We start from the raw sequence: 144,179 nt of genomic DNA, 5'->3' as shown, positions 1-144,179 counted from the left end.
CGCAAATGCCAGGCATACGCTTTGGGGCAGCTCTGAAATCAACGAAAGAGGTGAGTCACTCTTTGATTTTATTATTACTTCAAATCTATCGGTGTGTAATAGGGGCAGTACACCAACCTTTCATTTCCCCTGCTCGGAGAACTGTGACGGTTGGGAGGAGGTCCTTGATATCACTCTAATAACCGACAACGGGATTCTTAGGGTGGAGAACTGGAGAGTGTCTGACCAGAGATCCTTCTCTGACCACAGTTGGATACTCTTCAGTCTAGATCTCGCCGCAGAGGTCTCCAAGCCCTTTAGAGACCCCAGGAGGATCGACTGGAGAAAGTTTGGTCAGGTAATTAAGAACAAACTCTCCGGTGCGCAAATTGGTCTGGAGTCAAAGGTCGGGGCTCTGGAGAAGGCCTTTGATACCGCCTTCAAAGTCTCGTGCCCTGCTAAGTACAGCAAAAAGACCCTGCCACCGTGGTGGAACGAAGATCTCTCTAGTCTCAGGAAGTTGACCAGAGAAATCTTCAACATCTGCTACAGGCAAAAATACTGGCAGCCATACAAGGACTGCCTAAAGAAGTACAAGTCGGCCATCAGGACCGCCAAGAGGCGGTCTTGGCTAGACTATTGTCAGAACATTGAAAGCACTAGTGAATCCGCGAGGCTCAATAAGATTCTGTCCAAGGAACATAAGAGTCCATCCTTCCTTAAAAAGTCGGAAGGCTCCTGGACGGAATCTTCTAGTGAAACCTTGGAGCTGCTGGTGCAAACGCACTTTCCCTCCAGCGAGGAGGACTGTGAGTCAGAATCTCGCTTGGAGGGTTTGCGGCAACCCCAGCTGTGCGAGACTATCAAATCGGTAATTACCGGGGATAGGATCGGCTGGGCTATAAACAGCTTCTCCGCATACAAATCTCCGGGCCCAGATGGCATAATGCCAGTCATGCTACAGAAGCAGCAGGAAAGGGTTGTGCCGTGGCTTGTTGAGATTTACCGGAGCTGCATCACTTTAGGATACGTACCGCAGTCCTGGAGGCGCACACGGGTGGTTTTCATACCGAAAGCGGGCAGGCGAGGTCATGAGTCCGCGAAGGACTTTCGGCCAATCAGCCTGACCTCTTTCGTGCTGAAGACCCTAGAACGCGTCCTGGACATTCACTTAAGGATGATTATGGAGAGAACGCCTTTCTCTAAGTCCCAGCATGCCTACCTCAAAGGAAAATCCACAGAAACCGCCCTCCACGAGGTAATTGGCACGGTTGAGCGGTCGCTGCAGTACAAGCAGTATACCCTTGCTGCCTTCTTGGATATAGAAGGAGCCTTCAACAACGTCAGTACCAACGCCATCAAGGAAGCCTTGACCGGTGTTGGATTGGAGGGGTATCTCACGCATTGGATTATATCCATGCTGAGTACCAGGATAATCCAATCCGATCTGGGAGGCAACCACTTGACCAGAGCTGTGAACAGAGGCACGCCCCAGGGTGGTGCTATCTCACCGGTGCTCTGGTTAATAGTAATGGACAAAATTTTACGTACATTGGACAGCAGCGGGGTGAAGGTGGTGGCGTATGCCGACGACTTGGTGATACTAGTATCTGGGATGTTTCCGTCCATTATGAGCGACATCATGGAAGGAGCGTTGCGAAAGGTGTGCCTGTGGGCCGCAAGATGCGGACTCAGCATAAACCCAACCAAAACGCAACTGATGCTATTCACCACCAAGACAAGGATACCTGAATTCCATCTACCACGGCTGAATGAACAAAGATTGGTTCTTTCCTCTAATGTGAAGTATCTGGGTGTAATCCTGGATCCTAAGCTAAATTGGAGGTTGAACATAGAACTGAGGGTTAAGAAGGCCTGTATAGCCTTCTATGCCTGTAAGAGAACCTTTGCGAAGAAATGGGGTCTCCGGCCGAGGATGGTTCTCTGGATGTACACCGCTGTAGTGCGTCCGATCCTGACGTACGGATCTATTGTATGGTGGCAGGCTTTGAAGAAGAATTACAATAGAACGAAGCTTAATAGGATTCAAAGAACCGCGTGTGCGGGTGCTACGAGGGCTCTGCAGTCTTGCCCGGCAGATGCTCTCAATGTACTCCTGCATCTCCTCCCCCTTGACCTCCACATCAAATATGTTGCAGCGTGCAGTGCCGTCAGACTACGTGAGTCCGGATGCTGGGCAGCGAAGTCCTACGGCCACAGCAACATTCTAGATGAAATACCTCGAGAAATCTGGGCATCCCCCACGGACTATGTCACACGCAAACTGAACTTCACGAGAAACTTTGCTGTGGACCTTCCAACCAGGGCAAGGTGGAAGACCGGCGGCGTGTTGCAAGACTATGACACGGTATTCTTTACGGACGGATCAAAGATGGCCCATGGAGTCGGCGCGGGGGTTTTCTCGAATACACACGGTGTGTCCAAGTCGTATGGTCTCCCAGGTTTCACCAGTGTATTCCAGGCGGAAGTACTGGCGATATTGGAAGTCTGTCGATGGCTGGAGCGTGATTCGAGCCCCAAGCGTAACATAGCCATTCTGACCGACAGTCAAGCGGCCATCAAGGCCTTGTACTCAACGACGACATCTTCCCGGTTGGTGGGGCAGTGCAGAGACACGCTCAACCATCTGGGCGGTACGCTCAAGATAACTCTCCTCTGGGTTCCCGGGCATAGGAACATAGAAGGGAATGAGCGGGCTGACGGATTGGCCAGGCAAGGCTCTGCTCTTGGCAGTCCCTCGGGGAACACAGTCGGTGTTCCGCTGGCGGCTGTCGGGGGCCGAGTCTACTCGCACTACCTCGCAGCCGCGGGCCTGAGATGGCGAAGGCTTACAAGCTGCGCCAAATCAAGGAGAATTTGGCCCGCTTATAACATAGCCCGACCACGAGAGCTCCTGTGCCAGACGCGTGCAAATGCATTCAAGATTACGGCGATCTGCACGGGGCACTGGCCCATAGGGGACCATGCCGCTAGGCTCGGCTTACCCTACAACTCGCATTGCCGAAGCTGCGGAGAAGGAAGGGAAACCCTCATGCACTTTCTCTGCGATTGCCCGGCTCTGGCTCGAGTCAGGCTGCGGACGCTGGGTAAACCATTCTTTGGGGACCTCAGTGAGATTTCTAGTTACAGGGTCGGAGAGCTGCTTTCCTTCGTGAATGCTACGGGCTGGCTCTGAAGATCCGAGCCGGCTGGACTCCGCTTCCCTGTTCCTATAACAACAGTCACGGTCTTAGGAGTTTGTGGCATCAAAACGGCGCACCAAAGCGCTAATTGGGCTCCTCGGAGTGGCCACTGATACCTACCTACCCTACCTACAGGCAAGGTCAATAGACGCCAAAAGTGAAGGACCATGTAAAAGGAGTAACCCTACCGGGAGTTATAGGGAGCAGAGTCCCGATCCGGAAGAATTACCCCAGCTTGGGGCAAAAATAATTGAGCTGTCCGAGTTTATCAAGGACAAGCACAACGTGCACCAAGCCATAAAGAATATGGTGAGGGCTATTAGAGTTCTCTATAATAGATCACAAATGGACGAAAAGAATAATAAGGATACGCCGAACCCCGCTGTGCCAACAGCATCACAAGCGACCCAAGTGACGCCTAACCGTACTACCAGCGAATCCCGGCGAAATAAACGAGTACGTGAAAAAAATAATAATCAGCAGGCGCCTAAGAGAATAAAAGGCAGACAGGACATTCTGAAAACCAACACCAACAGCTCAGAAGGAGGAAAGCGTACAGCGAATCTAGGAAACTCGACCAGCGTTGCGAAGCCCAAGACGAACGAAAACGATGGATGGACTAAAGTTGCGAACAAAATAACGAAACGAAAAGCAAAAGTGCGAACTCGTCCAGATGCGATTGTTATCTCCAGTAAGGGCAATCTGTCCTACGCGGAGATACTCGAAAAGGTCAAAGCTGATCCCGACCTAAAAGATCTGAGCGGAAATGTGAACAGAATCCGAAGAACCCAGAAAGGGGATCTCATGTTCGAGCTGAAAAGATCTAGCGGTGGTAAAACTGATGACTCTCGCACTCAAGTGAAAAGCTCACTTGGGGAGAATGCCGCAGAGCATGCCCAAAAGCATGAGATCTATATACAATGTAAGGATCTCGATGAAGTGACATCGAAAGGAGAAATTTGTACTGTTCTGAAGGAGCAATTCAAGTTGAAAGAACTTACCGAACAGTCTGTTGTGGGTTTACGACAAGTCTATGTTGGTACTCAAATGGCCACAATACGAGTACCAGCGGAGGCAGCGCAGATGTTGTTAGCTACCGGAAGGGTTCGGATTGAATGGGTTGCCTGCCGTTTAAGAGAACAAACTTCACTAAAGTGGTGCTTTAAATGCCTCATGTTAGGGCACTTCGCGAAGCCATGCACCAGCAGTATTGATCCATCCGATCGATGTAGAAGGTGTGGGGAGAAAGGCCATATTGCCAGAGAGTGCAATAGGGACTTCAAATGCCTACTGTGCGAAGTAAAACAGGGACAGGATAACCGGTATATTGAAGGAAGTGGTAAATGTCCGGAATTTAGGAAGGCGCTCACTGCAAAGAGAAAATGAGGTTTACTCAAATAAACCTGAATCATTGCAGGGTCGCTGAGGATTTACCTGAGCAGACCACGTTCGAATCTGAGATGGAAATTGCCATCATAAGTGAATCAAATAGAAACCGTCATGCTGGCATATGGGTCACAGATTCGACTAGTGGAGCGCCGATATGGGCTTGTGGTAGACAGGCCATACAATGTATACAAGTCAGGCAGCTAGTGGCTTTGGGTGGACGAAAATAAGTGGGGTATATGTATACAGCTGCTACGCCCAACCAAGTTTGACACTGTCTGAATTCGAGCAAATGCTTGATAATCTTGTTCTTGACGCAAGGGGACGAAGTCCAAAGGGGATTGCTGGTGATTTCAACGTTTGGGCCCTAGAGTGGGGTAGCAGAGAATCAAATCCTAGGACGCGCAGCATAATAGAAGCTTTCGCGCAGATGGACATAGTTTTGGCTTACGAAGGTACTGTAAACACCTTCCAGAAAGGGGGGTAAGGCTCAGTTGTAGACCTGACCTTTGCCAGCTCTTCGCTGGCGCGTGGTATGTCCTGGTGCGTCAGCGAACGCTACACCTCCAGCGATCAAAAGGGGATTTTCTTTGAGACATGTGTCGAGCCTCAGGCCAAACAGCTATCAAGCCCGAAACCGAAAAAGATTTTAGACTGGTCTGCGAAATCTTTGGATGAGCAGACCTTCATAGAGGTGTGGTTAGATCAACTTGATAAAGCAGGCGCCTCTACGGAAAAAGCCGTCCATCTGGCTCAAACATGTAACGCGTCCATGCCTAGGAGGTGCTCATTCCCCCGTAGAAGACCAAACTACTGGAGGAATGATGAACTGACGGTCTTCGATCAGCCTGCCACCGAGCCAGAAGAGGGGCTCAGAGAGCGGTAGGCATAATCGACCAAGGGCAAAACGAGCGCGCCTATAAGGAAACCCGAAAAACCCTTAAGCTTGCTATCCAACGGAGCAAGAGGGAAAGCTTTAAGGAGCTCTGTTCTTAAGCCGTGGGGGAGCGCCTATAGAATCGCGATGGGGCGATTCAGAGGCCGATCATCTCCGCAGATCAGGTGCCCTTCATTTTTGTTAAAAATTATCCAAGGGTTATTCCCACAGCAAGATGAGGGCATAGACAGCTTCCAGCGACCTCTGAACGACACGGCAATACCGCCAGTCACCAGTGACGAGCTGCTGGAGATCTGCGCTAGGATAGGAGATAGCAAAGCTCCGGGTCTGAATGACGTTCCGAATAGGGCCCTTTTGCTTGCCGTGAAATCCAGACCGGACATGTTCGCAGAGTTGTTTAAAGCGTGCATGTCCTAGGTGATATTTCCTGCATTATGGAAACGACAGAATTTGGTGCTACTGCCTAAGGCTGGGAAACCTCCAGGTGAGCCAACCTCCTACAGACCTATTTGTATTTTGGACACTGTGGGCAAAATGCTAGAGCCAGTAATCAATAATAGATTACTCCCAGTCATTGAGAGCCAGGGAGGTCTCTCAGATCGGCAGTATGGGTTCCGTAAAGCCAGATCAACCATTGATGCCATCAAAATGGTTACTGGCTTGTCCGAAGATGCAATCCGCGGAAAGGGTAGTACTAGCAAATATTGCATAGTATTGACCCTAGATATGAGAAATGCATTCAATTCGACCAATAGGAACCTAATACGGGAAATCTGGCGAAGATTGTTATTCCCGCTTATCTCGCAGCTATTGTCAACAGCAATTTACAAGAACGGAGGATTTGGTATGACCCCAGGAGTACGTTGTCCCCGCGGGTGTCCCACAGGGCTCTGTACCGGGGCCACTGCTGTGGAACATCATGTGCAACGATGTACTTAATCTTCCTCTTCCGGAGGAAGCCACGGTGGTGGGCTACGCCGACGATATAGCGTTGGTCGTGGTCGCAAAACAATTCAAAGATGCTGAATTATACTCATGCGAAGCGATGAGTGCTGTTAAGGCTTGGCTAGAGAGTTCTGGTCTTACGCTTGCGGAGGAAAAAACGGAAGCGGTCCTCATTACGAAGCGCCGGAAAAGAAATTTTGCCCGTATTCAAATTGGGAATCATATCATCACTTCTAAGCCTGCCATCAAATACTTGAGAGTGATGATAGACGGGGAGCTTAGCATAAGGATGATGCTGAAAATAGGAGGGCCTGCTTCCAGGTTGCTTATAGCTAGAGTAGTGTGTTCGATCCTGCTCTATGCAGCTCCAGTTTGGGAAGAGGCATTGTAGGTCACATTTAATGCTAACAAACTGAGTGCAGTCTACTGAAGAATAACCCTAAGGGTGAGCTTGTCTGTCGACTGTCTTAGATGAAGTAGCATTCGTCATCTCTGGAATGATGCTCATTGACATCTTGGCAGATGAGATGACGAATATATATAATGCGAAGTCTATCTCTCCTTTATCGCAGACGAAGAACGCCGAAATGGAGAGATCTCTAAATAGATGGCATGAGCGTTGGGAACGCTCGGGAAAGGGTCGATGGACACACAGGTTCATCCCTGCGAATCTGGTGCGAAGAATGTTAGCATGTCAGGAGACTGGGATGCGATCAACTCCATGGTCGTATCTATCCAGAGCAAACTGCGAAAGGCAGAGAAGAATAGAAAAGCGCGGTTACGTACGCCACGTAGATCCCCGTGATATAATACTGCATGGTGGTTCCATGCGCTTTGGGGAGGGTTTTAGTGGGTAAGAATCCCACATTCTGGCGTCTCCAGGCCAGTGTCTTTTGATGATTTCCGCCTTCTCAAAGAAAAAGGTACTCTATACCCTCCTTTAGCATATCTCGATATATGCTTTACATGATAGTTGCTTTGAAGTGTTTAATGAACTGTATATCAGCTCTCGCTCGCAACATTTTCGTGCTGCTTCGGGTAGTAGAACAAGGTCTCTCAAAGTGTGCGATTCAGAGTTTCCAGTTAATTTTTTATAGCCGAAGACATCCTTAGTGGCCTAGGGAAGTGCTCATTCCTAAAAGGTTTATTGAACCTTGTCTAGTCCTTTTTCCTAGGATTCCGTCTTTTTATTACAGTCTACTCACCTGCAATAGTCAGATTAAATTCTAAATAATGGAGGTATGAGGGTGAGACTTCGTCTGGCACCCGCCAATCTCTAATCTTCTCCTTCATTCCTGATTAATATCAATCAATTCGTGTTCTTTACGTCAGAAAACGGAATGAAAAGCTCTTGCTTTTGTTGTCTTAAATTTCGATTAATTTAGCGAGAACGGAGTGCCGTTTATAGCCAAGAATTCCTTGAAATTCCAATTCGTCGGATTTCCAACTCCTTAAAGCATATTGGAAATAAAATCTTTGAATTTTTTAAATCAGATTCATTGATTCAATCAACGTCTAACACATCTTATTCAAATGAGTTCGGGAGCCATTCAGACGTCACTGAATTGATTTCTCTTTACGGAATAACTTTCGATACGATATCGAAGCATTTATCGATTAACATAAAAATTAAATACAATATCTTTTCCACAATCTTGCTAGGCTGATCTGGTAGCTACTCGGAAAAAGGCTCCGTTTTTCGAGAAAGAAAGTTTAAGTAATCTTGATTTCTGTTAGGAAATTTGTTGGTACTCGTGCACAATTTATTATAAAATTGTTAAATGACAATGGAAGAGATAAAGGTCGGGAATTTAACTTAGTATTTCCAAACGAGAGGTTAGCATTTTCCAATCTAATGGGCGCATTGTTTGTGGGGTTGGAAGAAAAGAATTCCTGAGAACTGAAGATAGTCAATTGACCCTATGCAAGCAATAGAACTAATTGGATGTGGGGGGGAGCATATACATTTATAAACACATATGTACGTGGTGATAAAGTGGGCGATAGTTTCGATAACATTGAAAGCATTGGAGCCTTGCGAGCCCATTTCTAAACCCCATTTCAAGGGATCCCAGCACAGCCCCAACAGGGTTGGAAAAGCTTTTCTGGCTAAGTGTAATCTGGCCTATTTTCCTGATGGAACTTCGCCACAGCACTTATACGCATTCTTAGAATTTTTTTATATACCGCACCAATAAATTCCCTCGAAGAATTTTCCAGATGAAGTTTTCTTCCGTTTTCTACTTCTAGGACCCGATATAGAGGAAATATCGCAGATGTAGCAGTCGATTGCAAAGGCATTGCGTGAGAATTGTGCACATATATTTTTATCGGAACAGGGAGTGTATATGGCGGGCATTGGATTCAACATCATAACAATGTTCAGGTAATGCTTAGGTATTAAGCTGGCAAAGGGAATTACCCGAGGACGAGGATTATCCGTTCTAATAAAGGCGAACAGACAGTCCGGATCTCAGTCGAAAGATGGTATATTGTTGTAGATTTTTTTTTTTCAATTGCCTAAGAGGGAATTCGGCATGTCGATCACGTTCGAAACACTTCGCCTGTCTTAAATTTACTCTTAATGCTGATTTTTTATCTAGCAATTTCGAGAGGGAAAGTCCAGTGAATCATGCAACCCAGTGGCGATAGTCCTGATTGCGGTGGTGTTTTCCTTCTCAGTTTCTGGTGACCACTGTGGAAGGATGGACAAAAACTAACATTAATTTCCCATCATATATGGCATGTGCAATAACATAAATTAATATTACCGTCACTTTGATTTCGTGTTATGGACGAGAAATGAAAGGAAAGGTTTTTGGAAGCCGCAAGGATGGGAAGAAACGTCATGAATGATAACTATGCGTTGATTATGAGGATTTTCACTTATAAATAACGTTGTGTAGCTCTGGTGGTTGGAAATAGGTGGCATGCAGGCGTACTTTCGCGAAGTCACACTTGACTGATTTGATAATAAGGCAAGTGCACGAGCGGAATCAACACTGTGGAGTCGGCCCCACAATGACCATAATACGGGAAAAATATTACATCCTCGCATTACAGCAGAAAATCAAAGACTAGCACCGGCAATGTGTCAAATGCGTCAGAATCAGATGGGAGGTTGTGCTGCTGAAGAAGGCCGATCTCCCTCCGGAAAGGGTGAGGCCGTCAGAAGTGTTTGAGAACATTGGAACGGATCTCTGCGGACCATTTCATGTCAAAGTTTCAAATCTACAGACACTATAAAACTATGAAGGTGGACGTAGCTATGTTTGTATGTATAGCCACTAAGGCCGTACATCTGGGGATGTGTTTCGACCTTACGACGGAAGCATGTTTGCCGGCTTTCGAACGATGCATGTGTAGGAGTGGTCAACCTAGAACGATTCGTTCCGACAACGGCAAAAATTTAGTGGGAACCTCGAAAGTGATCCAGGAAGCATGGCGAAAGGTGAGCAGGAATGTGTAGGGCCCATGAGCCAGAGGCAGATTATATGGTGTCCCACCCCCTCTAGAGCCAGTCACTACGGAGGGTTATTTGATGCCACTATAGACAGTTTGAAACGATATATCAAACAAATGCCCTCTACATCTAGTTTAGTATTTTGTGAAGATTTTTGTACCGCCCTTTGTACTCCGGTGGCAATACTCAAAAGCAAACCGCTGTATCCTTTGGTGGACAACAGTCGTGTCTTACAGGTGTAGACTCCCGCCCATTTTCTGATTCAAAGAAGCTTATTAGCTCCCCCGATTGGCGACGGTTTGCGCGAGAATCTGTCACCTGCAAAACGGTGGCTCCATATTTAGGGTGCTTCAAAGTCATTTCTGGGAAAAGTTTGAGAATGACAATTTGGGGTACTTACAAAACCGATACTAATGGAAAAGCCCGGCCGATAGCTCAAGGAGATCTGGTAGCCATAAAAGAAAGTGGCCACAGTCCCTTAAGTTGAAAAATGGTCAGTGTACTTCAAGTGTGTCCGGCCCCTCAGGCAGTTGTGCGGCAGGCGAGGTTGAAAACAGTTGCCAGGCATACCTTTCATCGGGCTGTTCATCAGCACGTTCTTCACGGTGCTATAGTAATAATTCGAAATCTGCAGTTGAGGTGGTAACTGGCGATATTATCAGAGAATTAACTAAATTGTACAGAGTTCAACGAGTCCGACGGGCTCTGTTCGGACTAGCCTTAGTCGCCAGAGGGCTTCTGAGGTTAGGGCCAAATATTTCGCCGGATTAGGCACAACAGGATCCTTCGAGTATTTGAGTAGGATGTAGTCATTCGTGACGAGTTAAAACCAATGAAGCGCCATCAAGCAAAGATTGCTGCTCTGACACTTAATGTGACAAACCAAGGGCAAATCAGTAAAGTAATGGAACAACAAGGGGGATCTATTCTTCCGTAGGAAATTATGATATTTTCTACGAATGTTAAAAGTTTTTTAGGGGAGGTTGAAGCGAAGCATAAGCCATTTCGAGACCTTCGACCCACAAAGGAGTTGGCGGAACATGTGAACAAAGTCAATAAGGACGAAACCGTCAGTCAACTTTTTGGTAAACTTAGGTGTTTAGTCCAAAAAAGAGGAATTCGTGAACCACGAGTCAGGGAGTAAATTGCTTCCCAAGTGGCCCGATCTGTCATCAAGTGGATGCGCACCCAAGACTCCCAGCATTCTAAACAAAAAATTCACTTTGGCCTGGTTTAGGTCTAAACTTACGACCGATTTCACTTCAATATAATTTGCACTCATGTCGGGTTAGCGATTATATATAAATGGAGCGATTACCATCTGTCGCTGCTTTCGGTCATGTTGCTCTAAGGGCAGAGGTGAAGCAGCAGCTGATGAATTGCCTCTACCCTGGTCGAAATTGCCAGTCAACTTTTTGAAAATTAATAACTATGGCAATACTATGCCATAGTTAGAAAACCCGGACAGAATGATCGAAGCCCATCTAATGGTCGCAGGAATAAGGGACGGGTTGGTTAGTATCCATTGTAAAATTCCATTGGTTTGTCAAGAGAAATTCAAACACGTTGCAATCATTGTCACTTCCTACAAAGAGAATAAGTTCTGGGATCTTCGGGTGATGGGTCCTTTCCGAGTATTATTTGTAGGACCCAGTAAGAATAAACTTTTCTTCGAGGAAGAGACAGTGGAGGTTGTATCTCAACTCTATGGAGCCAGGGTAACGCGCACTGGTCCGTTGTATAACAAGGAGATAATAAGAGGAAGTCGTCGGTTGCCAGGCTGGTGTTCTCTAAAGGAATGGATCAGAATACGTTTAACGCTGACGTTTCATCCAAAACAGGGGTGATCTTCAAGGACCGGATAGAAGTAAATGATAGACATTTACAACGGCATCCACTTGGAGATCACGGTGTCGGTAACGATATTTGAGAGTGACCTCTGCAAGCTGGATGTTGTTTCGTTTGATATTATGGAGGTATTTCGTAGCATTCCTGAGAATTGGACCGATATCTGTAGTAGTCCCGCGTTTTAATTTTAAAGCGATGAATTTCAGATTTTCTAACTTCAAAGAGGCAGGTATAGAGCCAGGTATGAAATAGGAGGTTGGGGATGAAAGGTAGAGATGTTGAAGCAATATATTCCACATGGGAGCGCAGGGGGAGGGTTGTTGTTAGGTTTCATTCTTATAGGAGTTCTCTTGTGGCTAGCTAAGAAGAAAACAAGAAAGGGTGAAGAATCCTCACCATATGTAACCTACCTGTCACCCGAGGATCGACGACCGGAGCGTTGGTAGGAAATTACGTCAAACGGAGAATCTTAGGGACATGTTCACCGAGCGTTAACGGGTAATCTTGCCTCAAGCAATATAGTAACGGCCGATGTATATGGTTATTTTAAATAGCAACCAAATCCCATTTACCTAGCTAACAGTTCAATTATCTTTTATATTTAACCAATGAAAAGCCTTAGAAGTAATGCATGTATGAGAGACAGTAGCCTATAAAAACACTCTAGATATCCACGTCAACTAGGGGCCTGTCTCCTTAACCACAATCCTTTGGTATCAAAAAAGAAGTAGTAGATAATAGTAAATAAAAAAGTTAGTAACTTTTTGAATTCTCCACTCAACTTTCGGGCATTGAATTTCAAGAATTGTTTAGAGAAGAAACTTAAAAAAAGGATAATTTCATTTCCCTTTTTGAAGGTATTGTCGACTATGCCGTCAACCACTAGGGACGGGAGACCTAGGCGTCGTATGGTTTGGACGAATCAGCTCAACGAATTTATCCGCCGCGCCTATTACTGTGTTACGGATTTGGAGTGAAATCCATCAGGGCACAGACACCGACTTTATGATTTAAGCCATATTCCGGAGCAGAAGGTCGTCCATCACAACCGGCTGATAGTGAAAGGTAATCGCGTTGCGCTATCAACTAGATAACAAATTTTCCACGAAGTTTCACTTGAGTTTGATGTGGAATCTTTTGCAAAGCGGACTGAACTTCATAAACCCAGTAATTAGGAGAAGCTTATTGACTGTCGATGTCGACCCAATGTACAATGAGGTCTGAGATTCTCCTAGACGCTAGGCCAAGGATCCCAAAACTGAAGTTTACTTCGGCAACTATCAACATCGTTGCTGCGTTGACAGGATTTTGGCTTATCGTTTCGCTAGCGAAATCACTGCAAAAGAAGTTCATAGTCTAATCTACGTTGCAACTGTCACGGTTATTCGTCTCCATAATCAAGATCTTGGAGCGAATAAGAGAGGTACGCGCTGGAAGTATTTACCGTTCTAGGTGTTTCGACTCAACAAAAGAGTCGAAAAGTTGAGAAAGGAGATTGGCCGTTTCATGCAAGAACTTCTTGGAAATCTATCACCAGCAGTTCACAGATGCGTTGCGAACGCCATTGGAAACTACCAGCTGTCTAATGATGTCCAATCCAAGAAATCATCGAGGTGCTGAAGCCGAAACTTGTGACATTCTCCAATCGCATCCGCAGGTATCAAAAGAGCTTTCAACAAAGGACAGACAACACCTTGTGCTTCCAAAACCAACGGGGATTCAATAAAAAAGTCTCGCTGACTCAGGTCGTGAGCCTTTGGAGCGAACCTAGCCGTTGCAATTTAGAAACGTGGCTCCCACACCTTATGTGTTCATGCGAGGTACTCCCGCAATGACCATGCCTCACGTAATTGAAGTCGACGTAGAAACAGCCCTTGAAAAGACAGGTAATTGGAAAGCGCCAGGAGTCAGGTATTTTGACTCAAACACAACGCTTTTGACACTGTCTGTTATCCTGTTGACTCCGTAAGCTATAGATAATGTCAATTAGTTTTCTGCGGAAAATTCTAGTGCTTGACTTGTCCATAACTTGGGGTTCCGTAATGCTCTTATTTCCGGCAATTACCTATTGTCCCTGTGAGCTCCATAAGGCCAATAATAAAATAGCGTAATATAAACGTCACCAACTGTTAAACTCCTTAAAATTCTGCATTTTTCTAATGACTTTGCCTGAATTCAACATAGATTAAGCTTTAACTTTTTTGTTGGATTTCAAAATTAACTCACGCTGCTCAGATGAGACCTACTAAAATTCTGTACCTCCGACGTAAGAAAAATTAATTGTATTATCCTTTTCGTGCAAGTTCTGTTTTCGGAGCAACTCTGTACATTCTCAACTTCCCAGGATAACACATTCAAATCATAAACAAAAAAGCCAAGAAATGGAACGTGCCAGCTAGAAAGTTTTAACGAAAAAATTAAAATGTGCAAGGTCATGGGGTTGCGTAAATAATAAAGCTGAATTAAGGAACAGATGTTCAGGACTCTGCTAATTTACAAATTTTGACGGTTAAGGAGATAATTATTTAAATTTTATTAACTGGGAATATTTTCCCAGTATATGTTAAGAAGGCACTCAAAAGACCCAAAAAGGGCAGCCCAATCAGGTCAGTATAATTACACCTGGCCAATTACGGAGGACCATTCATATTTTATTGTAGTTGTTTCCACGTGTTTTTCATTTTTTTTTCAGAATACTTTTTAGCGATGTTGAATAAGAATTCATCTTCATCATTGTAGAAGGTCAAATATATTATTGGGAAGGCACCTTTCTGCATGACATGTCAGTTAGATATTGCCTCACCAATAAAAGAACTTGACAACTTCCCCGACGTGTAGTATTCTCCCGACTTCTACTCTTACGCCCTTTCATAGTTTCATCAACATTCAAATTGCAAAATCTATACAATCTATATCTCTACTGAGATACAGCGTATCAACAAATGCCATCACTCGCGGTATGCTTAAATGCGCTTCAATTCTCCCGGACGCTCTTCTGCGCCAAATGCTCTTGAGGGGACCCAAACGTCGGCTATCTTGGGAGAGTGGGTTCCACTGCATTGTATTGTCAGCAATATAACTATCGCCCTCCTTAATGCTGGACTTATCCACTGCTACTTATGCCTTCTGAATACGTCGGCCATGGGTGACAGGCCTGTGCGCCGACCAGGTTCACAGAAAGGTGCTTACGAATTCCTGGAACTTTCGGGTAACATGGCAACACAGAAAGCACATTAGCAAAGCAAAATCTCAACTTGAACTAGGTGTTGTGATCGCTACGTTTCCAAATTTTCGACAAGGCAGCATCCATTGAACCCCTTCACGTACGACCGACAAGACTGCATTAAGAACGCCACCGATAAAATTAGAAAACAATATCGGAGACATGATGCAGCCTTGGCGCCTTCATCCCAATGACTCATTTTTAAGGTTTTGTGTGAAACAAAACCTTATTAGAATGGTGACGGTGTCTGTCTGTCCGTCTGTCCGTCTGTCTGTCTGTCTGTCTGTCTGTCTGTCTGTCTGTCTGTCACACCCGATTTATTCGGAAACGGCTAGACCGATTGTCACGAAAATTGGTGAGAGTATGTAATCTGGTGATCCCTTTACATGCAGTAAGTGGCGCCATCTTGCGTTAAGTTTAAGGGGGGGCTCTCCGTACATGTGAATGGAGGGTGCAAATTTTTTTTTCACAGAATGTAGCCAAGTAGGGTATCAAATGAAAGGTCTCAATTAGTACTTTTCGAATCTGGTTCAATATTTGATATTAGATGAAACATAGGGGAGTCAGAGTTGAAAATATGACCCACAAAAAGTGTAACAGGTCTCGTTCTCAGAACCTATCCAACCGAAAAATCTGGAAAAAATCACAGTGGTGCATCTCTACGAAATCTAGGCCCCAAAATATATCCGGTTCCGCTATCTGCACAAATAAAGTTAATAATAGTATATTTCCACATTTTAGAAATTTACCCGGCACCCCCCTTATGTTCATCCCAGAAATACAAAATTTGGCATGAGTGTAACGAAGAATATAGTGCACAGTTTGGTCAAGTTTGAAGAAAATCCAACTATTATTAACAAAGTTATTGGGGGTGAAACTTTACAATTTTTTGTGAATTTCGTGCACTCTACAACCCGCCTGACGTCATCATTACATATCAATTCGTCAATACCACAACGAAATGAATTTTTATGAATTGGGTCGCAGACAATTATTTTGTTTTAGTTTTTTAGTTATTTGTCAACCAGACATGTGTGTATGTAGGTATATAATATATGCGTGCTAATGAACTTTGCGGCTAGTGCCTAATTCAGATAGATATAAGACGTAAATCGGAAATATGGGTACGATAAATTTAGATACGTGCATATATGTGTACAGCAGGTAATAGGCAGTTTGTTTGTTTAGGGTGAGCATGATATCTATGGCTCTAATATGTACGTATGTCTCGTAGTTTGGAAAAATATGAAGGATTATGTTGGATTTGTAGCTATATACGGACAGAGAAATGTGCGTCTCTTACATAACACAAAACCTTTATACCCGAAGCGCGAGCTTCCGGTATTCCGACTTGTTTTTTCCTCAGATTACAGCTATTAGTTTCTCTGGGATCTCCCTCTTGGGTAGAGCATGACAGATAAATCGCCAATTCATGCTGTCGAAAGCTTTCTCGAAACAGATGTAGAAGGATCTAAATTCTAGGCACTGTTTGAAGATAATACCTAGGGTGTACATGCGATCAATGCAAGAAGATCCAGGGTGGAAACCAGCTTGCCCTCTGTCGACCAACCCTTCCAGATGTTCAAGCATTATTTTTAGCTACTTTCTTTGCGGTAACAAGTACCACGCAGATACCCATTCAATTGTCACACTCAAAACCAGTGCCCTTTTTGGAATCCCAACGATCATCCTTGACAGGACCATCAAAAGATTTACAATCGCATGCAAGCCCTTTCGTGATGCGGTATACAGTTCTGAAACCGTTGCGATCTACAGTATCTTTCGCTTCCGTGACCAGCGCAGTAGCAAATTCTCTCTTATCACAGCGCATACTACGCCGAACTTCTTGGGATTTTGCTCGGTATTGGAGTTTGAGCGGTTCACCCAATGGTCAATGGAGCCTTCAACCCTCTCCGTTCATCGATCCGCTTCCACGGTTCCGTAGTCGGCTAGATTTTATTCAGGTACGTGGCGAAAGGCCTGCGCGGAACCCGAAAAAAAGAGCGTTTTTGATGACGTCTTAATGCTGATCGGCTTTCTCATGTGGGTTACACAGTGTATCTGCCGTTTAATCCGCAAGATAGCTCCCCAATGTCGAGTGACAGCTGGGCCATACAACCGTCCAATGGTGGATTGTAGCTCTTCCCTGCCAGATGGTCATCCCTACCAGCGCGTCTCTAGTTTTTTCCACTCAGAAGACAACTACTAAGTCTACTGCTGATCGCAAAGTGGTCAGTTTGATTGCTCATGCGGATACGTGGATAGCAGATGCTTTTTTTGAGGCTCAAAGAGAGTATCACCAACCTGAACCCGTGCCTACCCAGGGAAAATTTTCAACGCCGCTATCAACTGCTAGCTTTAAGAGCAGAGATTTGTATTGCCTTCGGGGTGTGACCGAGCCTTATAACAAAGTTTAAGGCACTCTGTGCCGACCAATTTTCAAAATAACCTTTCCTTTTCCTTCATAAGCTTAGGAAAACCCTTTAAAAAAAGATTTTCGCAATTCCAGGTGATGAATATGGAGAAAAGCGGCCCTAAGTGCCGCAAAACCACTAACGGTGCCCAGTGTATTAACGATGTTTTCGAGGATGACGTGGGGTCGGATTTACTCATGTCATCCGATGACAATGACTTCGAAAAGCAGTAATAAATGCCTACGGAGGCCATCGAGCTCGACGAAATGCGAGCTAAGCATGATGATGTGCTGCGGCAAAATGAAAGTCAGCGTACTCAAATCGGGATGCCGACGAGAACTATTAGCGAACTTAGAGACACAGTGAAATCGCTGCGATCTATGCAGGTGACAGTATTTCCTGCTATGGACGCGGGACAGCATGCTGCTGCCGTGACCATGCCAATCAAAGTACTAGCTAACTATCCTCCTCTACGTGAGCAACGTTATGCAGCGATTTCTTCATTCCGTCCAACGCGGGAGGAGCCCGCAAATGAGCGAAAGCAGGGATCCGAAGGAGAAAAAAAGTGCCTTAAGGTCGTTGACGAAGAGCAACAAGCAGACTCTTTCAACTTCGTCTGTCGGGGGAAAAGGCCAAAAAGCACCAGGTGAGTGCTAAAAGTGTAAGTGCTCCCCAAGTGCCAAATGTCAGTGCCTCCTCTGCTAGTGTCTTAAAACCCACAATGGAGAAAATATCTCCAATTACGGCAGATAATGATAATGTCACGCAGCAACTGAAATCACTAAAAGCAAGGACCTGAAAGCAACGTTAAAACACAAGAGGGGTGATAAAGCCCTCACTTTTGCAGAGTTCACAGGGGATCAGGCCAATATTTTTTCGCTCATTCAAGAGCAAGGCCTTAGTGTGTCCTTAGTTATCCGCGGTTTCCACAGCGAAACTGACCCTGAAAAAATTATGGCCGAACTTACTTCAGAGTACCCACTTTTGAAAGTTCCCTCGGTTACAAATTTTATGATCAAACCAAATAAGGCTCCCCACAGGGAGAATCTCTCGCTCTCTATCAAATCGCAATCTGGTTTTTTTATGAGGTACATCCTTCATCAAAAGATTACCTTGGAAAAGGCCATGCAATGTTACAACTGCAAAAACTTCAGGAATATCACTTAAAATTGCTTGATAGTGTACAGATGTGTTAAATACGCTAAGAGCCATCCGCGAGGGGGATGCTCTAGGCATCCTACGATGGAAGATCCACACTGCTGCAACTGCAACAATCATCGTCAATTTGCTCCGATTCAAACATCACCGAACATAACATTAATCGGAACGATAACAATTCAGGCATTGCCCTCCTAGTGCGAAACGACTATGTTTTTGACGAAGTCGCGGCAATAGTTAAAACTACCGATGGTATACGGATCCTGGTGGTTTCCGTCTACATCAAATGAAATTCTAAAACTAAGCAACTTGGTCATGACTTGCAAGTCTTGGGCAATCTCCAGTTAAAGTCAAAGTACCCTTTTTCTCGAGGGCGATTTCAACTGGAGGCATACCTCGTGGCACAACAAGCCAGTCAATATAAATGGAGAAACCCTGGTAAAATGAATCCAGGACCCTTTTTTGCTCGCCAATATTGAGATGATTTTCCCGGATACTCCGGAAAGAACCAAATCTATCCTTGACAACTTTCTGCCGACTGATGAAAGTTTTCAGGTGAAATCCTGTAAAACATCACCGGCCATGTCCGACCATTTTGCAGTTGAACTCCTACTTTCCTTGCCTTCTCAACTGCAAAAGCGAGTCCTAACGATAAGGTCCTTCGCTCACACAGACTGAAATAAATTCAAATCAGGCTTACTGCTTGATCTGAACTTGAAAAAACTCGTTATAAGCCGAAACTTGTCAGATAAAGAAATCGACGAAGACATAATTGTAGCTACCGACGCCATCAACATTGCTATACACAGAAATCATTATCAATGACGCAAAAACCAGTGTCCGATTTAAACCTGCCTCAGTAAAAGACTGACCAATTCGATACCCCTAAAAGCTGTCTGGCGTCCGGGCCTACATCATCGCTCCATCTCAGCAGGACCTGCTTCGTCTTCTTTTTCTACCATAGATATTCGTCCCCAATGGATTGCGCTTCCCTACAGGCAAATCTGGATACTTTGGTCCATTGATGAACAGTTAATAAGTTGGCTCTTAATGTCAACAAATGTCACTCAATGTGCTTCTCGCTTTAAACCTCTCCCACCCCTTCTTCCTACTCTCTTGGTGGTTTCTCTATATCCTATCTAAACTCTATCCTCAACCTGGGTGTAACCTTCGATGATGATCTCCGTTTTGACAGCCACTACTTCCATATCACCAACCGTGCTTCCAAAATTTCAGGTTTCATACTGAGTTCCTGTACTGATTCCACCTCGGTCCAACCCTCCATAATACTATTTAACTCCCTCGTGAGAAGTATCCTTGAGTATTGTTCCGTGATTTGGTCCCCCTTCCGTAATTGTGATTGTCCTGCCCTAGAAAAAATACAGCGCCAATTCACCGGCTCGATCTTCTTCAACACGGGGGTGACTACCACGCCTGCCTCCGTACCATTCGTCTCACCTGGAAGAACGTAGAATCTTCCTCGATTTTTGCACCTTCTTCGAACTCTACCGGCCTAACGGACTACTCCGCCTCTGCTGATATCGTTCTTCGTAATGCGTCATACAACACGCGTAACGCTAACTTTTTCGATGAGCGCAGAGCTCGAAGCCTTTCTCCAATCCCCGATTCCGAGCCTATGTCAGAGTTATAATGTACTATAGGTTGGGGGGCTCCTTTTCGCACTTTAGTTTTGAGTGTAAACTAGGATCTTTACTTTTTCCTCCCTCTGGGAGCAATAGGTATTTGGATTTTTTTTTTCGTTTATTGTCCGTTTAATAAATAAAAATAAATAGAAAAAATAAATAAAGTAAGTTAGTTTTTACCCTCCAGGGAAAAAACTAGACCCTGGGGTAGAAAATAAGCAAAAAGACGGATAAAATTTATGCGGGCATCCTATGTTCCTTTTTTTCCCGGGGACTTTCCATTCCGGGTACCCAAAACAAATCCGCGCCTGGGGGAAGTCCGTCCACCGCTTCGAACCCCCTCTCGTCAGGACTGAATAGGTGTTAGGTGCTATACTCTTAGCTACCTCCTCATCAGACGAAGAACCGAAGGACTGGGTGGAATCATCCTTCATTAAAGTCGATTCCACCCTTCAAACCATTGGTTACATGAAATTCCGCCTAAATTAAAAGGCTCAACGTAAAACTTGAACGACCCAATTAATTTTTCACACCAAATTGTGCGGGTTCAAATATTTATAGTATCGACGGGAAACCTCTTCCATTTAAGATGGGAAAATTCATCTGACGTAATATCTCCTGCAGACTAAGTGAATTTTCTCATAAAAGTTTACCTACTTTAGCAGTGCATTGTAAACGACGTAGTAATTAAAATTGTTAATGCAGTTGTGATAGCTGCTCTTATGTTTGATAAACGAAAATGTTTTACAACCGACAGGCAAGGCATAACCGCCTTCCAGGTTCGCAGTGGGAATTCCGTGGATGGTTGAGGCAAGGGTGGTGAAGAAATATGAGTACCAAAAATAATATTTCATTCAGGATCCATGGTGCCCCGAGGCATGCTGTGAACGCCCAGCAGATTTTTCGTAACCCAATGTACTTGCAGCTATTCTTACAAGTGTAAATATTAAGGAGATTATGGAGGAAAAAAGGACGCAAACATTAATATTCAGGCTTGACTATGTTTGATTGTTTATGACATGGTAATGTTCCTTCATCATGTTCCAGACTGACAATTCTAAATTGGCGCCCACGGTTTATAGGGAACCTTCACCAAATCATGTATGAAAATTGGGTAATAGGCGGTATTTGGATAGCGTGTCCTTTGTACGTGTGCAAACGGACTGTCCACAATTAATTTTTTTAGTTCCATGGAAGCAGCTTTTGGTTGGTCGTCTCATGAATAAATATCTCAGGCAGAATGAATAATATTTAACAATGAAAGGCGTATGTTCTTTTTACTCCTTGACCATTCTTGCGGAAAATAAAAGAGTTCAGTCTACATTCACTTCACTCAGGTGCAGGCTAGAGGGAATTCCCATTACTCTTTTGCTACTTTTCCCATGCAAAAAGCTCATTTCTGATATGTAATCAAAGATAAATTATCTGAAGTGCCCAAGAGCCATAATTCATTTCCAAACGTTTATTCTTTTCAGTGCACCTGAACGTTATCTGCTCACCAGAACCACATTCAGCAATATTTCGTTACACCGTACCATACCAGTCCAGTGCCAGACCCACAGCACAAGGAATCCATTGCTGCGAAGGAAGCACTTGCACTTCGTGTCCTTCTAATATTGTATCACTTTTATTCTGCTAACCCAAATGGTTACAGCAAATCTTAAACGTATTCTGACTCTGCAGCTGGTCACGAAAAATGGAAACTTATTAAAAACGTCCACGGTAAATATAGCACTTGCAGGGAAAGGATAACGTTTCCAAAGGATATTTTCAAAATTAAATTTCCTGTTAGTTTTCTTAGTTTCAGATACAGTTCAGCACTTTCCTTATAACGTAGGCACAGATTTTATGTGAGTTCGTACTCGTCTGCACGTTGCCACAAAGGAGAGAACAAAAGAAAAGTTATCCCACATGAAAAGGATGTGCCTAGAGGATCTTTCGCTCCATAATTCTTCTTTTTTCGTTCCTGTGTTTGAAGGGAAAAGCTTTATGCAAAACGTTACATGCGCTTAAAATAAAGCTGGAATATATATTTTTTTTCAATTTTAATGTCCCCAAACAGTTGAAGGAACCTTTGAGAGGACATAAGATGAATTTACCTTGATAAATGTGCGGAAAATATCAAAGGACATCAGAAAGATTTTGCCATCCGGCAATAAGAAACCGTTTGAGAATCTACACCATTTCATTCTTTGATGATCAAAGAAAAGGTTTCTCTTTAAGGTTATGTACTTGTAGGCGGATTATTGGTGCTTAGAGGTGGCGGTGAGGAACACGGGGCGGCAATCCTGGTGGCACCGGGAGACACTGTACTCACTTTGGCTTGCCGGCCGTGATGCAGTAGGCGAATTCTCCAAAGGCCTAATCAGGGCGATCAGACCCGAGCCTGCACGGGGACTCATCTGAAGTGGCAAATTGGTCACGAAACCTTACCAGGGGTATACTGGTACCACTGGAACCGGGATAGCCCCTGGACTCTCATACTTCGGGTGAACTCCTGTAGTATGTGAGAACAGCTCCGTTGTTTGCGGTTGGCCCCCTAGTGGGAGTTTCATGAGGGTTGTTCGGGCCCCGGCGTGGTGTTGCGTTTCAACACGGGTACCGTACTACTTAGTTCGGTAGAGATTTAGGTATGTCTTGCATCCACCAGTATGAATGCTAAGCCATGCACTTGGTGTAGACTGGTACCGTTGTTGCTTGTCTCAGCGGGGCTCTGATTGTGGTGACAAAATCAATCCATGTCTTAAGAAGACCATGGGATTAAGTCGCAAGGCAGGTGCTCACATTAAACCCCCAAGGACTTAACTGTAGGCGGACTACATATTATGACGAAAGCCACTTTGAAAAGTTCTGAAGGATCTCAGCCGAGATCCGGAGTATTGTCAATTGGTCAGCACATTTAAATGATATGAGAGTAGAATGGATATTTAGCTTGCCTACTTGATCACAGAGGTTACAACGTCAGTGACGCATGATAAGTGTTTACCCCTTGGTGGGGAATAGCGCGTAAACCATAAGAACGCCGAATCGTTCACGGTTACTTGAAATGCCCTTCAGCTCCCTCCCCACGACTTTCCGAAATGCCTGAACTCCTCCTTTACTGTTCTCCACCAAGTGTGCTTGGGGAGACCTACTCGTCGGTCATCTTGGATTCCACTGCATGGCATAGCAATTTAGGACCTATTCACTACTACTTCCGCCCTTCGATCATAATACGTATGAGTGCCAGACCTGTGGGCCGACCAAGTTCTTGGTTTGAGATAATGTCAGATCAGCGTGCGCCGATAATACCACACAAGTTTTCACGAAGGCTTGGAGGTTTTGAATAACAGTAGGGCTCACTTTACATGTCCTACTCCCATATAGCAACACAGAAAGAACACTTGTACTTAACGGTCTCAACTTGATTTTGGTGTTGAGATAATTAAATTTCCAGATTTAGAACAAGGCATTGAAAGCGGACTAGTATCTTTAATTCGTCGGGCAACATCCAGCTCTGTGATGCTGTCAGCACAAATCACGTTTCCTAGATATTCAAATGCTCTACCCATTAATGCAGATAGAGAGAGTGCAATGACCCGTCAGACTGAGAACCTTGATTTTTTTGGTTTTTATCTTAAGTCCAACTATACTTGCTTTTCTTTCTAAATCCAAAGCCATGTGGCCAAAGTCCATGACCCCGTAAGAAAGCAAACAGATGTCATGAGTGTAATTGGGGTGTTTAAGGAAAGGTGTCATCGCCCATTGAACTCCTCCACGTTCTCCGAACAAATCGACGTGAAGAACGTAACCGATAACAAGGAGAAATAATATCGCGACAGGATGCAACCCTGGCGGACTCACCTCTCCCCTCTGCTTAGGGTGCGCCAGATACACTCCCTGTTCCCACTATCGAAAGCTTTCTCCAAATCGATGACGAGCCGGTGGAGTGAAGATCTAAACTCCGTACACCATTCCAAATTGATTCATAGAGTGCTGATGTGATCAATATTAGAGGATCTGGAGCTAAAACCAGCAGGTTGCCTGTCGATTAAGCTTTCGAAATGTTGTTTGATGCGTTCCAGGATTATTTAAGCACACAGCACGCAGATACCGCCCCAATTGTCATTCTCAAAATAGTCCTTTTGGAATCTTAACGATCATCCCCTTCTTTCACCGTTTGAGAAAGGTCTTGCATTCCCAAGTAAAATCATCAAGCCCAGCGGCTTTTCTCCGTTTGTGTGCATTGATGACCGAAATGATCTCCATTCTGCTTGAAAAAACAGTCCGTATCCGCATGTTACCGTGAATAGACATTTCATCCACAAGAGGAGGAACCTCACTGGATGTAATACGGCTAAGAACCGTGGTGAAGTGTTCCTTCCACCTTTTCAGTTGCTCGCCATCGTGGGTGAAAAGTCGACCTTTGATGTCCTTCACAGGACCATAGAAACATTTGTGACCACATGCAAGTTTTCCCTGATAGATTATACACTTCTGGTATTATTGCGTTCTGTGGCATCATCCGCTTCCCGGATCAGCGCAATGGAAAATTCTCTCGAGTATAGGAGTTCAAGCGCATCACGCGTGCTATCACCCGCAATGGTCAATAGAACCATCAACCCTTTCTATTCATCGATCCGCTTCCACCATTCCCTAGTCATCATCACCATCATCACCAATGGCGCAACAACAGGTACCCGGTCTACACTTGCTTAGTAAGGAACTCCAGACATCCCGGTTTCAAGCCGAAGTCCACTAATTCGATATCCGCAAAAGATATTGTAGATATTGCCTTATAGACTTTCCGGGCTGGATCATCCTCATCCATACGGATTAGGTGACCCGCCCACCGTAACCTATTGAGCCGGATTTTAATCACAACCAGACGGTCATGATACCGCTAACATTGTTGTCAATTGTCCATCCTCATGTAGGGCAAAAATCTCTGGTAGGATTCTTCTCTCGAACGCGGCCAAAAGTTCGCAGTTTTTCTGCTCAGGTCTCAGAGGAATACATAAGGACTGGTAAAATCATGGTCTTGTACAATAAGAGCTTTGATTCTATGGTGGGAGGTTTGGAGCGAAACAGTTTTTGTAAGCTGAAATAGGCTGTTGGTTGCCAACAACCGTGCGCGGATTGCATCTATCTTTATTGGTTTGGTTTGACCAGTGCGATTCGATATTGTCTGTTCTTTGGTTTTTGGTTTTGACGTTGTCACCACGTACTTCGCCTTGCCTTCATTAATGTGCAGCCCGAGATCTCGTACTACCTGCTCAATCTGGATGAAGGTAGATTGTACATCTCTAGGTGTTCTTCCCATAATGTCGACATCGTCAGCTCGGGCCAGTAGATGGGTGCACTTGAAGAGGATGGCGTCTCTCGCATTTACCTCAGAATCACGAATCGCTTTCTTCAGGTCAGGTTAAAGAAGACGCATGATAGGACATCCCCTTGTCGTAGACCGTTGTTAATGTCGAATGGTCTTGAGAGTGATACTGCTGCTTTTATCTGGCCTCGCACATTGGTCAGGGTCAGCCTAGTCGGTCTTATTAATTTCGTCGGGATACTGAATTCTCTCATGGCCGTGTACAGTTTTACCCTGGTTATGCTATCATAGGCGGCTTTGAAGTCAATGAAAAAATGGTGCAACTCATGGCCATATTGCAGCAGTTTCTCGAGCGCTCCCCGCAGAGAGAAAATCTGATCTGTTGCTGATTTGTCTGGAGTGAAGCCTCTTTGGTATGGACCAATGATATTCTAGGCATATGAAGCTATCCGACCTAGCAAGACAGCAGAGAATATATAATATATGGTACCCAGCAACGTGATCTATAATTGCTGCACTGCGTGAAAACCCCTTTTCATGTATGAGGCAGGGGCATCTGTTAGCTGCGGTTATTGCACCCTCCCCGCCCTATAGGTGTTACGGAGAGCAGTGTTGGGAATTGCGTCAGTATTCAGTCTCACCTAACTGTCAGAAGGGATTTGAGGTGGTGTTGTAATTCGAGCTCGGAGCACCATGCCAACGAGGTAGTGATCCATGTCTATATTGGCCCCTCCTATATGTTCTGACATTCATCAAGGCTGAGAGGTGGCGACGTTCGATCAGCACGTGGTCAGTTTGGTTGATAGTAGTCCCATCGGGAGAGGCCCACGTATGTTTATGGATTGCTTTCCGCGCAAACCATGGTTTACTGGATGGCCACTAATAATATATGGTGTAGCGGCTCTTCTTCAGGAAACCCGTCCCTGTCCAATGCATCTGCTGTAATGCTGTTAAATCAGCCCTATATTTGGACAGGGTATCGGCTAGCTGCTGAGCAGCGTTTGGTCTGTGCAGGGAGAACATGTTCCATGATAAAATGCATAAATCGTTATTCTGTTGTCATTGCCTGGTTTTCAGCATTACCCAACCCCCAATCTGGATCACCAGTTAGTAGGATTTGTTCCCTTTTTGTACGCGGTGGACTCGCCTTCATCGTTCACAATCTGCAGTTTTTCATTAAAAAGGAACTCCCAGCGATCACCACGTGGAGGTGGACTTGCGGTTTCGTCCAGGGCAAGTCTTAAATTTTGCATCTTGAGTGCTTGTCTAAGGATGAGGGTTCCGTTTACCACAACCGTTAAAGCATGCTGCTTTCCAACTGTTCCGGTCCGCCATTAAGTGGATGGCGGAGTTAATAATAATAATCGTTGGCGCAACAATCCATGTTGGATCAGGGCCTTGAAGTGTGTTCGAGCACTTCATTCAAGACCGTAACGGTACACTAGGAGACAATGTGGTCAGCATTGCGCTCGCCCGAGATTACTACCCTGATTTGACTCAGGTACTCATTCACAGCTGAGTCGACTGATACCCGACGTCAAATCACGATACAAATTCCACTGCCACCAGTGAGATTTGAACCGCGACCTTCCGTAAGACAGCCTTGCGCTCTAACCACTCAGCTATCCGGATATACATGGCGGAGTTAGAAGTGCCTAAATTCTTGAACAAAGTTTTATTTTAGCCTCGGCTGGCTTAGACCTAAACATTTTACAAGACGTATTTGTGTCCCTGGATGAAAACGCAAGTCTTTAATGAAGTGGATTTACGCTATGCTAACGCAGAGATTATTGTGTGCTGAAGTGGGTGTTGATTGCTCCCTGACAGCGGTAGCTACCCTTAAGGAGGTGTATAGAATGTGTAGAAATATACGACGCACCGTTCATTTGATTGACAGTTAGGTCTTTAGGTATGAAATTTTATTATTTATAAAAAGCAGCATTTGCCTTCCAGAGATGAGGGGTATAACCCTTCAACTCTAAGAAGAAGTGAAATATCTGGGAGTTATTCTAGACAAGAAGCTTTTTTGGAACAAACATGTAGAGATAAAGATAAAACGTGCTCTCACAGCTTATAGGTTGTGTAGGTGGACCTTTACCTCAACATGCCGCTATTATTAGGTGGGTAAAGATGAGACAAACAATTTTCCATGCAAACTAGCCGCAATGCAAAGAACTCTGTGTCTGGATATCACCGGTGTCATGAGCACGATTTCCGGCGCAGCTATAAATGCATTACTCAATTTGCAGCCCTTGTATATTTATTCAAAGCACTACAATGAGAGCCGCTCATAGACTAATTCGAGCGGATCTATGGGGGTGGGGGCACAAAGCATTTGAAGAGTAATTGGGAGTACTGAATCTAGTTCTTACAGTCTCTTCCGATTTTCGGGTCCCCACCCATACTTCTGTTTGGCAAAAGATATGAAGTTATCCTGAAGAAGGAACTAAGAACTCAAAAGAATGTGTTGCGGGATATACGGAAATACACCAATGGCTCAAAAAGAGAACAGGGCTCTAGAGCCGGAGTCTATCTCTTGAATCAAAACGGGAAATGGTATTTTCTTTTAGGACAATATGGTACGGTTTTTCAAGCCGAATCTTAAGGGCGGCAAACTGGATGATTGACGAGCGAAGGGCAGGCGCATCGCAATCTGCAGTGATAGCCAAACCGCATTGAAGGCGTTGAGTAGTCCTTTGATCACCTCGAAAATGGTTTAGGAATGCGGAAACTGTTTGAACTCTATCTCTAGATTCAATACGGTGGGGTACCTGGGTACCTGGTCACTGTGGCGTAGAGAGGAATGAAATCTCGGATTCTTTAGCAAAAGATGGTTCAATCTCCCTCATGCAAGGATCGGAACCAGCAATTGGAGAATCAGGAGCATTGGCTTAGGCTTTCTTAAAAAACAAGGAATAAGCTTCCAACAGTGACAGGTGGTAGAGTCTAAATGCTGTTAGAAAAACCAAACTTTTCCTGTCAGGACCGAAAATGCATACGTCAAAGTGTATCTGGTCGAAAAGAAGGAGGACTTGCTGAAGTGTTGTAGGCATTCTATCTGGTCATAATGCATTCGCTGGGTATATATTCAGAATAGGAATTATTGAAGAGGATACGTATACCTGAGGAAGCGGAATCCATGGAGCATTACCTATGTGAATTCCCTGCCTATGGACGCATCAGACATCATATCTTTGGAGCCGATGTTCTCTATTTGCAACTGATAGCATCGTATCAACTAGCGCAAATCGTTAGATACATTAACGAATCCGCGATATTTCGTTAGACAGAGGAGTCGAATACAGCCTGAGCGCTCAGAAGCTACAGCTACTCTACACAGGTCACACAGATCCTCTTCAAGTCAATCCAACTACTAACCTTTAACCTGACTTTATAGGAAGAACAACATGAGATGCCCAATTAACCTTCATCCATATTGACCAACCGGCATGAAGTCTTGGGCTAAACCTTGATGAAGGCAAGACGAAATACATGGTGACAACATCAAATAAGAAGCTTGAGTTCTGAGGTGTTGGTGCCTCCAGATGAACACACTGGCAGGATGGTATGCAACTCTGCCTTGATTGTCGCCAGAAACTTTATTGGCTTGGGATAAATGCGATGATACAGAGGCTGGAAATTGATAAGTCAGGTATGTCGAACGCTATCCTTGGACCGTGGCGTAGTCGCTATAGCAATAGGAGGCCAACAAAATCTCTTAGTTGTTTGGCCTCTAGTTGTCTGTCCTGCAATTACCCAGTCGTTAATGAGTTGCTCTTTCCAATCTGTTAAGCCAACCCGGTAGCTATTCTGCTCCTCGGGCAGAGTATTGACCCTTCCACTCAGCATGGTGGTCGGGGAAACCCCCAAATTCCACCACAATACTCTTCTGCTTTCATCACCGAGGAGGGTGCAAGGAATGACCCCTGACATTCAAAATCAATCTCTCATTGTATCATATATCATGCAAGGACGAAAATTTGGCTGAAGTGTTCACCGCCATTTTTAAACAGAAGTTAAGCCGGAGCGAGTACTTCTCAAACACTTAAACGCTCAGACTCTCTTTCAATCGTGGCTCTGATTTCAACATTTAGATTGGTTTAACATCTCTATCCGTTCCAAATGGCAGAAGTTCATCTGTTTTTCAATATTCTCAAGATTCGCTATCTTCCCATCTAAAGTAAACTTCTTGCAAAAGATTCCAAAAATATTAATGGGTACGACATGCAAGGATTCCGAAATTGAAATCCAATTGACTAAACCCTGATAAACTGATACGATTCCCACGTGGTGCTTACTGGCATTGGAAAAATTCTCTCAAAAGCTCCGTTAATTTGTATGCGAACAGAATTCTTTGAACAGATTTAGATCGATACTTTGCGATTACGTTGAGAACAGGATTCAAGGAGGATTAGAAGGACATTGTCTAGTGTCATGGCTTCACACTTTTATTTAATGTTTCTGTTCTTCTTTGTAGTGTTAAAGTCTGGGGAAGTTGCGAATACGCTTCCATTAGTCCATCTTAAGTTTCCTCGTCACACTTTTCGGAAATAACTTCTTTTGTATTCCATATGTTCGGCGAAGATGGAAGCAGGAGTAAAATGTTGTTTTTAGAAGTATCTGAGTTTGAAAACTTGCAAGAGGTAGTAAAGTTCAATTTGAATTCAGGTAGGACACGATTTTGAATTAGATTTACGGTAATTTGCTTGTTTTAGGGGCTGGAAAATAGCAATATTGCAGTCAAAAATGACAGTCGTTATGTTTGAGGGTAAACCGTCCCTTAAATCATATTGCACCTTAAATGTCCTTTCTGCAATTTTTCTTGAAATATGTTGACACACAATTCATATTGATTCATCGGCATTGCCCCTGTAGGCGTTAAAAGGACGGAAAATGGCCTCTCATAACTCATGTCCCTAAAGAATTATCTACTCATGCGGCTTTCCATGGCTATAAACAATATTTAATCTATCCCATCGTGGGGATATGTTTACCTCAATAATTTTAAAATTCAATATTCATGTTGATACCCACTAGCCCATAACTCGCTTAACATTTCATCACTGACAGACCATAAACATAGACGCATTCACCCACAGACGACAAAGATGCGGAGAATTAATGGGGTTCTGGCAGACCTCTTTAATCATTCCGTTATAAAAGTAGGATAGTTCGAAATCGATTCTCCAGCCGAGAACAAAGATATACGTATGGGTGGATGTATATGAAAGGATCAACATTTCACTTCAGTGACAGTGGTCCGGCCGCAGGAGATGTGTCTCGAGTCCTTTTTGGTAGAGTTGAGTATGGTTTTCTTCGATTTTTTATGACATATGTACGTGTGTTTGTTACAAGCCTCAGGATATTCTATATTTACAACAAGCATCCGATGAGGAGCTCCCAAAAGAAGTGAAGTCCAAATGCGAACACAACGATTTCAGTCCATTTGATACAGTCATAACAAAGCTCACAAAGGTATTAAGCTGCTGAGCGAAATTGGATGAACATGATAGATTGGACAAAGTAAATGGAAGCAACAGGACTCACAGGCTAAAATATGGGCATATATCGTGACATGTATACGTTATACATTAGGAACTGATGAATTCTGATGCCTGTATTGTCTACAATACATCTGGAAGACACTGCGGGTGTCCAATGCGGGAATCCGATTATGTACGTATCTACTTAATTCAATATTCCCAATATGCCGGCAATTTTTTGAATGCGAGCATAATGGAGTCTTTCATTTCAACATAATCAGGGGAACCAGAGTAGGTTTAATCGTGGGATAATCATGATATCAGGAGAGAACAGATGAAGTGTGTACCACTATCAAATGAGGAAATTAATTTCAGTTTCTCTTCTAGACAAATGAGACCAGCGCCAAATGTCCAACACTACATAAAACCTCCAAAATAAAAGAGGTCGGAGGACTTACCAATCCTGAAATGATTTTCTTAGTTCTACAGGAAAAAATAAAATAAAGAATCAATAAAACCACGGGCTTATGTGGGACCAAACGGCAGGCAGGGCAAAGTTGCTGGATACTAACTATCCTAGTTTATTTTCAATCTAATTCCACTTAGACCTTCCAGTCAGTAGCCCCAGGAAACCATCAATCAGCGTAGCGGTGAGCTAACGTGAGCGGCAAAGACAAAGATCCGCCATGACATGGACTTATCATTTGGAAACCGATTCGGAGTAGGTTGCATATGAGCTGACAGCTGTGGCTTCTTGTACCTGCTCCTCCGTCTCGATAATACTGTTTGCAGGGGTAACAGCAGGTTCAAAGGTATGACACCATTAAGTTGGCAGTACAGGTTTAGCTAATAAGGACACCGGACTAGCGCCTGATCACGGGTCTGAACACACACTTCCATAACGATTTGGGTCAACCCACGCGAGCTCAAGATCGGAGGAAGAGCCACTAGGAAACACGGCAAGCTCCGAGCTGCTAGACTCTCCATTGTTGGGAAAAAAGATTGACAAACACGCCCACCGGTCGGAAATGTAAGTCATGTCACTGGAGAGATGGACATCACCCAAAAGACAAACTACTTAAGAAGAAAAACGACTCAAGAAATGCGAGTGGGTCTTAAGGAAAATGAAGGCTGCTACCATCGTCCTACGAAACATCCTTATGGATGTCCAAAATGGCAAAATGAAGATAGAGGGACTCCTGGACCTTACCACACATCAGCGCAGCCGAAAGGAGGAGGGAAAAGTGAACCAGAAGCAGGCAACTAGTAAAAGGAGATGAGATATAAGAATGGAGCAAATCTACCGCCAATAACGCAGCAAGGAAGATTCCGCGAGATGGTAGCAACATCGAAAAAGCGAAAATGTAGCAACAATAGCGCAAAATGTAACAATGTCAAGGTTAACTTCGTCGTCAATATTAGCGCAAAAAAGGAAAAGAGAAACCATGGCCAGATGCTCTTTTCACCAAGCTGAACCAAGGGGGATATCTCGTAGAAGTTCTTCTAGAAATTCACTACAACACCAAACCAAAACACGGTGGGATACACTACAAATCTATCTGGCCGGCTCGAATTGGTTCTATTCTTGGCGAACTGGCGACGAAGACTGACAAGAAGAATACTTTCAGGGAACCAGTTTAGGGCATTCTAATGAAAAAAACAGTAAATTACAGTCTAGGACTGACGTCTACCCTCTGAATAAGGGATCTAGATGGTCTCGTGACCAAGAAGAGATTGGGGAAGTAATAGAAAGGATTACCCAGATGTGGGCAACCTTAAGGTAGGTGTTACATCTTGGGGGGAAAGAAAACCTTATCTTGTCATTTTTTGGTCGTTGGAAGGTGGAATGGTTCAAAATCTACTGTTAGCTCCTGACATACGGCTATCTGAAACTTTTAATGACTAAAACCACCTTCTTCTCCTTGGCTTATTCCGGAGGTTGCTATTTCGGTATTATGTCGTGGGGTAAGAGAAGCTAAGAACTGCGGCTTGTGTGGCTTTTTGCCACTGTCGTTCAAAGCTCCTCTGCCCTCAGTATATCGTGAACCACCTACGTTAATTTTTCCACCTTCTCTTAAGTTATTTCAGAAGTGGTCCAGTATATTCTCGGGTGACAACCATGGCCCGACCATAATTTCCATCTCTACCATGTGCGCGGAAAATCTCGAACCGTTAAAAACAACATCCTCCGGAACCATCTCCTTAAATCGGACAGTATAAAGAGTCATCACGATGGAAGTGATAAAGGTATGAACGAAACCCTCCGTGTCCCCTTAGAAATTGGTTAATTTCACCGTGATTTTGTTTAACTCACTTTGATCTATCTGGGGTGATTCTGTGAATCTAGCGTCCTTTAGGTGAATCACCTCAATTTTTTCTGGCACCCCAAAATAGACGACGTGCTAATTGCTGACGATAGGTACAGGATTCGTCAATAGCGTATGTTGGGTCGCAGTGGCGCCGACCCTCGCTCTGCAAAATGCCGGTGGCAATTATGCTTACTATCTGCAGCTTCGTCTGACGTTGTACGGCAACCGCATGTCATTCGGAATGCACTTAATCGGTATGGAAATGGGATTTTGCTCCTACTTGCTTCTTGCTTTAATTTGTTGCTAAACTCTCAAGGTGCAGCTTGAAGAGTGTATGTTGTGTTCACCAATCCTGACCTTTATCGACGTTTGTTTCCTTCGTTTGGTGATCAGAACTACCTCGTTTTTATGGTACGCAAACGCCAGACCAACGTTTTCTAGCCAAGATCTGATTTCAAAAATTACCTTCTTTATGAGAACCTCTATCTCCTTAATACTTTATGCCACGGTAGTTACTCCGATGTCGACTGCAAACTTGTACTCACTAAAACCACCACCATTGAGAAGGACTCATTCCACTCTTCTCAAGGAACTCTTCCAATAGTCACGGGCCTGGATCAGCTTCTAACTGCGGCTCATCGTGGTTCTCTCCCTTTCTTCCCTTTCCTAGGCTGTTGGTGAATAGCTTGCAGTTCTTTTACAACCTGATTCCAAGTATCCGCTGATGCTAGCACGAACTCCACAATATTTTCGGGTGTTAAGCGCCTGTCCATTCTTGTTCAGTTCGCGGTAAACCTGGGACAATCAAATATGACATGCTCCGCATTCTCAGCCACGTTACTACATCTTGGGCAACATGGTGACGATAATCTCCATGCCCACTTAAGAACTGCATTAACACGTAGCTTAATTTACCGTGGCTTCGTTCAAACCATCTCCGAATATCTGGGATGATGTGATCCAACGACCAGTTTGTGACTCCTCCCATCTCTTTTGTCACTCTTCGGTAGATTCCTACTGTGCCAGATGCCATCGAAATACGTTAGACTTCTCAGCTCCATACGTTTCGCTGTAGAGCCGCCGGCCTTCATTCGCCAGGATGTCTATGGGGAGCATCCCTGCTAGTACATATGCTGCTTCTCCTGATTTCCGATGTGCCATTCCCAGTTTTCTGCAGTTTACTTTGTTATCCAGAAAATTTGCCCAAAATGGAGGTGCGTAGAGTAGCATGGAGCTGACTACCCTTCAAAGTAGAAGACGTTGACTTTGTCTCGGCCCGCCAATGTTTACAGTATCCTCGAGATTGTTGCTGCGACGGTTTTTGAAGTTGAGCCTTCTGTCAATCATTACTCCCAAGTATTTTAGCGATGATTGGGAGTAAATTGTTTGTTCGCCAACTTTGATTTTTACGGTTGGGTTCTTTTTTCCATTGAAAGAGATGAAGAGAACTACTTCTTTTTTATGTTCAGCAAGTGAATAGCTGGAATTTCTCAACCAGGAGTTGTCTCCCATATTGCTTCATTTGCGTAGATCTCGATCTTGCCTTGATGCTTTGCAACTAGTGTTATTTCGATATCATCGGCAAAGCTAATGGTTATCACGTTGTCCGGAAGTAACGTCAACATTCCATCATACATAATTAGCCACAGTAACGCTGCTAGGACAAAACCCCAAGGCACCCCCCAAGTTGTCGGGAATATTTTAATCCGAGTCGCAGTGAAGTATTTTCCCAGGGAGAAACTCAACTACAACACGCACAATATATTTCGCTGTATTTGCCATCTTGTATTGCAGCCTGAGCCGAGCCACCATGTTGCGTCGACAGTTGATTTTGCCCTGCGAAATCCGAATTGTTCGTCCTTTTCCGTAACAGCGAGCAGTCTGTTGTATATTACTCGCTCAAACAGCTTGCCAATGGTGTTGACCAGACATGTCAGTCTATATGAGGAGGGGTCACCCAATGGTTTACCTACCTTCGGAATGAGTATGAGTTTTTGTAGCTCCTGCTGCTAGGGTAATTCTCCCCTATCCTGGTGGCTACTTTCAGGGCAATATTAGAAATCCCATCCCGTCCTGGGGTCTTCTTTTCAGTGAATATTTTCGCTGCGTCTTGAAGCTCCTCATTTATCACTACCGGAACATCGTCGGGATTTACATGTATTGAAGGAAGACTCATACAGTTTTCATCTGCTAGGAACAGAGTGTTCTCTATATTTTGCTACAACTCGGGACAAGTAATCCGTGGGGAACGCTTGCCTTTTAGTAATGACATCATCATCCCCCGTGGGTCAGAGTCAGCTTCAGTACATACCCTTGAAATGTTCGGATTTGTTTTTCGTGATATCTACTCGTTCCTTGAACTCAAGGTAGCCCCTCTCCTAGCTTTGAGGCACTTTTTCCGGGATTTCTAAATTTCTGAATTCCACCAGATATTGGGAATTCGTATTCGGAAACTGTAACGCCGAAGTATACAGACATCACATACCCGCTGCAATTTTTCCACGACCTGTGAAACTTTTTCTTGCGCGCTTCCCGATAGCAATGTATCTTTCAGAAGTACCTCCTTGAACATTTCTGCGTCAAATTTCTTGGTTACCCAGTTCATCATTATTCTTTTTAATGCCTTCATAATATTCATTTGCGAGGTTTAGAAGATGATGGCCTGATAATGCTATGTGTGTACCTCGCGCTGACACGTCACTGCAAATATCTGATTAGAGTATCACTGACGAAGGTGAGGTCTACCATCCATTGAAATTCTCCTCTTCGAAATGTGTTGGCTATCGCCGAGTTGGCAAGCTATATACCAATAGAAAACCATGCGCAGGGAGTTCCTCACATAATACGAACACAAAACCTTTTATCCGAAGTGCCCAGCTTCCGGTATCCCGACTTCTTTTAAGCACGTCGTCAATGATTCAGCAAACCACTTTTGGACTGTTTCTACGGGCACTACCAGAACTATATTCAGAATGTCATTTGAGTCTTGAGCTTATTTTTCGAAAGCCATCATTGCGGCTTTCTGGACTTTCTGTGATTCATCATCAATAATGGCGCAATAACCAATGTCCGGTCTAGGCCTGCCTTAGTATGGAACTTCAGACATCCCTGTTTTGTGCCGAGGTCCACCAAATCAATATCCATAAAAGCTGTCTGGCGTCCTGGCCTACGCCATCGCTCCATCTCAGGCAGAGTCATCCACGTCTTCTTTTTTTACCATATAGCTCTTATAGACTTTCTGGGCTGGATCATCCTCACCCACATGGATTGGGTGACCCATCAATCACATTTTTCTACCACGAGTTTATAGGCCAAATTGCTTCGTTGGCGTATATTTTGAATCGTCAACAAGACTTGCTACGAGTATAATTCTAATGTCATCTGGAAATCCAATGGGGGTGATCCTGCCTGGAACACGTGACGTTAGCACTACGTTATACAATATATTCCACGACAAGGGGCGAGGGCTGTTCTTCGGTTGGTCGATATTTTTTAGGGCCTGCATTTGAGTTTCAGCAAAGTGACCCTTCTATCAGAAACCTGACAACAATACGTATTAGGTACGTCCCGATACCCATCCTGGTAAGCGCCTCAATGATTTATTTCCATGTCGCCGACTTAAGGCGTTTTTTGTCGACGGTAACCATCGCACAACATTTATCTCCTCCAATAGCCGATCTAGCCGTATTTCTCCCCAATTTGGTGGCATCGATCAGTGATTTCGCTTTCCGAAATCCAAACTTGGTAGACCGCTTTTCCTTTCTGTAGTTGGTATCGTCTGCACCAAAAACGAAAGTGGCAGCAACGTCAAATAGTACTGGTCAAATAAGAACAATAAAGGTAAGAGACTACAATTTTCAGAGCGTTTTTAATTTCTCCTATGTAGGGTCGAAAAACACAATCGATACCAGCTATGGCGATGAAATATGCGCACGGCTTTTGGCAGTCAACAGGACGTATTTCAGCTTACACAAACTTTTTCGCTTGAAACGAAGATCAACCATAAGATCAACGCTTTTACTGTACAACACAATGATCTTGCCAGTCCTTATACATTCATCGGAAACCTGGGTTCTTAGAGAGAAAAACTGGTAATTCATACCGAGTGAAGAATCCTCCGAAGAATGTTTGGCCCCCTGTAGAGGCATGCACGATTCCGTAGCCTATGTAACGACGAAATCTATGAGCGGCAACGTAACAAGCATCAATAAGGGAAATATCTATGATAGAAAAGAAGACAAGGAGACCCTGCTAAAAAAAAGACAAGCAGACCCTGACCGATGGCGTAGGCCGGAACGCAAGGCAGCTTTTAAGGATATCGAATTGATAGACCTCGGTGCAAAACCAGGATGTCTGCAGTTCCTTTTTAAGGCAGGCCTAGACCAGATACCGGTTGTTGAGCAATTGATTATGATTCTTGCTGCTATCGTCAAGTCATGCCATCTAAGCGGGGAGCCTTTTTCTTCTTCAATATTGTGACAGACCAAATCGGCCCTTGGCTTCCAGGATACTCTTTCTCTAGCTATCTCGGTCTTTCGAACGCGTCCTCCAATTGGAAAAATCCAAAAAATTTTTGCTGGCCTCGTCCACTGAGTCCTTCTACCGTTCGCGGGTCTTAGCCATCGGCAGTTCGCCATTCGTATCAGTTTTTCTGGTAGACAGAATCTGCGCATGACACGATTTAGTGCTTCTCGTTTGATGCTATCATACATTTGAAGAGATGATGCACATCGATATTGAACTCATAACGCTTTCCCAGTAGTCGTTTGATCGTGAAAATTTGGTCCATCGTGGATCGTCCTTTTCGAAAGCTAGATTAGTACTTACCAATTAATTTGTCTGTATATGGCTCCAACCTACCTTCGATGATTTTCCTCAGGATCTTATGGGACTTGCATAACAATGAAATCCTTCTGTAATTGTCACAGGTAAGTTTGTTCCCCACCGATTTATGAAGACAATTTCAATCGAGGTTGTTTCAATAACTCAGCAACCTGACCGCGGCAACCCCCATTATACCATCTGGCAACTAATGGCATGGTTGAGCCTTTTCAAAGTCAGCTCAAAGCAGCTATAAGATGTGACAATAACCGCTGGACGGAAGCATTGCCTGTCGTGCTACTAGGCATTCCCACAGCTTGGAAAGAAGACTTGGCGCATGGTGTATGGACAGCCATTACGCCTCCCAGCTAAATTTTTCGACTTACAATTCAACAACATGTAGGTATATACGTCTAATTTTGCCAGCAATTTGAGGCGGCGTTTAAAAAAGTTACGTGCAGTCAATGGGGGTCAATATGTTTAAACACCTGGCGACCTGATCAGACCTAGCCATGTCTTCATCCGTAACGATGGTCCAAAGAAAATACCTTAACATTCATACCAGGGCCCATATTGGGTGATCAGTAGAACGGATAAGTTGTTTAAAGTTAAAGCTACTTTAGTATCTATTGATCGGCTCAAGCCTGCTTATGCGATGGGCAATGATGTCGAAAAGAACCTGATCTCGGACCATCAACAGGAAGCCTGCATGGGTTGATTTGAACGCTCGGCAGGCCATTGTTAGTATTATGAAGGAATAAGACGTTGATTTAAGACTTGCGGTTTCGTCCAGGGCAGAGGCAACACGCTGCCTCACCTCTGCCCTGGGAGCAGCGTGACCAAAGTGGTACCAAGCTGGCATTTCCTTCCAAAGCCGGCCAAGACTAAAATAAAATTTTCTTTAGGAATTGAGGAATTCCTAACTCCGCCATCCACTTAATGGCGGACCGGACCAGTTGGAAAGCAATATGCTTTCGCGGTGGTTGCCTACGGAACCCTCGTTCTTGGGCAAGCACTCTAGATGCAAAATTTAAGACTTGCTATTTCATCCAGGGCAGACGCTGCCTCACCTCTGCCGTTTATTGTCGCGTGCAGGGACTTGGACAGGAAATTCATGGAGGACGCTTTCCCTTAATCGATGGCATAACTGTCTGGTATGCCCCACAGTAAGAATCAGAGCCAGAGCTTCTATGTAGAGCTGCTTGAAGAGCATGGTTTTGCTCTTTGGTCGGTGTAGCTCCCCATATTCTGGTCTGCTACCACGTCGTTGACATCACCCTCTCGCATGTTTAGCACATCTCTTGTAACGCTATGACATCAGCCCTATATTGGGACAGGGGGTCGCTTAACTGTTTGTCAGTTCATATTCTGTGCAGGGAGTGCACGGGGGAAAATATCCATTTTCGTTGCGTTCATTAAGGAAGAGCTCAGAGCTCAGAGGGTTCACCTCTTGGAGGTGCGGATAGTGTTTGCTAGTAGAGCTGTTGGTGTTGGTTTGGTAGCTAATCAGCACTTTTTGAATAATTGATTTAAATCATTAATAACAGACAGGAATCAGGTGGAAGTAAATCAAAATCTACTAGATCGATAGAAAATGTTGGAACATCTTTATTAGGAATTTTGGCGCTAATGGTCAGCAGTCACATTGGAGGACTGGAAACAATAACACGTTAGAAGACGCCAATCATCGCTATTGATTCCTTTTATTCACTCTGATAACTTTGTGAGTAATTTGTTGTCAATAATTCTTCCTTGTTATTCCTTGAAATTTCTTACTTCTAACTTGTGAGCTTTGGATGCTTTAGGTCTGGAAGTGGAAGTACATTCAGATGTTTGGAATCATTTTGCGCTATTGTACTCATCCCTTCCATTTCAAAGGATGAAATCGAGTCGTATGACAGTAGTTTAGTGACAGATAGTATTATAGACTCTTCTCCTTTAGTTTGTGGCGCGGCAGGATCTGCAGCATTTGAAACTTATTTCGGATGTTGCGGATGCGGACGGGTAGATGGCGCGGAACTCTCCACTCACTCATTTTCGGAACGCACCAGGGGAGTGGAGAATTAGCGGTGGAAAAATGCCGTTGGTTGGGACAGTAAGGACCGCATGGAAATAAGCCGGTCTCTTCTGTTCCCAACCGCGGCGGCGAACACTGATCTTTGTTCTGAAGTCATATTAAGTTAAAGTTTAAATTGAAATTTCGAGATTCAAAATACGTAAAAGAATAAAATACTTTAAGGAGAAGAAGTGTTAAATATTGATGATAGGAAATTATAAAGATACGAACTCTAACTAAATTACACTAATCGAAATCTTAAGTGTTTGAGAACATCTTCGGTTCACATCTTTGAATCATTTTGGATCTTAATATTTCAATTTGAAATATTCAATAAATAACTTGCAGGAGAAAAAGATCGCAAGTTGTCAACGTGTTAAAGTGGTGACCCCGACACTAGAGCCCGCATAAGCGCCGCCGCCACAGACATCGCCACCGCAGCAACGGCCTCAAGTATGGTGTTTCCACCATCATCATCCTCGAGGATATCAAGTTGGAAAATTGTGTGAATAGGGAAGCATACAAATTCCCATCGAAGCGCTACGAGCTGACTTCGAATAAACTTTCTTTGAAATATTTGCACTAATTGTTAATTATATTATTAAAATTTAAAAATTGTGATAATAATAATCGAAAATCGCTGCAAGAGACGGCGTTAGGTGTTTCGCATCGCGGGTTCTCCATTTCCTTAGTGGTGTTTTTGGTCTGCGCTGGAGAGCGTCCGCTTCGGTCGTAATTTTCTCTGTTCGTGCGTGCATTTGTGGGTGCGGCCTGCCGTGTCGGAGTAAAATTCACCGCGTCTGCATTACAACTCGTACTTTTCGTTAAACAAGATGTCGTTTGACAGCAAAGACGCGCAGGCCCATCGGACCCACAAGTGACCGCCCTCGCCGTACGCGTTCCTCCGTTTTGGCGGCGGAACCCCGAGCTGTGGTTCGTGCATTTGGAAGCGCAGTTCCAAATGTCCGGCATCACATCGGACGCGACCCGCTTCAACTACGCGGTGGTCGGCCTGGACGAGGAATCCATTCTTCTGGTGTCCGACGTAGTGAAGTCGGCATCGTACTCGCAGCTCAAGAGCGAGTTGATCAGGCGCCTGTCGGCAAGCGAGTCGGCAAAATTAGACCACTTGCTGGCGGGTTTAACGTTGGGTGATCGAACTCCCAGCCAATTGCTTCGCGAAATGAGGCAATTGGGTGGGAGCAAGATCGGCGACGATCTGATCAGGTCGCTCAGGCTGCGTCGGCTCCCGGAGGGCACCCAGGCGATTCTAGCCTGCGTCTCCGGTTCCTTGGAGGAACTAGCAGCGACGGCCGACCAGGTACAGGAGGTGTACGTTCGCCCAACCATAGCGGCCGTTCAACCACAGTCGGATGAGGTGAGCGACTTACGGCGCGAGATAGCGGCTTTAACGGCCAGCGTGGCCGAGATGCGGGCTACGTTGGACGCTCAGCGTTCGAGTGCCAGATCGCGAGCTCGCTCACGGTCTGCCACACGAAAAGGGCGTTCGGGTAGCAGGTCGTCAAGACAGCCTGCGGACAAAGGTATTTGCTGGTACCATCTGAGATTCGGTGATAAAGCGACAAGATGTACGCTACCTTGTAAATTCGCGTCTACCGCAAAAAACTAGGTCCGGGGGGGGTCTTGACGACGGCCACCCAGAGCGCAGCGCCACGTCGCCTAACTATTTTCGACCCCCTTAGCAGGCGCAACTACGTACCCCGACATCATAAACTTTATCCACAACCCCTCAAACTGGCGGCAGCAAATTCCTCCCGCATCAGTACATACGGGTACAGGCAAGTGGACGTGATTTTTGGCTTGCGTAGGACGTTATCGTGGCGTTTCATCCTGGCGGATGTCAGCTTCCCCATATTAGGCGCAGACTTCTTGTGTCACTATGGGTTGCTGGTGGACTTGCAAAATAAGTCCCTTATAGACCCCACAACCAACCTTAATTCGTCGGGCCAAATGGTATCTCACGCTGACAATAACCTTTCCGTTCTTTTGGAAGACATCACCGACTCTCGTGTTCGGACACTCCTCCAAAAGTTCAGCCAGATTACTACCGAGTGTAGTCTCTCGAAACCAGTGAAGCACAATGTGCAGCACCACATAAATACTACTGGTTCCCCGATTTTCTCGAAGGTGCGTCCTCTACCACCCCAGAAACTGGCTATCGCGCGGAAAGAATTTGAACAACTTGTTCAACAGGGTATCTGCAGGCCCTCAAACAGCTGTTGGTCTTCCCCTTTACATATGGTCCCTAAGCCAAATGGCGAATGGCGTCCCTGTGGGGATTACAGAAGGCTAAACGCACAGACTGTTCCCGACCGATATCCGATTCCACTCATCCACGACTTTGCGCATCACCTCGCGAATTGCCGCATCTTTTCGACCTTGGACTTAGCCAAGGCATACCACCAAATCCCAGTAGCTCCTGAAGACATTCCAAAGACGGCAATATGCACACCCTTTGGACTCTTCGAGTTCACCCGAATGACTTTCGGATTGTGCAATGCGGCGCAAACCTTTCAAAGGTTCATTCACTCAGTCCTGCGAAACCTCGATTTCTGTTTCGTCTATTTGGATGATGTTTTGGTCGCTTCTTCCACTGAGTCTGAGCACTTAGCCCATCTCGAGTGCATTTTTCAACGTCTCCTTGAGGCCGGTTTAGTCCTAAACGTTGAGAAATGCAAATTCCTTCAACAACAGGTGAGATTCCTCGGCCACTCCATCTCCTCTGAAGGAATACAGCCCGACCCAGACAAGGTGCAAGCAATCACAAGCTTCCCGCGTCCAAAAACAGTGAGGGAGTTGAGGAGGTTCTTGGGCATGCTAAACTTTTACCGTCGTTTCCTGCCCAAGGCCGCCCATCACCAGTCCGTTTTGAACGCGTACTTGTCTGGCCCCAAAACAAAAGACACACGAGAGATTGTGTGGTCTGAAGAGGCTGTCCGCGCGTTCAATAAATCCCGACAGCAACTGGCTGACGCTACACTTTTGGCATTTCCTCAGCAAGATGCACCCCTAGCCGTTTTTGTTGATGCCTTTGATATCGCAGTAGGTGCTGCCCTTCACCAAAAGGTGGATCAAGTTTGGCAGCCGTTGAGCTTCTTCACGAAACAGTTGAATCCCGCTCAACAGAACTACAGTACCTACGATCGCGAACTGCTCGCCGCATACCTGTCCATCAAATACTTCCGTTTCTCCCTAGAAGGCAGGCCGTTCACAGTGTTCACGGACCATAAGCCTCTCACGTATGCTTTGAAACAAAAGCCCGACAAAGCGTCTCCTCGTCAGCTTCGATACCTGAGCTTCATCAGCCAGTTTACGTCAGACATCCAGCACGTGTCCGGCAAGGACAACATAGTTGCTGACGCTTTGTCTCGTGTCTCCGAGGTTAACATCCCCGCTTCACTCGATTTCTCGGCTATTGCCAAGGCGCAGGAGGATGACGCAGCACTTCAGAGCCTCAAGTCCAACCCCAAATACAAATTTCGGGAGTTGCCCATCTTCGGCTCAAACCTCTCGCTCTGCTGCGAAGACTCGGAAAAGGGACCTCGGCCATACATTCCGGCCACATTTCGCAAGGAAGGTCATAACATCATTTATTTGTTGCAATCATTCCTTACAGACATTTCGCAAAGTTGGTGGGTCAATTTTGTCCATAAAATATTCTAGCTGGGGATAGAGAATATACTCAACTAACCAGATTAACCGTCCAACGGTTTTTTTTGTTTTCAGGACAAATTCCAAAGGCAATATCTTATATTTTTCAAGCATATCATAATATACCCTTTCCTATAATATGCCATACACACTATAAGGTATAGCTGACATCCCAGGCACTGAATGACAAGTTTTTACCTTGAAACTTATGAAAAAAGTTACTCCACTTAGAACGACGCATCGTATACCAACAACTCCACCTTTTCAAGGTTACGTTTAAAATTTGCTTTCAGTCTGGTCTGCCCCAACATGCTACCCCCATCCCACAGCTTCCACTAAGGATTCGAGCATCTGTTGCAAAAGTCCCATATGCAACCTATTCATGGTCCTTGAAAGAAATTTCAATCGACCACACATGGATGAATTTTTCTTATTGAATCCTAGACCTTTGATCACCCCTTCAGTGACACAATTCCGGAAAATGGGGTCAATCTGTTTTTTTTCTGAAATCTGCAATGAATGAAACGGTGGCGTATGACCTGAATGCACAGAATTCAACTGTGCAAAGTTTCATTCAAGAATTGTCTCAACCGCACACAATAGTGAATCTGGGAAATTACCCCACATTATTTTCCGGAAATAGATTCCACATCGGTCGTATGCTTTCACTCACATGAGATTTTCGCGCAGTTCCAGGGGTAAGTTTTCGCGTTCGCCGCTAGTTGTTGCTAGTCTGGATCACGTGGCACCGGCTTGCCGGAGCGATTTCCATACTGAATATTAGCAAGCTCAGAGGATTACATCGAAATGGGGAAAATTCACTATTCATGTGGATTGTGAGAGAAATCTTTCATTTCCGAGATTGGAGTTTGCGTATCTGAATGTTGCCCACTTTTAGGGGTGGTCTGCCGTGGGGGTTGAGGTTGAGTAAAGTGCAAAGATTTGAAACGAATTGAATGCTGAAAGGAAGGATATGCCGACACCCCCAGACCAAGGAAGACTTGCATCGTTAGGAAAAGTACAATTCAAATTCTGCCGTTTAGAATTCAGTTGATTCTGGGCCATCAACAAGTGTGGATGGACTCTGAATTCTTGGGATCCTTTAGGGAAAATCGGACTGTCGGAAAATCCGGAATGTTTTTCTGTGAAGGCTAGTGTTTCCACTCAATTATAGCAGCGGCTTAGTCCTTTTGTATGTGCACAAAAATATTATGTCTGCTTCGCAATATTGTTAGTTTTTAAGCAATTGTTGACGCGGATTCGCGTCCATATTTTATGTCCTTTCTTTCTTAGGGAGAAAGTGTGTCGTAGAGTGAATTTAGGATAAGTGCAGTGAAAATTTCAATGTCTTTCTCACCAAATTCTGTCTTGAGTAAAATGCATTGAGTGCGGGTCGAAAGGATGTAGATAGTTGAAAGATTAATTAATTTTTCGTCGGTTATATGGAACGTAGGTTTCGGGGATGTAATTCAAATTAAAACGGTTTTCACTCGCATAGTTGAGTGTGGTTTATATTGTTCAGTATAATAAAGAAATTGTATTACTGAAACAGTGCTGTAGAGTTTATAGTGATTCTAGTGCCAGCGAAGGAGTATTTCTCAGAACGGAGACAAGGGGACTGAAACTACGACGCTGCAGCCATTCATCACTTCAACACCAACAAGTAATTAACCTTTTGATCTCTCTAGTAATTACACTATTACATATTCGTTAAACGTTGCTTATCTGCCGGCATTTGCATTGGTGCTAATTTGTCAAAAAACTGATAAAAGGCCATTCTGTGGTTCAGGTTGGTCAAGCTAGCATGGGGTATGCAACGTGATTGATGTTTTTTCATTATTATTTACTGATACCAATCCATTGTGGCCTTTACCCGGTCCTCACATATTTTCTGATAATTAATGTTTGCAAACTAAAAGTTAATGTTGTTGTTGGCTTGTTATTGTTCCACGGATGCGTTTTGATTAAAATCATTACAGCGTAATTTATTGGACTTGCATGGGATTGGCCGTGGGTGATCTTTATGAGTTGCATATGGGAGCTATGTATGTATATAAGTTTGAAGGCATATACGAGATCACCGAATCAGAATCTTGAAGAGTAAGACAAACTGGAAGGCTGCACAGCAACCATCAGCTGAATATACAGACGCGTAACATTTCCGACGACTGGGAGAAAACATCCCAATTTGCGTTTATTTTCAGAATTTAATTTCACTTTGAGCTTACACGAATTTCCATATTTTTGAATAATATTGAGCAAATAATTCTTCCAGTTTTGCCGGTTTAAAAATGAGGCCGAGAATAGTGGTTTGAAGGTATCCCGATCCTGTAAAAATGCACTCGGCTTTTGGTACCGGCTTCAGGTGTAAACTTACATATAAGCTCAGTTACGTGACTCCCTTCAATAAAATAGTATCCAGTCGAAAAACTGTTTACTTGAAAATCTGAATAGCTTTTGATATATAGACAAGGTTTCATCTCATTTCTAAGGATCCAAAGTTCTTAATAAATACCTTCCACGAGCGCCAAATGAAGCAGTGACAAGCACCCTTATAATTATGAGCTCATAAAAGCTATGTGGGTGTGGGGAAGCAAAAACTCACGTTATCAAAAATTGTTAGGTATTCCAAGAGATTGGAAAAAGCAAGCATAAAATAACGTAATTAATAAATATTGGCTTTGACTACTCAACAAGGCCGCATACTGATATATGCTATTATCTATTTATAGCAAATTTGTGGTCATTTATGAAGCTAGCTCGGTCTTTGGAGGAGGCGCTAATACGTCTTGCAATTGACTAGTAGCATCCTCAAAGTAGCAACTGAGTATCTGAGAGAAAACTTGAGTGTGAAAGGGAAGTGATGGATTTTTCAAATTAGGATCAGCGTATCTAATTGAATCATGAATTTTAAGAAGCGTTCAGGCCGGATGGTTGTCATATCTCAAAACAAAATAATCTATGAGGGTTGCAGAAAACAGCTTAAGAAATTTTCCAAGATGTTCCGAAATTAATTTAGAACTCAGCGAATTTTAGTAATCAAATACATTATGAAAATTAACATTTTTTCTATGGGAAAATAAATTGATCAAAGTCATTTTAGTCAAAAATCCTCTGTGACACCTTCATGAGGATGTCAAGTTACGTTGCATTCAACCATTTCAAAGTCATCGAACTCTATTGGCAAGTATAGTCCCAACTTTTGGGAGTCCTTCATTTTCAATTAATTTTTCGTCACCTTTCTGGGGTAGGCTCGAAAATCATCGGCATAATGAATTTTCGCGCTACAAGTTTTGGTATTTTATCAGAAAAATGTTTCGTTTGTTAATTCCAATGAGTGGGTAGTGCAGACTAAAATAATTCTTCCGGTTTATGCGGTCAAAAGATAGATCCAAAAACTCAGATACTCGGGTTGAGCAATGCTCTAGCTACCTCTCTCTTTAGCTTCGATTGTATTTCCAACACCACCTTCTTCGTCAATGTAATTAAATACATTCCATATCCACTAGCTTGTAAGCATTTCCGCAATTAGGTTTCATCCTTCCCAACGTCTCCCCCTGACCCTTTTCTCCTTCTGTCAATCTAAGACAATGAAAGACAATGTGCTCCGGATCCTCTGGGATATTTTCCCAGTTAGGAATGTTAGGTGAGAAACCCAGGTTAAAACGGTACGGAGTATTTGCGGTATCTGACATGACCAGTGCCGTTTTCGCTCATTTCCATCGTTGTTGCAACTTGTTCAACGATCACTTCCTTTCGCATTTTTCACGTGCCGACCAGAGGGAAAACCGGCCCATCGCAGATGGAAATCATCACATCTGCCCGAATATCGACTGGCATCATTCCAGCTAAGTCATACCATCTGGGACGACTCCAAAGCCACATTACCCTCAGAATGCAGTCCTTCTGAAAGTCACACACGATTTTTTGATATTTTGTGTGGTTTGCAGTAGTACAATAGACAGAACTTCAGCTGTAACCAGGGTACGAGTGCAGCACGGACCTCCAATGTTTGGCATCAACCATGCTAAGGCCGCAGTGACACTGGACGCTCTAATGCAAGCTGTAATGACTACATGGATTGTGGCGGTCATCCAACCATCTTGCGTGGTCGGAGACAACCAAGAGAGGAGAGCTATCACAACAACCTAAAAAGAAAGTCCTGGAAACATCGACCCTGAAGGTCCGCCTGTAAATCTAGAAGTCATTCAAAACCAAAAAAAAATAAAAAAATAAAATGATTTAAAAACAAAAGAATAAACGCAGAAATAGTTATCACCACATCTGGCAATTAGGCAGAAAATGCATACCCAAAAATAAGGAGGAGAAATTTGAGGTCTGATACAGATAATCGGCGGGAGTCGTCTGACTTGGTGAGTGGGTCAGCTCCCGTAATGGACAGCACGGCGTCGAAACCGTTAATCGTTGGGCCGTTCGACGTCTAGGCGCACGACCACCAGCGACCACTAACAACTACCCTGCTCCGCCAGCTTCAGCTGTTTTGCCACAATCTGTGGCGACCACTTTACTATCATCGCATAGGCTCCTACTACGGAATAACGGCGGAGCGAGTTCAACATCTTACCGCCCCTTATTGTACCAGACATTCGTCCAGCGTTTTCTGCAATCCGTGTACATGGCTGAAGCGGTAAAAGACGCCGCGGATACAAGACCGATTACTTGCTTACCAACCCTATACAAATTCATAACGCCCATTATTAGTCGAAAGGTCAATGCGCACTTTGCGGTCAAAAACATTCTGCGCGAGTAGCAGAAGAGCCGCCAAGTTAGGTCAAGGGGTTGCAGAGTTGCAGGACAAGTAACTAGAGGCCAAAGAAACCTCTTTAGTTGCTACATCGATTATGCCAAGTCTTTCAACAGTGTTCCACATACCTGGTTAATTGATGTCCTACGTCTGCATCGCATTGATCCCAAACAAATAAAATTCGTGGAAGGGTAGCACACCACCTTATTAGTGCGTTCACCTGAGGTTGCCAATACCTCAGAGCCCGTCCATATGCGGAGAGCATCTTCTAAGTGGATTCGTTGAGTCCCCTTTGGTTTTATATGGCACTGAACCCCCTTTCATTGCTACTGAATTATGCTAGAGGGCATGGTTTTGCAATAAAATATAACCTACGTGCTAAGTGGGAACTGACACCCTTGATGTACTTAGATGACATCAAGTTGTATGTTGATACTGACGACCAACTTAGAAGTCTGTTGCGAATAATATAAATGTTCAACCGTGATATTCGGATGGAGTTTGGATTAGACAAGTGTCGAATCTAAACCATCCACAAAGGTAATCACGAGCCGCATGCCGATCAGAACATTGGTGACCTCCACATCGAAGTTATGACCAAGACAGACTTCTACAAGTACCTAGGGAGGAGGTTTTCGAGTTGGTGATCTGAAGGATGCTCTGTAGTGGAATTTCCTGTGAGGTGTAAAGCTGGTGCTGAAATCTCTCGGGGAAGAATAAAATAACCGCATTGAATATATCCACTATCCTTTCACTGGTATATGCATGCGTGGACGAAAACCGATTTGGAAAACGTCCAGCGGTAGATACGAATTACTAAGTCCAAATTCCGAATACATCATTCAAACTGCAGAATGTGTGGTTCCGTGCTTGAGACGTTCGACCATCCCCTTTTTTTGCAGTGGTGTAATATACCAACAGGCATCAGGCATTATCAAAACCTTGCATTCAAGCATGGAATAACCATGCGAACATGTCCGCATTACCGAAGTCAACATAACTTCTTCTTAGAACTAATACCTCCTAGCTCCTGAAAACTATGATAAAATCTCTCCCCTATATCGTCTTTTATCGTTACATATTTCAACTTTCCACAGACATGAAACTGAAAGTTTTGATGGCCGGAAGATTATTTCACAAATTAGCAAAATCGGGGTTAAGTGGCGCAGCCTACGATAACAAAAAGGATCACTGGCAGTTTCTTGCTGTTTCCTGGTCATGCTGCTCTCCTTTTAGGTACTCCCCTCTTCAAATTTTTCCATAGCCGGGCATGCAATTCATCCTAAATCGGAAACAGGGTAGCAGTCGGGTGGAATCATCTTAAATATTGATTCTTTCTACTTCCTATTCCAATGCCAGGCAACAAAAACGAAATTGATCGCACTCATCTCGCGTCCCTGGTCCAGCTGATCAGCTGTCCATCCTTCAAACTTGGCGGACCTAGTTACGATGATCTTCCAAACCTCTTTTTGCTTAAAACTGGTCAGTCCATTTCCCTTCCCTTATCTCTTATTTTCAACAAAAGGCTCGAAAAGAATCATTTTCCCGGCTTGTGGAAAGAGGCTCTCATCATCCCTATTCACAAAAGTGGCGATCGGGCGTTTGCCGAGAATTATCTTCCCATTTGCCTTGTCTCCTCCTGTTCCAAAATCCTGGAAAGATATGCCAGCGACTGGCTGTCCGTGCACTTTGGTCGCCGCATAGTGGAAGAGCAACACGGCTTTGTTAAGCGTAGGTCCACTGCCGCAACACTCTCGATTTTACCAGCTTTGTTGTATGAATTTATGGCAAGAAGTGCATTTACACTGACTTTGCTAAAACCGTCGACACTGTAAACCACAAATTACTTCTGTACAAACTCTCATCTCTAAGCGCTCCCATCATACTTGTTTTATGGCTTGCCTTTTACCTTTACAACCTCCTGCCACGACTCTTTTGACGACTAGATATCCCACTCCTCTCCCCTCCATTGGCGTCTCGCAGGGATCTATGCTGGGTCCTTTGTTATCTTTATTTTTTATTAGCAACCGCTATATGGTCGCCTATGGACTGTGTTTCCCTTTGATCTAATCTAGATACTCTGGTGCGTTGATGCTCTGCTAACGGTTTAACGCTAAACGTCAGAAAGTGTAACTCTATGTGCTACTGGCTCAAATTCTCACCGACTTCCTCCTCCTACTGTCTTAACGGATAAACCTTATCATATCTAAATTCCATTCAAGACCGCGGAGTCACTTTCTGCAATACACTCCGCTTCGATACCCATTGCCTTAAAGTCAGCAATCGAGCAGCAAAATTGTCAGGCTTTATACTTCGCTCCTCCTCTGATTTTGATTCAATCCAACGCTCCATAGCTTCCTTCAATTCCTCTCGTGGCGTATACCTTTGAGTACTTCTCGGTGATCTGGTCACCTGCCCGTAACTGTGGTGGTCTTACACTTCAAAATGTCCAACGTAAATTCACCCGGTCCCTTTTCTTTCAGAAAAATTTCCTCCATGTGGACTACCTCTTCGGCAGAGCTCGAAGTCTACTTCCATTCCCCGATTCCTAGGCTTTGCCTAATTTACAACGCACAACAGCTTGGTCCGTTTAAGTTCTCTTCTTTAAGTAGTTTTAGGCATTGGATAAGATTGTTATTTTCTCCTCCTCTTTATTAAGTTTTGGAAAAAGGAAGTTATGCTGTCGCATCGTATACAACTTGACATATACTGCAAACTTTCCTGAAAATGGCCATTCTTTGTACCCGTTCCAGTCCCCGAACAAACGATGGGTGGAGACCGGAAGCTACCATGGAGATGGATATGATATGCGACGATAACTTCGCAATTGTCAACAAATACGAGCCAGAATTCACCTTGCAATGACTAAACTCGGTGCATAAGATGATAAAGTTCACTATGGGGGAGAGAAGGATGAACAGCATCCCTTCCTTCTGAGTGAAATTATGCGGTGTTTCCAACGATTAATTATTTGAAATAATAAAAACTTGTTGTTTCTTTTTCGTTGGTGTGAATATTTATTCTTGCAAACTCCGATATTTCGGGAACCACTTGTTAACTTGTTAGCACTGATGAAGGGAACAAGTGGTTCCCGAAATATCGGTATTCGCAAGAATAAGTATTCACACCAACGAAAAAGAAACAACGAGTTTTTATTATTTAAAGTCCCTTCCTTGTTCTCCCAACTATCAACAATCTGAATTCACTAGAATTTGACGTTTATAGGAAACCAACATACTTTTGTTTCCCAGAGAAAAAGGTACCATTCCACTTCGTGATAAGTGGAATGTTCTCCCTTCCAGCCACAGAATAATTTGACGATCCTTCCTAGAAACAGCTAAGTTAAGTGGACTTAGAGTCTATGTGGTTGAATATACTCTAAACCGAAAATAGAATAGTGTTCAAAACGAAAAAGAAAACGAAGGAATAAGGAGAATGGTCATCGCCTGCTGGCAGTGCCAGAAACCAGATCACGGAAGGCTCAGTCAAGAGCACGAAAGATACCCGGAAAAAAGTGGGATCTACCTAATATCTTGTCATGTTTGCGATATGCCCTAGGAGGCCAAATGAAAAGACTCAGGGCTACGAGGCTGGAGGAACATCTGGGGAGGCAGATGTAGCCGCCAAACAGAGGGAAGGGAAAAAATCTGATAAAATTGGCAGTGGCAAAACACATCCGAACCTAATGAGGCAAATACAAGGAAGGTCCGATAAGCATTTAGCCTTACTGCCCGTTCGCGCCACTATCGAAAGGAAAATTCACTATTGTGTAGCACATTCTCGTAGATGCCCACTGTCAAAATTGCAGCTGAATCAGAGCAATGCCGGTCGGTGATTCGATTCATGTTTCCGGGAGGGAAATCAGGCAGCAAAATCAAAGGGCGCTTAGATTCCGTGTACGGTGCTACTACTCCTGCGATGGCGATCGTAAAAAATTGGTTAAACGAGCTGCAACGCGCTCGCACGTCGGTTTTTTATGAACCACGCCCTGGTGTCCCAGTGGCCGATGACGATCTAGAGGGAAAAGCTATCCCAGAAACCGAAAAAAGTTGGCGAAATTGACCTTGAAGGTCCGCCCGCAAAGACTGAAGCTCCATCAAAGTGCTCAGTCACACGTTCTTGAGGGGGTCTTTTGAGCGCTTTGATCACTCACATACCATTAGCACAAAATTAATGTGCCTATACCGATGCGTGGGTCCGTACCGGATCTAATAACAAACAAAGGAATTCACGACGGCCTAATGAAAAAAAACTAGAATGCGAGCTAAACCTGGAAAATAAAAAAACACGGCTCAATCGCGCACGTGGAACCGTAAGTCTTTGGGCCCGAATGCCTCGATCGAGAGGGAAGATCCATGACGGATCGCAGTCCCGATCATTGCTTCTTCTGCCTCAGATGGTTACTGAGGTGTGTGGTCCCTGAGGTTCCCTCTCATCAGTAACAGCCTCAGGTCATTATTTAGAGGATGTCCCGAATAAGGCTTTGCGGGGTCATGGAGGAAGTGAAAGAGAGAAAGTCCTCAAATCAAAAAAATGTAGTTCAAATTGTATCCTATATTACAAATTTTTTTTTATTTAAACAAAAAAAAAAGAAAAATGAAATCAAAGTAAAAACTTACACGGTTTTTTTACACTCAGAGCTTGGCGTGTCGTGCATCTATTGTTTTGTTTCTCTCTGTTTAATAAGGAAATCGCTTGACCCAAAAAGAAGGAAGAAAATATATGTAAACAGAAATACTACTGAATTTAAGGCAAAAAAAATATACCGAAAGACTTTTGTTTTTCTTTTCCTAGCTTTCTTTTCAGGGGTCCGCCCAAAAAATTCGTTCGGAAAATTTCTAGCACACATTCCGAACAGAAATTCTTGCAGGCTACCCAATGCGATCTTCTATCGACGTTGCACACTCAGTGGGGAAAGTCTCCCGTAGCTCGAAACTAAAACTTCAGCACGGAATGACTACACGATTGCTTCCGCGAGAAACTGAGGAAATTTACACTGCAGCAATGTACGCTCCTCTTTGACAAACGTTTTGCCGTTCGCTAATTGCGCCCTCTTGGCAGACTATAGTTTCTGTGGCTTTTTATCCTGCTGACTCACGCCCATGCACAAATTTACCAAAACTTGATTAACGTCGTTAACACATCAAAATTAGGCATCGCTATCTCATCAAAATAATTCCCTGACCTTCAGACTACGCCTCCACGACATCCATCCCTTTTCTCGTCAAATTCCTTTCTTAATCCCAGCATTTTTCAATTCTCGTCTTATAAAGAAATCCACTGGGATTCACTTATTACGAGGATGGAATGCATTCTTCAATTTTGAAAAGCAAACTTACCTTACTTTATGTCTGAAGCCGAAATTCTTGAGACCAAAAATCACTTCCAACTCCACTCTACATGGTTCCAGCACAAACAATGAAATTTTTAAATCCCACCGGCCGTTGAACAGCTGTGCACTCACCAACCGGTCCCCACGCCGCTACGCTCGCCTTGAATTCGATTGAACTCCAAGAGTTCATGTTGCAGCAACATTCGCATGCGCCTAGGGATACGGCAAATCATTCCCCTCTGTCAAGATCAATTCGCCCGAATGCATTAAATAATGTGCAATCTGTGGCGAAAATTAGGGTAATTGCACATGATGGAATGCATTATTTGAGCAAATTAATTCAGAAAAAGACGAATGAGACTCCGCTCCTGTCGCGAAGCCGTGGTCTTTACTAGTTTCTGCATCGTTTCATGGCGGTCGACGAAACATGGATCCACTGGTATGTCACAGGGCAAGGGACAGTGGAAACAGTAGGCTTCACCCGGCGAATGTGCTCCGAAGAAGCCGAAGACTGCCCAACCGGCCGGAAAGGTGATGGCCATTTTTTTCTGGGATTTACAAGGTGCGATCTGAATGAATAATCGGTATAAAGGCAAAAGGTTCAGAGAGCTCTACTATGGCGAATCATTGGGCCGATTCGTTGCCGAATTGCAGAAAAAATGACCCAATTTAGCGAAGCGCTATTCCACCTTGACCGCCGCCACGTCAACATTGGTCGAATTGGGCTAAGAACTGCTTCCCCATCCACCGTGTCCTTTAGATCAGGCCTCATGCGATTTCTTTTGGTTTCCAAACTTTAAAAAATTACTCGCCGGGAAGAAATTTGAATCGAATGAGCAGGTCGTCACCGCCAGGGAGGCCTATTTTGTAGAACTCGAGAAAGCCTATTTTTCAGCCGAGTTAAAGAGAGGAGTTAAAGAAGTTGGAGCATTGCGGGGTCAAATCTATCGAGGTAGGAGGGGGCAAAGTTGAGAAATAAATCACCACTTTTCAAAAATTTTCGGTTTTCTTTTATAGACTAAGTACTTATCGGATCGTCCTCGTAGATTGTTTTTACATTCGGTCAGTTAGTCATTCCCACTGAAATAAAACATTCTAGCCCCTCTCATCTCTTTTCAAGGATTCCATAAGTCTCAGTTTAAGAATATTTGTACTTACCCCACCTTACTTACCTACAGAATGCATTCATAGATGGTGTTCGTCCTCTTTTGATTAATTCATTCAGATAAGATAAGTCTTCATCCGAGTATGATTTCGAAAACCGAAAATGGTTCTTTGTTTCTGATTCCCTCTATATTAGTTAAAATCTTCCTTGCAATGGATCTTGCTTGTTATTTAGATTTATCGTAGAAATTTATCTATTCTGGGCAATAATTCCAGAAGGCTTCGGTGTCTAGCTCCTGTTGTAGAATTACACAAAGAGCATGCTATCTACAGCTTTTCAAATCTTCCCATCAGGCAATTTCTAATTTACTTTTGTAAGCACATCTCTTGTGCCATCAAGTAATATATCAGCTTCGAAATTTCTTAGGGTTTTGTGTAATTATTCTGTTGAATTGGAATTTTATGCTCCTTTGATTTTTGTGTGCAAATGCTTTCAACCAGGAATGATGTTGCTCTGCAATGCAACTGAAACATCCTAGATACTTTTCACTTTTCTGCACGACTGAAAATTTGGAAACTGTCTGTTTTCTGTGGTCGTCCCTTCCCCTCGCCCCCTGCTCTCTGTATTCACTCTCAAAGTCTAGTTGGTTTAGAACGGAATTTAAATTTCTATCTCCTTTTCAAATTGAATCGCTGAAAAGCGTTCTGGTTTCAGTTTTCCAGGAAGTATTTTCAAATCGGATTTAGGTCAGATTCAACACAGTTTTCCTATTAACTTCCAATACTTCACCTTGCGCGGTTTCATTTTAGTAAATTATTTGAAAATATCTTTAGGCAAAAAAGGAGTGCTTGCGAGATTAAATTTGAAGCTGAACGGAATTCACCGCTTGATACAAATAGTTAGGAGCGGACTTCTGAGGGGGAAGACTACAAAGGATATTTGTGGCAGCAGATATTGCCGGATGTGGTCGTTTTATTCAGATTCGTATCCTAAGGCGTTTTTGATATTTCAACTGATTCTTACCAAAAATGTAAATATTGATTTCTTAAGGATAACGTTGAATGTGTTCCTGGGTCCATTTATCATGCTTTGATAACTTTCTCCACAGCTTCCTGTGGGTAAATTGTAGCACGCGTAGCATTTCATATTTCCAATCCCTTAACAAGCTTGAAATATTGTGGATAATTCGAAATTATGAGGTGCTAAGCTGGGCAAGCTATTTCAACCGGTCTTGATGTCCTGATTTTCTACATTCGAAGGAAAGTTATTCAGTTTTCAAGAGCCATTCGCTTGAATTTACGGTTCCCATCCATTCCTTCCATATGGGTTGCATGTATGTATGGAGCAATAAAGTCAGTGAGTGCTCCATGTTTTTCACAGACTACCAAGCAGGAATTGGATAATGAAGGATCCTTGCAGACTTCAACGAATGTGAGTACGTTTTCAGTTCTATACCAACAAATTTAAACTGTAGCATGGTGGAGGGATAAAGGATTTTTGAAACATTAAATCACACATTTTGAATGTATTTCTGAGAAATAATCGTATAAGGATTCTTGGTGAGGTTGGATGCGCAAGTTAAGATGCAACTTGAAAAATGTTCGTCTTCATGGATGTTAGAATAACTGAACTATGTGCAATAAAAGGATTCAAAATACAGCACGAATAAATATTATACAGACTTGACGTCCCACCAACGCTTGCCTGTTTTTCTGGCTCTCTGGTTCCTTCTTGTATAATTCTTGAAGTCTGCTGAAATGACAGATACGAGATATTAAAAAGGACATATGTAATAATCTGCTTGTAGACGGACTTTCTAGGCTGACTTATGTATGTCAAGAAGTGAGTGGAATTAAGAAGCAAAACGTTTCAAAACTTATCAAAAAAGGATTGCTGGGTTAACATTAACCTCCACTTCATGCCATGGGTTCAAATACCGATTTGTCAGCGGCATATGCTTGTCCTTCTACTCATCCACTGTATTTTAGTGACAGGACATAATTCCATGAATAATATTATGAGGAGTAATAAAATAAAATCATGAAGAAAATAGTGTAGGTGGGTAGATAAAGGACATACATTATTGTCGCTCCGTAAAAGAGCATTACTTCAGTTTTATTAGTTTAGTCGTAGTCAACCAGCTATCGTGGTTCCGAGTTCAGTGATCTTAAAATCCAAGGCTACATTGAACTTTTACCATTCGGAACTACCCTTGGTCACCTCCTTCATTCACTTCAATGTGCACCTCACTATATATAGTGAATGGAATTACTCCTTGCTGAATGCTATATGAGGTATGACAGGACAGTACAGTGTCCTGCAAGAAATCAAGTCAATGTCACCAAAGTATATATACATAAGTCGGGGTGGTGAAACGATGCTGTTACGACAAAGGCAATAAATGTGTGTGGAACTTGTGGGTGGTGTGTAGCCTTGGGTACTAATTTATTTTTCGGGTCAGAAATGGACTTGAATTGAAAATATGTAATAAAGTCTTGGAATGTTTCTCTCTTTCCTAGGATCAGTGATAGAGGACTATAACTCCAGAATTGGTCATGTGATTGATTAGGTACTTGGTTGTTACCAGCTTGAAACCCTTCTGGAGGACAAACCAGGGACCTAATTAACTAAATAACTAAGTGTAGAAGAGTTGACGAGATAGAGGAACGTGAGCCGAAGATAGGGAACTCCTTGAATTTCTATTTGGAGTCCGATTGTAGGCTCTGAAGAACTGCGTCATCCTTCTGGGTAAAACGATTGCCGAAAAATCTACAGCGGCTGGGATGTTGATCAAGGAGATTTAGGACAAAGCGCAGCGTCTAAGTTGTCCTTAGCAGACACATATTAAATGGCTGATGCGAACTGGGTGATGTAGGCTAATTGCCGAAGTTGGGGTTGAAGTTGGTCCGTGAAAAAGGTGAACGGCCACCATGCAAGAGCGCGTTGAGCAGGATTCACCTGTTTTGAGAAGAAACCCAAAGGTTGCCAGTTTTGATTCATCCTTTGGTTAAGGTCAGCGCCTACTGCTGTGTCTGAGGCATCGAACACAACCAGAGGTGCATTTTGCTGAGGGAATGCCAAAAGAGTAGCGTCTAGCAGCTGCTGCTTGGTGGATTCAAACGTTTGCACGGTATCCAAGTAAAGCCTATTGGTGACCGGCTTTGGGCGGAAAACGATGGTAGAAGGTTCCCATGCCCAAGAACCTTCTAAGGTCTTTAACGGTCTTTGGCAGTGGAAAACTCGGGATCGCTTGCTCTTTGCCTCGGTTGGGTTGAATGCCGTTAGAGGTGATGGAATGGCCTAGAAACTTCATCTGATGTTAGAGAAACTTACATTTATCAACGCTGAGAATTAGATCATCTTCAAGGAGACGTTGAAAAATGCGCTCGAGATGTGTCAAATGCTCAGACTCGGTGAATAAGCGAGCAGAACATCATCCAAGCAGACGAAACAGAAGTCCGAGTTTCATAGACCAGAGTGTATGAATCTCTGGAAGGTTTGCGCCGCATTGCACATGCCAAAAATCATCCGTGTGAATTCGAAGAGTTCAAAAGGTGTGCAAATATCTTGGAGAGCTACAGGGGTTTGGCGGTAGACCTTGGCGAGATCTAAGGTTGAGAAAACATGAAAGTTTACCAAATAATGTGCAAAGTCTTCGATGATTGCATTGGATACCGGTCTGGAATCGTCTAAGCATTCAGGTGTTTATAATCTAAAAAGGTCGCCATTCACCATTGACCTTGGGGACAAGTGGAGAAAATCAATTGCTGTTGGAAAGTCTGCATATATCCTGTTTAAGCAGTTGCTCAAAGTCTTTTCGCGCAACGGTGAGCTTCTGGGGTGGTGGAATATGCACCTTCGATAACATTGGGGAATTAATAGTGTTGATGTGATCCTGCAACATCCCCAGAAATGATAAAGAGAGTGTTGTTGTTAGAAAAGGTTGTAATTTTTCCTGACAGCCAAAGAGTGGTTTATCAGGGAGCGTTTATCAGGGACCTATGCTGCATATCTACTAGTAGCCCCTAGTGACAGACGAAGTGTGTGCCTAATATGGGACCACTGATATCACCCAAAATGAAGCGCCATGGAAAGGTCCTACTCAAACCAAAAGTCATGTCTCCTTGCCTGTAAATTCCGATAGGCGCGTGGGGAAATAGTTTGTTGAGTCTAGAGACGGGGAGGACTGAGACTTCTGCGACTGTGTCTACCTGATAATTGCACTACGGGGTCGTATAGTATAAAGCGACGCATTTCGTGTAGACTTCGCCGCAACCCCAGCGAACTCATTTTCTGGAGCCCCTTAAAATTTCAAGCGATGGTACCTTTAGTCGCTTGATCCCCAAATCTGTGGTGGTATCACCACTCCCCGGACTTCGAAGTGAAACGCGGCTCGCGTCTACCCAAACGTCCATTATTCGAGGCGGCCGTTAAGCAAGTTCAAGAGCTCTTTCTCAAACACAAAGCACTCACCGCCGCCGTCAGTTCAGCCACATTGTTCCCAAGCGCGGCCAACTGTTTCCAAAGTTCCGCCATCTCGGCGGATTCGCGAGACATCTCCTTGACCACGGGGTCCGCGTGCACCATGTGTATCCTATACATAGTTGCGGGCAACACCTCAAGAGATTCTCCGACCGCAGGCCATCATACACTTGCGTGCCCCCGGTAATCGCTCAAGCCACAAGGACATTAGGAGCTCCACACCGACTTTGTCTCCACCCAGCAGGAAAATTGAATTGCAGGCCGTCTGATTTTCTTGTTGCGGCTACTTTGTCATCGAGTCTTGTCCTTCCTGATGTTTTCTTTCGCTAGACGTGCGATCGACCTTCTGTGGGCGAAGTGACATTTGAAATCGCTTCAGCTGCGTATCTCAGCATTCAAGTGCTCCTGTAGTACTTCTCCATTCACAAATAACCTATGGGAGTCCACCGCTGCTATCGGCAATGGATCGATGCAAGCATTCAGTGCAACTTCTCCAATGCACACGCAAACCCACGCACTGGGAAACTGCGGCGAAATCACGTTTCCCCCCAATTCTGCGCTGCTATCGATTGACCACTAACTGAATTATGCCTGTCTCGAGCCGAACTTGCACCGGTCCACCTTTTAACGCCGCTTTCCCTGCAAATGCTGGTGAATAATCCTGGTCACTAGTTAGAGTCATATTTTTTAATTAAGAATATATTTAATTCAATTAAAACATTTTACTTTTTTTAAAATAATTTATTAGCAATTAAATTTAAGAAATCCAGAAGAGCTCCTTCACTCCTCAAATTCTGGTTTTTCACCAATTCAGCTCTATTATTTAAAAATGAAATTAGAAACTAAAAAACTTCGTCAAAACTACCAGTACTTGTTTAGATTAAGTCAAGCGTCTGACGCGCCTTCCGGGGTCAATCTATTACCTGCATCTCTTCCTGTATGGCAGCCATTGCTGTGTTCACTAGGATCCAATTTGCTTCCGACTTAAGTATCACTTCCAGGAGATTATGGGTTCCGATAACTACGTTGAGGATGTCATTTAATCTCCCTCCTTCAATTGCGAACCTGGGACATGCTCCGAGTTCTCGGGGGTAGTGGCGCATTCGGGATCTGAAGCGATGAAAGTACTTTCTGTATTCACCGCGCCCGTGAGGCACTGTGTTAGGTGGTCATTCTATTCTTCATGTTTTTGCTGGGCCCATCTCGAATACATGAGATCAGTGTATGGATCAACCGGTCTTTTTTGGAATTATCCCAGCGTTGTTGCTATCTTCTGTACAGCTCCCTCCTAGTGGCTTTTGGAAGCCTGCAGTGACATAGGGTAAATTCGTTCGCCGTCTCTGGTAGAAATCCAAAAGAATCACTCTCGCGATGACACACACTAGCTCACTGCTCCTATATGCGCTGAACACCGTCATCGTAATTGACCGGTATATTGAACTCACCCTTCGCTGGTTCAACGTGTTGTCGAGTGCTCACATCCAGACAGGAGCCGCGTATAGCAGGATGAATCCCACCAGCCCTGAGCCGGCGACTACATTTTGGTTCTCCAATATTAGGCGTCAGCCCTGCTGCCTTTTCTCGCGCATAGTATTTTTTCCAGATATCTGCCAGTATTGTTTTTCTTGCGGGTGGTAATAAGGACTGCCTTCTGATGTTATCGTCCACCAGGCCCACTTGAACCATTTGTAATCATCGTTTGATGGCATCAATGGTTTTACTTTCATAAACGTGCTCGTCACCGGGGCGTTTCGCATCTATAACCACCGCCAGCTCGCCTACGAAACAAATCAATGTTGCCTCCTTGGACATGCGAAAGCCAAGCAATCCGTTATACATTATGTTCTACAACAGGGACTCCTATACGGGAAACACCTGCTATCACAATATATTCTTTCGGCTCGTGATCCGTCTCGTGCTAAAGAAGTCTCTCCGAGAGGTAACTCCCGAATATCCCAGCTACATAAGCAGCAACACTCAGTTTAGCCAGGATGCCTTAAATCCGGGCCCAGTTGGCCCAGTTAAATGCATTCCTGACTTCCAGCGTCACTATCGCGCAGCACTTACCAGCGGTCGATACCTTCCGAGCCAGGTCCACGATCGCTGCTATTGCATCGACTGAACAACGCGTTCACCGAAACCCTTATTGCAACTCTTATAGACAACCTGCTAGCTCGACGAACGGATGTAACCAGTTGTATCTCACCCTTTCCAACATCTTCTCCATTGTATCTAAAAGACAAATATAACGACACGAAAAGGGAACATCAGTTGATTTTTGGGGAATTTGTAGCAACACCAAGTTTTAGGCTTTTATCAGGCCTCGCGCATTAGTCCGTCTTATCAATTTAGCCGGGATACCGAATTCTCTCATGGCCGTGTACAGTTTTACCCTGGATATGCTGTCATAGGTGTCTTTAAAGTCGATGAAGAGATGGTGCAACTGATGTCCATATTCCAGCATATTTTCATCGCTTGTCGCAGACAGAAAATCTGATCTATTTGCCTATTTGCCTGGAGTGAAGCCCCTTTGGTATGGGCTAATGATTTTCTGGGCGTATGGGGCTATCCGGCCTAGCAAGATAGATAGCTCTATAATTGCTGCACTGTGTGATATCTCTCTTTTTATGTATGGGACAGATAATGCCCCGTTGCCAGTTGTCAGGCATTGACTCGCTGTCCCACACCTCGAGCATCAGTTGATGAACCACTTGGTGTAATTGGTCGCCTCCATATTCAACCAATTCGGCTGTAATTTCATCAGCTCCTGGCGACTTATGGCTTTTAAGCCGATGATTTGCGTGGATTGTTTCTTCTATGCTTGGTGGTGGCAGTATTTGTCCGTCGTCTTCAGTTGGCGGGACCTCCAACTCGGCGATATTTTGGTTGTTGGTTGTTCATCAAAATACTCAACCCATCGCTCTATTATGCCCATTCTGTCGGATATCAGATTTCCCTCTTTGCCTCGGGAGGATGAGCATCGAGGTGTATAAGGCTTGATCCTGCTGACTTGTTGGTAAAACTTCCGCGCCTGATGCGGTTGCTCCCTATACTTTTCGAGTTCGCAGACTTGTTGGTTCTCCTAGGCTTCCTTTTTCTGTCTGTGAAGGTGCTTCTCCGCTCGACAGAGTTCGTGATAAGTCTCCGCGCGTGTCCGCTTTCTTTGAGAATGCAACATTACTCGGTATGCGGCATTCTTCCGTTCCGTTGCTAGCTTACATTCATCGTTAAACCAGCCGTTCTGACTTTTCTTGCGTCTGGGGCCAAGTATGTTTGTAGCCGTATTAATGATAATGTTCTTGACGTGGTTGTGAAGATCATTTGTTGATGCTTCATCTTCAGGATCTCTGTTGACTGCGGCATCCATTTCACCCTTATAGGTATTGCGGAGGACTGTGCTGTCAATGGCTTCGGTACTCAGTCTCATCTGATTGTCTGAGGGGATTGTAGGTGGTGTCGTAATACGACGTCATGATTTTGTCCAATTCTGTTTAAGGAAGGGGCGTAGGAGTTCAAAATGTTTTTTCTCCAAGTAAGTGAAGGTTATATTGGTAGGTTACTTTGTTTTCGAATTTTGCTGACCAACCCGCCTTAAATTCATCCCGATTTCTCAGTAAATATAGCCTGTATTTCTACATTACGATTCTAAGAAAATTTTAGGATGGATTTAATAAGATTCCCATCCAGTTTCTCAAAAATATAATTCTGCACTATTATGGGGGAGGTGCCGCCAAATTTCGCCTGAATGGATAAAACCATTTCAGGGAAAACTGCATATGACAGATAGAAGACAAACAGAAGGGCAGACAGGCAGACGGACGAATAGAACCACTTTTAATAAGGTTTTATTCTACAAAAAAAACTACTTCACATGGATTCAAACACGACTTCGACGTACCAATCCAGTACCAGCCATCCACTTTCTCTCTTCATCAGCTAATGGCTCAAAAATAAAAAAAAACAAGTCGGAATACCGGAAGCACGCGCTTCGGGTATAAAGGTTTTGTGTTATGTAAGAGACGCACATTTCTCTGTCCATATATAGCTACAAATCCAACATAATCCTTCATATTTTTCCAAACTACGAGACATACGTACATATTAGAGCCATAGATATCATGCTCACCTTAAACAAACAAACTTATATTACCTGCTGTACACATATATGCACATATCTAAATTTATCGTACCCATATTTCCGATTTACGTCTTATATCTATCTGAATTAGGCACTAGCCGCAAAGTTCATTAGCACACATATATTATATACCTACATATACACATGTCTGGTTGACAAATAACTAAAAAACTAAAACAAAATAATTGTCTGCGACCCAATTCATAAAAATTCATTTCGTTGTGGTATTGACGAATTGATATGTGATGATGACGTCATGCGGGTTGTAGAGTGCACGAAATTCACAAAAAATTGTAAAGTTTCACCCCCAATAACTTTGTTAATAATAGTTGGATTTTCTTCAAACTTGATCAAACTGTGCATTATATTCTTCGTTACACTCATGCCAAATTTTGTATTTCTGGGATGAACATAAGGCGGGGTGCCGGGTAAATTTCTAAAATGTGGAAATATACTATTATTAACTTTATTTGTGCAGATATCGGAACCGGATATATTTTGAGGCCTAGATTTCGTAGAGATGCACCACTGTGATTTTTTCCAGATTTTTCGGTTGGATAGGTTCTGAGAACGAGACCTGTTACACTTTTTGTGGGTCATATTTTCAACCCTGACTCCCCTATGTTTCATCTAATATCAAATATTGAACCAGATTCGAAAAGTACTAATTGAGACCTTTCATTTGATACCCTACTTGGCTACATTCTGAGAAAAAAAAATTTGCACCCTCCATTCACATGTACGGAGAGCCCCCCCTTAAACTTAATGCAAGATGGCGCCACTTACTGCATGTAAAGGGATCACCAGATTACATACTCTCACCAATTTTCGTGACAATCGGTATAGCCGTTTCCGAATAAATCGGGTGTGACAGACAGACAGACAGACAGACAGACAGACAGACAGACAGACAGACGGACAGACGGACAGACAGACACCGTCACCATTCTAATAAGGTTTTGTTTCACACAAAACCTTAACAAGTCGGAATACCGGAAGCTCGTGCTTCGGGTATAAAGGTTTTGTGTTCATCTTATCTAAGAAATTTCAACACACATTTTTCTATCCGTATACAGCTACAAAACTACGAGACATACGTACATATTACAGCCGTAGATGTTACGCTCACCCTAAACAAACAAACTGCCTATTTCCGAATACTGTACACTTATAGGCACGTATATAAATTGATCGTACCCATATTTCCGATTTACTTCTTATATCTATCTGAATTAGGCTCTACCCGCAAAGTTCATTAGCACGCATATACTATCATATATACCTACATACACACATGTCTCGTTGGAATAATTGATATTCATATACAAATGATTAAAGAACTAAAACAAAATAATTCTTTTCAACCCAATTCATAGGAACTTACTTCGTATGGTATTGACGAATTGATATGTGATGATGACGTCATCAGGTTGTAGAGTGCACGAAATTCACAAAAAATTGTAAAGTTTTACCTCCTATAACTTTGTTAATAATGGTTGGATTTTCCTCAAACTTGACCAAATTGTGCATTATATTCTTCATTATACCCGTGCCAAATTTTGTACTTCTGGGACGAACATAAGGGGGGTGCCGGGTAAATTTCTAAAATGTGGAAATATACTATTATTAACTTTATTTGTGCAGATATCGGAACCGTATATATTTTGAGGCCTAGATTTCGTAGAGATGCACTTTTGAGATTTTTTTCAGATTTTTCGGTTGGATAGGTTCTGAGAACGAGACCTGTTACACTTTTTGGGGGTCATATTTTGAGCCCTCACTCTCCTATGTTTCACCCAATATTAAATATTGAACCAGTTTCGAAAAGTACTAATTGAGACCTTTCATTTGATACCCCACATGGCCACATTTTATGAAAAAAAATTTTGCACCGTCCTTTCACATGTATGGGGAGCCCCCCTTAAACTTAACACAAAATGGCGGCAGTTGCTACATGTAAAGGGAACGGCAGATCACATACTCCCACCAATTTTCGTGACAATCGGTTCAGCCGTTTCCGAATAAATCGGCTGTGACAGACAGACAGACAGACAGACAGACAGACGGACAGACAGACAGACAGACAGACAGACAGACAGACAGACGGACAGACAGACATCGAATCGATTCTAATAAGGTTTTGTTTCACACAAAACCTTAAAAAGGTTTCTCCTTGTTTCACACCAACTGTAGGTCGGATTTTAGCAGTTCATCACTCGCATGCGAAACAAATAGGAATGCCAATATTACTGCCCACAGGTTCGTAACATGATTTATCCAAATGCTCTCCCGTTGCAGGCATCGATTCGCTAGGCAAAATGCACTCAATTGCATGCAGGCATAAAATAACAATTTAAAATAAGTAGTTGAAAATAAACTAATCTTTATTAATGTTAAGCCAAGATGTGATTGAGGAATTGATTTAGAGAATAGTGGAAAGGACAAAAAAGCTACAGACTAACAGAATCGCGGCTAGTTTTGGTTTACGGTAGCCATAAATGGTAGGTAGACCTCGGAACTGTACTGCAGTTACCTCCTTTCTAAATGTTTTTACTTTTATCGTTGCTTTGTTTCTCAGTCTTGTATAGTGGAAACTTTCATTCAGTTGGAAAAACACTGTATCTTTGTCAAAACTCGACTTCACCTAGAAGTGAAACTCATACTTTTAAATAACCCTGCAAATTTTCCGGATGTGTTTGGAAGCATTTTGATAGAAACTACTTTGATTTCGTGGTTGAACTTCTTGGTTGTCCTGGGCTTCAATGAAACGAAAGATTGTCTCTTGACTGGGGACAACCCTTTTGTATTTATTTGTAGATATCGATATTTCGGGAGCCAGTTACTCCCTTCCTCAGCGCTCACAGTTTGTAAAAGTTGTCCCTATTCCAAAAAAACAATCTTTTCGTTTCATTACTTTGATTTTGTTATTGATGTCGAATCACCTGTGATATAATTTCATGTATAATGTCACGTGTCCTTGCTAACTTTGTTATTTGCAATTTCGTTTGACGCCATTTATAGTTTCGAAGTGTTTGTCCCAATATTTTCCGCGAAATTCATCAATAATTACAAATTTTGGCATTTATGGAAATCAAATGCCAATTTCGGAGTTCTGCACAACTTAATCTTTTTGAAATCAATTGACCAGTATATTATTATATTGCTCGTGCCAGATGGTGTCACCGTCAAGTATCCAAATATTGACTACCTTCGAATCAAAGTTTAAAATGAACCCGAAATTATTTTTGTCTATTTAGATTTCTGCAACTTTCTTGATTAGCATTTAATGAATTTACAACGACGATTCCCAAGTTGACGAAAACTTTCTAAGAAAAACAGATGGTAATGGAAGTTATCTAAAAATCAAGAGTCAGAATAATGATTTAAAAGGGGAGAAGTTTTCTTAGGAGAGTTTTGAACTTCATCTCGTCATTTTCACATAGAAACCGTTGAATGGAAAGATGCTAATAGGCTAATAAATAAACTTGCTCGTGTCACTGTTTTCTGGGAAGTTTTCTTTTGCTAGGCAAGTTATTTGTCAGTAACTTTGGCAACTGCTCTTTGAAGCACGTTCCCACAAAGTGGATGTAGTGAGGGTGCAACTTCACTTCCAAGGGATGGTATACTTCGGATACTATCTTGTTATCTCCCGAACCCAACACTGGAAATTTAGCACGTCTTAGTGATAAGCGGGTGCTTGAATAGTGAAAACTTGTTTAGTCATTCATCGTTATGGCTGTAATGGGAATCCAAATAATCGTAACAAGACCTTGGAGTTATCTTAAAGGGGGAGAATCTGCTAACATTTAAAAGTAAAGTTCTTGATTTTAAGGTCCTTGAACGTCACAGTATTGTATGTATTGTATTCTTCAGTTACCATTCTACATAAGATTGTTTAGAATAATTCGAGTAAGAGATTTTTTCCTGATTAGACTGTTATATATATACAACAAGTCGGGAAACCGGAAGCTAGACGCTTCAGGTATGAAAGGTTTTGTATATTTCTTTTATAAAGAGATTTGGGTGTGCATTTGGGCCATTAGTATGTAGCACGTAAAATATGCATATATTATATGAAAATAGCCACTTTCATAGTCTTGAATTTGCAGAGGAGCACAGATTTGACCTAGTATAACTTTGTTAGTAATAGTGCGATTTTCACCAAATTTGGCAGGATCATGATCTATACATTGCTGCAAAATTTTGTGATTCTAGGGTGAACTTAAGGGGGATTTCCCTGTCAATTACTAAAAATTATAGTAATATACTATTATTAGCTTTATTTGAACAGGTATCGATATGGAAGGTATTTCGGAGCCTAGGCACCATATAGTGGCAGGATCCTGATTTTTTCCAGATTTTTCAGTTGGGTAGTTCCTGAGAATGGGTTCGTTAAAAAAATGACCACTTTCAACCCCCCGCACTCCGCACCTTTTCAACAAATGTCAAAACTTCGAACTTCAAAAAGTACTAACCGAGACCTTTAATTTGATACCCCACATGACTATATTTGATGAAAAAAAAATTTACACCCTCCTTTTGCATGTATGGGGACCCCCCCTTAAATTCGTCGTAAGAGAATGTAACTCACTATATGCGTGAGCGTTCACAGTTCCCACCTTTCTACCAAATTTTGTGTCAATCACTGTAACCGTCTCCGAGAAAAATGCGTCTGACGGACAGGCAGACAGACAGATAGACAGACAGACAGGCAGACAAACAGACGGACAGACAGACAGACAGTAAACCGATTTTAATAAGGTTTTGTTTTACAAACAAAACCTTAAAAAGAGCTAGGGAGAATTAGATTCTTCTTGAATGGAATTTTAATATTTCACTGGAATTTCAATTATTGTCGTTAATTATGACGTCAGCATCTTATTTGTATGGCTTAGAATGCTGTTAATTAGCACGAACAGGATAAGTTTGAACTGCTAAAACTTTCCCACTAATAGTTGGATTTTCATGAAACTTGGCATGTGTATGCACGGCTGTCCTCTATGTCGGTGCAAAATTTAGTACACTTAGGATGAACTTAAGGGGAGTCTTTTAGTCAATTTCTAAAAGTTGATAATATACTATTAGTAAATTTTTTGAGCAGAAACCGGAATGGGACATCTCTCGAAGGGCTGCAGATAAATAGATTCTTCATAAATGTGACTTTAATATTCCACGCGAATGTCAATTATTCCTGGTAATTATGACGTCAGCATCTGATTTGCATGGCTTTGGAAGCAGTAAACTCGGCGAAATTGCTAAGTTTGAACTCCTATAACTTTGGCGTTAATCGCCTGATTTCCATGAAATTTAGCACATATATACGAAATATTGTCCCCTATGCTGGTACAAAATTCAGAAGACCTAGGATGAATCTAAGGGGGTTTTCCAGTAAATTTCTAAAAAGTAGTAATATACTATTTATATTAAGTGTATTTGAGCAGATATCGGAATGGGACATATTTTGAGGCCTAGATTTCATCTAGGCGCCCCACCCTGATTTTTTTCGGATTTTTAAGTTGGGTAGTTTCCGAAAATGAGTCCTGTCTCACTTCAAGTGCGTACATTTTGGCTCCTTACTCACGCACTTTGCAATTTATGCCAAAACTAATGTCAGTTTCGGAAAGTACAAATCGAGACCTTTCATTTGATACCCTACACAACTATATCCAGTGAAAAAAATTTTTGAATCCCCCCTTTGCATGTATGGGGAGCCCCCCTTTAAACTCCACCTAAATTTATGCCACTCACTGTATGCGTGGGATTTCATAGTTCCCATCTGTCCACCAAATTTCGTTCGGATCGGTTTAGCCGTTTTGGAGAAAAATGCGTGTGACAGACAGACAGACATTGAATCGATTTTAATAAGGTTTTGTTTTACACAAAACCTTAAAAACGGTTGCTATTTCTTTTTAATGGTTCAACCCTCGAACTTTAGACGAAAAATTTTTGTGTGGATTTTCTATGATATTTATCCAAGATATTTTTAAGGTTTTGTGTAAACACAAAACCTTATTATTAAAATCGGTTTACTGTCTATCTGTCTGTCTTTTTTTTTTTTTTCATCGTTGGAAGGTGGAAAGGTTCAAAACCTACTGCTGGCTTCTGCCATACAGTTATGTGAGACTTCTACTCACTAAAACCACCTCCTTCTTCCTCCACTCTCCCCACGGGACTGCGATAAGCATTGCATCGTGGGGCTGGATCAGTTCTTAACTGCGGCGCATTATTGTTCGCTCCCTTTCTTGCTTCCTTCGCAGTTAGCTGTTCATGAATCATTTTCAGCTCAATTACCACTTGATTCCAAGCCTCCGTTGATTCCTACATAAACACCACTATATTTCCAGGTGCTAAGCGCCTGTCTGCGATCGCCTCCAGCCTAGTTCGGTGTGCTGTAAACCTTGGGCACTCAAACACAACATGCTCCGCATTCTCAGCAACGTTACCACATCTTGGGCACCATGGTGGCTCGTCGTGTCCAAATCGATAAAGATAAGCCCGATAACCTCCATGTCCACTTGAAAACTGTGTTAGCTCGTAGCTTAGTTCCCCGTGATCCCTTTCCATCCATCTTCGAATGTGTGGAATGATACGGTAGGTCCAACGGCCAGTTTGTGCCTCGTTCCATCTCTTTTGCCATTTTGCGATGGATTCTCGCCGTGCTAGTTGCCGTCGAAGTACAATAGACTCACCGATTGCATACATATTGTCGTAGAGACGCCGGCCTTCATCCGCCAAGATGTCTATGGGGATTGTCCCTGCCAGTACATATGCTACTTCTCCTGATGTCGTTCGATAAGCACTGCATACCCGGAGTGCACTTAGTCGATACGCCATTCCTAGTTTTCCGCAGTTTGATTTGTTTTCCAGAACGGTTGCCCAAACTGGAGCTGCGTAGAGTAGCACGGAACTAACTACCCTTGAAATAAGACGACGTCGACTTTGTCTTGGTCCACCAATGTTCGGTTGTATCCTCGAGATCGTCAAAGCGATGGAAGATGCTTTAGTTCAGCGCACTCAATGTGTTTTTTAAAGTTGAGCCTTTTGTCAATCATTACTCCCAAATATTTAAGCGACTCTTGTGAGTAAATTGTTTTTTCACCAACTTTAATTTTCACGGTCGTGTCTTTCCTTCTTTTGCTGATTAGCACTAGTTCCGTTTTATGTTCAGCAAGTGATAGACCGGACTTTTTCAACCAGGAATTGATCTCCCATATCGCTTCATTTGCATAGATTTCGATCTCGTCAAAGCGTTGTGCCACTATTGTTACCCCGATATCGTCCGCAAACCTATCTTTTACTTGCTTTTGGAAACGATCGAATGAATTGGAGGGCGAGAGGAATGTCATCATCGATCAAGTTCGACCCTGAGGTATTTGACACATTGCTTTCAGTTGACGCCCTTGACCGTGGTCAATCTACTTCAGTTCATGTTCTATTAGTGGCATAGCTGGGCGAGAAATCAATTTCGCCAAAAATATCTCGATTCAGGGGAAAGATTCCTGCCGCTCTAAATCTAGATGGTATGCTTGAATTTGTTGCAACCAAGGGTAACGCAGAGGTGACAATCGAAGGAATATTATATACTGTCATCGTCTTTACAGGATTTCTTAACAACGTCACAATAATGATGATTGTACAATTTGTCCAATGGCTGTAGTTTATGAGATTGCTGATTGTCCAAAATGAAAAGCACTGGATTTGTTGCTGAAGCCTGAGACTGGTCTCGACAATGTCTCAAAAACAACAAAAAATCAGAAGCAATCATCCAGCCACTTTTGTTTGCGTTTCCAGCGCTCCCAATGGGTGCGTTCGACAAAAAATGAGGTTTGAAATTTACTCGTGGGAATACGAAAAATGGTGGCACATAGCTTCCATGTGCTGATACAACCAACGCCTTTATCACTAGAGTTCCTCTTTCTGCCGAGGTGATCCGTCCAATCTGCTTAAAACTTTTGCGGCTTACAATTCTGCAGGGAGTGTGTATGGTAGTAAGACCAGTTTCGTTCATATTGAAGATGGATCGTAGTCTATTCGCTTGTACGTCATTTGTAGATTTTGGACACTCACTCTATTAAAAGCGGAGGGTCGGACTAGACTTGGGGCTTACGCATAGACAAATTATGGTGCCGTTTCAAAAAATGGGAGAATCAATCTTCTATGGCAATTTCTTGCTCCGTCCAAGAATTTGGTATGTACAAATTCAGTTGTCTCGCATACTCGGAGGCCAATTTTCGAATTTCCTGTGGTTAAAGGGTAGCATAGGTCCCAGGGCGAAACGTGGATTGGTACCCACGATGGAGTATAAAACCTGGGAAACGCCTGCTGAACCAACATCAACAGCTCTACTACCAAACCCTATCTCTCTTTTTTAAGCTCTTTTTTAACTAAAAGCTACAGACGGAGAAGGATGAAGGCAAGTCTCCCGCGCTTAAAAACGGGACAAATTGTATCAACTGGTCCTCCAGGTTGGGGGTTGGGCAGGGCTGATAACCTTACACGGTAAAAAACTTGTTACCAAGCCACAACAGGAGCTTCGGACTGGACGGATAACACAACGGCGAACCCGGCAACGAAAACGGAATAACGATTTGGGCATTTTCTCATGGAATGTGCGCTCCCTGTACAGAGATAGAGCTGCCAACCAGCTAGCCGATACCCTCTCCGAATATGGGGCTGATGTAACAGCATTGCAAGAGATGCGTTGAACAGGGACCGGTTTCCGGGGGAATGGTCACTACTTCGGAGTTGGTTTCTTAGTCAGCCAAAAAATGAAGCCTGCTGTTATCAGCTTTGAAAACATAAGCGAACAGCAACTTACAATGGCAGATGCGCCCGTCAAATTTTGCTCCAACCTAGAATGCCACTAGAGCCAACTACAGGAATTTTTTTGAGATTTTTAGTTTTACATGGGTTTCTGTGGCACCTTTTTCGAATTTTTCGCGGTGTCACGAATTGCCCTGGTCTCCCCTATACATACTATTGTGAGCCAACTACATTTAAGATACTCCATTGACAGTTTCTGCTTTCTGCTTAGTAGCTACTAGGATGTTCCTTTCCTTCCCTAGAGGCTCACATTTCGGCGCTAGTGCGTAGATACTTCGGGTTGTTTCTCAACATTTGATACCACTTTCCTTTAATTTACGAGACAATAAATGGAGCTAGATCCATTCCTGAAGAAAAAACTCCGACATGTGGTTCAAAGAATTCTCGCTTTCCGTAAGGCTTCACCCTACCCTTCGATTCATTTTACTTTGAATTAACTCTAGATACATATCTTAGTTATACAGGATTTTTCGGTCTTTAGCTCCTTTCATCAAATAGGCGGTACTAGTTCTATTCCTGAATTTATATAGCTGCTATTTACCCCTTCGTGTCAATTACACCTACGCGCCACCGCTCGCGGTTACATGAAATGTTCTTCAACTCCCCCAGAAGTTCCCCGGACACCCTTTTTTTCTATTATTCCCATCTGGGAACACCGGCTATGCAAATGCCACCCCTCCTTAATGTGTTAATTCGTACCACTTTCGTTTTCCCACCACATCGCGTTCGGGCGCCACGCCTGTGTGTGCGACCAAGTTTTTCGTTTGAAATAGTATAAGGTCCGAGAGAGCAGAAAAATGTTATCAGGGTAGTGGAGGTATTTGAGGAAAGATGTCGTGGCCTCCTCCACACCTCCGGATGAAGCAGGAAGAAGAACGTCGCCGATAACAAGAAAAAATAATATCGGTGACAAGATGCGGCCCTGACGGATTCCGTTTTGCTTCTCACAATCCTTCGAGATTTTACTTCAATGCAGCGGTTGATGTTTTACGGCATCATATATAATTCTGAGAATCAATTAGCTTTTTCGAAATGCTCTTCCTGTATAGACCACGTCAGATACAGTTCCTGTTCATGGCATCGAAAGCTTTCTCGGAATCGATCAAGAGCAGATAAAGCGAATATCCGTGTCCAATTTCAAAATTATCCGTAGAGCCAACTTAGGAAGATCCGGAGCGGAAACCAGACTGCTCTTTTTCGACCATATATTCGAGAGGTTCTTTGATGCGTTACAGGATTAATTTAGCTATTATCTATGCCATGGCTGGAAGCATGCAGCAATCCCTCCAATTGGATTCCGAAGATTTCCGTACCCAGCACTAGTCGCAGCGGTCAATAGAACCAGACCAACCAGATCTTATGACGTGGCCGATGACTTGTGTAGCAACCGAAAAATGTGCATTTTCAATGGCAACCCAATGCTGATATCCCAGACGAGTTTCTCAGTATATCTGCGGTCCAATCAGCAAAATAGCTCTTCCACTTTCGAGCGACAGCGGTTGATGTTAAACTTGGGGAAGTCGCTGCTTGCTAAACCTGCAGGAAGTGGCGGACACAACAGGTAAGCGAATGTGAGCGACCATCAGATGGTGATCCCTGTCGAGACCGATGTCGGCGCCTCTCTTGTTACACTCATGCAGGAGGCAACTCCTAAATCTGTTGTTGATCGCCAAGTGGTCAATCTGCTTGGTCGTACGGTGCCGAGAATATTGTGATGCTCTTTAACCTGGACAGAAATCTTGCAATTAGAAGTCTGTGAGACGCTGGCTCTTAGGTCAACAGAGCGCCCCTTGCGGTAACCGTCAGAAGCTACCGGGTACCAGATTCGTCCCTCCTACCACTAAGCTTTGCAGAGAATAAGAGCTGATTGCTGCTTGGAGGAGAGGAGTTCTCTCTAAAGTATCTTAGATGTAAGATGGTGAGTTACTTCGCCTAGGGCCAGAATGTCCAGTTTCCTAGACTAGAATTCCCGCGTAAGTTGGATAAAGCGCGCAGCAGCGTTCTTACATTCCAAAAACCAATCATAGTCCGTTTTCGATTGCCAAAAGACGTTGTCAAGAAGTCATTCCCTATCCGAGGCGTTGTTGACGTTTCGATAGCAATAAAGTTTCAAAATTTACAGGCCTACAAATTTCTATCCCTTTTAGCACGCTATCACGACAAGCAGGAAAGACTTTGAGTGTATTCTTAAGCCCCAGCTCATTGGGCCAAGGCATTGGCAGAATTCAAGATCGGTTCTGTCACATAAAACTTCTTTCCTGTATGGATTTAAAACGGTAAAGTCTTTGAAAAGATGGAAGTTTCTATCAGGAACAGTGTTTTCTATAATTGTATGGAATTTATTTAAAACAGCGGTTAATATGTGAGATGCGACGTAGTTTATCTTTTAATGACAGAGTAGAGAGGAGGGTTGAAGACTTTGACATTCAGAATTACTCTCGCCGCCAGTAGGGGTTTTCTGAAGGAGGCGGATGCTCGTTAGATAGAGCAAAGACGATATGAACTCGGGTGGTCTAGTGAGGCCAAGACATCGCCTCGGGGAAGGAGCCGTTGGGAATTCTACTTTATTCTCAAGGTATTTGAGCATATGAATGAAGGGAGAGTGTCCGATTATAGACGCTTTGATTTGGCTGGCTTTGCTGCTTTGGATGAGGATTAGTCGATGATGGGTATTTAAGATTTCTTCTCGTCCCAGAGCCAGTTGAACGATATTGAATTTGAGACGATTGTGTCAGAGGTGGAGCCGATATGGTTCGGTCAAGCTAGGGGTTTGTAGAAAGTAGGTTTACCACTGTTGAGGAGGTGGAATTTCGAGTTGCTGTTCTTCGAGGCAGCGACCCTTTGGGGAGTTAATGGGGCGCAAGGGATACAGCACGGCATTCAGATCCTATGCTAGGAGGACATTTTGGTTGATATCCAAGAAATAGATTAGTCAATTGAGATCGACGGTGATAACATTCCTATCAGTGGATGGAGGAAGATAAGGCGCAAATTTTGCCTGGTTAGGATTTAGATTTGTTATTTTTGACCGGATTTCCCTGCTGAAACGATGCCAGCATCTCTTTTGTTATGTACACTCAGAAGAAAGTTTCTCATAGTATTGCTTTTCGCGTTGCTTTGTGATCTTGACAATCTGTCGAAACTCAATTGGTCCTGACCCCACTTTGCATAAGTGCTGAAAATTTTTCTAGAACATGTGTGGAGGTTCTATTATTCTCTCCAAAAAAAATACAAACCGTGTCCTCAGATATCATTAGCTTCCGCAGATAATAGTTTAGCCTGCAGTGAGCTGTGAGTATTCCCGCCATGATATGATGCTTTTCTTGATGGGGTTTAAGCAATTTTTCGAGCACTTGCCTTCGCATCCCCTCATGAGCAATCTGGATTGTTCCATTTCTGGTAAGTTCGTGCAGTAAAGTTTCCTCCGCTGTTTCTCTTCACTTTTCTATGTAGTGGCTATTAACCCGTTTCTAACTCCACAGAATGATTCAAATCCGTATAGCGATGTGGCCGCTCCTCTCCTGGCCAGCACGTTTCCTCAGCTCAGGAACTCATTTCCAACTCCAACATAATTGCTCAGGCCCCTACAGCGGTATGGCTGCTCTTTTCCTGGTCAGCCCGTCCGCCACCTCATTGCCTTCCAATACAATGTGGCCTGTAAAGCAGAGTATCGAGATTTTATTCAGCAAGCCAAGCGTGTTCAGTCTGATAAGACATTCGAATACCAGTTTGGAATTTACCTGGGAAGTCCTATGTGACTTAATAGCCGCTCGGCTGTCTATTAGAATAGCAATATTTTGGCCCCTACAGTTCCTTTTGAGGTTGAAGGAGGCCCATTTGTCTATGGCGTGCATATCCGCCTGAAATATGCCAGTATACTTACTCATTAGTTCAAAGTGCGTTTTTCTTAGACCAATGACCCCAGTGTCTGCTCCCTCCGCGGTAAGGGGTCCGACAATATACCAGCTGCTGGTTTAAGCTGTATGTCAATGTCATGCTTTCTCAGTTTGCCCTGTTGTTTCAACATGTTACAAACGTATCGAAGTGGAACCCCGTTGTCATCTTATCCTTTGGTACCAGCAATTCGGGATCAGCCGCCTAGAAAGAATGTCAATAAAAAACAAGGACTAACGGTTTCACCGAGGGCAAAGGCAACTTTTCAGACGCTGCCTCACCTCTGCCCTGGGAACAGCGTGGCCGATAGTGGCAACAGGTGTAAAAAACGCTCCTTTATATAATCGCAAAAAACACGACAATGTAGTGTATTATATTTAAGTTAAACCGCCAATAGTTTGAGCCTTAGCTAGGCTAAAGCTAGGTTATTGTTTGGGATATGGGGGATCCTATATTTACATGCACATAATGTTGTACCGGACCAAATGGAGACCTGCTCCCAGAGCAGAAGTGGGGCAGCGTCTGAAGAGTTGCCTCAGTCCTGGACGAAACCGTTAGTCCTTGTTTTTTGAATGCTTAAGTGCTATGCCCCAAACGAGGGGTCCGTGGACTAAAAAACGTGGGAGTAAGTTGCTCTCCATTTGGCTCAGTCCAACATCATGTGGAAGTGAACTTAGGATCCCCATATTCCAACCAATAAGAATATCAATGTTGCTCCGATTTATGCAGTTCCCCGGGTCACTCATGCTCCCGGCCATTCTGAACATCGCATTTCTTGCCTGGGCTTGTGCGTGCAGATGGAGACGAATCAATCCCGGAAGGACATCCAGGGATGCCGTTGGGAATGTCCTCATTGCCACACTGATACACTGCACCCTCGCTTATATGCTGAGTTCAGATCATTCTGCCCAGATTACCGCCCCATAAATAATCATTGGTCTTATTATTGAAGTGAATATCCAGTGCGGCATTTTCTGGGTGCATTCCCATTTTTTCCCTGCAAGTCATCAGAGACCTTGTGCCTTTCCAACATATGTTGCCAACATGTGTTCTCCAGAGTAATTCTTGGTCTAGTGTGATTCCCAAATATTTGATCTCAGTTACTCGCTTTCTCTCTATGACATATGATCTAATGGCTCTTAGCTTATCAACATTGCACTTCCTAATGAATTGGTTGGTTTATGCGCAGGCCTGCGTTTCTGCACCAATTATCAGTGATTCGCAGTCTGGTTTGAATTCTGTCACTTCATATTTGCCACTACGGTTTGAAATAATATCACAAGCGTAATCCGGGACCTGCCTTCCAATGTTCGTTCGTTCTCCTAGAAGTTCATCAACTACCATGCTCTACATTAATGTTAGTGATACCCCACTTGGAGGAGAACCTCGAATAGTATTTATGAGAACAGAATTTGTACCCGTGGGTACTTCTGTTTGCCTACTACTATCTTCTATCTCTGTATGCAAACGCTCCTTCGTTATCCAAAAACGGACTTTTGTTTCTATGGCATCCCGTAATATATCCACCAGCTAATACAGAGCAGTTTCGATTGACCGTTCTGCCCCGCAAGCGTGTTGACACTGATGTAAGGGATTACATATTACAACGTTAGTTCTATTATAGTTGTCTATGACCTTCTCCTCCATTCTGAGCACGAACTACGTTTTCAATTAATCTAACATTTATCTGACAGGGGGGGGGGGGATTGCAGTTTTGTACCTTGGCCAGTCTTCGGTTTATTTTGCCCGGTTGAAAAGTATCTCTGCTCTCCTTCTGGTTAGGTTCTTGTTCCACCAGGGCAAGTTCCTTGATCACTTAACTGTCTTAACCGGACAGTTGGCCTCATATGCGTCAATGACGACTTTGTTCAGGCCTTCCACCACTGTTTCCAATTCCATTTCGCTCCCGATATCACCGCCACTTTGAAGGTGAGCCATGCTGTTGTTCAGGTGTGCTACATAGGTATCCCAATCCGTTCTCCTGGAATTCCTTATTATTCTTTTTATTTCAGAATTTCCCTCAATGTCGAATCTGATTATTCTGTGGTCCGACATAGAACGCTTATTTTATACCTGTCAATTACCGACCAGGCCGCTCATCAGAGTATTCCCTGGAATTACGTCAAGTACCTCCTCTCTAGTACTGGTCCCAAACGCTGGCGTGTTATATATTTCTAAATTTTTGCTAAGAATAAATTCAAAAAGGTACTCACCTCTTCGATTGGCGTCGCTACCTCCCCAGACTTCGTGAAGTACGTCGGCATCGCAGCCAAAGGACAAGTAGTGAGGCCCCCTCTCACTATAGTTCACTAGGCGGTGGGATTCGGATTTCGTCTCCTGGCAGGTAGCCCGATGCAACGACTGCCTTTCCAGTGCCCCCTGTCGAACATGAGATTTAAATAGCCACAATTTCCCGGTGAAAAACACTGAAAGACATATATGTTTTAAAGTACGTTCAAGAATGATGCAAGCTCTTGGTTTTTCATAAGAGGAGTCCCAAATTACTTGCATGGTTCCTCCCTGTAGAATCTGCCTCCAGTACACCCATGGGTCCTGAGCCAACACTATTGCAATGTCTTCCTTGGAACTTGCTCTTATAATTACAGCAGATGCAGTTTTCGCATGGTGGATGTTAATTTGGGCTATCTTGGTGCTGGCTATTGACCCTTTAGTGGAGGTCTCAACTATCGGAGTATCACTCTCTTCCTCGGACATGGCGCTTTACCGCACGTCTCTGTACACCCTAAGCTCTAGAAAATCTAGGTCTAGGTCATCCCTTCTGCTCTTCATTGGGCAGCAGGTCTACTTCCCTGATTGATCCAGTAGTTTCCGCCTCTATGGTAAATTTTCCACCCGATGCCTCCTCTGTAAAGTCTTTCCTCAGTTTTTCCCTGTGCATGGGCGCAGGAATGATGCCAAATATATAGTTGATGTGGCAACTCCAACGTTTGATCGCCTCAAGGGATCGATCATTCACCCCGATCGTGAGGAGTTTATCCTTACGCTCTACCTTGATTCTGAAAGCTCCCCATGGTCGTGTATGGAGATGCTATTCAGAATGAGAGATCTTCGTCTCTAATGCTGCGGGTTTAGGAAGAAACACCGTCACCATGTGTGCTCATGGTGTATCATCCCCCGCATATGTCGACAGTTCAGTTCCTTCCCAGTCTGGTAACTTAGGGACTTTAGTGCTAATTGGCTCTGTTGTGTCCTCGGCCGCGCAGTCCAGTGAACACAAGCTGGGCCGTTCATCCCTTGTACATATGCTTGACGACAAGGTTTCCTGCTCAGTTTGAGTATTTGCTCGGGAAACATTTTTGTTAGTACGGCCAGTCGAGAATGCTTGGCCGCACTAGCATAGGTCCTGCGGGGCTTCCTGATTCCTACCTTCATTAATCTCTGCTGTTCCCCGCTTTCTCGGCATCAATAAAGATAGCTTCGGTCTCTCCTGAACCTTCTTAAGGGCCTCTTCTGGTTTCAAGTCTTTTTTCAGATAATGCAGGTACCATTTAGCACCTGTGCTACTGATGCCTGTCTCCTTCCTGACGTCCGATATATTGTTCTCAAGGGAGCTATATTCCGCATCAGTTTATCCTGCAGTGTACTGTTTGACACCGTTTTGTAACTTATGTATTTGAATCTCCAACAAACAAAATCAAATTTGCATACGCTACAACTCATAATGAAGTGGATGTACTTGCACAAAACAAATACCACACGTGCAAATTTTCCGGGTCAATTGGATAAACAACAATAAATTAAATTAAATTTTCAATTACTGAAACATGAAACATTTTATATTCATGAATAATTCCACTTTTACCTCTTCCTAAATTTCAGGTGAAAACTTCCAGGTGAATTCACCCCGTGCTTGGAAGCTGCCTTACCTCAATCCTTTGGCAATACTACCCAGCCCTGCTTCAGCTTAGCTCTTGAATTCAAACTACACAGAGTTTATGAAATGTTATGCATTCCTAGCAATTTACTGAATTTCAATATTATTGTGGGTGCATGAGTTAAAAATCAGCAAATTGGAAGAGGATAGGGGTTGCGAAAACGGCTATAAATGATTCCCGCTCGTGCATCCACGATAAAAGCCATTGCAATTATATTCAGGCAAGTCTGGAGGTACTTGTAACCTCTCCGTTTTATAGCTGCAGTCGGAGAATTTTTTTGCAATCTTTACTGAACAACTAAATGCACTTTGAGGTACATAAATTCCGGACAATTCTAAACGAAAATCCCGGAGATCAGCACTTTTCCGTTTTGATGGGGGTAAAATTATTTTTTCTCTCATTATATTATTCATGGAAACATTTGCGAAAGGAGCGCTTCCCTGCGCTAGGAAAATAATCCTCTTAAACTTTGGAAACATAGACTCTTAGATAATCCTGCCCAACCCAAAAATGGTGGAATTTTCATAATACCCAAAATATGGTTCAAACCCATAGACAGGGAAGCTTTGATACAACAGAAGCCGAGGGTAAATATTATAAATAAAATAGGATTTCGAAACAAGAGTGCCCTTTTCCAGGAATTCCAGCTGCAATTTAATGGACGCAAACCGCATCGTTATCGCATTTACAGGAATTTATTGAATTCCCAGGGAGAAATCCTAGTAAATAAAATGAATTCGGTATGCGGGCAAAAATGGAAAAAAATCGTTTGTCGGTGCTCCAACGTTCGTTGGGATTTTTCCCTTACAACATGCATGATCATTTGGGTTTCTGGCTGCGCGACTCTCAATTATTGCTTCCACGGTCGTCGCCACCATCATCATCATCACCATCATCATCATAATCAGTGTGAAAGTAATCGGAACCTTTGGAACAAACAACTCATATAGCGTGTCCAGGGCGTTTTGTTTGAGTTGGGGGAAACTGCCAGCCTACCAACCGTTTATCGAGGGAGAAGGACTTGGGGCGGAATAAATGACATTGAACCAATATTAGACCATCGTCTATGACACAAGTATCAAGTTAAATTTAGTAGTGATGGAGGTCAGACATCCTTTTCGATGTTGTGTACTCCTTAATGTTGACCCCCAATGATGAAATTTTGACTTGATGACAGGGCAAAGGACATTTTTTGTTTTCCTTCATTCCTCCTTTTATGGTCTTCAATATATTTTATTTTTTGGTTCCTGGGGGTGTGCATTGTTGTATTTGGATTAAACACTGTTTCAGTGCGTGGAAAGTGATGGGAAAGGACATATTGTTGGTGCTTCTTAATGGGGACAATAATGGCCGGAAATTAAAGCTAACAAGTGGGATACATTCGGAGGGTTCGCTAATCTTTTTATGAACTGATTCAGTGTGGCAATAACTCTGAAAGAGAGGACATACAAATGATTCTTAGAAACATTTCCAAAAATATAATTTCCAAGAAATAATTCCATTTCAAGCCATTTTCACTTTCGGAAGTGAATTGTGTAGCAAGGATCCGCCAAGGTGAATAGATGAAATGGAATGTTGTCCATCAAGAAGGTCTTTTATGACTATTTCTAGGAGCGTAAAATTCCAGTATAAGACGTCTTAAATTAGGCCAACCGGATATTGTGTGCGGAAGTCAATGACATCTTGTACGCATCATGAGCATATCACGTTATTTGAAAGCTCTCACCTACGTCTCAAAGGGCATTTTCTTTTTTTGGCACCCTTAAGGTTTCAGTTGAATGAGTTTATTCCCCAATTGATTGTGAGAGAACGAAACACCACAATGTGCCCCTTGAATAATTCACAATTCAGACATTTTAAGGATTAAGATACTAATTCTACTAATTCTCTGAACTATGATACAAACTCATAATTGGTATAACTAAACGAAATTAAACTTTACAGAGGCCATAAAATTCAGAGGCCACCATAATCATAAATCAGAATCATAATCGCCAAAAGCAACGCAAAGGAGAAGCAGAAAATCAATATCAAAAAATAAAAGTTAGTGTGGGAGTCAATTTTAATTAAATGACTAGTGGAAGGCTTTACTTTTAATAGCTAATTGTTCGATAATTCCGTTTTGAGAATTGCTATAACAATAAGCACTTTCTTGATTTTGGAACCACTGTAAGCTATTACATCATGGGTGGAGTCAGCTCACTTTAGCTTGATCAATTTTCTTCTATCGAATCAATCTCTTTGAGTTGCTATCATTTACAGTCTTCTCTAGACTCCTCCTTTCTTCAACAAATTTCGGATAGTGGAAGAATATATACTCTGGATCCCTTGGGACTCCATCGCTATTTGGACAGTCGGGTGAGGTCTCCAGTTTAAATCTGTGCAGGTATTGATGGTATCCTCCGTGGAGAGCGCAGAGGACTCTCCACTTTTCTCTGTAAAAGAGTTGGAACAGGCAGTTCTCTCTATGAAAAACAAGAAGGCGCCAGTACCCGATGGTATTCCAGCAGAGGTGTACAAACTGGTATTCCAAAACCGGCCAGACCTACTGCTCGGCGCATTCAACGCTTGCCTGAAAGAGGGCATTTTCCCTGCTCGTTGGAAAGTTGCGAGGCTTGCGCTGATCCGTAAAGGGAAAGGCGATCCCGAACTGCCGTCTTCATACCGCCCACTATGTATGCTTGATACTGCTGGGAAAGTGCTCGAAAAGCTCATCAGAAGTAGACTCGCTGAAGCGATACGCGCTGCCGGAGATTTATCTCCCGGCAGTTTGGTTTTAGGGCAGGAAGATCGACAATTGATGCTGTCATGCAGGTCGTGGACGCCGTTCGACGAGCAGAGGCACATAGCCGCCGAACTCGACGGGTGGTGCTCCTCGTAACGCTTGACGTCAGAAACGCCTTCAATTCCGTAAGATGGAAACACATTCTAGGCACACTAGACAATACCTTCAACGTGCCGAACTATCTCTTACGGATTTTGAGGGATTATCTGAGGAACCGCTCCCTGCTCTATGAAACACTAGAGGGTCAAAGGTGGATGGAGGTCACATCGGGGGTAGCACAGGGATCCATGCTAGGGCCGGACCTCTGGAACGCTACCTATGACAGTCTGCTTAAATTGGACATGCCAGAAGAGTCGTGCCTGGTCGGCTACGCAGATAATGTACGCATGGATGACTACTCATGGTTTCAACCTTGCACTGGAAAAAACCGAAGTAGTCATCCTGACTAAGAAGAGAATTCCGACCCTGCGTCCCATATCGTTCGGCGAGTCGATAATCGAGTCAAAATCGACGGTAAAGTACCTCGGGTTGACTCTTGACTCAAAGATGAGCTTTTCTGAGCAAATCCGAGCAGCAGCGAACAAGGCTGCGGCTGGAGTTTCGGCGTTAAGTTGGCTAATGGCAAACATTGGGGGTCCTACGTCTAGTAGGCGACGTCTCCTGATGAGCTCAACGCAGTCTGCCCTGCTCTACGGCGCAGAGGTATGGGCTGGCGCTCTTAACAAGGAGGTATATCGTAGACGCCTCGCGCAAGTACAGAGACGGGGAGCTTTACGGGTGGCGTCTGCGTACCGCACAGTCTCTGAACCGGCCGTGATGGTGATCGCGGGAGTTATCCCCATTGCCCTTCTTGCTAGGGAGCGTCAGGCCATATACAAGCGCAAGGGAGATGAGCCAAGGGAGGTGGTTGCTCGCGAAGAAAGGCAACATACTCGAGACGAGTGGCAGCTCTCTTGGCAAAATGAAACTAGAGGCAGATGGACTGCGCGGCTCATCGGCAACTTAGGTGCGTGGCTGAATCGGAAGCATGGTGAGACTGACTATTTCCTTACCCAATTTTTAAGTGGGCATGGAAATTTTCAGTCTTACCTGCACAAGATTGGAAAGGCGCGTTCTCCGGATTGTGTGTTTTGCAATGGAGTTGTGGACGATGCCCACCACACTTTTTTTTTCTTGTGGAAGGTGGGATGGGGTTCGTCAGCAGCTCTATTTAAACACAGGGGATCTCTCTCCAGACAACATGGTGGAAGAGATGCTGAGGACTGCTGATAGCTGGAACCGTGTTGCCCATTACGTTCGGGCCCTTCTCGTTGCTAAGAAGATAGAACTGGACCGGTGGAGGAGCCGGATGGCAGGGGGTTCCTTGAACTGACAGTTCCCTTCCTCCTCTCCCCTCCCGTTGGTGAAAGGAATTCCCTGATGTGAAGGCTCCGCAATGCGGGAGAGTTCGGGGGCTGGCCCGAAGTAATGTGACAAACAGTTCCAGGCTAGCTCTCTGACGATGGGGAGGTGTTTAGTTGGTAGTCCGACGACGTACCGAATCGGGAGTCCAACACTGTGTGCGTAAATGCATTCACCTACCCTACCCCCCAAAAAAAAAAAAAAAAGATGTTAATCGGCATCATTCCAGGAATGACGAATGCTGCATCATCTGAGACAGTCCTGAAGGCAGAGCATGCCCTCTTCGCCGTCCTCCTCTAGACTCCGCTCAGTTTGTTAGCATTACCTAACATCCGCAATGTCCCCCCCAACAGGGGTCGCATAGAGCATGATTGCGGTCACCACCCTGGCTATAAGCAACCTAGAGGTATAACGTGGCCCTTCCGCGTTCAGCATCATCCTTGCCAGGGCCATACTTGCAGTGGATAATTTGTCGCAAACATACTGCACGTGATGCCTATAACTGAGCTATCACCACTCTCAAGTATTTGATGGTCGACTGACGATGTCATCGACGATGTGATGATATGATTTCCGATTCTAATATAGGCGCTATTTCTCTTCCGGCACTTGGTCATGAGGACCGCTTCTGTTTTTGCCTCCGCAAGTGTCCGACCAGAGTTCTCTAGCTAACTTTTAAAAGCACTGATTGCATCGCCTCAACATCTTCGAGATGCTTTGGAAAAAAACCAGCGGGATGTCATCAGCATAATCCTTCTGTACGGAAGGGGAAGATTAAGTACATCGTTTTACATGATGTTAAACGGTAGCGGGCCCAATACGGAGCCCTATGGGACAGCCGTGGGAACACTCATGGGGTCTGTCATCCGTGTCATACCAGAGCCTCCTTTTGGCTAAACAAATGTCGACAAAGCAGCGACATAAGGGGGAATAGCAACTTTCGCTAGGGATTTCCGTAATAGATCCAATTGGCCGAATTGAATGAATTTGTCACGTCCAGGGTTACTACCACGTAATATTTGCTGGTACTGACGGAATTGCCGTCACGTTCAGAGGTCGCTGGGATGTGTTGTCCTCTTGCTGGGGGAATAACCTTCTGGAATAACCCCGTGATCTGTGGTCTCTGAATCGTCCCATCACGATTCTATAAGCACAACCGTACGGGTTTACGTTCGCTTCTGAGCAGAGCTTCTTAAAACATTTCCTCCTACTTTGTTGGATGGCGAGCCTGAGGGTTATGCGAGCTGTCTTATAGGCTCAGTCTCTCTCTACCTATCGCCTTCTGAACCGCTCTTCTGGCTCGTGGTTGACTGATTGCCAGTTCACCATTCCACCAGTGATTTGGTCTTCTAGTAGGGAATGGACATCTCCTAGGCACGGACGTGTCACATACTTTGGCGATCCATTTGACCACATGGACGGCTCTTTCCGTAGAGGCGTCTGCTTTATCAGGTTGATTTAACCACACCTCTGTCAAGGTCTGCTCATCATTTTGCAAACCAGCCTGAAATTTTACTCGGTTTCCGACATGATTGAACTTTGCCCTGTGGCTCGGCACATACCTCAAAGAAGATTGGCTGGTGATCTATGTGGGTGTAGCGTTCGCCGATGCGCCAAGAAATATCACGCGCCAGCCAAGGTAAGGTCTACAACCGAGCCTAAAGCGTTTGCATAACTTTCGTTGGCCAGAATTATATCCCACTATGCACAAGCGTCTAATAAACTGCGTCCTCTTGTATTTGATTCTCTGCTACCCCACTCAAGAGTCCAAGCATTGAAATCACCTGCAATCGCCTTTGGACTTCGTCCCTTTGCGTCGAGAACTAGATTATCAACCATTTCCTCGAATTCAGACAGTGTCAAACTTGGTGGGGCGTAGCAGCTTTATACATATACACCACTTATTTTTGCCCATACAAAGCCACTTGCTGCCTGACTTGCAGTACATTGCATGGTTTGCCGACCTCAAGCAGATTTCGCCGCTCCACCAGTCGAATCTATGACCCACATGCCACCGGTTCACTCATGATGGTGATTTCCATCTCAGATTCAAACGCGGCCTGCTCAGGTAAATCTTGAGCAACCCTGGATAGAAGTTTATTTGAATAAGCTTCATTTTCTCATTACAGAGCCCTGTGGAGCATACGCGGAGACAATGTATTCTTTGATTCCATTGCTTGTGCCGTAGCAGAGCCTTTTAATTGTTAAATAGTTGTCGATTAGCACAGTTAAGTAACTGGGTATTATGGCCGTTCGCTACAAATGATCTTCTTATAAGGTTTCAGTTGACAGAGTTGAACGCATTTTACACGTCAACGGTAATCACACCACAATATCTGCTAGTGCCACCCCTTCCGTGCATCGCATTTTCAGCTAAGCCAGTAACCAGTTTGATGTCGTCGACAGTTGACCTGGTCGTACGGAAGCCGAACTGTCAGTCTGATAAGCCACTCAGTATCTTTGCCGCCACGAGCAATCTGTTGTAGATTATGCTCTCCAACATTTGCATTATAGTGTCCCATAGACAGATAGGTCTGTGGGAAGATAGTTTACCTGGAGACTTACCAGGTTTAGGCAACAACACTAACCATGTCTCAGGAAAGATGTTATCCGCCAAACATGCTTCAAACAACTCTACAAATATGTCTGGATTCGACTTAACGGTCAGCTTAAGGGCTTTGTTTAGTATGCCGTGGAGGCCAGGCGCTATGGTATCTCCCAGTCTACTGCAAATCTCCAGTAGTTCTTTCTTCATTACGGGGGATATTGCAGCCACATCTAAAGATGTCTGTAGCCTTTAACCAATTGTACTCTCCTGAGGGAACAAAGTCTGAACGATTTTCAGTAGGAGATCGGGACATTTGCTGAGCAGCCTGATCTCTAAATCTCCCCATAACAACCCTGCAAGCACTTCCCCACGGATCTATATCCACCTCTGCGCAGAGTTGTTTGAAACAGTCCCTGTTGCTTCGCTGTATTCCTTATAAGTTCGCTGTTTCAACTCCTGGTTAATCCAACCCATTGCTCTCTGAACCGTTCGTCTGGTCCGATCTGAAAAATTGACATTCCACCAGCAGTTGGGCGTTCTACTGGGAAAATTGTAACGTCTCGGCATCGATGAGTCGGATGCCTTTGCCATACACTCCGTGATATGAAGGGCCCTTCCCGAGGGTGTACTCTGTATAGTGTCCTGGTCCAACCACACATCCCCAAGGGCACTTGACGCAACACAGTAGAGGAGGAGTGCGACCGTCTCGGGAAGTCGTGGGGGGAGCTGAAGGGTCTTCAATGCAGCATTAATCCTTTATTCATTTATTTCACAGAGTCGATACATACGCCTGAACCACTGGCCCACTTCGGAGTCTATCAATGTTGAGCCTTTTACAGAGGCGGTTTTCTTAGCAGTGTAGGTATTCAGCATCGATAGGAGGCTTCCACTAGATAGTGACCAGAATCACACTTTGCTCCTCTAATTGCCAACGTCGAGAATGCAAGAATCCTGAATAAGCATATGATCGATCGGATTGTATCTAGTTCGTCCATCTGGAGATGTCCATATTCTTCTGGTTGCTGGACATATGAATGAGGATAAAGGGTGTGGTTGTTTGCGAACTGGAAGTCGGAAAGTATTCAATTGGAGTCACAGTGCCCATCGATAATGGTCCGATCTTGGAACAGGACGAAAGGAAGGGGACAGGCATGTACCTATCGGGATTAAGGAGGGTTTCCATTTTTTGGATGGGAATTATACGAGCACTCTTCTAATCAGTGGGAAAATGGGCGTTGAGGAGGCAGTGGTTGATAATTGAGGGAGGGAAGGTGGAAATGTTTGGAACACATTTTTTTAGGACTTTGGATGGGATTTTGTCAGTTCCCACCGATTTCTTGTTTTTCGACGCCACGATCGACGCCGTGACTATGTTCAGCGTGACAAAATTAATGGTTCTCCCGGCGATCCGGGTGATAGAGGTGAGGTTTTGTGTAGTTTGGGTGCGGTTAAAAGATAGGATCGATTGAAGTCGGGAAATTGACTCGTTCGGTTTTCAAAATCTGGTCCCGGATGTGCAATTTGCAAAGGTGTGCTTGCAGGAAGTGCTTTGCTAGGATGTTAGTCTTTTCAAGTAATGAAAATGATTTGGGGTAGGATTGGGGTTCGTTAGGTTGTTTTGCTCAGGCAGGGGCAAGTTTTTCTGATTTCCCTGAACGTGCCGAGGTTCAATTCGATGCTGGAGAGGCGTTTGTAGAGAGTCGGTACATAAGGGTAAAATTCATTGACAGATTGTCAAGTTTACGGAATCCTTCGCTGAGGTGAGAGGACTACGGAGAATATCTACTTCTAAATAGTCTCGGCGGAAGGATCTTTTTGAATTTGAAATCGTCAATGAGATCATTGGGGAGAGAAATGAGGTCGGGGTAGCTGGCAAACTGTTCGATCGATGGTGTTGTTAGATATCAAGCTGTTGGATGGGAGTAATAGTGGATCAAGTCCGGACTTAAGGATCCAGGTAATGAGCTTCCAGTTCGCCTTCTGATAATCCGGAACTGAAGGTAGGGTGGGGGGGATGGCCATTTCAGGAAGTTTAATATGGAGGATTACAGTATCGTGATCGCTAATGCAGGAGACGGTTTCAAGGAAAGGATATATTGTACGATGGAGATTAACAGTAATATTAATGCTAATGATGAAATGATCCATGTACTAGTGATAATAACCTTTACAGAAGGTGGAAAGGACTGAGCTGAATTGGGACAAGTTTATGCTTGGATGGGCATTTGTTTGGAAACGGTGGAGATCCTCATTCTGGTTCGATCCTGCATCAAACCAAGGCTGGTGCCTGGCGTTGATATCTCCACCTGTTATCCGGTACCATTCTTTACCTTATGCTCTTAGTTCGGAAGCGCAAAGGATTGAATTCGTTAGAAATCGTGGGTATCGAGGGACTGGTCAGGACAGTAGACGGCAGCAATGAAGATGGAGTATGATTAGGTTTCAAATCAAATGAGAGTAACTTCGAGTGATTTGAAACTGTTGGCGGTTGGGAAGTATTGGTAGGACAAGAATTTCTCGGCGATTAGGATGGCTGTACCACCGTCAATGGAGAGAGGATTGGATTGTAGGCGGTCAATATGGAGGTTGATGTTGAGATAGCTAAGGTTTCAACTTGGTTTCGCAGGAGCGTACTATGTGGGGCTTATGTTCGTCAAGGAATAGCTTGAACTCGTGTCTGTGTGTTCGCCTTGAACATCTGAAGGAATTCTGGTGATTTCCAGGTGAATTTAAGGAAATTGGGATTGGATACATTAATGGGGCCTATTGGGTGTGACTGGGCGGGTGATGTAGTGCCACTTCGTACGGCGCCTGCGAAGGACACGGACGTACATGTAAAAGCCAGGTTGGTAATAGGATGGATCCAGGCTCGAGTGGTTTGAATGGAAGAATGGAGACATTCGTTTTTGAGAAATTTTCCTCGCCACGACCCTAATGAAGCTTGGACAGTTTCGGTAGTTTACAAGGTGGTTGTTGCTCTCGCGGTTAACGCACTTTGGCGCCTGCTCCATTGTTTCGGAGCATTCGTCCGGACCGCGAATCTGGTTAAACTTGACGCAGCGGTAAGTTAAGTGGCAGCTGGTTGCCGCATAACCGCCCGCTGGCAGTTCTTGCATTGCAATACCTGTTTGTCCTTAATTTGTTCGAAGCGAACTATGGTATGCTCAATGGCATTGATATTTTTGATATGCACTTCGGAGAACGTCGCGTCAAGCTTGACTAGTCAGTGATCCAGCTGAATATTCACCGCTTTTGCCCAAGGTCATGACGACGGATTTAACGCTGGTAACGCTGAACGCTCCTTACGCCCTCAGCTCTTCAGCTATTTCCGTGGCTGGGAGACTGGAATCGAGGCCTCGCAGGATAGTGTATTTGATGTTTTATGGGGGAGAAATGTTTATTTTGCCTTTGAATGCTGATCTCCAATGTTCTTTTCGTGCGCTATACGATGAAGTAGTGGAGATGACCAGGAGCTACGCGGACGCTTGGCGATTTTATCCTTAGGATGGAGTAGGATTTGCACTTGCGAAGTTAGGAGAACATTGATATGGTATGGGTGATGAAGTTTGCAGTTGAGGTTTCTCCAATCGCAGCTTAACAAAGGGCCAACTTGAGAACAATAGCATTCACTAACGTAAGAACTATTCAGGGTTCGATGGATACTAACGCAGTAATTAATATTTTGTGTAGTAGGAGCAAATTTTGCACTTTTAGCGGTTATATTTAGAGAAGCTAGCTAGAAAAATACAAATAAATTCGAATTGAAAAAATAGTCTACGAAACCATAGAAACAGATATCTTCCCAACGGAGCGTAGATTAAGCAATTAAAATATAATTGAATTAAATTGAAGCAAACTGTCAGTAAACTAATTACACTTAATTATTTGGTAGCCCAGAATAGCAGCTCCCTATAATTTTTATGTCCCAAAATGGGCCATAAAAACTGCCAACATGGATCATCCAAGCTTCTAATTAGTGAGGTGATTTACAGGAAGCATTAAATGCATGCTAAGTGCTTCATGTTATTTTTCTTATTTATGTCACTTTACGTGCCAACCTGCGACAACTTAATGCTGTATCATCAGAGCTTGTAAGAACCATTTAACATAACCTCGAGGACATACCGAGAAAAGTACTGTAGCTGCCATGATGTACATTTTTGCACAATCGGTGCTGAAGTTTGTGATTTATGTGTATTCTAGGTACAGGGATTTGCGAGGTTCCAAACTTCTTGCAGCCATTAAAATGAAGCTAAGGAGCACGTCATCTTGCAGGTTGTGCCGCTTCAAATTAACAAGACAGCGTCAGTCGTTTTAGGGTGATAAAATGCTGAATCGATTTAGGATGAATGGATGAAATAATGTAACAGATATGATTCGCGATTCCGTGGAATGTTCCATGAATTCATGCGAACATTTTATTACTTTGCATTATATGGGAATTAATTTGAACTGAACATGAAAGTGGAATCATCAGCTCAATTTTGTATCTCGATCCTTTTATGTCTGTTCGTAACTGCTGACAATCACAATTTATATATTACATGTGTCATTCGACTTTCCTGACAACAGGACAATACTCAAACATCCTTCACACATTGCATCATTATATTCTTGAATACAGTTCGCTATTTCGTCTTTGGAAGTCTAACCATTACGATATTCTTCCCTTAGCGAGTACCTCCTTTCCCATACATTTTTATCTATTTGACAATGCAATATTGAATAAATCTTCGAACTTTCAATCAGTTCAATTCTTTCTCTTCAATTTCTTATGAGGAAAGTATCTTTCAAGCTTTTGCTTTTTTTCTAAATCTACTTTGCCGGTCTAGTGTGAAAAACTTACCGTCTGTAGACAATGGAGAACTTTCTTTGGTCCAGTCAAAACTGGACGCTGATATCCTATATCTTTGTGCTGATACTCATCAGTCCTTGCTAGGAACTACTTTACTGCTCCACATGGCGTGTAACTACTTGGTGCAATGTCCTGGAAGTTTCTCACTGATTTGTCGATTGAAAGCCTTAGGTAAGATTCACAGTTGGCTACTGGGTTCGAATGGATTGGGTGAAATTGGAGTTATTTTTCTCCTTTGTTGGATGAATCGATAAAAATCGACTTACATTTCCTTCAATAATTTACAATAGAAGATTTGTGAGCAGATCATGGTTTCCAGGTTCTTTGAAGCTTCAAGTTTCAATCATCATCATAGCTTTTAGGGCGGAAAATTGCTGTTCACAATTGGTAATGGATGGTACATCCCCATACCAGAACTGCAAAAATTGTGGTAAAAATAGCTCCTTTTTGAGGCATCGTAACTTTCTATAAGGAAGGGTGAGGGATAAATAAAAATAAAACTAAAGACAAGTGACCTTCCCGCTCCTTAATGCAAAGGTTGGATTGGCAAATAAAATGTGGCGCCATCATTTTTTAACTGCCAAAATTTCCAACGCAATTGTGTAGAAATGATCTCTAGCTTCTCCCTCCATACCCTGCATACACCCACTGGGGGTAGGGCTCAGAATTGAAGGCCACTGCTATGCTATTAAAATAGTTCCAGTTTGGCATGCCAATAACTTGAAGCGATGCCTACTGCAATTCCTCAACGTCGTTAGGGAAAGAAAATCTTCTTCCTCCTCCATACACTCATCAGCTCTTCCTCTTCCGGGGGTAAGTTTAAAAATTTAAAGTTCAATTTGATAATATCCAAAGAGCCCCACTTTGATGCGCATTGAATTTCAAGGCGGGGGGGGGGGGGGGCACCACGAGGAGATTCCGTCGGTGTTTCCTTAAGGGAAAATAAAAATGGCGCTCTAGTGACCCTAGGTTTTCGCTTGACAGACAGACCTTACAGTGGATGCCCGGATGACAAAAGCTGGCTCTGAGTCCACTTCTGGGAATCCACATCCTTGTTGAGCCAGTTTGACAGCTTTATTGCTACCGAATGTACGCCCTGCCACCCACATTAGAAATCGTTCGTTTAGCCGGCCAAGTTTCAACAGCTGGTGGAAACTCCACACCAACCGATTTCATATGTATGTTTTGCTGTTTATTGCCCGACTATTGGTACTATTTCGAATGGTGTGGCCCAGCCATTTTTGACGCAAGAGTTCTTCTGCTGCACATATCTCTGCCTTGAGTATGGTCATCATTTTTCTGTAGGGTCCCGAGAACAACCATGCGCTTGATCAGCCTTTCATAACTGACCCGTAGGGCGATTTATTGAGTCTGCAACCCCAAAGGACTCGTGGCTATTTGTCTTTCATTCTTCTCTTACGGTGATTGCGACGGAGTATGTATTTTCAAAGACAAATTTGGAAACCATGAATTCGGCAGGTATCAAAACCACCTGATTTTTGCCAAGAAATTTCTCGAGGAACGCATGACAATGTGGTTGTTCGCTTTTCTACGTTTCAAAGATGTCGAATTTATATACCTCGTTAGCTGCCTTCTACTTTACCTCCAAGTGAATGGGGGGTAGCTTTAGGATGGGTTCGAGTGTCGTAGTAGGCGTAGTGCTCCAGTAATACTTAAGCAACCGAGCCTCTGGATTTGAATCTGCGCCAGCTTCCTGCCGTAGGCAAAGTTGAGTCTGGGCCACCAGACAATGCACGTCTATATTAAATGGTTGGTATCAGGGATGTGTATATCCAGTGGATCCGATGTGGTGAAGGTCCATAGCTCTTACCCATAGTAGTCTTACACTATCAGAGCAGTCTGTAGGATTTCTTATATTGTTTCTGGATACCATATCCACGTTAGCTTCGAGTCGAGATGTATTCCTAAATACTTGACTGTTTGTATGTGCTGGAGTTCCGTCACTGATAAGGCAGATAGTGTATAGTTTCTTTACCTAACGTTTTTAGTGTACACCCCTAGTCCAGTCTTCTTTGCGTTCACCGAGAGCCGTTAAGAAAGCATCATCTGTCGATGATATGCAAAGTTACATTTAATCGGTCATACATTGTTTGCGCAAACTTGCCGGTAAGTATTAAGGCTAGATCGTCTACAAATGCTTGTGCAAAGACCTTTGTTTCTTCCAGGAGGCATGTAAGGTATCGAATACCAGAAGCCACTACAGAGGGGAGAGAACCCCTCCCTGTGGGCAGTCCTTAAGATATCCTGCCAATATAGACTTCTGTCCGACCGGTCTGCGTACTTTTCTTCACTCCAGCATGTGAAGAAACCAACCGATTAACGGCGGATCCATTCCATGAATGAGACATAATTGAAGACACTTTCGATGACCATAAATGCGTTTAAGGCGTATTCTTTCTCGGACATCGCCTTTTTAGGTATTACCCGGAGCTTATGGAGGTTTTGCCTCCGTGGATCTGTCTTTTGGGTAGGTGTATTACCTGCAGTGATGTGGCCACCTAGGAATGTATGGATTCCTTACGAACTGAACTATTACTGTTTTGAGTCCCCTCAGTGGAAAGGAAGTTCGCCTGATCGGTAGGAAGCCTTTGGCGCGCATGTTCCATGGTTTGGGAATAAATATCACATTCACATCACGTCACTTGATTGAGGGTTGAGATTTTAGATTGGAAGCGCACTTCAAGCAAATGGTTTTCCCATTCATCGATTTATATGTGTTGATCTGTGTGTGCGTCCCGCCTTTCAAACGTATATGCTGCTGGCTATATCCTTTGGCAAGGATCAGCTTCAGCTTTGAAGTTGTCTTGAGAAAGTTAGCCTTTTCACAAAAGCGTCTCCATAATAATCGTTTAACCGACCTTATGCTCGTCTTTAGAGCGTTCTGAGGCTTTTTGTACCGAATTCCACCAACGGCTGAACCCGACCTTAGAACTCTGTTGAGGAGCACGCTTGCCATTCTCTTCTGTTTTGCCAAATCTAAGTTCAAACCTGATGTCCCTTCCTTGGGATATTTTTTCTTTCAGGCAGGTTGTGATCACCAGGATTGTCTTCTCAACATAACTCGGGTGCTTAATTTTATTTCATACGTCATCCCTTCAATCTTCCGCGGATTCTGAAATGGAGTGATTTCTATATCGATTCGCCTGAAATCCGAGAGCGTGACATTGTTTGATACTTTTCACTCTCGCTCCGAAAAGAATCGCAATATCAAGGGATGCCTCCGTGATGTCGAAGGTACTCACTTGACCATGCTAAAGAAAGTGGGTTCATTATCGAAATTAAGGATGTGCAGTTCGGTTCCTTTCATGTCAATGTTAGAATTTCCCCAGCATACCTGTACAGCGCGCGTTAACAACACATCCCACTATTACTCCCACGCCTTTCCTTTTGGCATATTAATTAGCTCCGATAAATGTTCCACTGGGAACTTAGTCTGTGTGAAACGAGAAATAATCTCCCTATTGACTTTTTGTAGTTAGTTCAAAGTATCACATAGGCCGTTGAAGAAGTTAATCTGGAAGTCTTTTCAAAGCACCATACAGGAGCAGAGTCTATTACTTCCATTAGTATACATCAAGTCAGCATGTCGGAAGTTTAGCTCCTGACTTCCCCACCAACAATCCATGGTTTTTGTATGTGGTACATGCATGAATGTAAACGTCTTGCAGCTATTGATCCGACGACTGATAAGTGAAGTTAAAGAGGCGACCATACTGCAAATATATTTGAAAAATATGCCACCTCATCTATGCTTCAGATGAAGATGTCCTGTGCTGCACGACCCTTTGAAGGATTCAGGAGACGACACCTGTAACATGATGATCCCAAGCTTGCAGTAAAGCCGGGAGCCCGTTTGTTCCAGAATCTTTTCAAGATTCAGTTCATACCCTTTTCAGGGTTATTTGCACATACTGCCTCATATCGTTGAGGAAGGAGCAGTACTCAGTACTGTCTGAGGTACTCTTTCGTCTTTTCGTCGGCAAAGTTTAACTATGACATTTCACAGTATATAACTATCGACTCAAATCGAAACTTAACGCCTTGTGAAGATGCAGTCCCTACCGTTAGGAGCGGTTTCTTTCTAAGTTGTTCACACTGCTGTGTATTGTAATCGGAGGGATTGGTGTCGCTATGCAAGACTCCGATTGCAAACGAACACAGCCACTGTTGAGCGAGAACTCTCCAGTTGGGATTGTCAGAGGACCGATGCCGCTTCGATTTGCTATTAGCCACAGGTGCCTCGGAATGTCTTTTTAACCTCAACCTTGGCTTAGCCGGGAGGCAGTGGTTTGCCCGGAGGCGGTTTGCTCGTAGGCTGTTTGATGTCCGAGGACAGATGCTTACCCGTGGGCATGACTTTGGCCTCAACTGGCGGCACCAATTGTAGCCTGTGGTCATGAGTGCTAACAGAGGGGACCTGCTTCGGCTCGTCCATTTAGGGCTAGGTCCCAATTGAGTCTAGATCCAGGCTCTCTACAGATGAGTTCAGGGTTGCTCCTTCGCTTGGAGGTGGATCGTCACGATGTCAATTTCGTGTTGCGTTTTGTTTAATTTTCTTCATAATTGGGTGCATGGCCATAGTTTTACCGTGGAAAGAAAACCGATCTAGGAAGACCCTTTTCTACCAAGACAAGGCTAGTTGAATCTGAGTCTCATAAAATTGCATTATTTCTAGTGGTGTTTACTGTAACTAGTACATTTTTGATAGCGTCTGGATGGCTTAGCGATTGGAGCACTAAGCGGTTGAAACGCGAGGTTGCAGTTCAAATCTTCCTTGCCCGAGTGGATTCCAGAGGCTCTTAAATAAGCGACTACCACATCAAGCCATCGCTGTTTTGGTCGGCCTTTGAGTCGTGCTCCATTGGTTTTTAAGCTTTAGACCCATCTAAGCTAGTAACTTTTCGTGGCGCGGATTACTATCGGAAATATATGTCTTGGAATTTTTCCACAATTCGTGTAACCCCATATCGATTGCGGATGTTCTCATTGTGGACTTCATCTTAGAGTATTGCGTCACGGATCTAACACAATACCAGATTGTTCACAGGCTGCCTCTGCACTGGGAGCAGTGTGGCCGAAGTAGTTACTGGGTGTTGCCTGCTCCTTTATATATAATTAATAACACGTCATGGGTTTGTATTATATTCACGTTAAAAACCACCTAGAAAGTTCGGGCCTAAGCGAGCCGAGGACGATATATATTTTTTTAAGGTAATGGGGAAGAGGATCCACAGCGCTACCGAAATTGAAAAACCAATGTAAAGAATGAAATCAGAGTAATCAATAAGACGGAGGCAACTCATCAGACGCTGCTTCTGCCTTTGCCCTGGGAGCAGCCTGACCGAAGTGATTGCAGGGTGTTGTTTGTCCCCGTATAAATAATTCTTAACATGCTATGGGTATGAACTATATCCATTTTGAAACCGCCTAGTAAATTCACGTCTAAGCTGGCCAAGGCTGATCTTATTTTTTTTTAATGTTATGACGGAGGAGATCCTTTTGATGGTGGACCCTCCACCTATATACCATTTGAAAGGTCTAACTCTCCTCTATACAAGTGATCACGAATTAAGCTCCTTTTCGCGAAATTCTCAATATTAACGGAGAGGGGCGTTTAAAGCGTTTAAAGTTTTAGAAAAAATCCGCCAATTTCGGACCATTTTCCCGCCTCGAAGACCCCTCAGCCTATATCCCCTGCCCGGGACGAAACCGCATATCGCCTATTTTTTAAATTTGCGTTTTACCCCAGAAGAGAGAGGTCAGTGGAGCAGAAACTGAAATAGTCCAGTCCGCCACTCTGATATGATTCTTTTCATTGGCTTTTCAACTTCTGTAGCGCTGATGATTGATCTAATTGGTGATTATGTTCGCGGAAGCTATGGCTTAGCAAGTTAATCCATTGAAATCTACTCGAAGTGTTCCTGTAAGCAAAATACTGTTCTTTCCATTAACACAACTGAAGTGTGCGATATCCTTTGCACGTTGGTATCGTTGCTATCGAGTCGAAGTGGATTTATGTCACCGTCCCGCCGCGTCCTGTCGCCTTTTGTTTCCTAGTTGGCACTCTTATAAATTTGACAGATAGTCTGCGTTTTATCCACAGTAAACCTCTAGCAAACGAATTTCTTCGCATGGTCCTTAATTTGGCATTGTGAGTCCAAAGCCAAGTAATACGGTAGATAAATTGTTACTTACCGGGCTGGCTCCATTCAATGGACATTTTGTCTTTTTGTAACGACTTTCAATGCGTTTTCTTGGTTGACCTGTCGTGGGACCTACTACCAGGGAAGATTAAGTAAGACTTTGCATTGTAGAGTAGCTCCAACTATACTTTATTTAGTTCCTCCCAGAAGCTCAATATCTTGTTTTTATTATGCTCCTGATAGTGATGAGTGTATTACCATATGCCATTCCTTTATCTGCACATTTGACCAGCATTGCACCCAAATAACATGGGGAAATCCAAATATGTATGAGCACCTCAAATCAGGCAAAAGTCCCGGGCTTTATTATCGTCTTGAATAATACAATGTTAGTTTCTTTTCTCAGGAGACATGTTTGTTTCTTTCTGGCTCTGATTTCACCGAGTGCAGCGGTTGTCCTTCTTCTGGCTCTAGTAAATGCAAGGTGTGTCCTTTGCAGTTTTAATCCCTATTTTATCGATAAGACTGTCTCTTTGTTTCGATCATTTTATAATGAGAATGGCAACTGCCGGTGTCACTTCCTACTTGTGTTACCAGTACGTCTTACTACAGATCATACCATCGATTCTGGAGGAGAGTGCTGACTACATGTCTGTTGACGTGGGCCGTAGATCACTCTAGGGCGAGCCAGAGGTGATTCACCATAGAAGGAATGGTACAGAATAATAGAGAAACAATCTAGGCTTCTCAGAAAATCCTGGAAGGAACGGGAAAATATTGTGAGACGCGAAGGCGTAGCTGACGTGCTATATCTCAGGTAACAGGTTGATGCTACCAACTTTTGTCATTCCTTTGGTAGACGAGCTCTGATCAGAAAGGCTTTGGATTTTTTCAATAACTCTTTATTACAAATATTTACTATATAATTTTTTTAATTTATCTCATTCAATATACTCCCTACACTGTTCCATGCATCTGGAAAGCATTGTTTCATGGATGCTGTTCACCTGTTGCAGCGTTTTTCCTTCCTCTGTCATCTGGAACCGTTCTCCCTTCATTGGGTACTTGAGTTTGAGAAGTTAAACGGAGGCAGGTAAGGAGAATTGAAAGGATCGGAGAAGGCTTCTCATCGAGTTGTTGGCAAAAAAGTCGAGAAGGAGGAGCACGGTAAGACGAGGCTCGTTATTGTGATGGAAAACCACTCGCCTATTGCCCACAATTCTGGCCGCTTCCGACAAATGTTTTGACGAAAAGTTCTCAAGGTTTGGATGTGTCGATAGTGATTCATTCATGATGAATAATACCCTTCGAATCGAACAGTGAGCATCAATTTAACGGTTGATCTTACCTGGAGAGCTTTTTTGGCCTTGGTGAATTTTTTGACTTCCACTGGGGTGACTGCATCTAGGTTTCCGCGTCCTAGCCATCAACTCAAGACTCGTTACAAGTAATGAGAGTTTTCAAGAAGTTTCCAGTAGCATTGACCATTTCCAAGAGCTTCTAACAAACCTCCAGGCGAAGCGCTTTCTTATCCTTTGTCATCTGTCGTGGAATGAACTTGGCTGCAACCCTTCTCATCTTCAATTGTTGAGCTAAAATCTTCTGACATGACCTAAATGATATGTCAAACTCCTCTGCTATCTTATCGTCAAACGAAGATTGGAACAATCAATTTGAAGAAGGTAAGAGTAGCCAAACAGAATGGAAATTATTCAGGAAGGTTCCCGCTAAATAATGAGCTCCGAACCAGCTATTAATGTTAAAGCGAAGGCGCGGAATTTTGAAAAATCCTGGAGCAGACCTCGCAGGTTGGATATATAGCCACACACGTCTATTTTGTTTGAGAGTTGAGAGAGTCGCTTCATTTCAGACCGCACTAATTGGAAAGAATCTTTCTACCACTTGTTGGGTTTATGAGCACCTCGTTTAGGACAAAAGATTCAATTCTTGAAAACTAGGATTTCGACGGTTTCGAGCAGGGCAGAAGGAAATGATCAGATACCCAGGTGGCAGCGGACCACAATTCGATTCGAGCTACTAATAGTTCCCTTACAGACATATAGTACGTACATTCACAAACACGGCATAAGTGCAAATCGTCACTGGCCCAATACATCATCAAGTGAATGCTAGTTAGAAGTACAGTATTCAATCTTCTTCTTTTTCTTCAGGCTTTGTCCCGCTCACAAACAAGATCGGCTCGTAGTTATCGGCTTCGCCATTTGGTTCTATCAAAAGCCTGATCTGGATTCAATCGACAGACTTTCAAATCCCTATCCAACATATCAAAATGCCGTTGATTCGCCGGCCTTTTGGTCCCTTATCATCGACTTTAATGTTCAGAACAACCTTGGCAAGTGAATTCTCGTTGGCGCGAATTACGTAACAATACCATCGAAGAGGCCTCTCTCTAGCAATTTTTTGTCGGTCGGTGAAACCCCACATCGTCACGAATATCCTCATTTCGGATGTGAGTCCTAGGGGTTTTTACGTGAGTACCTGCCTCGTGGACTTAATCCCACGGTCTTCTTAAGACACGGATTGATTTTGTGACCACAATCAGAGCCCCGCTGTGACAAGCAACAACAGTACCAGTCTATACCAAGTGCATGGCCCAGCATTCATACTGGTAAATGCAAGACCTACCAAAACCTCAACCGAACTAAGGAGTACGGTACCCGTGTTGAAACGCAACACAACGCTGAGATCAGAAGGTCTCTGTTCGCTTGAACGCAACCATAACCCCCATGAAGCTCCTACTAGGGGGCCGACCTGCACGCACATACAACAGGAATTCTCTTAAAGTATGAGAGTTCAGGGACTATCCCGATCAACAGCAAGTACAGCCACGTCATCAGCATAAGCTTGAGCGTGTATTGGCAAATTTTGCAGTTCGCATAGCGCGATCAGCATACTCCACAGAAGCGGCGAAAGCACACCTCCTTGGGGGCAGCCCTTCGTTGCCTCCGTAGTCAGGCAGCGATCGACCCCTACCTCAGCGCACAGCAATCTTTGCGTTAGCATAGCATGGATCCACTTAATTAAAGCATCATCAACACCATACGCTCTGGCGGCATCACAAAATTTTTGAAAAGGCGCACAGTCAAAAGCCCCTTCAATGTCCACGAACACCCCCATCGCGTACTCACCATTCAAAGTTGCATCCTCTATCTTTGTGACCAAAGAATGAAGAGCAGACTCACAGAACTTTCCACGTTGGTAAGCATGTTGGTTTTCACTAAGTGAGTGTGACCTAAGCGCGTTTCCACGAATGTGACGCTCCACCAGTCTCTCCAAACCTTTCAGCAAGAATGAAGTCAAGCTGATTTGTCTGAAGTTCTTTGGATTAGAATAGTCATCTTTCCCAGGTTTCGGTATGAAAACTACTTTAACCTGTTGCCAAGAAGAAGGCACGTAGCCCAGAGCAAGACATCCTCGAAAAATATTTCTTAGAGGTCGCTCTAAATGCTCCATACCCTCATTTAGCATTGCCGGATAGATGCCATCCATGCCAGGTGCTTTGAAATGTTCAAAGGACAGTATGGCAGCTCTCACCTTTTCATGGGTAACAACCGCTTTCGCAGTGTTCCAGTTCCCCTTGCAACACTTGCGTGTTGAAGGGGTTGCAAGAACCGTCAACTCTCCCCCTACCACTTCTCTCACCCGTTCTCCCGGGTGGTGTACTTCCAGGAGGGTCTGTACTGAGTCCAGTCTGGAGCTCGTGAAAGTACCGTCGGGTTTTCTAAGAGAATCCAACTTGGCCGACTCATCCCTTTTGAGGACTCTGCACAGCCTTGACGTCTCCCTTTCGCCTTCCAGTTCCTAACAGTACGCCCTAAAGGAGTCTCGTTTCGAGCACCTCACGAGCCTCTTATATTCACGTTGTGAGTTCCTGAAATTTAACCAGTCTTCGTTCTTGTTACTTTTGCAAGCACGATTTAGAAGTCGCCTGGTTGATTTCCTGAGTTTTTGCAGTTCTCGGTTCCACCAAGAAACCGTTTTACCGCTTTGGCCTCGGGAAATAGGACAAGCCTCTTCATAGCACTCTAAAAGTGTGCCGTTCAGAGTTTTCAATTCATCTTCCAGCACCAAAGGAGTCCTTAGTCGCCTAGGGAACTGTACTTTATTGCCAAAAAGTTCATTGAACTTTGCCCAATCCGTTTTCCTAGGGTTCCGTGTTTGTACTGCAGACTGTTCGCCCGCAATAGTCAGATTGAATTCTAGATATCGGTGATCTGACAGTGAGACCTCGTCTAGCACTCGCCAGTGTGTAATCAACTCTAACAATTTTGGGGTACAGATTGTTAGGTCAATTACTTCGCTTCTTCTCGGTCCCACGAACGTAGGGGCGCACCCTACGTTTGCAGTCATAAGACCAGCTGAAGTGATGAAATCAAATAGCTTCTCTCCTCTTGGATTGCATTTGCTACTGTGCCAACAAATATGTTGAGCATTCGCATCGCAACCTATTAAGAATTCGAGACCACTTGATTCTGCATACGCCACCAGATCCCTAAGTTCTTGCGTCGGTGGAGGATACAAAGAATCATAGGGTAAATAAGCGGAGGCAACTATGATGTTTTTCCTCTCGCCATTTATCTGGTATTGTATGATGACCGTAGCTAAGTCCTGGGAACAATATTGTCTCAGCATAGTTGCCTCTAACCGTCTTGACATCAGGACGCAAGCTCTCGGTCTTATGGATCTTTCGTCGTAGAAAATCCTAGCCCCCTTTACTGATCCAGTGCCACAGATTCTGTTAAATCGAACCCACGGTTCTTGCACCAAAAAGATATAGGGGAAATCCTGTAGCTTTGTCATTCTCGCTGCCAACAGGTAGGAGGGAGCTTAGGCATGCTGCAGGTTGATTTGACCAATCTTTATGTTTTTCGACATAAACTTAGTCTATTGTCTTATGGAAAACCGTTAGAAGCGTATGCAGCAGTCCGTGTATGACGGAGTTTCCCCCACACCGTACCACCAGAGGCTCGATCCCCTCGTGATTGATTTCTCTGAGAAAAGCCGTACTTGGAAGTACCGCAATTCCCATGCTCTCATCCACGAAAGATCTCATCTCATCCCGCAAAGCATTCATCTGTTTTCCACTTAGCACCTTAATTGGTTTGCGGTGTCCGGGTTGCATAGATTCAATCACTCGAACTGGCATCAAATCAGTTCCGTTCACGTCTCTGGCTTTCCTGGCCCTGGCCTGTTCCTTGGAAGGTGCAGGAGAAGTTACTAGCAGGTAGGATTCACTCCGTAGTCCCTTCCTTAGTGCGAGCCCCCATACGGGGGTTCCGCCCCTGTATGCACTATCCTCCGCGCACGTCTCCATTGTGGGAGAGCGCACCGAAGATGCTGCAATTTGCTCTATGTTGTGTGAGTCGAAGACCATCATTGTTCTTCGCTCTCAGAATGGAGATGATACCCTACAGTGTCCTGATATGACTGAATTTCAGTCTATATAGGAAAAAGTGGAGCACCATATGGTGACTTTCCCTGAGCACATTCAGACTCTGTTGGTCCAGTTCGAATACCAAGTTGAAGCCCTCCACGTTTGTAGATTGGTCCTTCCTGGCATTCATGAACTTTACCCTCCAGTGTCCAAAGTCCATGCCCGGATTGTGTTCACCCAGCAAGCGGATGATGTCCTCTGCCTCCCTTCGAGGGCCCGATAGCCAACATCCGAGATGTTCTGTCCTGCGTAGCTCAGTGTTCACAATAGTGAACTTGGGCCCACCGCCGGAACTCAAAGTGGGGATTACTTGCTGGAGCCACTTTAAAGCAGCCTCATCAGCGACCTCCAAATGGAGAAGCCCATCACGAAAACCTTGATCGTTAAATCATGGCTTCGTTCCAGGCTCCATCATTTTCTTCCACAGGCATTCCTGGAGGATGGTAAATTGTCCCTCTGACATTTTGCCATCCTTGGAGGAAACTCCCACGGCAGCAGCCAGAACAGAGGCCGCAGCTTGCGCATACGCCCTCTTCCTTCCCGTCTTCGTGTTCGTATTCCTGTGAGAGGGACCAGCTTCATTGAGATCTCTCTCGCTGATTTGATCACCTCCCGGCACACCGGTCCTAATCCCCGCGAGACGCGTGGATATAAGCCCTAGTGCGGAGCACCATAAAGCGTTTGCCACAGCAGATGTGTTGGTCTTACGCTTCTTGCGCGCATTACCACTGACAGAAGGGTCTGGTGCATCCAGTGTGGATTTTACCGGGGTTTCCAGTTTAGCCCCACCTTCCGCCGGAGATTCCGCTTCCTTGCGTCCGATTTCTCTGGGCGTTACCGCGCCTAGTGGTACAGCCACGACCATGTCCTCATTCCCAAGGTGCTTCATCTTCCTTCGCAGTGCTCTCTTCTGCCGGTAGGGCCTTTCCAGGTTCACGGTGTCCGGACCGCTTGGATCCATTTCCACATACTGGCGTTAAACCAGTAGCGTCCACGTCACCAGCTTCTCGTTCTTCCGCTCTTCCCGATAAGGATGAAGGAGAAGGTTCTGACAGGCAGGATTCAGCCTGTAGTCCCCCCTCCTTAGTGGCCGAAGTTCCTTTCTGCCGGGCCTTCCTTTTCCGCTTCCGGGTAGATTTGGGCTGTAGTACCGCGGACGGGCCGGCCGTAGTCGGATTTCCAGTTTCTCCCAATTTGAGAGTTTCCGTACTTTCCTTTCTGGCTAACTTCGCCGTAGGCACTAAATGCAAACTTTCCACTGAGTCGCAAAGTATGCCTTCTACAGATTGATCTATAGGCGAGTATGAATGTGGTGAGGCCTCCAAAATCCGCGCCTCGGCCGCGACATGATTGCTCATGGTCGCGGGTGGATTCGAAGTCTGTGACTTCCTACCACTTGGAGAGTTTATATCCATGGTTTCCATATTCATATTTTTGGACACCCTTAGTGTAGTAGTAAACTACTACAGGCTCCCCCACCACGACAAGGTGGTGTCCGAGGGGGAGTGTCACACCACAAGCCCAATACAAAATCTTCGTCTCCATTACCGCAAGACGCCGTTTATTGTCTTTTATAGTCGGCCAACACTCAGAACCATAGAGAGCGGCAGAAAGGATGACATTGCGGTAAATTTTAGATTTGTGACGTTCGTTGATACGTCGATCAAAAAGAACACCAGTTGAGGAACGCCACTTCATCCAGGTTGTGCTAATACGTGAAGCAATTTCACAGCGTAGTTCTCTGTTGGCTGATCGCATTGACTCAAGATATTCAAATCGCTCAATTCTAGGCAGGTCGTTGACAATGATTGCGCCTGTTTCATGGGGATTGGTCCTTAATTTAGTTTTGTTCAGATTCATTCTGAGGCGGTATTGCATGAGGCGATCATTCCTTTTTTGGGCAAATTTCTCGAGATTATTTTTGCTATTGGAGGCTAGGAAAATATCTTCTTCACAAAGCAGTGTATAAAGCACTGGACGTTGGATGTCTCGTGTGATAGACAGATGAGTGGTGAGAGAGCGCTTCCTTAATGAACACCGGCAGAGACTCGAAGCGAATTAAATATTAATAACTAAGTCTAGTTGAGATCAGAAGCTTTTTTTAATTTTTCCAATTGACAAATAATCAATGTTCCTTCAATGGTCTCTTCCTGTAAGGGATGACTGTACCTAGACCCTTGCATATATTATTTTTAGGGTTGCTTATATTAATTTCCCTTGAATGTTATTAGGATACTAAAAGTAGAATAATACAGGCTATTGATATCCTGGATAAACATTTCAGTAAACCATAATATTGTTATATCTGTTCGTAGGTATTACTAAAGGCAGATATTAGATTGCATCCATTGGTTATGGACATGTAGATTAAGATATAAACAGTTTAATTCAATTGGGGGAAATAGCTGCTCTGTTGAAGCTGATGCCCACACCGAATTACGATGTTATGATTCCGACGAGGACTAATATCTCAAAGCAATCAATTTGAAATACATCAACGTAAGCAAAATGTCATCGGTTGGATGCTGCATTGAATATCCACATATATGTACACATATTTAGATAGCTTCCCATCCATAATTTATAACTTACGGTTGGAGGTTAAACTCCTAATTAAATGCTATATTTATGCATAATAATCTTGAGTATACTTTTCCACTACAAATAGACTCCATATTTCGAAGTAACTTCAACTACCCCTGGCAACATTTCATATGAAACTTCAGAAATGGAGCAAATCTCTATTCAAGGAAGCTCTTTCAGGCAGAAGTAAATCAACAGAAAGGTTCCTCGAAATTATAATTGAAACTTGAGAGCGGTATTTGTATAAGTTGGGGGTTTACTGCCTTCTAAGGAATTGTAATAGGAGAAGAGGTTTTGTATTACGTCTATGACTTGGAAACCAAAAGGCGGTTTAAGTTAAGAAACTTTCAGGTAGAGCTCCATATGACGTCAACTTATTTCATCAGGACAAAAGTTTCAGCTACATTTTCCCCCAGGAACTGGTCAGAAGATCGCTGCTAGATGGAATACTAACCCTTTTATTCTGTTTCTTTTCCTGGGGAAGAATAGTTTCTCTTCTATTTTATTTCATCGCAATAATACCGTAGCTCACAATACTTAAAAGAACCCTTTCAGGTAACTCCATTCATTTAGTCCTGATTGTTTCCAAAAATAAATAAGTTGGAGCCAGAAGATGGTAGTTTCTAGAAGGAAGAGTTTTGTAATTCCATTATGTAAACTGTAGACTTTGGGTGTGTACGTAAGCAGAAATGTTATTCTATGCAAGCTTTTGGTACATTATCGCGCCCACTTCATCTGTATTCTTTTGTTCGTTATAATTTATTAGATGGCCCTTAATTAGCTCTTAAATTCCGAACCCAGATTGATATTACAAGCAATTATGCTAATACTAATTAACTTTTCATTGACTATCAACAAAAATTACAATGCAATGCCTACATTCTAGATTACATTTTTAAGGTTTTCTGTGAAACAGAACCTTATTAGAATCGAGTCGATGTCTGTCTGTTCGTTTGTCTTTTTTTTTGAGGAGCTGGAAATCTTCAAAAGACACTGGTCTGAACACGCCAGCGTGTGGGATTTTTACCCACTAAAACTACCCTCGACTCCCTCCCTGTCCTGCGGAACCACCATAAGATATTACATGACGGGGCGGAGTCAGCTCATTCTAGCTTAGTCACCTTCCTTCTATACGCGGCGCACGTGACCTCATTTTTCTCCTCTCCTCTGCCTTTCGCAGTGTGGTTTGGATAGATGCTATCATGGAGTTGACCGCATTCCAATTTTCTTGATGGGCTACCATTTTCGGCACCAGATTTTCTGGTACCAGCACCTCTCCTAGAGTCTCTTCTAGATTCCTCCTTTCTTGCACAAATCTCGGACAGTGGAAGAATAGATGCTCTAGGTCCTCTGAGACTCCATCACAATTTGGCCAGTAGGGTAAGGTATCCAATTTAAACCTGTGCAGGTATTGGTGATATCCTCTATGCCCCGTGAGAAACTGAGTGAGATTATAATTAATCCCACCGCTCTTCCCATCTATTTATGGATCTCTCCTTCTCAGCGTTCTTCGTCTGCGTTAAGGGAGAGGTTGGCTTTTCATTGTATACATTCGCCACCTCATCTGCCAAGATGTCAATCGGCATCATTCCAGAGATGACGAATGCTCCATCAGTCAGACAATCCTAAAGGCAGAGCATACCCTCAGGGCTGTCCTCCTGTAGACTGCACTCAGTTTGTTAGTGTTAACTGACATCCGCAATGCCTCCCTTCAAACTGGGGCCGCATAGAGCATGATTGAGGTCACCACCCTGTCTATAAGCAACCTAGAGGTATTCCGTGGCCCTCCTACGTTCATCCTCGCCAGGGCCATACTAGCAGTGGACGATCTATCGCAAACATACTGCACGTGTTGCTTATAACTGAGCTTCCTGTCTATCACGACCTCGAAGTGTTTGATGGTCGGCTTGGAAGTGATGATATGATTCCCGATTCTTATACAGGCGTAGTTTCTCTTCCGGCGCTTTGTGATGAGGACCGCTTCTGTTTTTTTCTCCGCCAGTGTCAGACCTCAGCTCTTTAGCCAACTTTTAACAGCACTGATTGCTTCGCTTGAGTATAATTCAGCATCTTCGAGATGCCTTGCGACAACAACCAGTGCAATGTCGTCAGCGTAACCCACCACTGTGGAAGGGGAAGATTAAGTACATCATTATACATGACGTTCCACAGTAGTGGGCCCAATACTGAGCCCTGCGGGACACGCGCGGAAATGACGTACTCCTGCGGTCCGTCATCAGTGTCGTACCAGGGCCTCCTTTCAGTTAAATAACTATCGACAATTCCGGCGAGATAGGCGGGAATACCATCCTTCGCTAGGGATTTCCGAATTAGATTCCAATTGGCCGAATTGAATGCATTTTTCACGTCCAGGGTTACTACCACGCAATATTTGCTGGTACTACCCTTTCCGTGGATTGCATCTTTGGCTAAGCCAGTATCCAATTTGATGGCATCAATGGTTGATCTGGCTTTTCGGAACCCATACTGCCGATCTAAAAGGCCGCTTTGGCTCTCAACTACCGGGAGTAATCTATTATAGATTACCCGCTTTAACATTTTCCCCACCGTGTCCAAAAGACATATGGGTCGGTATGAGGATGGTTCACCTGGAGGTTTACCAGGCTTAGGCAGAAGCACCAACTTCTGCCGCTTCCATATCGCTGGAAATATTCCCTCGGACATGCACGCTTCGAACAACTCAGCGAACATGTCCGGCCTGGATTTCACGGCAAGCTTAAGGGCCTTATTCGGTACTCCGTCCAGACCCGGTGCTTTATTGTCTCCTATTCTACCGCAGATCTCTAGCAGTTCGTCTCTGGTGACTGAAGGAATTGCCGCCACATTCAGAGGTGGTTGGAACGCGTTGGTGCTCTCGTCTTGCTGAGGGAATAACCCTTGGATGTTTTTTAGCAAGAGGGTGGGGCACGTCATCTGCGGAGAGGAACGGCCTCTGAATCGTCCCATGACGATTCTAGAAGCACTCCCCCACATGTTTATGTCCGCTTTTGAGCAGAGCTCCTTAACGCATTTCTGTTGCTTCGCTGCATGACGAGCTTGAGGGTTTTGCGGGCTATTTCCCAGGTGCGCTCTTTCTGCCCCTGATCGACTCTACCTACCGCCCTCTGAGCCGCTCTTCTGGCTCGGTGGCAGGCTGATCGAAAGCCAGGCAGTAGTTTGGTTTTCTACTGGTGAATGAACACATCCTAGGCATAGACGCGTCACATGCTTTGGCGATGCATTCGGCCAGATGGACGGCTCTTTCCGTAGAGGCGCCTGCTTTATAAGGTTGATCTAACCACACCTCTACGAAGGTCTACTCATCCAAAGATTTTACAGACCAGCCTGAACCCTTTTTCGGTTCTGGGCATGATAGTTCTTTGCCTTGTGGCTCGACACATGTCTGGTGCTTGCCTGGTGATCGCTATGGGTGTAGCGTTCGTTGGTGTAGCAGGACATACCACGTGCCAGCGGAGAACTGACAAAGGTCAGGTCTACAACTGAGCCTTACCCCCTTTCTGGAAAGTGTTTAGAGCACCTTCATTAGCCAAAACTATGTCGATTTGCGCAAAAGCATCTAATAAACTGCCCCCCTAGTATTTGATACCCTGCTACCCCACTCTAGGCCCTAAGCATTGAAATCACCAGCAATCACCTTTGGACTTCGTCCCCTTGCGTCGAGAACAAGATTATCAAGCATTTCCTCGAATTCAGAAAGTACAAACTTGGTGGGGCGTATCAGCTGTATACATATACACCATTTATTTTCGCCCACACAAAGCCACTGGTTGCCTGACTTGCAGTATATTGTATGGCCTGTCAACCACAAGCCCATATCGCCGCTCCACCAGTCGAATCTGTGACCCATATGCCACCGTGACGGTTTCTATACGGTTCAATTATGATGGCAATTTCCATCTTAGTAGATTCGAACGTGGTCTGCTCAATTAAATCCTCAGCGAACCTCCAATGATTCAGATTTATTTGAATAAACCTCATTTTCTCATTGCAGTGAGTGCCTTCCTAAATTCCGGACATTTATCATTTCCGGCAATATGCCGGTTATCCTGTCCCTCCTGTACTTCGCACAATAGGCATTTGGGGTCCCTATTGAACTCTCTGACAATATGGCCTTTTGCGATTCCGTAGTTCACGATTTTCTTGTATCGCTCTGAAGACATAACTTCGCTGTGCGGGATTCACTTAAAAATTGAAGACTGCCGGTCCGGCTCATTAGCTGTGCCTTTAATCAGCCGGCCCCGATACCACTCATCTCGTTCCCAGCCCAGGGCCTCGCCAGCAACAGACATTGTTGCTGAAATGTGCGGCAGGTCATTCCTTTCAGTCACGAACAATCGCCTGCCTGCACCCAATAATGTGTAGTATGAGCAAGTTTATAAAAAATAGAATTTGAAATGGCTTAAGTGAAACTAGACTATGAAATTTAAGGGAAAGGAACCAGTTGTTGGATTCGTTTAAAACATAAGAAAATTTAATTAGTTGAAGTGTTAAGTGTTGTATTGTATTTAAATGAAGGATGAGATGGGAATTGTGAAATAAAGAAGGATATAACGGGAGACTAAAAGGGTAGATAAAATATGAGGATAAAGAGACTATCTCACATCATTGAATGCATTATTTGGCCAATTTGCCCCGGAAATGGCGAATGGAATACCGCTCCTGTTGGTAAGCGGCGGAAACTAGATAACTACCAGTGACCTGAGGTCCAGTGGAGAGATCATATCTTGAGATTTCAGGGAGAATAGCACTTTGCATTATTTTACTCTATTTTGCGGTAAGCTTTTTTCTCGAGGACACTTCAAACGCCGTGGCCATTTTCAGAGTGGCGAGTGCTTTGTTGAAGGTTTTACTAGGGGTTTTTGATCTGACAGGTCTTAATGCCGAGGTATTCGTGTCGCTCAATCTTTCAAAGATGGTTTCGAAACCGCAAGCCACTCTCAATGGCTTCTGAAATCAGTCATCCTTATTTTACTTGATTTAGAGTTCCGCGTTTGGACAGCTTCTTACCCCTTTTCTCGGGCTGTGGCTCTCATTTGCTTTTAGGCTACAGATAGCATTTGTTATCCGACATAGTTAGTTTTCCTGTACCGAACTTGGTTGCATTCACTTTTTTGTCATCAGGGCCCAACTGGATGAGGGCCATGAAGCGTATTATAGCACTCCATTCAGAACAGCACAGTGTGGAAGGCAATGTGGTCTGCATTATGTTCGTCCGTGATTATTACTCTAATTTGGCTCAGGTACTCATTCTGAATTGGCTAGTATTCGACATCCAGTCACAATACAAATCTCATTAAAATTTTTTACATTTTAATTAATTTTATTCCTTCTACAAAGTTCCCAGATTTTAGCCTAGATCTTTTTGGATAAAAGCAACTGGTTTCTCATTCAATATTTAATTCACTTAATTTATTAAAACCACTTAATTTATTAATAATGGGTTCCGAATATATCATTCTCACAAATCTGTTTTAAAATCTAGTTCGTTTCGAGACTCTTCGAAGATAGTGACTTGTTCCTTGACAAATGTCAACTCCAGGAGGTGTTTCTCACTCCCTACTGAACTCGAGTCATCACAACCGTTGAAAATTTTTTATGGTGAATGAATGGTATCCAAACGATTACACAGCACTAAAAATTTGAAGCCCTTTTAAGGTCCCTATAATACGACATTTTTGAATATCATGATTGATGGTGTTTCAGAACCCCACTAAATTTATGCACACAATTCAATGACTGTTTGAAGACTACATATCTATAATACGCATAGTGAAAAATGGATCTACTCCATCCGTTTCAAGAGTATCCTTTTCAGTTAGAAACTTATCCCTTGTCTTAGGTATGCTTATCTTACGTACTTAGATACCTCTAATGTTGTACGCTCGCAACTTTTTGTTCTTGAGCGGCAGCAAGATGTTCTTCTTCTGCTTTGACATTATGTCATCTGTTCTGTATCCCAGAATGTCCTTGTTGTCTGTATCCGTATCTGATGTTTTCGAGATGCTGTATCCCTCTTTTTGTACCTAGTTTTTTCGGTTCAGTGAAGTGTGTATCCGTTTCTTCATCTTATAAAATCATTAGTGGTAATCATTGCCAAAATCATTTAGGAGCATATGATGAATTAATTGAACATGTTTTCGACATGGAGAATTCAAGGATGTTTTTGTTCAAATTGATGTAGTTATTGCCATTGGCCATAAAAGCCACCGACTTCAGTAGTCTTATAGGAGTCATTCCATACTAAATTGATGTTTGTTGAGGGGAAATGACAGTTTGAAAAATATCAGAGAAACACTAGAAATGTTGAAAGGAAAACACCGGGAATGAAACTTATCCTTTTTGTCGTACTTAACTTAAATTTCACTTAAATCCTGCAACCTTGGAAAAGCGAAGTGATCGATTTCCTTCCTACCAGCAGAATACGATGACATCACCTTCTCAGTTTCTGCTGACAAACAGAAAATTAGTCGCCTCCAGGTCATGAATACATTAATTTGCCGTCCCATTTTTTCCAGATTAAAAATTGAAATTAAAATCAATGTAAGGAATATTTCTTGTTTATGATGCCCAAGACGTCGTCACTCAAGCATTTGGAGTCTACAGAATAACCGGGTTTTCTGAGGCCCAGGTGGATCTGAAGGTGACAGGGACAACCCACTGCATACGACAGATAGATTTTTTATTACCAAAGTAGGAGGCTTTATGGGGAACGTGCTCTATCTACATTAACATAATTGAAACGTAGCCAAAAGGGCAAATTACTGGCGTTTTGATGTTCGCATGTTTCCACCAAATTTAACGATTACCACCTGTCGTCATGCCGGCATTTAATAGCATCGCGAAAATGGTATATTAAATATATAAAAACAACTTCATTTATGGCGCTGAAAATGCCTGCTAAGCTACTTTTTCGGGTATTAACTGTGGCATCTCTTTGTAAACATTAGAGCTCTCATCTGAGTGCATATACGTATAATTTACATATTTCCATTTAGCAAATGAGTAACCTCGAAATGTTTGAATATTGGATTTGATGTAAAATTAAGTGGACTTTGTCAGTAATGTGTTTCCTATTTAGTTTAGTATGGGTGTCCCTCCTTTCTGCTCTGTCCTTAAAATTATCCGCATTCAACAAACTATATTGATGCAAAGAGAATTGAAAGAACCGCAATTTAACTAGCCAGGACCAAGTCGATATGATCGAATATCATATATTATCAGGACAAGTTTTAACATCTAAAAATAGCAAATAGCAACTAACTCCAATGGTTTTAGCTGAGACCGCAACAATTTTTCAGAATCTTAATATCTTTAGAACACAAACAATATTATCTTCTCCATCTTCGTCTTTCTAGCAGTCAATATGTCCCAAGGTGCTTTCAGGTTGGTTGTCCTACTGAAGAAGAAATCCCTTTGACAGTCCCACTGGCCTGGCCTGACTCGTAATAGTTTCGTACAAATTGGCAATCCAGCTTATTAGGAGCTTGTAATAGTGACTCTATTTTCCAGGTAATGGGACACTAATAATAATACTAGCGAGGCAGGTTGCCTTGCGTCCTAGAAGAACCATTGCTCCCTTTTAATGCTTGTATTTTATGTATTAACTATTTTTTTTTTCTTGTGCGTACACGGTGGTGGAAAATCTTAGAAAGACACGTCCGCCGCAGCTCCGCCGCCCGAACGGCGGACCTACAGCGGGCGCGTGTGGGATTCACACCCTCTAAAAACCTCCCCCAGTCTCTCCAGCCCCAGTCCCGCGGAACTACCATTGAGGTATTACTTCGCGGGGTAGGTTTGCTCTTAGGCACTCATCCTCCTCCTATTTGCAGCTTTCCTCCCTCTTTGTTCCTTCAGCAACTCCTCCTGCATTTGGATGATTGCAGAGCCAACCGCAAGCCACTTCTCCTCGGACTCCAGCATCTCAGTAACCAAGCTCTCCGGGGTCTCGCTCCTGCCCAGCACCTGGTTTAAGCTCCTTCTCTCCATCGCAAATCATGGGCAGTGAAACATCACATGCTCTGGATCCTCCGGTATGCCATCGCATCTGGGACAGTTCGGAGAATCATCCAACCCAAAGTGGTGCAGATACTGCCTGTAGCAACCACGGTGTCCCGTGAGAAACTGGGTAATGTGGTAGTTGGTCTGCCCATGTTTTCGCTCAAGCCACACCCTAATGTTGGGAATGAGCCTGTGCGTCCACTGACCTTTCGCAGACTCGTCCCATCTGCGTTGCCAGAGATCAAGCGCATCTGACCTTGCCTGTCTTCTACGCTGTGCATGCCCCTCCATATGTCTTGCATTGTACAGGACACTCATTTCTTTGGCCAGAATGTCAACCGGGATCATGCCTGCCACCACCAATACTGCCTCATCTGATGTGGTTCTAAAAGCACTGCAAATCCCCAAAGCCATCCACCGGTAAACCGAATTCACCTGCTTCCGTCTCTGAGAGTTTGCAAGCGCCTCTGCCCACACAGGCGACGAGTAATGGCAATGTTTCGGCCCACCAATATTTGGCAACATTTTTGCAAGTGCCGTGGTGGCACTGGCTGCCTTTGAGCATGCATACTCTAGGTGTTCCCTAAAACTCAATTTGGTGTCAATTATTACCCCCAGGTATTTGATAGCCGGCTTTGATACGACCGTATGTCCACCGACCTCCACTTTTACAGTGTTATTTTTCCTGCGTTTCGTTATTAAGACCGCTTCCGTTTTCGCGTCCGCCAAGGTCAGCCCGGCCTTTTCTAGCCAGGACTTTACCGCTCTCACTGTTTCTGTTGCGTAAACCTCCACATCTTCTGGGTGTTTTGCTGCAACAACCACAGCTAGGTCATCAGCAAAGCCGACAATCGTAGTCTCCTCTGGAACGGGAAGAGCAAGCACCCCATTATACATGATATTCCACAACAGGGGACCAAGTACCGTTCCCTGTGGTACCCTGGCTGTGACAATGTACATTTTGCGGCCCTCATCCGTCCCGTACCAGAGAGTCCTCTCTGAGAGGTAGTTTTCCACCAAATTCGCTAAGTATCCGGGGACACCTATGTCAGCCAACGCCCCTTTAATTCTATTCCAGTTGGCCGAGTTGAATGCGTTTTTGACATCCAACGCCACCACAGCACAGCAGCCACCAGAAATCAGTGCACCTTTTGCCAGGTTTACCACCATGCCAATTGCGTCCACCGTAGAGTGGGCGCGTTGGAAACCAAACTGGCGTTCCGACAAACCATTGCTGGCTTCGACGATGGGCAGGAGTCTGTTGTAGATGACTCTTTCCATCATCTTCCCCATTGTATCCAACAGGCAGATAGGACGATAAGACACCAACTTTTGCTTTTTCCACTGGGCAGGGAATATTCCTTCTTTTAGGCACGCCTCGAAGGTGTTGGCGAAAAGTTCGGGCCTAGTCTTCACTGCCAGTTTCAAAGCTCGGTTGGGGATGCCATCCAAACCTGGGGCCTTGTTGTCACCGAACCTACCACATATTTTCCGCAGCTCCTCCACAGTTGCAGGCGGTATTATGCCATCATTTAGCTGGACAAAAATTTGCCTTCCCCTATTTTCGTGGTGAGGGAACAGAGTGGTAACAATCTGTTTCAGGAGGCGCGGACAGGTCACCTGGGGTGATTTCCGCAGCCTTTTCATCACCACTCTGTAAGCCTCGCCCCAAGGGTTTATGTCGGCATGGTCGCACAGCTGTTTGAAGCAGTTCTTTTTGCTCCTCCGAATGGCGGCCACGCAATTGCTTGTGTGCCTCCTCTCGACCGTCACCACCGGGTTTTTCCCTGAGCCTCTGGCAAAGCCTCCTTGCCCGAAAACATGCGGCTCGCAAACTTGCGATTTCGTTGTTCCACCAGTAGTTGGGTTGCATACTGTGGAGCAATCGCCTTCTGGGCATAGTAGCACCGCATGCTTCCGTCACACATCGAGTGATCTGGGTGGCTTTCTCTCCAGCCGTACCATTCAGGGATATGTCGGATTTGAGCAACGCGGAAAACGTGTCCCCCTCGAAAGCTTTCACTGTCCAGCCAAGCATACCACCCGGCATTCTGCGAAAACTCTTTTTCGAGCTCGATCCGCCCTTGATCTCTATGCGGATTGCCTGGTGGTCGCTGTGAGTATAGTCCTCACTGACATGCCAAGTGATTCTACTGGCTAAAGTGGCACTCACGTATCTCAGGTCCACTATAGACCCCAGGCCCCTTCCCCGGAAATTGTACGAAAACCCAACATTCGCCAGTACCACGTCCAGCTCCGCGAATGCTTCGAGGAGAACACGTCCCCTGACATTAGTTATCCGGCTGCCCCATTCAAGAGCCCACGCATTGAAATCGCCTCCTATTATGATTGGCCATCGTCCCCTTGCATCCAAAACAAGAGCAGCAAGCATCCGCTCATACTCGACGAGTGTAGCGCTTGGTGGAGCATAGCAGCTGCAGATGTGGATGCCCTTCACCTTCACTCTGATGAAACCCTCCTCCGGGTGCTCCATTATTTCCTAGAAGGCTTGTTCTCCACAAGTCCACAGCCTGCTTGGCCCGTTTGGTCTTCGACCCAAACGCTACCACCGCGGTTTCGGTATGGTTCACTTAGTATGGCCACATCGATGTTTTTCTCGCGGATGGTTTTGCGCGAGTAGATCCTGCGCCGCCTCGCAGTGGTTGAGGTTGATTTGTATCAACCTCATCTGCGATTTGTGCTAAGGGCTCTCTTGTATTCCGGGCACCTGCTGCTGCCCGCAATGTGCCGATGGTTCACACCCTCCTTTCCTTTGCACAGTAGACAATTTGGGTCAGTTCCGCAGTCCTTGCTGATATGGCCTTCCACTCCGCATCTCCTGCATTGCTTTGACCTGTCATTTGGGTTAGTGCATGACTTCGCAATGTGACCAAAGCCAAGGCATCTAAAGCACCATTTTAACGCCACCTGTTCCCTAAGGCGACACATAAACCAGCCTATTCTCACTCTCCTTGCTGCTAACAGTTTGAGTGCGTTCTCCACTGGTAGGCTGATGATAGCGGTTTGTGTTCCCCCATAGGCTTTCCTTAGCGTTTTCACCACTGACTCTTGTAGTCCGGCAAGATCGAGCTGTTTCTCCAACGCTTCGCGAACCTCCTCTTCGTCGTGATTTCATCTATATCTTTGCAGATTATAGTGATCTCCGGCCTGCTAGCTCTTATGTCGGCTGCCTGCCCTAAAGTCTCCCCCATTTGGCTTAAGAATTTGTCCGTGGTTACATCCTTCGATTTCTTAAGTTCCAACATAAGATCTCCTTTATGCGACCGTCTAATGCGGCTGACGTTGTCTCCCAAATTGGTGAGTTCGGGGTCTGCCTTCACTTTCCTGAGAATGTCGGCTTATGACACTTCGCCTCGTTTGGAAATGAAAATCACCTCCGGTTTAATCTTCCTCCGATAGTTCCTTTTCCGCGGTTCTACCTTCCTCCAAGCTTCCGCATCCGCCTTTGAGAGTTCGATCACTTTTCTCGAGGTAGCCACTGCAGTATTTTCACTGGCAGCTTCAGACGTACTTTTCATGAACTCCGCCTTTTTGGGAGTTGAGTCCTTTTTTCTTTTCGGGGTTTGCTGGCCTGTTGAGTCATCCAGCTTCTCGCGCAGCCTCTTCCCCGGTTTCTCCCCTTTTGTCTTCTGAACCGGCGTTACCTGAGTTGCCTGGTTCACTTCTCCAATCGGCAACTTCCCTACTCGTTCATCCTGGGCCTTGCCGTACGTCAAATGGCTGCCTCTTATCATGGCCCTTATATTTTGGTGAATGTTCCTGCGCTCCTGTATAAACTCACACAGCTCCATAATCTTTTTACCGAGGGCAGTAAAGGCAGCTCCAGACTGATCATTACCCGAAACATCGCTCGGGTGAATCGGCGTCAGTGATTCTTCCTCATCGAAGACTCCCGCTATACGCTTCCCACTGGGGGTAGCGATCGTAGGGGCTTGTGCCCGTGTGGGAGGGGATCTGCGAAAAATCGAGCTCCTTCTGAACGGATCCATCACTGGAGCCAGTTGTAACATTAGATGCCGCAGTAGCCAAGGTTCCCACTACTGAGGCACTGCGGTCATTGGATATCGACGGCCGGGAGCCCGCTTGCTCACTCCCAAAAACCGCCGGTACTGGGTTTCCGAAGCCCTGCACCGTAACTTCATTCTTCTTCTGCTCCTCCATGTTTGGTTTTATTTCTGGGTATTCTTCCCATAATAATAATCGTTGGCGCAACAATCCATATTGGATCAGGGCCTTGAAGTGTGTTAGAGCACTTCATTCAAGACCGTAACGGTACACTACAGAGCACTGTAGGAGGCAATGTGGTCAGCATTGCGCTCGCCCGAGATTATTACCCTGATTTGACTCAGGTACTCATTCACAGCTGAGTCGACTGGTATCCGACGTCAAGTCACGATGCAAATCCTACTGCCACCAGCGAGATATGAACCGCGGCCTTCCGTATAACAACCCAGTGCTCTAACCACTGAGCTATCCGGCTATTCTTCCCATAGCCAATTTTTATCCACGGGTGGGCGTTTACTTCCCACCTACCCGGCCTGAGCATAAACATGCCCACACACGCACATCTCCGAATGCGTGCATGTGCATGGCCATGACACATTCGCCGAGCATTCCCTTATCCGCACGAAGGGACGCACCTGATGGGAGATTTGGCAACTCCACACATGTATTAACTATATGTACTAACTATAGTATGTTGCTCAAGCCTATAACCAATAGGAATTTTAATTATACTTCAATACTTCCACGTATTTCATTAATCTCTCAAGAGACTTACCCTACTTTGCACACGTGCTGGGCATATGTATGGGGGAGTCGTCCCTTTTCTCATAGAATCTGAAGGCAGTGCCATCGGTTTCATACGTGATAATTTAGCTTGCAATGGCCAGTGAGAATTCCTATTGTGATTCTGATGCTCTCCTTGGTGAGCCTTAAACAATCCTTCGAGCGCTTGGTTTTGGATCCCCCGTGGATGACCGTGGACTGTTCCAGTCCCGGTAAGTTCGCCCAGGGTAGTTTTTCCAGTCGTTTCTCTTGATTCTTTAGCGTCAAAATCATAAATAGATCAGTATTATATGCATCTAAAAAACAAATGGGGAAGCTAGAAGCTGAACGCTTCAGGTATGGAAGGTTTTGTGTGCTGCTTACGTAAGTACATTTGAGTGACAATTCGTCCCATTTTTCTTCTAAATTTGGTATCAATAGAGGTAACCGTTCCTGAGATATAAGGTTTAATAGACAGACAGACAATAAACCGATTTTAATAAGGTTCGTTTTACACAAAACCTTAAAAGGAAGCATTAATCTGGCCAGTGGAACTAAAAGCGTCAATTTTAGGGGTTTCGGGGAGATGGTTACTTCCAAATTATCAAATTGCTTCCGCGAAATAAGATACGTATTAGTCATCGACGGGTTTAAAGATATGTAGCGACTTATAGTACTGTAAAATGGCCACTTAGGTGAATCATGAGGGCTTTGCGTTTTCCCCCCACACTTGAGTGTAGTCCTTCTAAAGTGTCTCGTTGACATGTACCTAAACCCCTCTGTATGCGTTAGGCTCGAGAATGGGGGAGGGGTTCTTTAACACTTCTGTTCCTCGCATGTTGTTCGTCAGACTTTTACGTGTCTTTCAATTCGATGCGCAGAATCGCACCGGAATCTGAACTTAAAAACGAAGTATCGAACGAAATTCAAATATTTTTTGAGGAAATTATAGTGTCCGCAGGTTTGCGACATGTGCAGTATTTCAGTTACCATTGCACTGGAACAATTTTACAAAAGAGTCAACTTAATAATATTTAATATTTCCTGATTCTCTCCCGTTTTAAGCACCCCTTAGCTTCAGCAATCTAATCTTCTCAAATTCATAATTCCCATCCTGACATTCATTTATATCCAGCATTTAAAAGGTCAAAGGGTAGTATAGGCCCCAGGGCGAAATGTTGGTTGATACCCACGATGGAGCATGGGAAACGCTTACTGAACCAACACCAACAGCTCTACTACCAAACTCTATCTCCACCTCCACGCGGTGACCGCTGGGAGCTCTTTCTTAACGAAAGCCTGCAGACGGAGAAGGATGGTCCTGCAGTTTGGGAGTTGGAAAGGGCTGAAAATCCTACGCGGAAAACAACTTGTTACGAAACCACGGATGGAGGCTCGGACAGGATGGATTTCACAACCACGAACCCGGCAACGACAACAGAATAACGATTTGCGCATTTTCTCATTGAATGTGCGCTCCCTGTACAGAGATGAAGCTGCCAAACAGCTAGTCAATACCCTGTCCCAATATAGGGCTGATGTAACAGCGTTGCAGGAGATGCGTTGGACAAGGACCGGCTTTATGGACAAGTGTCACTATATCATATATGATAGCGGTCATCCAGTACACCATGTGTACTGTTAGTTAGCGAAAAAATTAGAAACCTGCTCGGCTTTATAAACATAAACGAAAGACTATGCACTCTCTCATTAATGTTCAGATTCTTAAAGATGAGACTGCAGAGTCGGAGAAGGATATCTTCTACGAGGCAGTAGAGCGATCAGAAATCATACTTGGGGATTTTACCTGCCAAGTAGGGACGGAGCCCGTATTCACGCGATAGGTTCACTCCCACAGCTTCCATAAAAATACAAATGATAAAGGGCTGCAGATTATTCAATTAACAGGTGTTGGAAGTACCTGGTTTGCGCGGAGAGCGGTCCATACGTGGGGGGCACTTTCAACCAAATTGACCTCGTGCCTATTGAACGCGGCCACCTCTCAGCCTTGATGAATGTAAGAACATATAGAGGGACCAATATGAACTCGGACCACTATCTCGTTGGCAAAGTGCTCCGGGCTCGAATTACGGTACCACTTACAATCCCCTCTGACAATCAGGTGAGAGTGAATACTGAAGCCATTCACAATACAGCCCTCCGCAACACCTATAAGAGGGAAATGGATGCCGCAATAACCGGAGTTGTGGATAAAATCCGGCTCAATATGTTGCGGTGATGGAGTCACTTAATCCATACGGATGAGGTGATCCCGTCCGAGAGGCAATATCTATGGTAAAAACAGAAGACTAGAGAGACCCTGCCAGAGATGGAACGATAGCGTAGGTCAGGATGCGAGGCAGCTTTTAGAGATATTGAATTGGTGGAACTCCGCGCGAAACCAGGATGTCTGGAGTTCCTTATTAAGACGGGCCTAGACAGTATCCAGGTTGTTGCGCCGTTGACGATGATGACGATTTAGCATTTAAAATGATTAATTTTACTTATCCTAAAAAAAACTAATCCAAAAATCAATTTCCATTTGAACAATTCCAAAATGTTCGCTGACCTCTCTGCTTGCACCTAAACTTGTCCAGATTACATATTGTTGAATTTAGGTATAACAGTAAACCTTGGCTGAAAACTAATGTGCTTGCATCCAGCAATATATATAAATTTGATGGAACTTGTTGCTTCTACTGTGGCAAATTTGAATTTTAAGTTCAAGGCTGGGGTCAGCGGAACGAGGGATGAGCGCGATCCGGACCGGCTGATGAGGTTGGGCAAGTGATGAACTGGACCTGAGGAGTTAATTCGAGGACGCCGTGGGTGTTCAGTTTTGGAGGCGACATTATTCGGTGTGTTTGCGGGAAAAACTAGGGGAACTCTTGGACGAAATTATCTGTTTTTGTTCCGCTTTTGAGTGAAACTTGAGAAAAGGAATATTCAGTTAGTTGTATTGTTCGCCATCTCCTCCTCAACTTCTACAAGGAGAGATGAGGGTATAACAAATGTACTTTTTTGAGTACCTGTTTTTCGTTTCTTTCTGATCACTTCACTTACATGAAAAATTCTATGCTGGGAACTAATCACATACTTTCTTGTCCTTTCAGGAGAGGAGTGGTGGAGCATACTACCTAAACACTTCATTCAGAGCTGTGTTTTGCAATAGTGGGCTCATATTATCAGGTAAGAAATTACAGTTCGATATGTAGGCTGTATTAAATTATTGATTCAGGAGCAAAACAATGCACCTTTTCTACGACTTTTTGGGCGCTAGACTAAAAATTTTCTAAACTACCCTCAAACGATTTGAAAAGTTGGTTTGCTTAAAAGTCAACAGAAACCAGCAGTTTTCAGAGAACCATGCTTTTCCGATATTTTGTGTTTAAAAAGGACATTTAATTGGTTATTCTGTTTTAGAATAGAATGTTTAGATTAAAGACTCAATAAATCATTTAATTCACAAAGTTTTGTCGCACTCAAAATTTAATGAAAATTTGTTCACTGTCTACCTGTTTGCCCCACAGAAATCCGCAATTTGGTGAGAATGTTGGAACCCTGACACATGTCCATAAGCGGGATCGGCTCGTCGTGATCGGTTTCGCCATTTGGTTCTATTTAACGCCTGATCTGGGTATTGCACCTAGATTGCAGCTTTTAAACCCCCATCCAGCGTATTCACCCACCGTTGTTTCGGCCTGCTTTTTGGTCGTTTACCGTCGACTTCGATGTTCAGACCAAACTTGGCAAGTTAATTCTCGTTAGCACGAATTATGTGACCACACCATCGAAGACCCCTCTCTCGTAATTTCTCGACGATCGGTGCAACCCCATGACGATCGCGGATATCCTCATTTCGGATGTTATCAAAAGGTTTCACGCCACTAGTCCAACGCAACAACTTCGTCTCCATTACCGAAAAACGCTGTTCACTGTCTTTTATAGTCGGCCAACACTCAGAACCATATACCGCGACAAGACGGACGACATTGCGGTAAATTTTAGATTTGAGACGTTCGTTGATACGTCGATCACAAAGAACACCAGTTGTGGAATGCCACTTCAACTAGGTTGCGTTAATGCGTGAAGCAATTTCATAACGCAGTTCTCCATTGGCTGTTAGATACTCGGAAAACATCAGCTGCATAAAGCAGTATGTAGGGCGCTGGACGTTGGATGTCCCGTTTGACGATGTTTATAGAAAGAACAAAGAGGAGTGGAGAGAGGGTGCTTCCATGATGAACACCAACAGATACACGACGCGGTTTGATACACCTGCCATACTTCGAACTTTATTTTCGTTCAAAAATCTTGATGGTAGGAGAAAGTAACCGGATCAGACGGTAATTTGAACATTCTGCTGCACTACCTTTCTTTTTGAATATTGGAACAGTGGTACTTTCTTGCCAGTCAGATAGTGCTCATTTTTCCTGAATAACCCGATTAAAGAATTCACTGAGCCATAGTGTTGCGTCCCAGCTCTTTGTTTTCCAGAGCTCAGATGCGGTGTCGTCAGGTCCTGTGGCTTTCCTCGATTTCATTCGTTTTATTGCCTCCTCGACTTCAGTTGCGCTGACAGTTAAGCTCATTGGTGTTTAACGTAGGTACCTGTCGTGGAGACTTAATCCTACGGTCATCTTCAGACACGGATTGATTTTGTGACCACAATCAGAGCCCCGCTGAGACAAGCAACAACGGTACCAGTCTATACCAAGTACATGGCTTAGCATTCATACTGGTGGATGCAAGAATTACCTAAATCTCTACCGAACTAAGGAGTACGGCACCTGTGTTGAAACGCAACACCACGTCGAGGCCCGAAGGTCTCTTCTGGCTTGAGCACAACCACAACCACCATGAAACTACCACTAGGGGGACCAACCGCAAATAACCGAGCTGTACTCACATACAACGGGAGTTCACCCGAAGTATGAGAGTCCAGGGGCTTTCCCAGTTTCCATGGTACCAGTATACCCCTGGTAATCTTTCGTGACCAATTTGCCACTTCAGATGAGTCCCCGTGCAGACTCGGGTCTGATCGCCCTAATTAGGCAATGGAGCATTCGTCTACTGCATCACGGCCGGCAAACCAAAGTGAATACAGCGTCTCCCGGTGCCACCTCTATGGAGGTTCTCCTCGGCCAGTTGGTTTTGAGTTGGCCGACAGGGTTGCCGCCCCGTCTTCCTCACCGCCACCTCTGAGCACCAGTTGCCTTGACAGGTGGAACCGCTCCAAATGTCGGCAATGTTTGTGGAAGGATGAGCAAATTCTTCATTTGAAATCTGCTCGAAGTATTCTCGCCACCTATCCGTTGCAGCTCGCCGGTTGGTAAGCAAAGTCCCATTCTTGTCATTAATGCAAAAGAAGTGTTTGATATCCTGTATACGTTCGTTACGGCTTTTAGCAAGTCGATACGGATCTCTCTCGCCATCCCGAGTGTCCAGTTTATCATAAAGATTTTTATAATGGTCTGCTCGGGTGACAGCGACTGCTTTCTTTCCTTCCCCGTTGGCATTCTTATAAATTTGCCAATTGGCCAGTGTTTTATCATCGATAAATTTGTGGTACGAGTAGAGGCGTTTCTTTTCACGGACCTTCATTTCAACATCATTATTCCAAAGCTGTTCCCACTATAAAATGTAGGAAGATGAGACAATCGTTTGATGAACCATGTATTCATAAGTACAAAGTCATGGGTGTTCGCAAAATCAATTATACGCTCGTCACCCTCATTGCGCGCTCCGAACCTCTTTCCCCATAGCACCTATTACCATCTGCCTTTTCACCCACATGATCATTAAGGTCACCGGCAATGATGATATAGTCGTCAGCAGGCATACTGCATGTCTTTGCATCGAGAAGTTGCCAGAAGGCATCCTTCTCGGCATCAGGTCGACCTGTCTGTGGTGCGTACGCGATAAAGAAGTAAATAGTGCGATCACCTGATATAATGGTGAGCTTCATCAGTAGATCATCAAATCGTTCGACTTCTTGAATGGCATCACGGAAACCCTCTGAGATGACAATGCCAACACCGTGTGGCCTATCATAATAGAGAAGTTTATAGCCATTTTTACCCCGTTCGCGTTCAATGTCGCAGCTTTTGGCACCAGACCGTTGGATTTCTTGCAGAGCACAGATATCAACGCGCCTTTTCCGAAGGGCTCTTGCGATTTCCTCGGTCCAGTTAGGGTACCAACATTTAGCGTGCAGGCACATATTTGTTTTGTCCGGACTAACTTGCTTACGTCCTGACGTCGTCCATGCGTCAAGAACCCTTGCCCATTTCTCGACAGGACCGGGGCTCGTCCTGCCACGTCGGCTGAGGTGGACGCCCTAGCATTTTCCGGGGCTTGGGTCCGATCATCTTATTTCTAACGACATTGCATGCATTTTCTTGGTGGGCCTGTCGCGGGACCTGTCACCAAGAGGGATCAGGTAGGATTTAATATGTGGATAGTGGAATAACTCCAACTATGCTCTATTTATCTCTTTCCCAGATCTCAGCGTTTTATTTTTGTTTTACTGAGAATAGTGCAAACTACGTTGCCTCAAACCCTCCTCCTTTACCTGGGCTTGGGACAGGCATACTATGTTAATAGCATGGCGGAGCTCACCTAAATTTGTAAATTCTTCATTGCCGCGGTCTATGTCAAGGCCTATATTATTAATAATACCCGTAATTCTGGAGAGAAGTTAAGATGCGGACATCTGCGTGAACATATTTGCACGTCTAGGTATCATATAATTCATGTTCAATTGAGTATTTTCTGTGGCTGGGTCTTTGATTTAAGTGGACCAAATTAACTGTGAACTAAGTGAAGCTAGTACGTACTGATATGGTAATAATATAAGTAACGCTGTTGGTAGGACCGAGGTTTGTTAAACCCGGCTATACTATGAGCTGAAAACCTTCTGACAATTTAGATCAGGAGCAAAAGAAGTCACCAGTTTTGATGAAATATGTAGAGGCGACGTAAATTTTACCTGAATAATATCCATTCCACCGATGAACTCCCGTAGAGCCAGCTTTGCATATGTAATGGCGTGCATAGACGATGTTGGCAATATGATGAGACCACTGTTATGAGGCTGCGGGGAAGTCGGCCAGGAGTTCATTGAGCCCGAAATATAGTACATGGTCCGACCATTAAAACTATATATCAAGTGGATCATTTATACATTTTAAGGATGTAAATTGCAAAAGATGCCAGCCGGAGACGTGAGGCTCAGTGACAAATCATAATAGCGAATGGAGCCTCATTTTAAATAGCTTTTGCATACTAAAATCAAGGATGGCCTACGAAAACAGCAAACTGCATATGTATACATAAAATCATAATACAACCGGCGCTTTACGAGGAAAATTCAATCTTATCTTTTAATAAGCAAACATTGAGATGGGCTCGGAACATTGAATAGAGTGACCTTCATCCGTACAACATTATATTAGCATGACCATTTGTTACGGCAAAAGGAGTTAAATCCAAAGTTTACGTAATCTCTAAAAATGACATGCCAAAACGACAGCATAAAAACTTCTAAATGACATTCGGAAGTTGGCTGTATCTTTCTTAGGGGTTGCTATAAAAAACTATACCCGAACACAATGAAGGCACCCACCTAAAACCGATGTTCATCAAGTCCGGTCACATTGCCAAGTTTTGAACTTTTTTGGCAAGAAATCTGAAATCTTAAGGAGTTGGATTGCCCTTGCAATGTATCTCCCATCATTGGTTATCCTCGTTCATGATGCTATCTGGTTACTCATCTGTTATTTCCATATATATGTAAGTTGGAAACTTTAAATTTCTTTCCAATTCACTGATTAAGAGTATTTAATCCAATAAAGCGATTTAACTGAAATGGGGTGAAAATTTGCAGATTATGCAACGAAATATTGATGATGTGTCTAAAATCTGGACAACAAAGATATTGAGGATTAAGAACTAATTGCGGCTTTTGCCACCATCAGGCTCTTGTTTATTTGGTATACGAGTTTTCCCAATTGTACTTTTCCCAGAAATTTAGTGGATTACATAGTCACATGAACTTTGCGTGCAGGCAATGGGCCCTAACCGCTTATCAGTATCGTATGTGATTATCAGACAGTTAGTTCCATATATCATTCGTATCTTGTTTTGGGTAGTTTGTACCGCGTGGAAAAGGGTACAGAAATATAAGCTAAAGTTAGTCCAAGCCTTCATCTATTCTACATAAAAATATTCAGGAAAATTTGTTGGCAGGAAAAGCAACTTCCTTCAAAGGAATTAACGTTAAGGATAATAATAATTTTCTCTTATTCTGTCTAATGGAGCATGTTATTACTGTATCTTGATATATACGTACACAAGTTACGCGCAAGATTCATTCCTTGTTCAATGTTTCTTGACTTGGCTGGATTACATAAAGATTATCAAAAAAGATATCCTTAAGCGAACATTGCTCTAAGATAAGACTTATGTAAATGAACCTCATCTATCACCGCCTTTAAATGCTTGCTTGCTTCACGACGTCGTTTCCTTGTTAATTACAAATATTTTGCGGGATAACCGATGTCTTGAGTATTCCTGGAAATCGCCTTAATCCCCCTTGAATTCATTGCAGGATTCCCATGGATTTTTAGCGTTAGCCAAGTTTTCATTCGCTCGTGTGCCATATAATTCAATTGCTAGGCAGCTTAATGGAAAAGTCCCCTTTCTCCTTGCATAGGTGCTGTTGTGTCTGTACAATAAGCAGCTTCATTTGTGGGGTGGGGAGATATGTCTGCGGATGTGTTCTATGTCTGTTTCAAGGATGTTTCCGGAAATTCTATATTTCAATGTAGTCCTTGAGCACTACAAGGTACGATGATGTATAGAATTTTTATTGGAAGTATTCAATATCTGAAGGTGAATCGATCGACAGGTAACATTCACTGAGCGTTTGTCCCATATTTTTATATTAATCTTATCTATTTTTAGTTGAGAAGATAAGCTGACTCCTACAATGACATCTTTTGCCATATACATAAAGAAAATTGACTTTCTACTCTACGAAACTTGTCGGAACCCAATATCCATCAACAGGTTCCCTTTCAAACTTTAAGGAAAATTGAGTACTTTCTCTTCACCTTGTGGGTTGAAAATTCCTGGCAAAGTAAGTATCTTTGCTTCTACCGAGAATGTTTCACCGGAAATCCATACCAGCTTGATTACTTGCCCATATTCGTGGTGCCAGAATTCTAGTTGGCAATAAAGGATTTGATTTTCTTTTCAATCAAATTTCCGTAATTGAATTCTTTGGCATCGCGCCAGGCTGTTTTTTCCAATCATAGATTCGGAAATTGTAAGCGAAAAAGCCTTTTAGTATGTTTTCATGACCAAGAACAGTTTTCATTTCAATTTTATTAGAATTATATTGTATTGAAATATCGAACAAACATCCCTTGCTTTTTGAAAGAATGACCTATTTTCCCATACCTTTAATAAAACGGGTATGCATGAAGGGTTGGGTGTAAAAATTCGTTTGTGTCGTTATTGCTTCACATTTGCGACTTCCGAAGTTACCAGACGGTGATATGGGATTTTTTTTTGTATAGCAGCGACAAGGGATAACCCCATCGCCAGGCTGGCTAGCAATTTGGTATGCTAGCAAGTTCCGATGGTAATTTATGGCCTTTTTATGGACAATTTCGGATACTTTCCATTCCATGGATATTCTTGTCGTTGTAGTTGGTGAAATTAATTTTTTTTGAGAGTATCTAGAGTTTAGTAGTACTTCGGATCATCGTCAAATGGCCAACTATTGGACGAAAGTAGATCGAATGTGGTTCCACAGAAAAATTAATAAATGTTCACCCATTGATGATTACATACACCAGGTTAGAAAGATGCAATATTAGTAACGAGTTTGTGAGAATTTCAACAACTTCTTGTAATACAAGGTATTACGGAGTAGAACTAAACCAAAATTCTGTTCTCTTTGTCATTTCATCCGGGCTACCAATTATAGCAGAGACTTTTGATCAATACGTCAAGCAATTTTTTATGCCATAACTCAACTCAACTTCTTGATTCTTCCTCAAACTGAATCCTCGAAAGTAATTTTCTTTGCCGAATTCCAAAACAAATCAGCTCCATGTTCCTTTGTCATCCCGTCTGTTACAGAGATGTAAAAATCTTAGAACAGCACGTCAATTCAATTTCCACCGCTTAAACCCCGCGGTTAGAGAGTAATATTGGCCCCAGGGCGAAACGTGGGTTGGTATCCATGATGGAGCATAAAACCTCGGAAACGCCTGCTCAACCAACACCAACAGCTCTACCGCCAAGCTCCATCTCCACCTCCACGTGGTGACTGTTGGGTGCTCTTTCTTAACGAAAAGCTGCAAACGGAGAAGAATAAAAGCGAGTCTCTCGCGCCTAAGGACGGGACAAAGTGTATCAAGTGGTCCTCCAGATTTTGGGTTGAGTAAGGTTGGCAGACTTACACGGAGAGAACCCTGGAGAAGATGGATTTTACAACGACGAAACCGAAACGAAGCGTCAGCATGGAAAACCAACCAACAACAACATTAAACCGCACTGGTCAAACGGGAAGAATAAAGATTGGAGACAACTACTTTGAGACCGTTGATAATTTTTCCTATCTAGGGTCGAAAATCACAACCAATAACAGCTACCACGATGAAATTAGCGCATGGTTATTGGCAGCCAACAGGGCCTATTTCAGCTTACAAAAACTGTTCCGCTCGAAACGTCTAACCATAGGGTCAAAACTTTTACTGTACAAGGGAATGATCCTGCCAGTCCTCATGTATTCTTCATAGACTTAGGTTGTTAGAAAGAAAAATTGCGAACTCTTGGCCGCGTTCGAGAGAAGAATCCTCGGAAGAATTTTTGTCCTCCTACATGAGGATGGACTATTCCGTAGCCTACATAACGACGATATCAATGAGCGATAATATGACCGTCAGGTTGTGGACAAAATCCGGCTCAATAGGTTACGGTGAGCGGGTCACCTAATCCATATGGATGAGTATGATCCAGCCGGGAAGCTTATAAGGGCAATATCTATGGTAGAAAAAAGACGAGGCAGACCCTGCCTGAGACGGACAATGGCGTAGGTCACGACACCAGACAGCTTTTAGGGATATCGAATTGGTGGACTTCGGCGCAAAATCGGTGTGTCTAGAGTTCCTTACTAAGGCAGGCCTAGACCGGATACCGATTGTTCGCGTTGATGATAATCGTATGTCTCTCCAGCCCTGTCCCGCTAAGCTACCTGGCAGAGAGTACTTTGTGGGAAGGACTTACCCTTAGGCCCCCATGTTTTCAGCTTTCTTTCTTTTTCAAAATTTCTTCAATATTTATAATTGCGGAAACAACTGAAAACCTGTTTCCGTGAGCTCGGGAGTCTTCAGCGTCGCCTTCGGATTTCATTCATTGCCGTCATTATCGAGTAGTGAAACATCCCTTGCTCTGTACTTTCAGGTATACTATCGCATCCAGGGAGTGTCCGAAGGTATCTTCGTCATATGGTGATTGATTTTCTTAAATCCCTTCTTAAGCATTCTTCAGTGTTATGAATAAACTTATTGATCCTCCGACCTTTCAAGTAGTCATGCCAATAGCAATCTGATTTAATTCTCTGTAAGTGTGCAAACGTATACGACCCGCGAGTATTATATTCTGGTATGAAAACTCTTCGACTGTGTTTCGGAATGCTTATATTCGCCAATGGTTTTACCAGTACCGCCGTGGCGTGGCGACCTTTTGGTAAGCATACCTTAAATGAACCTAATGCTTAGATTATTGTCAATCAGCGCTAAGTATTTGATAGCCGGCTTAGAAATACCCATTTCTTCAGTGATTGACTGATTTCGCTTTTTCACACCTAGTAAAAATTGGTCGAATATGGTTCACCTACTGCCACCAAATCTAGTGTTACACCTACTGGCACCAAATCCACCAAACACTGTAGAACTGTGAACCCCCACAAATGAGTGATATTATTCTATGGTGAATTCTAGTAGAGAACATGCAAAACAATGTAATTTTCTTTCATCAAATAAAGTATACCACATTACTTTATTTGATGACAAACAATGTCTAATCCAATCTAGGCCTTAAACTACTTTCCACTCTAAAATTTAATCAAATAAATAACTATACATTTCAGACCGTCTTAATCTCATTCCGATCATAAAATCATAATAAGACGCAATGCAGGGAAGTTTTGTGGAAATCTTACTATTATTAGTAAATTAATTGCAGGCGACAGTTGGTGCTTTCACGTAAACTTACCATGTTAACTTGAGTAGCGAGACTTTATCCAACGAATTATGTGCAAATGAAGCCAAATAGTCTTGTTTTTGACGGTTCCCAATCGAAATCACTTTTGTTTTCTCATCAGCCATAGTCAGTCGGACAATTCCCCGTCAAGACTTCACCTCCCTCATTGTCTCCTTCTCGTCAAACTTGACATGCTCTGTTCGCTTCGTTAAAACAACTACGACTAAGTCATCTAGATGGCTGAAAAGAAACATCTTCTAGGAAGATAACCAGGAACAATCCGTTATACATTACTACCTGATTGTGTTGCCCTACGCGTCTCCCCGCCTAACTATCTCCCGTTTATAGTACCTTGTATCTACGGACGCTGTGCTAGCCCTTCCTACTTGTACGAAGAATTATTTGACAGCTTATCGGAATTTCTTACTGTGAAATTCTCTTCCCTCCCTTTCTTCTTCCTTCTACTCCCTTCCTTTATGAACACTTGTTCCGCCCTGAATGCCAACACCACTAAAAATTTTTTGGCCGAACTCTTGATCTCTTCCTTTCCAATGTCCTTGACCGCTATCTCTTTCTATTTCCTCGCCCATCCCCGTATGCTAAAATTGCCGCTTATCACCCCAATTTGAATTTGAAGCAGAGCTTCCTCGCGCAAACGCCTAAACTGAGCGTAATCTGTTAGGTCAACTTCGCTAAAGTCAAGTTGGACGGTCTCAACTCAAGTTTAGTGTCAGTCAACTGTGATCACATGTTATCAAACCCTGCGTGTGATCAAGCAGGCACCTTCTATAATATCATGTTGAATGTTATGACCCTTGTCTTTGTTTCTTTCCCAACTTGGTTTACAACGGAGACGCTTAATAACATCCCCCTGAAAAATACATTGCGGAAGAAGCTTTGGCGTTCAAATAATGGCTTCGACCTTGTCCATTTCAAGGCTATGCGCTCCAGTGTGAAGTCCATGATTAAAATAGCGCATAAGAGGTACTTGTCGAGCGTCGAGGGCCTTCTCGCCAGCATTAACGCAAACCCGTTTTGATCCCACACTCGCCATTATCCTAACCCCGCCCAATCTTTCCCTTCTTCCATCAACTTTGCTGATTTCAGTGCCAACTCCCCGCAACAATCATGTGACCTTCCCTGTTCTTACTTTACTTCCTCAACCACTGCGCTCTTTACGCCTCTTCTTGATGCAGACTGCTACGAATCTCTCTCCACTCCGCTCCTCACGCCTTCCTGAGCTGAGTTGCTCATTGGTAATCTGGACACCAATGTCAGATCTAGTCCTGATAGGTTTCCTAACCTCTTTCTTGTTAACTATAAACAACACATTTCCCTTCCACTTTGCATTATCTTCAACAAAAGTTTAGAAGAATACTACCACCCTCATTGTTGGAAAGAGGTGGTTATCATCCCTATCTTTCTTCACTAGCAGTGAATTACCGTCCCATCTCTCTTCTGTCGTCTTCTTCCAAAATTGTCGAAACATACGTCTGCGCTGACCGTGCACTAAGCTCACCTTATTGTGAAAGAACAGCATGGTTTCATGAAACATCGATCTACTGCTTCAAAACTTTTAGCCTTCACCAGCCTTGTTGTTAAATACAATTAACAACAGGAGATACACGCTATTTACAACGATTTCGCCAAACAGTTTGATACCGTTGGCCACAATATTCTCCTCTCAAAACTCTCCCTACTCCACTTCTCCTCTCAATCATCTCTTGGCCTTCCGCCTACCTCTCATATTCTTCCTGCAGAATTTCTTTTCATGGATACTTATCCCGTTCCTTCTTTCCTTCCTCTGGTGTTCCCCAAGGCTCTATACTTGGCCTCCCTACTATTCGTGTTTTTTGTCAATGACCTCCCTTTCATCCTCACCTGGCCGTGTTTGGTGTACGCTGAGGTTTCTTCTTCTCCGATTCTTTGGTCCGTTGGTGCTTGGTTAACAAGCTGGCACTGAATGTCAGCAAATACTACTGGATGTGCTTTTCACTTAAATCCTCCCCAACACCCTTTATCTACTCTCTTGGGGGACAACACCTTTCGCTTCTGACCTCCTTTCAAGACCTGGTTGTAACCTTTGATGACAAACTTTGTTTCAATTCCCACTTCATTGACGATTTATCCAACGTTCCTTCTCCAACTTTACCTTAATTCAGCCTTCTTAACACTTTTTAATTCTCTTGTCAGAAACATCTGGTCTCCCTTTCGCAACCGTGACTGTCGCACTCTAGAGGCTGTACGACGTCAATTTCCCCGGACCTTCCTTTTGGGAAAGAACCTTCCTGTGAACTATCCATAATGGCTCCGCATCATCGATCTCCTTTCCCTTTAGCAATGCCTCATCTTCCTCCATTTGTGCACCCTTTTCAAACTCTGCAACTACTCTCTCAGTTCAGATATTATTTTCCGCATTTCCTCTCGAAGTAAACGAAGTGCGGACATTTTGGAATTACCTTACGCGGAGTTCGGCATCTGCTTTCTCTCCCCGATCCCAAGACTATGCTGGTCCACCAACGCCCTATAGTTTAAGTCCTTTGTCTCTGCCTCCTTCCTTAGTTTTATGCGTGAGGTAAATCATTTACTTGCTCCTCCCTCTGAGATGTTATGTAACTATAGAAACTTACTTTAGGTGTATTGTCTTTAATTAAGTATATAAATAAATAAATTCCACCGCAGCATATCCAGTGCGGACCTTTGTCCCTCTTTCACTGTGACTATGTCTTTTCCGAGGCCCCCATCTGTCCTATATAAGAGGGTCCCCTCCAAGAGATATTTCTCGACTGATTTCACCAGTTTCAAGAAGAACAAGAAATTCCTTTTTTTGGTCTCGGAAGTAATACCAGCTTTTTCTGGAAGGGAACATTTCTGCTTTCAAATATACATTGCAAGAAGTTGATGTAGAATCTACCTCATATGGAGGGCTGACGTACGCTAGAACACTTGACAGTTTTATTGGATATCGAATATCGAATTGGTGGGCCTCGGGGCAAAACCGAGATGTCTACAATCATCATCATCATCAACGGCGCAACAACCGGTATCCAGTCTAGGCCTGCCTTAATAAGGAACTCCAGAGGTCCACCAATTCGATATCGCTAAAAGCTGTCTGGCATCCTGACCTACGCCATCGCTCCATCTTAGGCAGGGTCTGCTTCGTCTTCCTTTTCTACCATAGATATTGCCCTTGTAGACTTTCCGGACTGGATCATCCTCATCCATACGGATTAAGTGACCCGTCCACCGTAACCTATTGAGCCGGATTTTATCCACAACCGGACGGTCGTGGTATCGCTCATAGATTTCGTCATTGTGTAGACTACGGAATCGTCCATCCTCATATAGGGGGCCAAAAATTCTTCGGAGGATTCTTCTCTCGAGTGTGGCCAAGGGTTTGCAATTTTTCTTGCTAAGAACCTAAGTTTCCGAGGAATACATGAGGACTGGCAAGATCATAGTCTTGTACAGTAAAAGCTTTGACCCTATGGTGAGACGTTTCGAGCGGAACAGTTTTTGTAAGCTGAAATAGGCTCTGTTGGCTGACAACAACCGTGCGCGGATTTCATCATCGTAGTTGTTATCGGTTGTGATTTTCGAACCTAGATAAGAGAAATTATCAACGGTCTCAAAGTTGCATTCTCCTATCCTTATTCTTCTTCGTGTTTGACCAGTGCGGTTTGATGTTGTTGGTTGATTCGTCTTCGGTCTTGCCTTCATTGATGTGGAGCCCAAGATCTCGCGCCGCCTGCTTGATCTGGATGAAGGCAGTTTGTACGTCTCGGATAGTTTTTCCCATGATGTCGATATCGTCAGCATAGGCCAGTAGTTGGGTGGACTTGAAGAGGATCGTACCTCTTGCATTTACCTCAGCATCACGGATCACTTTCTCGAGGGTCAGGTTAAAGAAGACGCATGATAGGGCATCCCCTTGTCGTAGACCGTTGTTGATGTCGAATGGTTTTGAGAGAGATCCTGCTACTTTTATCTGGCCTCGCACATTGGTCAGGGTCAGCCTAGTCAGTCTTATTAATTTCGTCGGGATACCGAATTCTCCCATGGCCGTGTACAGTTTTACCCTGGCTATACTATCATAGGCGGCTTTAAAGTCGATGAAGTGATGGTGCAATGTTGTCCATATTCCAACAGTTTTTCCATCGCTTGCAGCAAAGAGAAAATCTGATCTGTTGCTGATTTGCCTGGAGTAAAGCCTCTTTGGTATGGGCCAATAATGTTCTGGGCGTATGGGGCTATCCGGCCTAGCAAGATAGTGAAGAATATCTTATAGATGGTACTCAGCTTTTTTCGTTGCCGGGTCCGTCGTTTTAACGGATTTTAAAGTCCGAGGCTCCTGTTGTGGCTTCGTAACAAGCTGTTTTCCGTGTAGGGTTGTCAGCCCTACCCAACCCCCATCCTGGAGGACCAGTTGGTACAATTTGTCCCGTTTTTAGGCGCGGTAGACTCGCCTTCATCCTTCTCCGTCTGCAGCTTTTCGTTAAGAAAGAGCTCCCAGCGGTCACCACATGGAGGTGGAGATAGGGGTTGGTAGTAGAGCTGTTAGTGTTGGTTCAGCAGGCATTTCCCAGGTTTAGGTCTACAATCCCTTGGTAAACAAGTTAGAGTCAGGTTTGAATGTTCGCTTGAAAGCTTTGCTGGAAACTCCTTTCAAACATGAAACTTGTTGTTATAAACCATTTCACATATTTATAGTGTTCCCTGTCATTCCTTGGTGGAGTATAGGGCATCCACACAGTCAGATTATGCTTCAGTTTTATTATCATCACATTTAACGCTGTGCAAGCAATAAGCTCGCAGCAGCAAGACAAACACAAGACGAACACACGCCACCCATGACGACTGGGAGAGCAGCGAGGTTGGGAGGCTGATGTTTTACCCCCTCAACCATTGCGCTGTCGGAGAAAAAAAAATGACAAAAATTTCTTTTAGTAGGCAGGTTATCCTTGCTTTCGCAACCTTTTCATTACCACATCCCCTAGAGTTTCTGTTGGTATCCTGACATAGCTTTTTGAACGAGTTTTTTTTCTTCTTCGAATGACTGCCATTGAATTGCTTGGTTGTTTCGTCTTGGTCATGTCTACCAGGTTTCTATCCGAGCCCTTGGTGAGGTACCTTGCCTGAAATCATGTGGTCTGCAGCATTGTATCTTTGCTGCTTTAGCGGTAATTAGGTTTCCTACTGGAAATCAATCGCCTTTTAGATATATTGGTGTTACATGCTTCTATGATCATATCTGGTCAAATTGTTCTACCACGTGCCGGTACGAAAAACGTGTTCACCTGAAGTGCCATTGGCGTCGCCGATTCGCCCACTTAGCACTTTAGGTGAATTTCTCTAGGTTTTCGATTCCGTTGCTTATGGAGCGCGCATCCCCTGGTATGATTTTCCGGTCAGGTCCTTCTACAAGACGTCATTCTGCAAGGCCAAAGCGTCGCGCAATGCTTGGCCTCTGGCCCAAATACCGCCATCGTAATTCCAATATGGCTTATTAATAAATTATGGTTAAATCAATGTGTTTTTCAAAAGATTTAGTGCTTTTTAGTGATTGACTTTTATAAGTATCGACATCACCTACAATGTGCGTTGGGGACTCTACTCTCCTTATGGATCTCAGTGTAATTATGCGGTGTTTCCAGGGATTAAATATTTGAAATAATAAAAAACTGCTAACTTGTTAGCACTGATTAAGGGAACAAGTGGTTCCCGAAATATCGGTATTTACAAAAATAAAAATATCAACACTAGCGAATAAGGGAAAAAAACAAGCTTTTAATTATTTCAAATTCTCCTTAAGGAGTTTGCCAGCAATATCCAAGAAAGAAATTGTAGAAAAAGAGTTTAAAAACTTGCACGTTTTCAACAACCCAGCGAACATGTCTGCTCTGGATCTCACGGCAAGCTTAAATGCCTTATTCGGTACTCCGTTCAGGTCTGGGATTTTACGATCGGCTATTCTGCCGCAGATCTTCAGCAACTCGTCTCTGGTAACTGGGGGTGCAACTTAGGTAGCTTGTGACACTGTTGGACAGTAGGTTCCCGCGCCTCCTTAGTACTCCTTCACTCTCTAATGGCCCTTACCATAGTCTACATGACTTGGTACGCATTGTGCTTGTCCTAGATATGTTCAAACAGGTCAACTATTTTCGCCCCAAGGGTAATTCCTCCGGATGAGAACTATGCTCTCTTTAATCTCCGACAAAGTTACTCCTTTTATACGCACTCTTATCATCGGCATATATTGACCTTCCGTGTACCTTATCCTTTACTATCTTTGGTGTCTGACGGACTTGTTAGCACTGATGAAGGGAACAAATGGGTCCCGAAATATCGGTAATATCGGTTGGATCTTGCTCAAGTTGGAGACGGTGAGGCCCTGATACCATTGTCAAGAATGGCGAAATATAGCTCACCAATTTTGGGTGATTCAAGGGGGCGGTGACATCAGGAGCAAACTGGAATTAGAAACGGTGGTGGAAAACCTTAACACAATCGTCATTGACGCATATGAGGCCAGCTGTCCGGCCAAGACAGTCAAGTCATCAAGGGATGTACCATGGTGGAACAAGAACCTAGCCAGAATGAGAACAGAGGTACGAAAACTCTTTAACCGGGCAAAACAAACCGGGGACTGGCGGAGGTATAAAAATGCACTGACTGCGTATAGCAACGCCATCAGGGAAGCGAAACGGAACAGCTTTAGGGAATTCTGTGAAGGGATTGAACAGATCACAGAGGCAACCAGGCTGTACAAGGCTGTAGCCAAAGACGGGGGAATATCCTCTGTCTGCTTGAAAAAGGAAGATGGAACATTCACCGAGAATGAGGAAGACAGGGTACACCTACTTCTCAGAACTCATTTCCCCCTCGGCGGCAGGCGACAACAATCTGCCTGACACCCCAACAATGAATAAAAGGGAAAGGAAAGAGAGCTGGAAACTAGCAAAAGAGGTATGCTCAGAAGCTAGGCTAAGATGGGCAGTGGCAAGTTTCAAACCAATGAAATCTCCCGGAGTAGATGGCATTTTCCCAGCACTTATCCAGAGACGCCTAGGAATTATCTTAGAGTCTTTTCTGATGGTGGTAAGGGGGAGCATAGCACTGGGTTACATACCAAGGGCATGGAGACGGGCAAAAGTGGTCTTTATTCCGAAAGCGGGTAAAAAGGATCCTTTTCACCCTAAATCTTTCAGACCAATCTGCCTAACATCGTTCGTACTCAAAACGGTGGAGAAGGTCATAGACAACTATATTAGAACTAACGTTCTAAAGCGTAATCCCCTACATCACTGTCAACACGCTTGCCGGGCAGGACGGTCAACTGAAACTGCTCTGTATCAGCTGACAGAGGTACTACGGGACGCCATAGAAACAAAAGAAATTGCACTGTGCGCGTTTTTGGATATCGAAGGAGCATTCAGAGATACAGGATGCCCTGAGCCGTAAAAGAGTGGGAAACACCCTGGCACTCTGGATGGGCAAAATGCTAGAAAGCAGACAAATAGAGATACAAACAGGTACAAATTCTATTATCATGACCACCACTCAAGGCTGTCCACAGGGTGGAGTACTATCGCCGCTGATGTGGAGATTGGTAGTGGATGAACTCCTGGACGTGTTAACTAATACTGGAATACAAGTCCAGGGCTACGCGGACGACATTGTTCTAATCTGTCGGGGCAAATATGAAGATACCCTATGTGATAGAATCCAAACTGGATTAAGGGTTACTAGTGCCTCGTGCAGGAAGGTGGGACTGCGGATCAACCCAACCAAAACCACCATAGTACCATTCACTAGGAGGCGTAAGCTGGATCACCTGAAAGCCATAGCATTACATGATATAGAGGTGAAACGAGAAACAGAGGTCAAATACTTGGGAATCAGGCTAGACCAAAAATTACTCTGGAAGACACATGTCGGAAACACTTGTCGGAAAGCCACGAGGGCTCTGATGACTTGCAGATCCATAGCAGGAAAAAAATGGGGTTGCAGCCCGAGGATACTACTTTGGATATATACTGCAATAGTAAGGCCAATGATTACCTATGGGGCGGTAATCTGGGCAGAAATAACCTAACTCAGCACACAAGCCAGGGAATTACATAAGCTCCAAAGGCTGGCTTGCGTGTGTATCAGTGGGGTAATGAGGACATACCCAACGGCACCCCTGGAGGTCCTTCTGGGATTAACCCCTCTCCATCTGCACATACAGATGCAGGCAAGGAGATCAATATTCAGAATGGCCGGTAGTATGAGTGAGGCGGGGAGCTGCCCAAATCGAAGGAAGATTGATATCCTTTCTAGGCGGTATCCCGAATTACTGATACCGAGGGACAACATAACAACAAAGTTTCACTTCGATAATAAGTTTGAAACACGTTGGAGTAACAAGGCAAACTGGGAGAGCGTGGCTGCGACATACGGCTTAAACCAGCAACTGATTACTTGGTACACTGACGGATCCCTCACAGCAGAGGGAGCGGGTGCCGGTGTCATTGGTCCAAGGAAAATGTACTTTGAGCCAATGGGCAGGTACACTAGCATATTCCAGGCGGAAATGTACGCCATAGACAAACGTGCCTCTTTAATCTGCAAAGGAACTACAGGGGGCAGAACATAGCTATTCTCACCGATAGCCAAACAGCGATCAAGGCGCTTCCCCAACCAGGTGAACTCTAAACTGGTATGGGAATACCTTGAGAGACTGAATACACTCGGCTCGTCCAACAAGGTCTGGATACTTTGGGTTCCAGGCCATGCTGGGTTGGAAAGCAATGAGGCAGCGGATGAACTAGCCAAGAAGGGAGCAGGGATGCCTTTACACGGGCCTGAACCCTTCTGTGGAATCGGAAACGGTTTCATGGCTATGAATCTAAGAAACGAAGAGAAACGGTTGAGGGAACTATATTGGGCGGGCCTACCAGGGATGTAGCAGTCCAGAGTGCTTATTGGGGGATACGAACCCATGCGTACAAAGGATTGCTTAAAACTCACCAAAAAGAACCTCCGAATCATAGTGGAAATTCTCACTGGTCATTGTCGGCTGAACTACCACCTAGGGAAGCTAGGGATATCTACGGACACTGCCTGCAGGTTTTGTGAGGAGGAGGACGAAACCTCTATGCACGTCCTGGGACAGTGTCCGGCACTTGTGCAAAGTTGGTCGATACATCTGGGAGAACACTTAATACCAGATGCAAAGCTGAAACATCTGGAAATGGGGAACATACTAAAGTTCCTAACGGTTACAGGCCTGCTTGAGATACTATGATCAACAGGTACACTGTAACCAGTAAAAGGGCACAATAGTTCTTCAAGGACGCGGTGCGACTTTCCCTTAACAGAATAATAATAATAATGGGTGATTCAACAAATCTAACGGAGAATGTATTAGTTGTCTTAGAGCAGGTTGTGTCAAACAGGGGAAACTTTCTCCGAAAGTGTAAAACAATCATGACTAATCAGGTATATTTGGTTATGGTGCTATAATTTCCGCTCAGAAATTCAACGAAGCTATTATTTGAACCATTGCGTGCTATCTTCGACCCATCCGTTTTATGATCGCGCTTCGAGCTACGTAGGCGAAAAGGAGTTTTTAATGTCCACTGTTTTGGTTTTGCTTACATTTTGCATGTTAGATGTTGTGGAATATTGCACAAGAATTAAGTTTGCAGGACCACAGCGACATCATAAACACAAAACAGGATTTGATCCTTTAGTATGTCATAAAAGCTCCTATTGCCTACCCACATGGCAGTGCATCCAGTGTTATATAATAGTAATGGTCGCGTGATCGAGAAAGCAGAAATAATCGCTGTGGAAGAGGCTGGAATCCCGAAATTTCCGTTGTGAATAATTCGGGAGAATGAGCATTTGGACAAGGAAAACGAAAGGCTGAGCAGGTTTATTTATATGCACACATTTTTAAATGTACATCCTGAAGATACGCGGCTCTGTCCTTACAGGGGTAGGTTAGAGTTAGAATTGGTGAAATAAAACACGTACGTATTTACGAGCACATGCCTACCCTTGTAGTGAAGACCACTTGGAGATGCTCCACGTCACCTCGAAACTCCACAACCAACCTTTCGTGAATGAAACGGGAAAAACATTAAACACAAAGCAACATATGGTTGCGAATATGCGACATAAAAACTTTATGTTGGCAGTCTACGGTCATAACAATTGTATCTTTTCCTGAATATATGTATGTATGTCCTTACTATACATACTCCCACTCCCAGTACAAGCCTATAACTTGACTTTGGGAGAAGTACTTGCTAACGCTTATAAATTATTACTTGCGAGCATGCATGTCATACATATATAGCTGTATGTCTGCGATTTTCAAGTTACTATCTATCTGAAGTGTACACGCAATTAACGTGCGCTCCCTCGCGTTGCAGATATTCTAATAAGCAACTGAAACTATTAAAGTTTCCTCATAGAATTTTCATACGTAATGGGACTCGAAGCCGACCTGCTTAAATAACTGAAACGATGGTGGAAACTTTCGCAATGAAAAGTTCTGTACTTTTAACAACAAAAAAATGTTGATGCCTTTTTCAACATTTCAAATGGATGGAAATGCTTATGAGACTTTCTCTTTAGTTGTGCCTCCATTTTTGTGTAGTATGAAAGTTTCCAGTGATCCCCTTATGAAATATGTATGAATGAGGTCTGTACGGGCCTCATGTGTTTAAGGAAGATACTTAGAATTTGAGCTGCATGTAAACGGGTATCTCTCATCTGGTTTTTTGGAGTTTAAGTTATAGCTTTTATTACGCATCATTTCTTGGAAGACATATTTTGCTTTTATCTATTTAGAGGGTAAGTTATGTTGAAAATTGGTTAACATATGACAGAAATTTAAGGACTCGGTAATGTTCTAGCAAGTAGATAGCTTCTCGATAAGGATGAAAGATATTCGTTGAGCTTCAAGCGTGAAGATTTAAATGATTCCTTCTGGGTTCTTCTGGCTTTGTTAATTTATTATAGCTGTAAGCTGTAAGATCTCATGTAGTACATTACACTGGACCAGTTAATTCTGCACATGTCTGGCCACTTTCGCGTGTAACTAATAGACTTTTTTGATTTCACCGCCTAACATATAGGACAGCAGAGAGAAAATCCCTACTCTGGCGAGTCTATCTCTCATTTTCTTAGCCTTAGTAGTTTCTTTATGTACTTTTGTTTCGGATGGTTAGGAAAATACTGGGCCCGAAGAAAATTACTTTTCTTACCACTCCTCCGCATTTCATGATTCTCTCAACTCAGCAAATGTGCCAGGTAAGCTCGAAGATTTTTTTGGTTTGCCCTCTGGGACCAAAAATAAATTTTTGACAGTAGGTTAATCCATCTGACTCGCTGCTGGTGCACCGCAAAGAAGCGTACTAAGGACAGACGGCATAGGTGGAAAAGGCACATTGAAGTCAATAAACAAAAGATGAACATTAAAGCGAGAAGTCTACACCGGCTTTTAAGCAAGCGCTCTATGTTTAAATTGCAGTGAAAAGTTCTTTTTTACAGTCATAAAGCCTATCACAATATATGGGGTGGGGTTATGGGGTTCTGCGAGAATATCTAATATAGAGCAACGCGCGCAATCTAGAATTAATTTTCTTTAAATGACAGATTCATTAATAAAGTTAATTAGTTTAGTTAACTGGGGGGAGCCGCAGCTCCGAGCACTCAGGCCATTATTAGGGCCATTGTACTATCCCCGTAAGTTGCCTATTCAATGGCTTCCCACTTACGGTGTTCGCAGGCTTTAGCGAATCTGAGAACATTCTCAAAAGGCAGAGAGTGTGCAGATTCTTCATTGAAGAAAACCTTGCCAAGGTGTCTTCGTCTGAGATCTGAGGTTGCAGGGTAGCTGCATAAAAAGTGCAGGGCAGTCTCCTCCTCCTCCTCACATTGGCTGCACATAGCCGAAACCACTACCCCAATCTTTTCCATATGGTAGTTTAAGGGGCAGTGTCCCGTCAAAAGCCCTACTAGGGTTTTCATGTCCCACTTCTTAAGGGGCAACAAAAATGCCGCTCTAGTGGCCCTAGGCTTCTTCACAAGGATTTTCGCTTGCCGGAAAAAGTCCAAATTTCTCCACTCGGTTGCGTGAATCCTTGCAATTTCACCCTTCAGAGTAGACTTGACAGTAGATGGTCGGATTCCAAGAGCTGGTTCTGGCCCCACCATTGTGGATCCAGACCCTCGGCGAGCCAGTCTATCAGCTTCCTCATTACCGGCGATGTTAGAGTGCCCCGGCACCCACATCAGGAATGTTTCGTTCAGTCGGCCAAGTTTCAGCAGCACCTGATGACAACTCCACACCAACTGGCTTAATATGTTGTTGCCATTTAGTGCTGATAATGCCGCCCGACTGTCGGAACAGATTCGAATGGTGCGACCCCTCCATTTTTGTCGCAGACATTCTTCTGCTCCCAATGAAATGGCATATATCTCCGCCTGGAATATGGTCGTCATACGGTGATTATGACAGTGTATATCTTTTTAAAGACGAATCTGGAAACCATATGATCGGTCGGATGTTTTTCAAGGAATTTCCGCATGCCCGTTGGATTGGCCGCCTTTCCACGCCCCAATGGTATCGAGCCTATATGCGTCGTTGGCCGCTTTCCGTTTCACCTCCAAGTGAATGGGGGGTAAATTTAGGACTGCTTCAAGTGCCGCAGTCGGCGTAGTACTCATTGCTCCAGTAATACTTAGGCAACCATGTCTCTGAATCTGCGTTAGCAGCTTCCTGCTGTTAGCAAAGTTCAGTCTTGGCCACCAGAGGATGCATGCATGCATGCATACATCAAAATGGGTTTTATTATGGATGTATACATCCAATATATCCGTTTAGGTGAAAGTCCCCAGGTCTTACCTATCGCATTCCTACAGCACCAGAGCAATCTGCAGGATTTCTAATATTGTTCCTGGATATGATGCTTCCACGTTAACTTGGAGTCGAAATGTACTCCTAAGTACTTGACTGTCTGTGCCAGCTGGATTTCCGCCCCTGCTAAGGTGGGTAGCAT

This window comes from Hermetia illucens, chromosome 2, assembly GCF_905115235.1.
Source record: "Hermetia illucens chromosome 2, iHerIll2.2.curated.20191125, whole genome shotgun sequence".
Taxonomy (NCBI): Eukaryota; Metazoa; Arthropoda; class Insecta; order Diptera; family Stratiomyidae; genus Hermetia; species Hermetia illucens.
The sequence above is the reverse complement of the archived record's forward strand: the minus strand, read 5'-3'. Positions refer to the sequence as shown.